Raw genomic sequence first — 144,179 nt, 5'->3', positions numbered from 1 at the left:
AACATTTTAAGGATAAACTTCTTGTTAATCCAGCCACAGTGTCCGATTTCAAAAAGGCTTTACGGCGAAAGCACACCATGTTAGGTCAGCGCCTAGCCACAGAAATACATACAGCCATTTTCCAACCAAGAAGAGGTGTCACAAGTCAGAAATAGCGTTAAAATTAATAATTTACCTTTGATGATCTTCATCTGATGGCACTCTCAGGTCTCAATGTTTGTTTTGTTCGATAAAGTTAATCTTTATGTCCAAATACCTCCTTTTTGTTCTAACAGTTCCATTAAAGTTCGTAGAAACATGTCAAACAATGTTTCTAATCGATCCTTAGGGTGTTTTAATCATAAATATTCAATAATGTTTCAACCGGACAATACTGTTTTCATTAGAAAGTAAAGGGAACGGAGCTCGCGCTCAAGGCCACGTGCGAGACTAAACTAAAGGCTTTCAGCCTGACCACTTGTTGAAACATCTCTTATTCGCTCCCCTTTCACAATAGAAGCCTGAAACAACTTTCTAAAGACTGTTTACATCTAGTGGAACCGTTAGGAAGTCCAGTCTGACCCCTTTGACACAGTATATTGGATAGGTAATCACTTAAAAAAACTGCAAACCTCAGATTTCCCACTTCCTGGTTGGATTTTTCTCAGGTTTTTGCCTGCCATATGAGTTCTGTTATACTCACATACATTATTTTAACAGTTTTGGAAACTTTAGAGTGGTTTCTATCCAAATCCAAATCTTATATGCATATTCTAGCTTCTGGGCCTGAGTAACAGGCTATTTACTCTGGGCACGCTTTTCATCCAAACTTCCCAATGCTGCCCCCTATCCTAATGAAGTTAATTGGTAAACATTTGCTTATTTTTGTGACTGTTTCGCGCCTTGCACTTTTTACCTTTGGCTGGAGGTTTTGACGCAGTGGCGTCTGTCTGTTTTATTGCCTCTGCCTTAATAAAGTGTGCGCCTGTTCACAAGTCTCTGCTCTCTTGCACCTGACTTCTCCACCAGTAGCGCACAACCTTGACACCATGTGCAGTTGCAAACCGTAGTCTGGCTTTTTTATGCCAGTTTTGGAGCAGTGGCTTCTTCCTTGCTGAGCGACCTTTCAGGTTATGTCGATATAGGACTCGTTTTACTGAGGATACAGATACTTTTGTACCTGTTTCATCCAGCATCTTCACAACGTCCTTTGTTGTTGTTCTGGGATTGATTTGCACTTTTTGCAGCAAAGTACGTTCATCTCTAGGAGACAGAACGAGTTTCCTTCCTGAGCGGTATGACGGCTGCTTGGTCCCATGGTGTTTATACTTGCGTACTATTGTTTGTACAGATGGACGTGATACCTTCAGGCTTTTGGAAATTTCTCCCAAGGATGAACCAGACTTGTGGAGGTCAACAGTTTTTTTTCTGAGGTCTTGGCTGATTTCTTTTGATGTTCCCTTGATGACAAGCAAAGAGGCACTGAGTTTGAAGGTAGGCCTTGAAATACATTCACAGGTACACCTCCAAATTCTCATAAAATAGATTAAGGGTTTTCAATTAATGAAAGCACATTGGCATAATTAAATTACATGAACAGACTTCTACTGTGTTGTGGGACTGAATGAGAGCAGAATCTATCAGTTGACTGGCAGTCAGACATTTTCTGATCACGCTCATTCCTCATGGTATCCACTTGCATTCCATTGCTCATCAAGACACAAAGGAATACTCCTGTTGGAACTTTATTGAAGCTATATGTTAAAAACATCCTAATGATTGATTCTGTACTTAGTTTGAAATGTTTCCTCGACCTGTAATATAACTTTTTGAAGTTTTTGTCTGACGTAACGCTCGCTGACCAGAATGAGTGTTTGGATATGTATACCAAACGAGCTAACAAACGGAGGTATTTGGACATAAATAACGGACATTATTGAACAAAACAAACATTTATTGTGGACTTGGGATTCCTGGAGTGCTTTCTGTTGAAGATCATCAAAGGTAAGGGAATATTATCATGTAATTTCTTGTTTATGTTGACGCCAATCTGGCGGCTATTGTGACTATTTCTTCTGAGCGCCGTCTCAGACTATTGCATGGTTTGCTTATTCCGTAAAGATTTTTTAAAATCAGACACAGCGGTTGCATTAAGGAGAGGTATATCTATAATTCCATGTGTATAACTTGTATTATCATCTACATTTATGATGAGTATTTCTGTTGAATGATGTGGCTATGCAAAATCACTGGATGTTTTTGGAACTAGTGAATGTAATGCACCAATGTAAACTCATATTTTGATAAAAATATTATCAAACAAAACATACATGTATTGTGTAACATGAAGTCCTATGCGTGTCATCTGATGAAGATCATCAAAGGTTAGTGATTAATTTTTATTTCTATTTGTGCTTTTTGTGACTACCCTTTGGCTGGGAAAATGACATTTTTTTTGTGGTTTGGTGGTCACCTAACATAATCGTTTGTGGTGCTTTCGCCGTAAAGCCTATTTGAAATCGGACACTGTGGTGGGATTCACAACAAGACTACCTTTAAAATGGTATAAGATACATGTATGTTTGAGGACTATTAATTATGAGATTTTTGATGTTTTGAATTTGGCGCCCTACACTTTCACTGGCTGTTGTCATATCATCCCGTTAACGGGATTGCAGCCATAAGAATTTTTAACAACCGTTCCACGGGTGCTTGTTTATGGTTCATTGAACAAGCATGGGAAACAGTGTTTAAACCCTTTACAATGAAGATCTGTGAAGTTATTTTGACTTTTTATGAATTATCATTGAAAGACAGGGTCTTGAAAAAGGGACATTTCTTTTTTTCCTGAATTTATATGTGGGTATGTACATATGTATAAATATATATACACTGCTCAAAAAAATAAAGTGAACACTTAAACAACACAATGTAACTCCAAGTCAATCATACGTCTGTGAAATCAAACTGTCCACTTAGGAAGCAACACTGATTGACAATAAATTTCACATGCTGTTGTGCAAATGGAATAGACAACAGGTGGAAATTATAGGCAATTAGCAAGACACCACCAATAAAGGAGTGGTTCTGCAGGTGGTGACCACAGACCACTTCTCAGTTCCTATGCTTCCTGGCTGATGTTTTGGTCACTTTTGAATGCTGGCGGTGCTTTCACTCTAGTGGTAGCATGAGACGGAGTCTACAACCCACACAAGTGGCTCAGGTAGTGCAGCTCATCCAGGATGGCACATCAAAGCGAGCTGTGGCAAGAAGGTTTGCTGTGTCTGTCAGCGTAGTGTCCAGAGCATGGAGGCGCTACCAGGAGACAGGCCAGTACATCAGGAGACGTGGAGGAGGCCGTAGCAGGGCAACAACCCAGCAGCAGGACCGCTACCTCCGCCTTTGTGCAAGGAGGAGCAGGAGAAGCACTGCCAGAGCCCTGCAAAATGACCTCCAGCAGGCCACAAATGTGCAGGTGACTGCTCAAACGGTCAGAAACAGACTCCATGAGGGTGGTATGAGGGCCCGACGTCCACAGGTGGGGGTTGGGCTTGCAGCCCAACACCGTGCAGGACGTTTGGCATTTGCCAGAGAACACCAAGATTGGCAGATTCGCCACTGGCGCCCTGTGCTCTTCACAGATGAAAGCAGGTTCACACTGAGCACGTGACAGACGTGACAGTCTGGAGACACCGTGGAGAACGTTCTGCTGCCTGCAACATCCTCCAGCATGACCGGTTTGGCGGTGGGTCAGTCATGGTGTGGGGTGGCATTTCTTTGGGGGGCCGAACAGGCCTCCATGTGCTCGCCAGAGGTAGCCTGACTGCCATTAGGTACCGAGATGAGATCCTCAGACCCCTTGTGAGACCATATGCTGGTGCAGTTGGCCCTGGGTTCCTCCTAATGCAAGACAATGCTAGACCTCATGTGGCTGGAGTGTGTCAGCAGTTCCTGTAAGAGGAAGGCATTGATGTTATGGACTGGCCCGCCCGTTCCCCAGACCTGAATCCAATTGAGCACATCTGGTACATCATGTCTCGCTCCATCCACCAACGCCACGTTGCACCACAGACTGTCCAGGAGTTGGCGGATGCTTTAGTCCAGGTCTGGGAGGAGATCCCTCAGGAGACCATCCGCCACCTCATAAGGAATATGCCCAGGCGTTGTAGGGAGGTCATACAGGCACGTGGAGGCCACACACACTACTGAGTCTCATTTTGACTTGTTTTAAGGACATTACATCAAAGTTGAATCAGCCTGTAGTGTGGTTTTCCACTTTAATTTTGAGTGTGACTCCAAATCCAGACCTCCATGGATTGATAAATTTGATTTCCATTGATAATTTTTGTGTGATTTTGTTGTCAGCACATTCAACTATGTAAAGAAAAAAGTATTTAATAAGAAAATTTCATTCATTCAGATCTAGGATGTGTTATTTTAGTGTTCCCTTTATTTTTTTGAGCAGTGTATTTACCATAAAAATATAAGAGGGATTGGAAATGATTCCATATGTGTTATTTCATAGTTTTGATGTCTTCACTATTATTCTACAATGTAGAAAATAGTAAAAATAAAGAAACTCTTGTATGAGTTGGTGTTCTAAAACTTTTGACCGCTAGTGTATATATTTCAAATGCTGTTAATATTACACAACAATCTCATGTTAATAGCTTTTCTGTGTAACGTAATAGATCCTGACAGGGGTATGATGGAGTGGACGAGGTGGGAGGGGATGGGGAGTTATGATGACAGTACACTACTAAGTGGGATTGTACCAATGGAAACATGTCCCGGTCTGAGGCATTGTTGAGACATTTTTCAAAGGCATATTTCAGCAATTTTTTGTAATTTAGTCATATTTTAGTCCCTGTCACCCTATGCTTTAAGCCTGCATGGGATCTGTCCGACTCTTCTTTGGATGCTGCTTTCGATTAGCGCATGTCAAAGCTCTTTATTAGGCATCCAAAAGCGTGTTTTACTTTTAAAAAATTATGTAATATGCTTTTCAATCTCTGGGAGAAACCCCAAGCTAAGAGCACCCTCATGTACAATAAACACAGCCACAACTTCTATACAACCTCCCTGCAATGTCACTGCAACATTATACAGTATTTAACTCACCTGTGGGAAGCACAGCTTGAAAGACCTCTGTCCCCTCCCATTTCTCAATCAGATAGATTTTCCATAAGCATGAGCAAGAGTTTAAAAAATAAACACGGAGGCTGCAGATTTGTGAGAAGGCCTTAGGCTTATTTGTTTTAAAATATGTCAAATCCTTCTCCAGACCCACTGACTCACTGAGTAGGAGTGAGGACAAGCCTTATTGTTTTTGTTTGATCTGGCAAGCAACAGCATAAGGGGTTCATGAGAAACTATGGCCGAGTTTGACACTGTAAACAACTTTATCAACTGTATAGGCACTCAGCAAATGCATACATGCATTTGTGCTAAAAGTATCCTTTTCATCCCATGAAAACACAATTGCATGTATGTCATCTTGATGAGCAATTGCCTTGGGATGTAAACGCGGACACTGAATGAACACAGCCCAAGCAAAGAGGCAGGAAGTACAGTAGTGGTAGTACTGACAGCAAATGTTTGACCTTACCTGATAGAAAACACACTCCTATCCCAGGGTGACTGTGTATCCGACTGCCTCTTGAAGTGCCTTTGTGCTGCTCCTCCCCAGCGCTTTTGGTGTGTGTGTGTGTGTGTGTGTGTGTGTGTGTGTGTGTGTGTGTGTGTGTGTGTGTGTGTGTGTGTGTGTGTGTGTGTGTGTGTGTGTGTGTGTGTGTGTGTGTGTGAGACAGTAGGCTGGGCAGCTGGCTGCTAACTCCTGATAGAGGAGAAATGGTCAGCTGAGAGGGAGAAGTGACACTTAATTCCAATAAGTTGCTTAGAAGAGAGGCTAGACACATCAAATACTACTCACACTCAGCAAACTCTCTCTCCCTCTCTCTGCTCCCACTCTCTCCTCTGCAACCTCTCTCTCTCCTGCTCCGTTTTATTCCCCCTCGTACTCCATCTCACATCCAAGTTATTGGTCTCCCCTGCACTCTCTCTTTTCCCAAACCCCATATGCTTTATTGCTCTCTCTCTCTTCCCCTCTCCCACTGTTTTCAGTGTCACTTCTCTTCTTTGTCTTGCTGGCCCAGAGTTAACACAAATCTTGCCCCCATCAAAGCAAGCAATCATACATTCAGCTGTACTGATATCTTGTTCTTTATGTAGGCAGTGATCTGGATATGACCTGTCTATGCATTTGGCTATTGTGACATAACAGCGCCCTCTGTTGATAAATGTGTAACTTGCTAAATAAATTAGACATCTCTCCATTGCAGTTCCCCAGAGATCCCGCCAAACCTTAGGTTGACTGATAGTACATCAGCTTTGATCTTTCAGAGGGGTCTGATTGTGTTATCATTTCATTCCTACTGTGACATGCACGTTAAACTTTCTAATCTGCAGGGTTTGGTAATATTCAAATGTGTTCATAACACTGTATTTTGTGTGTATGTGTATTTCTGTAACATTTTATGTACATGCTGCTATTTCCCTGTTTTGCCTTCTTGCCAGGTCACTCTCGTAAAAGAGGTTTCAAACAATGGGTCTTACTTGGTTAAATAATGGTTAAAATGAATAAAAATATATACGTATGTTCCATGGATGAGGCAAGATAGTATGATTGACATGCAACAGCACATTAGCCATACTGTGTATATGTTGGGGTAAAGATTCACACATTCACACAGGGATGTACTGGGACCAGAAATCGGCACAGCATTTCTAACAAACTGGCCCATTTTTTTCCCTTTTAGGTCTAAATCTTAGGGGGGAAAATATTGGACTTTCCAGCTCTCTCTGGGCTGAGGGCCAAGCGAATGAGGGGAGGAGTGAGGAGGGGCAGCATAGGGAAACCAGACGAGTGCCAGGGATTGCAGGGGTGCACGGAACATATGGCTAACTCCTTTAACCCTTAAGAAGCCAAATATATTTCTCATCAAATGCCCAAGTCGCATTTTCTACCTGAAACATTGTAGCAACTTGCATTAAAGCTTTCAGTCCCAATTTGAACAAACTATACACTTAAAGAAGCTTTTTCAAAACTAAGGCTTAACTAAATGCTAAAGAAACCATTCAATATCTAGTCATGCTATTTAAATGGTGGCAAAATGATTTGTGAAGTATTGATACGAGTGCTTATGAAGACTTTATGAATGCCCTATCAAACTATAGTTGTTGCCTTCAAAATATAATTGAGAACACATTATATTTTACAATAACGTCCTGACCAAGAAGAAACACTGGTTAAGATTGTCCAAAGTTTTGAATGCAACATTTTTTTCAACATGAAAAAATATGAAATGTTTTTCTAACATTGTTACCAGATGTTTAACAAAGCTTATTGTGACATGATGAAAAGTGATAACAACGTTACAATAACAATGCATAGAACTTGGCCTTCCTTAGCCAATACAAAGTGTCGTGATAAGCATTACTCATTGGCTTAATCTATCAACCAATTACTTCTTATAACACCTTCCCCAAGTGTCGTGTGCATCTCTGTCGTATCAGTCCTACGTCTTGATAATAAAGGGTTTGTGTTTGTAACTTTCATTGGCGTTGTTTTCCCCACAAGCATTTTACACGTTGACCAAAGATTTTAAGGGTGTAGTCTTTCTTCTTCTCGGTGAAACCATTAGCTAGCTAGCTATGTTCTTTGCTAATTAGCTAGCTGGAAGGTACGGCCTGTTGTTTCTCCTTTGAGGCCAGGGGGAATTGCTTCCATTAGATAGTACAGCCACAAAGTCAAAATTGGCTATATCATAAAAATGGATGAAAACAAAAATGTACTATTTGGTATTAATTTAAGATTTAGACATAAGGATATCAGTGTGGTTAAGGTTAGGGTTAGGTTTGGATTTGCTGTGTGCGCAATACACCAAGAAACACTTACCTTGATCAATTCAAATTGTATTTGTCACCTGCGCCGACTAGACCTTTCAGTGAAATGCTTACTTACAAGCCTTTAACCAACAACACAGTTTTAAGAAAAATAAGTGTTGAGGAAAAAATTGAGTAAAACATTAAAATAAAAATTATTAAAGCAGCAGTAAAATAACAGTAGCGAGGCTTTATACAGGGGGTACCTGTCACGATCGTTATAATGAGTGGACCAAGATGCAGCGTGACATGGTTCTGTCGTCTTTATTAGGAAGTGAAACTCAAAGAAAACAATAAATCGCAAAATGAAAGGTGAAGCTACTATAGTGCTCCCACGCAACTATACATTGTCAAGAGCCCACAAAGCACAAAGGGGAAATGACTGCCTAAATATGATCCCCAATCAGAAACAATGATAAATAGCTGCCTCTGATTGGGAACCATACCTGGCCAACATAGAAACATAATCACCTAGATGACCCGCCCTAGTCACACCCCGACCTAACCAACATAGATAATAAAAAGCTCTCTATGGCCAGGGTGTGACAGTTCCCCCTGCCAAAGGTGCGGACTCCGACCGCAAAACCTGACTAAATAGGGGAGGGTCCGGGTGGGCATCTACTGTCGGGGGCGGCTCCAGTGCGGGACGAAGTACCCACTTCGCTCGCGGATACGTCATCTTCAATGGCGGCACTGGTGCGGGGATCGTCACCGGAGGAACCGGACTGTGGGTCGTCGCCGGAGGAACCGGACCGTGGGTCGTCGCCGGAGGAACCGGACCGTGGGTCGATGCCGTAGGAACCGGACCGTGGATCGTCGCAGGGGACTCCAGACCGTGGATCGTCGCCGGAGGCTCCGGACCGTAGATCGTTGCCGGAGGCTTCAGACCGTAGATCCTCGCCTCGCCGTCGCTAGAGGCTCCGGACCACAGACCGTCTCAGGAGGTTCCGGACTGCGAACCGTCTCAGGAGGTTCTGGACTGTGGACCATCGCCAGAGGTTCCGGACTGTGAAACGTCGCCAGGAAGCTCTGGACTGGGGATCCTCGCCGGAACCTGGTACGTGGGGCCGGCACTGGTTGTACCGGGTGGTGACACATACCTCAGGGCGAGCGCGAGGAGCAGGCACAGGACATACTGGACTGGGGAGGTGCACTGGAGACCTGATGCGTGGGGCCGGTACAGGTGGCACCGGGCTGGTGACACGCACTTCAGGACGAGTGCGGGGAGGAGGCACAGGATATACTGGACTGTGGAGGCGCACTGGAGGCCTGATGCATGGGACCGGTACAGGTGGCACCGGACAGGTGACACACACCTCAGGACGAGTGCGGGGAGGAGACACAGGACGTACTGGACTGTGGAGGTGCACTAGAGGTCTGGAGCGTAGAGCTGGCACAACGCATCCTGGACAAATGACCACCTTCGCACTGCAAGTGCGGAGAGCTGGCACAGGACACACTGGGTGGGCTGTGAAGGCGCACTGGGGACACAGTGCGTAGATCCGGCGCAGGATATCCTGGACCGAGGAGGCGCACTGGAGACCAGGCGCGCTGAGCCGGCACAACCCGTCCTGGACAGATAACCACTTTAGCACGACAAGTGCGAGGAGCTGGCACAGAATGCACCGGGCTGTGAATGTGCAATGGAGACACAGTGCGTATCACCGCAAAACATGGTGCCAGACCGGTCACACACTCCCCGCGGTGAGTTCGGGGAGTTGGCTCTGGTTCAAACCTTGGCTCCGCCAACCACCCCATGTGACCCCCCCAAAAATGTTTTGAGGCTGCCTCTCGGGCTTCCGTCGTGGCCGCGAACCCCGGTGTCATCGTTGTTGCTCCCTCGCTGCTTCTTCCTGCTTCCATGGCAGGCTTCTGTCTCCTGCCATAATCTCGTCCTACGTCCAGGATGTCCTCCACTCCCCACTTTCCTCCCAGGCCCAGGATCCCTGCTTCTCCTGGGCACGCTGCTTGGTCCGTTGTTGGTGGGATCTTCTGTCACAATCGTTATAATGAGTGGACCAAGATGCAGCGTGGTATGGTTCCATCCTCTTTATTAGGAAGTGAAACTCAAAGAAAATAATAAATCGCAAAACGAAACGTGAAGCTACTATAGTGCTCGCAGGCAACTATACATAGTCAAGATCCCACAAAACACAAAGGGGAAATAGCTGCCTAAATATGATCCCCAATCAGAGACAACAATAAATAGCTGCCTCTGATTGAGAACCATACCAGGACAACATAGAAATATAATTACCTATATGACCCACCCTAGTCACACCCTGCACATATTTTTTTTCTTTCCTTTATTTAACTTGGCAAGTCAGTTAAGAAAAATTTCTTATTTGGTGGGTTAACTGCCTGTTCAGGTGTAGAATGACAGATTTGTACCTTGTCAGCTCAGAGATTTGAACTTGCAACCTTGTGGTTACTAGTCCAACACTCTAACCACTAGGCTACCCTGCCGCCCCGACCTTACCAACATAGAGAATAAAAAGCTCCCTATGGTCAGGGCGTGACAGTACTGGTACAGATTCAATGTGAGGGGGCACCGGTTTGTCGGGGTAATTGAGGTAATATGTACACTACCATTCATAAGTTTGGGTTCACTTAGAATTGTCCTTTCCTTGAAAGAAAATCACAATTTTTGTCCATTAAAATAAAATAAAATTGACCAGAAATACAGTGTAGACATTCTTAATGTTGTAAAGGACTATTGTAGCTGGAAATGGCTGATTTTTTATGGAATACATTTTTTTTCAGATTGATCGGCCGGCCAGCTCTAGTCAGATTCTTGATGGAGGTTAATTGTGTTCTTGGGGACCTTCAATGCTGCAGATATTTTTGGTACTCTCCGAGGTAGGAGCTCTACGTACAATTCGTTTGACCTCATGGCTTGACCTCACAGGTGTGTGCCTTTCCAAACCATGTCCGGTTGAATTTACCACAGGTGGACCAATCAAGTTGGCGAACCTCAAGGATGATCAATCTCAAGGGTGATCAATGGAAACAGGATGCACCTGAGCCCAATTTCGAGTCTCATTAGCAAAGGGTCTGAATACTTATGTAAATAAGAGATTTTATTTTTAATACATTTGCAAAAATGTCTAAAAGCTTGTTTTCGCTTCGTCATTTTGGGCATTGTGTGTAGATTGATGTGGAAAAAAGTATTGACCCATTTTAGAATAAGGCTGTAACGTAAGAAAGTGTGGAAAAAGGGAAGCGGTCTGAATAATTTCCGAATGCACTGTATGCTGCAGCTACTCATTTTACTTCAATTAACTCAACTATCTCGTACCCCTGCACATTGACTTGGTACTGATACTCATTGTATATAGCCTCCTTATTGTTATTTTATTGTGTTACTATTGCCCTGTTTTATTTAGCAAATGTTTTCTTTACATTTTTTTCTTACTTTTTTATTCTATATTGTTGGAAAAGGGCTCGTAAGTAAGCATTGCACGGTAAAGTCTGCACCTGTAGTATTCAGCACATTCATAACACATCCATAAAGACTCTATATCACATGACGCTATACTTACTTAAAAGTAAGAGCCCTTTGGTAATTTATAACACACACACAAATACCTTGGATCTTATGATGCTGTACTTACTGTAAAGTCAGACACCTTTGGCCATTCAAAGGCTTAGACACATCAACTTATTCCTTTAAAAAAAACAATGGTACTATATTATACATAAAGGAATAATAGTGAAGACATCAAAACTATGAAATAACACATATGGAATCATGTAGAAACCAAAACAGTCTTAAACAAATCAAAATATATTTGAGATTTGAGATTCTTCAAAATAGCATTTTTGGCATTCTCTCAACCAGCTTCAATTAACAGGTATGCTTTGTTAAAAGTTAATTTGTGGAAGTTCTTTCCTTCTTAATGTGTTTGATCCATTCAGTTGTGTTGTGACAAGGTAGGGGTGGTATACAGAAGACAGCCGGATTCTGGAAAATGAAACTGGTTCTCATGAGGACCGCCACAGGAATGGAAGACCCAGAGTTACCTTGGCTGCAGAGGATAAGTTCAATAGAGTTACCAGCCTCAGAAATTGCAGCCCAAATAAATGCTACACAGAGTTCAAGTAAATGACACATCTCAACAGCAACTGTTCAGAGGAAACTGCGTGAATCAGGCATTCATGGTAGAATTGCTGCAAAGAAACCACTACTAAGTGACACCAATAAGAAGAGACTTGCTTGGGCCAGGAAACACAAGCAATGGACGTTAGACCGGTGGAATTTGGAGTCCAAATGAGAGATTTTTGGTTCCAACCACCATGTCTTTGTGAGACGCAGAGTAGGTGAATGGTTGATCTCCTTATGTGTGGTTCCCACCGTGAAGCATGGAGGAGGACGTGTGATGGTGTGGGGAAGCTTTTATGGTGACACGGTCAGTGATTTATTTAGAATTCAAGGCACACTTAACCAGCATGGCTACTGTAACAGTTTAGCTTCCGTCTCTCTCTTCGCCCCTACCTGGGCTCGAACCAGGGACCCTGTTGTGCTGTGCACACCAATTGAAACGCTAATAGCACACCCCGCTGACTAGCTAGCCATTTCACATATGTTACACTCACCCCACTTTTGACCTCCTCCTTTTCCGCAGCAACCAGTAATCCGGGTCAACAGCATCAATGTAACAGTTTAGCTTCCGTCGCTCTCCTCGCCCTTACCTGGGCTCGAACCAGGGACTCTCTGCACACATCGGCGACAGCCACCCTCGAAGCATCGTTACCCATCACTCGACAAAAGCCACAGCCCTTGCAGAGCAAGGGGAACAACTACTTCAAGGTCTCAGAGCGAGTGACGTCACTGATTGAAACGCTACTAGCGCGCACCCCGCTAACTAGCTAGCCATCGTTTACACTACCGCAGCATTCTGCAGCAATACACCATCCCATCTGGTTTGCACTTAGTGGGACATTTGTTTTTCAACAGGAAAGTGACCCAACACCCCTCCAGGCTGTTTAAGAGCTACTTGACCAAGAAGGAGAGTGATGGAGTGCTGCATCAGATGACCTGGCCTCCACTATCACCCGAACTCAACCCAATTGAGATGGTTTGGGATGAGTTAGACCGCAGAGTGAAGGAAAAGCAGGTGCTCAGCATATGTAGAAACTCCTTCAAGAAAAAGCATTATAAGTGAAGATGGTTGAGAGATTGCAAAGCATGTGCAAAGCTGTCATCAAGGCAAAGGTTGGCTACTTTGAAGAATCTTTTATATTTGGATTAATTTAACACTGTTTTGGTTACTACATGATTCCAAATGTATTATTTCATAGTTTGTCTTCACTATTACTCTACATTGGAGAATATAGAAACAATATTGAAAAACCCTTGAATGAGAAGGTGTGTCCAAACGTTTGAGTGTGTCACGACTCCCACCGAAGGTGGCTCCCTTTTTCCTTTTCTGTTCGTTTGGTCTTATTGGTTGCATCTGTCCCTTATTTTGTTTCTTGATATATGTCTATTTAGGCCTGTTAGGCCTGCCTATGTTTGTGCGGGATTATTTTCTGTTAGTCGGGTGTGCGTGTTTGTGTTCCTGTCCGTTTGTGCCCTGTGTTGGGTCAGACTATTTTTCTGTCTATTTATCGACTATGGTTTTGGGCGTTCGTTTGGGAACCCCAATAAAGACAGTTTCCCCCAGTATCCTCTGCTCTCTTGCAATTGACTTTGCACCCATCGCTCTAGGCGATTGTGACAGACTGGTACTGTATATAAAGGCTTAAATGTAAAAACAAATGTGTTAACACCTAGGAAGTTCTCACTAACAGCTACCAAGCTGCTAGCAATTGCTGTGAAGTAACCAAAATTATTTGAAATAACAATTGAGGTAGCTAGCTATGTAATCTAACTCAACATTTAATTACATAAAAGGAATTTAAATAAATACAAATCTGATTTGCGAACACCGTCTGATTTGCGAACACCATCACATGTGCGCTTACTGCGCTACCGAAACACTGTTAATTAACCAAACAACAGTTAATTTGCACTGACTTAAAGGGTAACTACACAAAAGTTTCTTAGATTTTTCACAGACCATAAAAGTGGTCCACTGATGCGGTTTAATCATTGTTGTGAACACAGAAAATCAAATGTTGTAGTATTTTTAAATGAAAAAAGTTGGGGGAAAACCAGAAAAAACAGGGGATATCCAAATCCTGAAAACAGAACAAAACTGAGAAAACAGAATTTTAAAAAACTAATACAGAATTAGGCTAAATATTTAAATTGATTTTAAAAGGCCCTACTAATGTGTTTTGCTCTGCATGACTGTATTTTTGAGTGTGTGTCATCCTGCAGCACAGAATTCTGGGGAAAGTTGAGGTCAGATCCAATGTTGGCTTTGCACCCAAGAGGGTTGGCCATCCTATAAATATTTTAGAGTAATATAATATATGCCATTTACATTAACCCCCTCTATTATTTTTTTGCATCTGTATTGTTTTGCACTAACTCTCTTGCAATATCTCTATGCACACTAACTAGACTCCACCCACACACTCACACATACTACACTGACACTACAACACACCCACACACACACACACACACACATACATAAAAACACACTACATACTCTCACACACATGCATATTGACGCCATACACACACACTCACGTATAGACACTTTCACACTCTTCACATACACTGTTGCTACTCTGTTTATTATCTAGTCAGTATAAATATATGTCCATATTATGTGTGAGTGAGTAAATTAAGTTGAGTGTTTGTGTGTGTGTTGGAGTGACGGTGTGTGCGAGTGTGTAAGGCCCCGAGAGTGTGCATAGAGACAGTGCAAAGATTTACATAAAAGGTCAATAAAGATACAAGGTTAACTCAGATAGTGTGTGTAGCTATTTCGTTAGCTATTTATCAGTCGTATTGTTTGGAGATAGAAGCTGTTCAAGAGCCCGTTGGTGTCAGACTTGATGCACTGGTACCTCTTGTCGTGCGGCAGCAGAGAAAAAAGTCTATGGCTTGGGTGGTTGGAGTCTTTGACGAGATTTCCCGGGCCTTCTTTTCACATAGCCTGATATAGATGTCCTGGATGGCAGGGAGCTCGGCAGTCGGTGAGGTACTGGGCTGTCCACACAACCTTCTGTAGCGTCATGCAATCTAGGGCGGTGTTATTGCCATACCAAGCAGTGATGCAGCCAGTCAATATATTCTCACTGGTACAGTTGTAGAACCTTTTGAGGATTTGAGGGCCCATGACAAATTTTTTCAACCTCCTGAGGGGGAAGAAGTACTGTCGCGTCTTCTTCATGACTGCGTGTGTGTGTTTGGACATTTTTAATTCTTTAGTGAGTTGAACACAGAGGAACTTGAAGCTGTCCCCGTTTCCTGTAGTCCACCATCAGCTCCTTGGTCCTCTCTGTAGGCTGAATCATCGTTGTCAGTGATCAGGTATTGGAGTCATGCGTGGCCACACAGTTGTGGGTGAACAGGGAGAACAGGAAGTGACTAAGCACACACCCGTGTGGAGTCCCTGTGTTATGGGTCGGCGTCGCAGAGGTGATATGTCCTACCCTCACCACCTGGGGTCGGCCCGTCAGGAAGTCCAGGATCCAGTTGCAGAGGGAGATGGTCAGACCTAGAGTCCTAAGCTTGGTGACGAGCTTGGAGGGGACAATGGTGTTGAACGCTGAGCTGTAGTCAACATAGATATTCCTCTTATCTAGGTGGGTGAGGGCAGTGTGGAGAGCAATTGAGATTGTTGTCTATGGATCTGTTGGAGCGGTATGCAAATTGGAGTGGAGCTAGGGTGGCTGGGATGGTGGAGTAGATTTGTGCCATAACCAGCCTCTCAAAGCACTTCATGATTACAGAATTGCTACAGGGTGGTGTTCATTGTGGCATGAAGCTTTAGAGTGTTTAGTAACAGGAATGATTGTGGTCATCTTAAAACATGTGGGGATTACAGACTGGGACAAGGAGACGTTGGTGAGGGTAGGAAACAACATCTGACCCCGCTGATCCTCAACACTGGGGCCCCACAAGGGTGCATTCTCAGCCCTCTCCTGTACTCCCTGTTCACATGACTGCGTGGACATGCACGACTCCAACTCAATCATCAAGTTTGCAGATGACACTACAGTGGTAGGCTTGATTACCAACAATGACGAGACAGCCTACAGAGAGGAGATGAGGACCCTCGGAGTGTGGTGTCAGGAAAATAACCTCACACTCAACGTCAACAAAACAAAGGAGATGATCGTGGACTTCAGGAAACAGCAGAGGGAGCACCCCCCTATCCACATCGACGGAACAGTAGGGGAGAAAGTGGAAAGTTTTAAGTTCCTCGGCGTACACATCACAGACAAACTGAAATGGTCCACCCACACAGACAGCGTGGTGAAGAAGGTGCAACAGACAAGGGAGGGCCCTGTACGTTTGTTTGTGGGTAGAATAGCAATGGTCTAAAACTTTGTCACCGCTAATGGCGTTGGAGATGTAGGTGGTGCATGTGGTGATGCTTGTGTAACAGAGTTAACTTTTAGGGATAGGGGGCAGTATTCAGAAATTCGGATGAATGATTTGCCCAAAGAAAACTGCCTGTTACCCAGGCCCAGAATCTAGGATATGCATATAATTGGTAGTATTGGACAGAAAACACTCAGAAATGTCTAAAACTGTTCAAATAATGTATGTGAGTATAACAGAACTGATATGGCAGGCGAAAACCTGAGGAGAATCCATTGAAATGGCTGTCTATGGGAAAATCAAAGGAATTACCTCCCAGATTGCAGTTCCTAGGGCTTCCACTAGATGTCAACAGTCTTTAGAAAGAGTTTCAGGTTTGTTTTTTGAAAAATTAGCTAGAATTTGTAGTTTTTCTAAGTGGCTGTCATTTTGACTTCGTTACTTATCTCCGGTAATGAACATACTATTCTCCGCCTTAAATGTTATTGTTTATTTACATATTAGGGTACCTGAGGTTTGATTAGAAATGTTTGACTTGTTTGGATGAAGTTTATTGGTAACTTCAGGGATTCCTTTGCATGTATTTTGAACGAGGGAAATATGTGGATTACTGAATCAAGAGTGCCAACTAAACTAGACTTTTTGGGGATATGAAGAAGGACTTTTGGGATGTGAAGGACTTTATCGAACAAAACGATCATTTGTTATGTAGCTGGGACCCTTGGGATTGCAAACAGAGGAATATCTTCAAAGGTAAGTGATTTGGTAAGTGATTTATTTTATCGCTATTTCTGACTTTCGTGACGCCTCTGCTTGTTTGGAAAATGTTTTTAATGCTTTTGTATGTGGTGCGCTGTCCTCAGATAATCGCATGGTATGCTTTCGCGTAAAGCATTTGTTTAATCTGACAAAGTGGCTGGATTGACAAGAAGCTAAGCTTTTCAACAATGTAAGACACTTGTATTTTCATGAATGTTTAATATTACAAATTTTGTATTTTGAATTTCGCGCTCTGCAATTTCACTGGATGCTAGAGCCCCACCTGTCCCAAAGAGGTTTTAAGCTCACTCCACAGCTAGCTTGAAAAATTGCCAATGGAGCTATCAATCAGGATCCTTTTCCTATAGCTCAATCAGTTTGTACGTTGTCAAGCGGGTGGCCACCTGTGTTGGCAAGGTAGAGGACCCTGATTAAACCCAAATCATAGGCAATTTAAGGGAGGCAGCGCTATATACTAAGCTAGCACAGTGATGCCGGTTATGCTTGATTGATTGAAACTCAGAGGATAAGTCATGCACTATTAAGTCCTGTAAGTGGTTCCACCAGGATTTGTAATAACAGTGGTATGATGGATGAAAGCTGCAATAGGACGACAGACCTCAATTTACTAACCTACCTGATGTCAAGATGGGCATGGGCTATATTTGTATTCACCTGATTCACCTAGCTTATTCAACTGACTGATTTATCTTATTCACCTGGTTTATTCACCTGACCTCTATAGCATAAAAGGCCAAAAGAAAGTCACGTAAAATAATCGAAGTGAACTGTGCTAGCCATTGAACATCTTCCCACCTTAGCATTCAAGCCAGGTAATCAGGACACCTCACCATACAGATGGTCCTACACAAGTGTAATGACTGAATGATACATGTAGGCAGTGATGAAAAAAGTATCCAATTGTCATACTTGAGTAAAAGGAAAGATACCTTAACTTCTTGACACTACCCATCCCTGTCGCGGGATCATTTTCGTCAGCAACCGCTGAATAGCATAGCGCAACAGTCAAATAATAATACTAAAAATATTCATATTCATGAAATCACAAGTGCAATATTGCAAAATACAGTTTAGCCTTTTGTTAATCCACATGTCGTCTCAGATTTTGAAATTATGCTTTACAGCGAAAGCAATCCAAGCGTTTGTGTAAGTTTATCGATAGCCTAGCATAGAATTATGTACACGTAGCATCAGGAAGCTTGGTCACGAAAATCAGAAAAGCAATCAAATTAATCGTTTACCTTTGATGATCTTCGGATGTTTTCACTCACGAGACTCCCAGTTACACAACAAATGTTCCTTTTGTTCCATAAAGATTATTTTTAAACCCAAAATAGCTCAGTTTGTTTGTCATGTTATGTTCAGAAATCCACAGGAAAGAGCGGTCACGACAACGCAGACGGAAATTCCAAATAGTCTCCATAATGTCCACAGAAACATGTCAAACGTTTTTTATAATCATTCCCCAGGTAGTTTTTAAAATATATATTCGATAATATATCAACCGAGTGTGTAGGTTTTTCAATAACAGCGGGAGGAACAATGGCCGCTTTACTCTGAAGCGCAAAAACTCACTCTGAGCCCCCCACCTATCCACTTACGCAATGTGATCTTTCACGCTCATTTTTCTAAATAAAAGCCTGAAACTATGTCTAAAGACTCTTGACACATTAGGGAAGCCATAGAAAAAGGAATCTGGTTGATATCCCTTTCAATGGAGGATAGACATGCATAGGAACAGAAGGGTTTCAAAATAAGAGGCACTTCCTCATTGGATTTTCTTCAGGGTTTCGCCTGCAATATCAGTTCTGTTATCTTCTTGCGTCGAGCCATCCTGGATCCGGGATCGTGAATACAGCCTCAAGCTCATTACCATAACGCAACATTAACTATTCATGAAAATCGCAAATGAAATGAAATTAATATGCTAGCTCTCAAGCTTAGCCTTTTGTTAACAACACTGTCATCTCAGATTTTCAAAATATGCTTCTCAACCATAGCAAAACAAGCATTTGTGTAACAGCTAGCGCAGCATTTAGCGTAGCATTTAGCGTTGGCATCAGCAGGCAACATTTTCACAAAAACCAGAAAATCATTCAAATAAAATCATTACCTTTGAAGAACTTCGGATGTTTTCAATGAGGAGACTCTCAGTTAGATAGCAAATGCTCAGTTTTTCCTGAAAGATTATTTGTTTATGAGAAATTGCTCCGTTTGGTGCGTCACGTTTGGCTACCAAAAAAAAACGAAAATTCAGTCTTCAAAACGCCTAACTTTTTTCCAAATTAACTCCATAATATCGACTGAAACATGGTAAACATTGTTTAGAATCAATCCTCAAGGTGTTTTTCACATATCTCTTCATGATATATCGTTCGTTGAAAGCCTCCTCTCTCCTCTCAATCACTGGATGACTGCGTGCAGCTTGTAGATTACGCACCTATTTAGACAAAGGACACCGGGCGGACCCCTGGTAAATGTAGTCTCTTATGTCCAATCTTCCAATGATATGCCTACAAATACGTCACAATGCTGCAGACACCTTGGAGAAACGATAGAAAGGGCAGGCTCATTCCCAGCGCATTCACAGCTATATAAGGAGACAATGGGAAACAGAGCTTCAAAAATTCTGCCCATTTCCTGGTTGAAGTTTCATCTTGGTTTCGCCTGTAGCATGAGTTCTGTGGCACTCACAGATTATATCTTTGAAGTTTTGGAAACCTTAGAGTGTTTTCTTTCCAAAGCTGCCAATTATATGCATAGTCAAGAATCTTTTCGTGACAAAATATTGCGCTTAAAACGGGCACGTTTTTTATCCATAAATTAAAAGAGCGCCCCTATATCCAAGAAGTTATACTCACAGACAATATTTTGACAGTTTTGGAAACTTTAGAGTGTTTTCTATTCTAATCTGTCAATTATAAGGCCGTTTACTTTGGGAACGTTATTTTTCCAAACATAAAAATAGTGCCCCTAGCTTCAAGAGGTTAATAGAAAATGACTCACGTGAAAGTAAAACTATTTGGTTTTAAATATACTTAAGTATCAAAAGTAAAAGTATAAATAATTTCAAATTTCTTATATTAAGCAAACCAAATGACATCATTTTCTTGTTTTTTTTAAATGTATAGATAGCCAGGGGCACACTTCAACACTCAGACATAATTTACAAATGAAGCATGTGTGTTTAGTGAGTCTGCCAGATGAGAGACAGTAAGGATGACCAGGGATTTTCTCTTGAATTGGTGAATTGGACCATGTTCCTGTCCTGCTAAGCATTGAAGATGCTTAGCATTGAAGATGTAACGAGTACTTTTGGGTGTCATGGAAAATGTATGGAGTAAAGAGTACATCATTTTCCTTATGAATGTAGTGACGTAAAAGTTGTAAAAAACATTAATAGTAAAGTACAGATACTCCAAATCACGACTTAAGTACACCACTGCTTGTAGGTCCAACTCACAACAGCTTACAATGACAAATTCTGTCACCAACAATCTGAAGACTTCACAGAAGTTGCCTGAGAAGAGACAATTTGCTGATTAAATACTGCAGAATGCCAACGTGTTATACTCCAGGAAATTTCACATCCGGGAATAAAACATATTCAATGCTGTAAAGATGGAGTGAAAGTGTGGAAGCTCATTCCCACCACAATAAGAAATCAATACATGTAGATACTATCAATGATGTGTATATGATAAATTGAAAGAGAAAGCAAAGTACTTAACCAGGTGAAATTTTGTCATTTCTCTTGCGTTCATTGCACGCAGAGTCAGGTTATATGCAACATTTTGGGCAGCCTGGCTCATTGCGAACTAATTTGCCAGAATTTTACATAATTTTGACATAACATTGAAGGTTGTGCAATGTAACAAGAATATTTAGACTTAGGGATGCCACCCGTTAGTTAAAATACCAAACGGTTCCGTATTTCACTGAAATATTAAACGCTTTGTTTTTGAAATGATAGTTTCCGGATTCGACCATATTAATGACCAAAGGCTCGTATTTCTGTGTGTTATTATGTTATAATTAAGTCTATGATTTGATGGAGCAGTCTGACTGAGCGATGGTAGGCAGCAGAAGGCTCATAAGCATTCATTCAAACAGCACTTTTGTGCGTTTTGCCAGCAGCTCTTAGCAAGCACATCGCTGTTTATGACTTCAAGCCTATCAGCCTAACGGCTGGTGTAACCGATGTGAAATGGCTAGCTAGTTAGCTGGGTGTGCGCTAATAGCGTTTCAAACGTCACTCGCTCTGAGACTTGGAGTAGTTATTCTCCTTGCTCTGCAAGGGCCGTGGCTTTTGTGGAGCGATGGGTATCACTGCTTCGAGTGTGGCTGTTGTCGATGTGTTCCTGGTTCGATCCCAGGGACGGAAGCTATACTGTTACACTGGCAATACTATAGTGCCTATAAGAACATCCAGTAGTCAAAGGAATATGAAATACAAATGGTATAGAGAGAAATAGTCCTATAAATACTATATTAACTACAACCTAAAACCTCTTACATTGGAATATTGAAGTCTCATGTTAAAAGGAACCACAAACTTTCATATGTTCACATGTTCTGAGCAAGGCACTCAAACGTTAGCTTTTTTACATGGCACATATTGCACTTTTACTTCTCCAACACTTTGTTTTTTCATTATTTAAACCAAATTGAACATGTTTCATTTTTTATTTGAGGCTAAATTGATTTTTATTGATGTATTATATTAAGTCAAAATAAGTGTTCAATTCAGCAATGTTGTAATTGTCATTATTACAAAAAAAAATTTTTTAAATGGCTGTTTAACTAGTATCGGCTTCTTTGGTCCTCCAATAATCGGTATCGGTATCGGCGTTGAAAAATCATAATCGGTCGACCTCTAAAAGGAACCACTATCACTGCCCGGCCATCCCGAGTTCAGCGGGCTAGTCAATTGGGCATTTCTGCCGTATATTAGAGCATGTCAAATTTGTGATGGTAAATACCCATTGTAAGACATTGCAAATGGAAAGTACATTTCCAAATGTTTTTAATGAGGGATTTACCATCACCAAATTGACATGCTGAAATCAACACCAACGAGCGATGGAGAGGAACCACTGTCACTGCCCGGCCATCCCGAGTTCAACGGGCCAGTCAATTGGGCCTTTCTGCAGTATATTAGAGCATGTCAAATTCGTGATGATAAATTTCCATTGCAAGACATTGCAAATTAACAGCCATGCACCTTGGTTATCTGAAAGGGTTACCAGTAGCATATTTTTAAAATGGTTTTTAATGCCTTTAGTGGGGTGCAAGGGGTCCATGGCCGGGTAGGGAGCACACCCCACCCATGCTCATCCTTTTGGACGTTTTTTAAAAAATCTTCAAAAAAATGACAGAATCCCACTTCTCTCTCATTGCACCAAATTCTTACTTCCTATGACTTCCTATGATCAAACATGACAAATAGACCTTATAAGTTGATTCAGGGCTCAACATAGTGATATATATCATTTGGACAGTATAAATACCATTTGGATATTTCTTATGCCATTTGGACATGGTTTACTGACTTTTGGGTTCGGAAGCCGACTTCCTATGATCATATATTGCAAATGGACAAAACACAGGCCTTATGGACAAACTCAATAAAAGAAGACAAATGTATGTTCATACGGTTATTACATATGTATAACTGACAAAAAAAATCCATGTTTTTGTCCAAAAAATGGTCCAGACAGCACTTTTTTAGAGGGGGTTGTAATCTTTCAAGATTTGAACCCTGGTTCTTGACTTTGTGACCATTTGCCATATGAAAATCTATGGTAGGGCGCTCTCGCCATCTTTGGGAGTTTTGGGGTATGACACTTGGCATTTGCCATGTTCCACTTGCCATATGGTTTGGATGAACTGCCGTCCATTTGAGTGTTATTTGCGATTGTGTATATGGTTCTCCCAATGGCAATAAGTTGCCATTCATTTTTGTCCATTTCATGGGGGTCTTCGATTACCAAGGGAACTTGGGTGACATCGGATTCTCTCCGTGTTGTAGACACCGGGGGCTTCCAGGATTCCCCGGAGGTGAGGTGGGAGCTGTGGACGAGCGAGTGTGACCGGGAACAGACCTCCACTCTGTCCTACGTTCTCACAGCTGGCCATTGATCAATATGGTCAAGGCTATGAGAGAGTCGAGGTCCATGGGAAGCTCCCAGGCTGCACGCTCGTATTTAACCACCTCTGATAATCCATGAAGGAATGTGTTGAACAGAGACTCCGGCAGCCAAAGTGCGAAAATCCACTGCGTATTCTGCGACACTACGGGAGTCTTGACGCAGTTGAAGTAGATTCCGAGCAGCCTCTCCACCGGACAACCGAGAATCAAACACCTTTCTAACCTCCGCCACAAACTCCTCCAGACTGAGACAAACAGTGGATTGTTGCTCCCACACTGCAGTAGCCTAGGTGAGTGCCACCAGACATCAGCATTATCAGGTAGACAGCTCAAAGATGAGGGCGCACTGGGAGAGAAACGCCCGGCAGGTTCCTGGATCTCCAGCGTAGCACTCCGGAGGAGGTAAGCGAAGTTCTTGAGAAGCCGGGGTAGACTGGGGAGAAGACTCACTGGTAGCAGGGTAACTGAGAGTCTGGGGGGTTACCATAGTGGCTTGCTGCCTAGTAGATAATCATCAGTATTGCTTGAGCAATGCATTGAAAGTGTGATCCTGGCGTACTTCCAAGGTCTGGAGTCCTTGCATAAGGTTTTGATGTAGGTCCTTGTGTCTTGCAATGGTGGCTCCTTTGGAGGAGACAGCGTTGCGAAGCTGGTCTGAATCTGCTGGGTCAGTCATGGCCGGTTCGTACTATCACGACTCAGGATATGACCCAGATGCAGACACAGGAAGCATATAGTTTGATTCTCTGAATATTTAATATAACAAAGTTATAAACCTGGTCAGAGTCAGGCAGGTACAGGATGACAGGCAGGCTCGGGGTCAGAACAGGCAGAGGTTGGTAAACAAGTCAGATTCAAGCAGGTACAGAACAACAGGGAGGCTCGGGGTTAGGACAGGCAGAAAGATCAGAACCGGGAAGACTAGAAAACAAAAACTTGAGAACAGGAGAAACAGAAAACACGCTGGTAAGACCTGAAAAAACAAGACCAACTGGCAACAGATAAACAGAAAACGCAGGTATAGATACACAGTGGAGAATGTGGAAAAATAGGAGACACCTGGTGGGGGGTAGAGACAAGCACAAGACAGGTGAAACAGATCAGGGTGTGGCAACAAATTAGTAAGTCACTCAGCTTTATGATGACTAATACACTTTATTGGCTAAATAAACAAGTACATTTATTAAATAAAACATACATTCTTTCTGTTTTTCGAGTGAAAGAAAACAAAAGCATAATCAGCACTCTAACTCACCCTTGTGATAGTCTGGCACAATGATATGATGCAATTTACTGCAATCTGCCACCATCTACCCGGTGCTCTTCGGCCATAAACATTACACAAAATGTTGGACATCGCAAATTCAGCAATGCGTGGTTTGGAAGGTATCAGTGGCTAACTGCAAGCATCTCAAAGTAATCACTAGCCTGCTATTCTGTGGAGTGGGGGTGTTAAAGAGTCTCTTTTCTAAGCTTAAAAGGAAAAACATTCAACACCATGTGCCAGAAAAGTTTGAACTGCTTCCGAGTTCAAAAAAACTGGAAACGTCAGACTTCAGTGAGTTCAAGACAACTGGGAACACTGAAAAAAAATGAGCGCCAACTGGAAAATACGTTTTGAACTGTCATTCAGTGTAATGGAGACACAGGCGAGTCAGCAAGCAGGTGCAGTTGTTGAGTTAAATAATAACGAACATGGCGCAATACAAAACAAGAGAAGTGTCTGGACATAAAAACAGAACCAATACGGCCTAATGAGAAAGGCTACAGAGTGTTAGATAAAGGGGAAGTAATCAAGGTAGTGATGAAGTCCAGGTGTGCATGATGATGGGTCGCAGGTGTGCGTAATGATGGGTTGCCAGGACCGGTGTTTAGTAAACCGGCAATGTCGAGCGCCCGTAGGCGTGACGTGACCCCCAGCTTCTCCATGAAGGCTTTCCATACCTGTGACGTGAATTGGGGGCCATAGTGCCGGAAGACCTGTTAGAACAGTGCCTCAGCGACCTGGAGTGCGGTAAGGAGACCAGGCAGAGGGATAAAACGGGAGGATTTAGAGAATCTGTCACAGTGGTTGAAATGAGTGGACCAAGGCGCAGCGTGATTGGAGTTCCACATCTTTATTTTAGTGAAACTTAAACAAAACAAGAAACAAACAACAACTATGAAGTACCGTAGTGCTCCATGCACTCACTCAAAACAATATCCCACAAAGCAGGTGGGAGAAAGAGCTTCCTAAATATGATCATGACTAGAACACCACCCTAGTCACGTTCTGACCTAAACACCATAGAGAGGTCAGGGCGTGACAGAATCTGTCCACAACAACCATGATAGTGGTGAAACCATCAAACGGAGGGAGATCCGTAACGAAATCAAATCTATGGACAGATAGGACCAAGGCCGCTGTGGCACGGGAAGGAGCTTCCCAGCTGGAGCGTGCCTGGGAGATTTAGTTTGGGCTCATACGAAGCATGAATTGACATAGCGGGCGATGTCCTGTGCCAAAGTGGGCCATCAGTACTTCGCAGAGATGGATTGAATAGTGTAGGTAATTCCTGGATGTCCAGCGGCGAGGGATGTATTCGCCCAGGTCAACAGCTGATCCCTCACCTCCGTGAGGATGTAAATGCACTCAGGAGGGCAGGTAGTAGGCACGCGTTCCCTCTCCAGAGTCTGGCGGAGGTCCACATCTACATCCCAAAACACGGGGCAAACGATATGATGACTTTGTAGTGTAGCTGTAGTGATGAGGAAGGGAAGGCTTTCATATTTTGAGGCAGTATTCTGTAACGAAGACGCAGAGAGTAAGGGAGCAGGTGCAGTTGTTGTGTTTAATAATAACGAACATGGAGCGCTACAAAACAAGAGAAGCGTCTGGACATGAAAACAGAACTAATACTGCCTAATGAGTGAGGCTACAGAGTGAATTAAAAGGGGAAGTAATCAAGGTAGTGATGAAGATTACTAATGTCATGATTCGACCTCGTTTTTTCCCGAGTTCCCAGTTGTGTTGAAAGCACCATAAATCCAGAGAATGCCAGACTTTGATGACAAAATGTGTCCATGAAGGACTGCTGCTCCACCTCCCTGTTCAAGTGAGCACAGGTGAGTTCAACAATGACTTGAATTCTGCTACATAAATTATGTACTATGACAGGGAGATATATACAGTGCATTCGAAAAGTATTCAGACCCCTTGACGTTTTACAGAATTTTTACGTTGACAGCCGTATTTTAAAATTGATTAGATTGTTTTTTTCCCCTCATCAATCGAGACACAATAACCCATAATGACATAGCAAAACCAGGTTTTTAGAAATATCACATTTACATAAGTATTCAGACCCTTTACTCAGTAAAAGCACCTTTGGCAGCGATTACAGCCTTGTGTTTTCTTGGGTATGACACTACAAGCTTGGCACAGCTGTATTTGGGGGGATTCTCCCATTTTTCTTTGCAGATCCTCTAAAGCTCTGTCAGGTTGGATGGGGAGCGTCACAGCACAGATATTTTCTCACCAGAGATGTTCAATCGGGTTCAAGTCCGGGTTCTGTGCCACGCAAGGACCAGGCCACGCAAGGACATTCAGAGACTTGTCCCGAAGCCACTCCTGCGTTGTCTTGGCTGTGTGCTTAGGGTCATTGTGCTGTTGGAAGGTGAACCTTTGACCTGTCTGAGGTCCTTAGTGCTCTGGAGCAGATTTTTATCAATGATCTCTCTGTACTTCTGGACATCAGAACTGAGATTACTCACCTCAGATTAGACAAAGAGTTTTTCTTCAATGAGTCGGATGGGAAGGATATACTACTACAGACACCCGACCAGGCCAAGATCCCCATCATTCGCTGGAGAAGGAAACTGAGATTTTGCGGAAAAAGATCAGGGTGCCTTGTGAGGATCAGGCTAATCTGCCTTTGCTTTCCCTCCTGCTAGCTAACGTTCAATCGCTAGAAAATAAATGGGGCGAACTGAAAGCACGTATATCCTCCCAACGGGACTTTAAAAACTGTAATATCTTATGTTTCAGCGAGTTGTGGCTGAACGGCGACATCAAGAATATACAGCTGGCCTGTTATACACTCTATCTTCAGGATAAAACAGCAGCCTCTGGTAAGACACGAGGTGGGGGCCTATGCATACAGTGGGGAGAACAAGTATTTGATACACTGGCAGATTTTGCAGGTTTTCCTACTTACAAAGCATGTAGAGGTCTGTATTTTTTTAAATCATAGGTACAATTCAACTGTGAGAGACAGAATCTAAAACAAAAATACAGAAAATCACATTGTATGATTTTTAAGTAATTAATTTGCATTTTATTGCATGACATAAGTATTTGATCACCTACCAACCAGTAAGAATTCCGGCTCTTAAAACCTGTTAGTTTTTCTTTAAGAAGCACTCCTGTTCTCCACTCATTACCTGTATTAACTGCACCTGTTTGAACTCGTTACCTGTATAAAAGACACCTGTCCACACACTCAATCAAACAGACTCCAACCTCTCCACAATGGCCAAGACCAGAGAACTGTGTAAGGACATCAGGGATAAAATTGTAGACCTGCACAAGGCTGGGATGGGCTACAGGACAATAGGCAAGCAGTTTGGTGAGAAGGCTTTACGGCGAAAGCAAACCATGGCTCATTTTTTCCAAAAACCAGCCTGAAACTCTTTCTAAAGACTGTTGACATCTAGTGGAAGCCCTAGGAATTGCTATCTGGGAGGACTTCGCCTTATAATAAAAGTAATAGCCATTGAAAATAGTGGTAAGCTGAATTATATTTTTTTTTGTATGTTTTTTCCTTGGGGTTTCGCCCCGTATCGCCCCTCTGTTATACTCACAGACATAATTGTAACAGTTTTAGAAACTTTAGAGTATTTTCTATCCAAATCTACCAATTATATGCATATCCTAGCTTCTGGGCCTGAGTAACAGGCAGTTTACTTTGGGCACGCTTTTCAGCTGGACGTGAAAATACTGTCCCCTATCCCAAACAAGTTAAGGACCCTGGGACTAAACACCTCCCTCTGCTAGTTCCTGACTGGCCACCCCCAGGTGGTAAGGGTAGGGTAACAACACATCTACTACGCTGATCCTCAACACAGGGGCCCCTCAGGAGTGCGTGCTCAGTCCCCTCCTGTACTCTCTGTTCACTCATGACTGCACGGCCAGGCACGACTCCAACACCATCATTAAGTTTGCTGATGACACAACAGTGGTAGAGTATTTGATCACTGAAAATGACGAGAACGCCTATAGGGAGGAGGTCAGCGACCTGACCATGCGGTGCAAGGACAAGAACTTTTCCCTCAATGTGATTAAGACAAAGGAGATGATCGGGGACTACAGGAAATGGAGGAACGAGCACCTTTCTCATCAACTGGGCTGTAGTGGAGCAGGTTGAGAGCTTAAAGTTCCTTGGCGTCCACCTCACAAACAAACTAACATAGTCCAAGCACACCAAGACAGTCGTGAAGACAAACCATATTCCCCCCCAGGAGACTGGAAACATTTTGCATGGGTCCTCAGATCCTCAAAAGGTTTTACAGCTGCACCATCGAGAGCATCTTGACAGGTTGCATCACTGCCTGGTATGGCAACTGCTCGACCTCCGACCGCAAGGCACTACAGAGGGTAGTGCGTACAGCTCAGTACATCCCTGGGGTCAAGCTTCCTGCCATCCAGGACCTCTATACCAAGCAGTGTCAGACGAAGGCCCTAAAAATTGTCAGACTCCAGCCGCACTACTCATAGACTGTTCACCCTGCTACCGCATGGCAAGCGGTACCAGAGTGCCAAGTCTAGGTCCTAGAGGCTTCTAAACAGCTTCTACCCCCAAGCCATAAGACTCCTGAACAGCAAATCAAATGGCAACCTGGACTACTTGCATCCCCCCCACCCTCTTCTACACTGCTGCTACACTCTGTAATTATCTGTGCATAGTCACTATAAATACTCTACCTACATGTACATTTACCTCAATTACCTCGACACCGGTTCCCCCTCACATTGACTCTGTACTGGTACCCCCTGTATATAGCCCCGCTATTTTTATTTACTGCTGCTCTTTAATTATTTGTCCTTCTTTTCTCTTTTTAACATTTTATTTAGGTATTTTCTTAAAACTGCATTGTTAAGGGCTTGTAATTAGGAATTTCACTGTAAGGTCTACACATGTTGTATTCAGCGCATGTGACAGATCAAATTTGATTTAGTTTCATCAGACCAGAGAATCTTGTTTCTCATGGTCTGAGAGTCCTTTAGGTGGATTTTGGCAAACTCCAAACTGGCTGTCATGTGCCTTTAACTGAGGAATGGCTTCTGTCTGGTCACTCCACCATAAAGGCCTGATTGGTGGTGTGCAGCAGAGATGGTTCCCATCTCAACAGAGGAACTGGAGCTCTGTCAGAGTGACCATTGGGATATTGGTCACCTCCCTGAACAAGGCCCTTCTTCCCCAAATGCTAAGTTTGGCCTGGTGGCCAGCTCTAGGAAGAGTCTTGGTGGTTCCAAACTTCTTCCTTTAAAAATGATGGAGGCCACTGTGTTCTTGGTGTCAATTAATGCTGCAGAAATGTTTTGGTAGCCTTCCTCAGATCTGTTCCTCGACACAATCCTATCTCGGAACTGTATGGACAATTCCTTCAACCTCATGGCTTGGTTTTTGCTCTGACATGCACTGCCAACTGTGGGACCTTATATAGACAGGTGTGTGTATTTCCGAATCATGTCCAATCAATTGAATTTACCACAGATGGACTCCAATCAAGTTGTAGAAACATCTCAAGGATGATCAATGGATGCAGGATACATCAGATGTTTAATAGATTTGCAGAAATGTCTAAAAACCTGTTTTCACTTTGTCATTATGGGATATTGTGTGTAGATTGATGAGGTAAAAAATTAATTTATTCCATTTTAGAATTATGCTGTAATGTAACAAAATGTGGGAAAAGACATGGGGTCTGACTACTTTCAAATGCACTGTATACTGTACCTAAGAAAGTAATACTAAGTGTACATTGTGTAGTAAGCTGTTAGAAGTTGGTGGTGCACACGTAGCCTATAGCCTGTTTTAGAGAAATGTAATCATTGAATATTGTAAGAGCTTTCATTGTCTGCCTATATGCTCCCTTTCTTTATCCTACAGTTATGACTTGGTGTACAGGGAGAATACTGTAAAAATGGCCCATGGTCTGAATTCTGTTGCTGTCCATTTCAAAAGTGCTGAACAAATAACTATATTGCCTACTTCCGTCCTAGCTCCCTCATTAATGTTTCAATCAAATTTTTGGATGGCCTCTTATCCATCTGCTCATCGTCCAATTATGCCATAGTTTGTATATCTCAATTGTCGGTAGAAACTAAATTTGTTTAAGCAAGTCAGCCGTATCAGCTATGTTTTTTTTAAAGGCAGAAATTGAGGCTGAATGAACTGTTTTGCTGCAAGACAAGGCTCCGCTGATAGCCAGGTGTAGCAGTGGTAAGGATTCACTCCACGCTGAAAAGAAGGCAAGGCTCTGATGTTGGGACAGCTTTATGTCAGCCCTAACAGTTTGTGGGCACTGTTATAGTGCAATCTTTATTTTACCTTTATTTAACCAGGCAAGTCAGTTAAGAACAAATTCTTATTTTCAATGACGGCCTAGGAACAACTGCCTGTTCAGGCGCAGAACAACAGATTTGTACCTTGTCAGCTTGGGGGTTTGAACTCTAACCACTAGGCTACCCTGCCGCCCCAAGTTAATGAATTGTTTTGTGTTGTTTTGTGTTGGGAGTTTTACATTTTAAAATCGCCACTGCTCTACCAGTGCCTTGGCATAACCTTAACATTTTGAATTGAGGAACCACTGTATGTCTAAATGTAGTAATAGTATGTAAATAATTTGATATATTATCTAAACATTTCGAAATACGTTAGTCAAAATTTATAAGATACTGAAAATTCTGACTAACGTATCTCAATTTTTTTTAGATTAGTATCTCACATTTTTGACCTACTATCTAAAAAATGTAGAGATATAATAGTCAGGATTTCAAGATAGTATGTATACAATTTGAGACACTATCTAAAAAATGTCAAGATACTATCTTGAAATTGTGACCAACATATCTCAACATTTTTAGATAGTACTGATTTTAATTTATTTATTGTGTGGCAGGAATGGGCTTCCATATAAAAGCCATCATGATTGGAAGATGCAAGTGTAACCGATGTGAAATGGCTAGGTAATTAGCGGGGTGCGCGCTAATAGCGTTTCAATGTGTGACGTCACTCGCTCTGAGACCTTGAAGTAGTTGTTCCCCGCGGCTTTTGTGCCGCGATGTGCAACGCTGTCTATGTGTGCAAAGGGTCCCGGTTCGAGCCCAGGTAGGGGAAAAGAGGAGAGGGCTGGAAGCTATACTGTTACACAAGGAAGAAGAAATATAAAACCACTAGATATTTACAGAATTGAGACCAGGAATGAAACAAATGCGTGTTAAACTACACGGCCAAAGAGCAAAACCGAGGGACTCTCATTTTCGTGCCGTTTTATGGTAAACAAAGTAGTAGATTACATCCAGTCACAAGAAGGTTCACATCAACGATAACTAAATGTGCCCAATGTGTTTGCAATATGTAGCTCTCAGACAAACTTGGAACGGCACTCCTTGTTTGACAGCTGGAGGACCAATGGAAATATCCATCGACCCAGCTGCACTATGGTGCAGCCAATGAAAAATAGAATGTTACGGGTCCAATTATTTTGGCTGTTGTAAGCAGGCGGCCAGCGCTAAACTTCACCAAATAATAGCTGTTTGTATTTTGGCTGCTGCAGTAGCCATTTTAGGTAAGTAGGTATTTTAACTGTTTTTAATCTGTGTTGTATTGCAGGGTCCTGTGTTGTGGTGCGGTGGTTGGTGAGTCTCAAACTTGTGCATCCCTCATGAATGAACTCATCTGCTCGTGTGCTTTATGAGGATTAAGAAATTGCACGGAGGCCCCCTCCCCATCTCACACCCCGTCTATTTTTTTTAATGCATTTTTCTAAACTGTCATGGCGTTTTTGTGTCCTTGGAAATAAATGCAGGGAGAAAGCGCAGTGTTCGGCAACTGATGCTCTGACCGGTGAGTGTTGCCCAGGTAGGTGAAGTCATATTGAGGGGTAGCGGCGATGTCTCTGCGAGGATTTTAAGGGGGTGTTCACACGTGTAAGGACTGGAATATATAACATCATTGCAGTGACATTAGTTAGCAGGCTGGCTAGCTCGATACCTTGCTAATATAAATAGGACACGGCGCCGCCGACGTAACGATTAGTGTTGTTTTTGGTAGATGAATTGATAACGCTTTCTTAATCATATAAGTTAGCTAGGAACTTCAATTTGCCAGGCAACTTGTAGCAGTTAAGTTCTACAGTCTACTAGCTACTTCGTGATAGCCAGCTCAAGTCTTTGCCATGAAACTAAGACACGTTCCCGCAGGTAGGTCGATTATTCCTGTGGAATTTTGGTGGAGCCAATATGCCGCACAACTACACCAGGTCTAACAGAAAACAAAGACCCTGGTCGCACAGGTAAAGTAGGCAGCTCCCCTAGCCACCTGCAGTTTATTTGGATCCATATTAGCTGTTGCATAAGTCACAGCTATTCTTCCTGGGGTCCGCAAAAATAAAAGTACAAATGATACACTACAAAATAAACAAACAATTACATGTCACACATTATACATATCCAAAACCACTTGAGGTTCGTTTGTAAACAAACAATGTGTCCCAAATGACGTTTGCTATGAAAGAACACCTTTGTGTCTGATATTGTTGGCTAAACAATGGTGCATTCGGGGTGAGTTTAGTCTGTATCCAGTAGACACAGGAAGGAGTAGGCTAGTTTGGCTCATCACTTTCAAGGTAACTTGCAAATGTCTAACTTTTTTAGTGGCACATTTTTTATTTATTTCACATATAGCTGAGACTAGTTGACACCTGACAATCATAAGTGCCGTAGCTACATTGGAATTGCTCATGGTGCCCAATTATGTAGGCCTAGATGGAATGTGTCGTAAAAGAGCCTTGGTTTATGGTAACAATTCTATCAATGGAGAAAGGTGACTAACCAATTATCTCCTGTTTTTTATTTTTGAACTATGAACTCTTTCCGCCCTTGCAAATAATTTGACCAGGTCCTACTGAGGTTAGTGTATTTAAAAAAATGTCTTATCTTTATTGAAGTATTTATTTCTTTGTCATAGATCCAGTGAAGGTGAAGAGAAATATGAAAATACAAAAGAAGGACAAACAGGTTTGTGTCTTTTTGACTTGCATGCTTGTCTACGTGTACATGCACTACTGTTTAAAAGTTTGGGGTCACTTAGAAATGTCCTTGTTTTTGAAAGAAACACTTTTTTTGTACATTTAAAATTACATCAAATTGATCAGAAATACAGTGTAGCCATTGTTAATGTTGTAAATGACTTGTAGCTGGAAACAGCTTTAAAAAAAAAAGAATATCTACATAGGCATACAGAGGCCCATTATCAGCAACCATCACTTGTGTTCCAGTGGCATGTTCTGTTAGCTAATCCAAGTTAACCATTTTGAAAACGGTTGATTAGTGCTGATTTAAAGAAGCAATAAAACTGGCTTTCTTTAGACTAGTTGAGTATCTGGAGCATCAGCATTTGTGGGTTCGATTAGAGGCTGTGAGAAATTGCCAAGAAACTGAAGTTCTCTTACAACGCTGTGTACGACTCCCTTCACAGAAGTGTGCAAACTGGCCCTAACCAAAATAGAAAGAGGAGTGGGAGGCCCCGGTGCGCAACTGAGCAAGAGAACAAGTACATTAGTGTCTAGTTTGAGAAACCGACTCCTCACAAGTCATCAACTGGCAGTTTCATTAAATAGTACCTGCAAAACACCAGTCTCAACGTAAACAGTGAAGAGGTGACTCCGGGATGCTGGCCTTCTAGGTCAGTTTCATTGCTTCTTTAATCAAACAGTTTTCAGCTGTGCTAACATTTGCAAAAGGGTTTTCTAATGATCAATTAGTTTTTTTATAATGATCAACTTGGATTAGCTAACACAATGTGCCATTGGAACACAGGAGTGATGTTTGCTGATAATGGGCCTCTGTACGCCTATGTAGATATTCCATAAATCAGCCGTTTCCAGCTACAATAGTCATTTACAACATTAACAATGTCTACACTATATTTCTGACAATTATTTGAATGGACAAAAAACAAGGGAATTTAATTGACTCAACTTTTGAACGGATACATACATACATACATACATAATACAATGTTGACAAATGTCTTCAGCAACCTTGAAATATAAAAGTAGATATGTAAATCAAGAGTGACACTGTCACTCAGCCTTGAGTTGCCGAAGTGGCTTGTTATTTATGATCCTAAGTTCCATCGCAAATGGAATTGAATGATGAGTCAGACCTACGATTCTGACTCCTCACACGTTACCCATACAATAAGAGCACAGTCTCTCTGCTCATCTTTTGTTGAGTTGCAGGCCATACACATGACTCTGTTCGTTAGTCTTGGAGTCCTCTTGGAGTGCTGGTTCGTGAGATTCTTGTTAATGACAGTATTTCATTCTAAACCACTGATAGGCTTAATTTTGAAGGCTCATTCTGTAATGACTAAAATAATTTGTTTAAAAGCCATTGTTTGCAGGATTTACTGTTCAATGGTCATTGCAATTAATGATATACACACCGTTTCTTAACTCTTACCCCAAAATTTTGCAGTCAGTTACAAACCTGATTGCGCTCCCTTTTTTTTGTCATTTGAGTCTTTCTAAACCAGCTTTGAATAGCTTTAATTTATGCTTAAATGAAAGTTATTCAATGTTTGTTTAGACTCAAATGACAAAAAAACAAGCAATGGAGTGCAATCAGGTTAGAGAAGGCTTTAGAGCTCTTTGGCCACACACCAGTGGTGGTTTTGGTGTAGATTAAAAACATACACACAAGTTGAATTCTCTAACTTTGTGCACAAATTGTTTACATTGCTGTTAATGAGCATTTTTCCTTTGCCAAAATATGCCACAACTGTTAGGTGGCTGGATTATCAAGAAGCGGATTTAAACTGGATGATCATTACATGGGTGCACCTTGTGTTGGGGACAATGAAGGCCTCTCTTAAATGTGCAGTTTTGTCACAAATGTCAAGTTTTGAAGAGGTGTTCAATTGGCGTGCCAACATCAGGAATGTCCACCAGAGCTGTTGGTGGAGAAATTAACATTATATTTTCAGGCAATGTCGTTTTATGTCAACTGGCCTCGCAACTGCAGACCACGTGTAACCTCGCCAGCCCAGGACCTCCATATCCGGCTTCTTCCCCTGCGGGATCATCTGATACCAGCCACCTGGACAGCTGAAACTGTGTTTGCACAACCAAAGAACTTATGCACAAACTGTCAGAAACACTGGAGAAGTGTGCTCTTCACAGATGAATCCCGGTTTCAACTGTACTGGGAAGATTGCAGACGGTGTGTGTGGGTGAGTGGTTTGCTGTTGTGAAGACTGAACCGTGGGGTTATGGTATGGACAACTAACATAAATGCATTTTATCGTTGGCAATTTGCACAGCAATACCTTGATGAGATCCTGAGGCCCATTGTTGTGGCATTCATACACTTCCACATCATGTTTCAGCATGATAATGCACGGCACAAGGATCTGTACCCAATTGCATGGCCTGCATACTCACCAGACATGTTACCCATTGACCATGTTTGGGATGATCTAGATCTCCGTGTACAACAGCGTGTTCCAGTTCCCGCCAAATATCCAGAAACTTTGCACAGCCATTGAAGAGTGGGACAACATTCCACAGGCCCCAATCAACAGCCTGATCAAGGAAATATTGAAGGCAATGTCGCACTGTATGAGGCAGATGGTGGTTTCCAGATGCTGACTGGTTTTCTGGATGTCATTTTTATTTTCTTAAGGTATCTGTGACTGTGTGTGTAAAGTCTTTGAATTTGTTGCATGTTTCCTTTTTTAAATATTTTTGTTCAGTGTAACAAAATATAACTTCCCAACATTTGAGCATGCAGTATAGCTCAGTATTTTAATTATACATTTTTGCTAATCTCTTTCAAGGGTGTTAATTTTAGTATGTGCTGTATGTGTAGTATACTTTTTGTAATATTAGGCTACATCCCGATTTCCCCACACTTTTCCAAAAGTGTGCACCTGCACGTTCCCTGTTATGGGTTAGGGTTGTTTTTAATCATGGCTGGAGTGTATTTATTGTAAAATCCTTGCCAGAAAGACCCAATCCCAAATGGGCTTGTAAACCATACGCCATATGCGCTTGTGGAGATCTGAGAGGATTTGACAGGTGTAAGCAATAGTGGTAATGGTAATCAGTTTGGGTAACCCTTGCTTAGTGCTCAATTTGGGATTGGGAAGAAGTCTGCAAGTACACACTTTTAGTGGAGAATTGGGACTCATCCTTAGATACCCCAAACCCTCAAAGGTATGTTTTAGGGCCTCATTCATACAGAAAATGTGTATGACAACATTATCAATACAAAAAGCTAGGGGTGCATGATATATCGGAATCAGACAATATTAGCTAAAAACGGCAACATCGGTATCGGCCCAATGTCTAGTTTAACACAGATGTGAAAATCCGATGTCATAGCTGAAGTGCATACCTAATATGACGCCACGTAAAATGTTGCGCTATATGATCAACACAGCATTCCTAACCTAGCCCACAATGTCTGCTGTGTGGATCGAGCAGTCATTTGAAAGCGTAAGAACATTTCAGCGAGACAACTCAAAAGGCAAAATCCATTAATGCCAGATAATGTAATTCATTGCCCTTGACAATCAACCGTTCTCTGTCGTGGGTGATGTTGGCTTTTGCAACTGGTCGTGCACCGGCACACACTAACGTAACCAAGTGCACCATTCAGATGTTGCCCTATGTTTCACAGTAATAGCTTCACGACATACTATGGAATGCCTTTTGGGTCTTTGCGTGTCAAAGATACACGTCAAATAACACTATTTGACACGTTAAATAACACGGTTCTATTATAGAATTAATTTTTTTCTGAATTTGCACGTGCAAGCCAAGCTCCACCTATCAGTAGCACTGTCAAAGCTGTACAAAAAAATCTGCAAACACCAGCCACGAACGATTCGTTTACAATTCCGCGTTGGTAATAAAAGCATTTTGTTCAACCACATCTTCTGGGGTAGCTAGTTAGCTTTAGCTTGGTACCAAGATACCACCAATACGACCATTAGACACTGCAGTCATTTTCACTATTAGTAATGATTTAGGAATCCTTGTGAGTAAGTATTAGTTAGCCACTTGTTGTTCACCTATTGAAATTGAACTTCAGTTCATGAAAATAAATAGCTAGCCAGCTACTTAATCCTGTTGCCCAAAGCTAATGTTATAAGCAGTCAGCTAGCTTCATCTGGCTAGTGAGGCTCGACCTGACCGGGTTATGTGTTGTGTAGCTAACCACAATAAGTATTAGGCACAATAGTGGAATTTGCGGTTTTCCTTCAAAATAAAAGTACCACTTTGAAAGTGATGCAGAAGGTTACAATTGGTGGAATCATGCCATATTTAGACTAGATAATGTTAAACAAGGTTGGAATGTGAAGCAATGAAATGGGGCATCAGTCTACTCGGTGACACCCACAGAACACAACTGTGAAGAGTTTACGCTAATATTAGCGTTGTAGCTCTTATCGTGGGACTGACTGTGAAATCACCTCCCCAGTCAGCGTATTGACATTCATATTGCACTGTACAGCTTTACCTAAGGATTGGGGATCAATGACATGGGGTAACGGTCTACTCAATACAAATATTTTTTTCCCCAATGTCCTCAGACTTATCAGACTCAAAACATCCACAGAGTATTTTTTTTCCTATGGAATAGTGTTTAATACTCGCAGGTTGACAACAAAAGTGGCTCAATTCAGTTGTTTGAGTCCTGCAATACGAGCTACGATGCTAATGTTCTCTGGGTGTCACTGAGTAGACTGATGCCCCATGTCATTGATCCACAAGCCATAGGTAAGGCTGTACAGTGAAATAAGTATGCCCCCAATGCAATTCTAAAGTATAATACATCCAGTATGATTTCAACAGATTTGTCAAATTAACAATGTCTTTTGTTGATAAAAAAAAATCGAAATCAAATTTTATTTGTCACATACATTGTTAGCAGATGTTAATGCGAGTGTAGCGAAATGCTTGTGCTTCCAGTTCCGTCCATGCAGTAATATCGAACAAGTAATCTAACCTAACAATTTCACAACAACTACCTTATACACACAAGTGAAAAGGAATGAATAAGAATATGTACATAAAATATATGAATGAGTGATGGCCGAGCGGCATAGGCAAGATGCAGTAGATGGTATAGAGTACAGTGTATATACAGTGGGGAGAACCAAGTATATGATATACTGACGATTTTGCAGGTTTTCCTACTTACAAAGCATGTAGAGCACTGTAATTTTTGTCAAAGGTACACTTCAACTGTGAGAGACGGAAATGAAAACAAAAATCCAGAATATCACTATGATTTTTAAGTAATTAATTTGCATTTTATTGCATGACATACATATTTGATCACCTACCAACCAGTAAGAATTCCGGCTCTCACAGACCTGTTAGTTTTTCTTAAAGAAGCCCTCCTGTTCTCCACTCATTACCTGTATTAACTGCACCTGTTTGAACTCGTTACCTGTATAAAAGACACCTGTCCACACACTCAATCAAACAGACTCCAACCTCTCCACAATGGCCAAGACCAGAGAACTGTGTAAGGACATCAGGGATAAAATTGTAGACCTGCACAAGGCTGGGATGGGTTACGGGACTATAGGCAAGCAGCTTGGTGAGAAGGCAACAACTGTGCGCGCAATTATTAGAAAATGGAAGAAGTTCAAGATGACGGTGTATCACCTTCGGTCTGGGGCTCCATGCAAGATCTCACCTCGTGGGGCATCAATGATCATGAGGAAGGTGAGGGATCAGCCCAGAACTACACGGCAGGATCTGGTCAATGACCTGAAGAGAGCTGGGACCACCGTCTCAAAGAAAACCATTCGTAACACACTACACCGTCATGGATTAAAATCCTGCAGCGCACGCAAGGTCCCCTTGCTCAAGCCAGCGCATGTCCAGGCCCGTCTGAAGTTTGCCAATGACCATCTGCAATAAAATTCAAATTAATTACTTGAAAACCATACAATGTGATTTTCTGGATTTTTGTTTTAGATTCCATCTGTCACAGTTGAAGTGTACCTATGATAAAAATTACAGACCTCTACATGCTTTGTAAGTAGGAAAATCGGCAGTGTATCAAATACTTGTTCTGCCCACTGTACATATGAGATGAGTAATGTAGGGTATGTAAACATTATGTAAAGTGGCATTGTTTTAATGTGACTAGTGATACATTTATTACATCAATTTTTCCATTATTAAAGTGGCTAGAGTTGAGTCAGTATGTTGGCAGCAGTCTCGGTCTTAGTGATGGCTGTTTAACAGTCTGATGGCCTTGAGAGAGAAGCTGTTTTTCAGTCTCTCGGTCCCAGCTTTGATGCACCTGTACTGACCTCGCCTTCTGAATGATAGTGGGGTGAACAGGCAGTGGCTCGGGTGGTTGTTGTCCTTTGATCTTTTTGGCCTTCCTGTGTCATTGGGTGGTGTAGGTGTCCTGGAGGGCAGGTAGTTTGTCATTGGGTGGTGTAGGTGTCCTGGAGGGCAGGTAGTTTGCCCCCTGTGATGCGTTGTGCAGACCTCACTACCTTCTGGAGAGCCTTACGGTTGTGGGTGGAGCAGTCGCCGTACCAGGTGGTGATACAGCCCGACAGGATGCTGTCGATTGTGCATCTGTAAAAGTTTGTTTTTGGTTACGAGCCCGAATTTCTTCATCCTCCGGAGGTTGAAGAGGCAATGCTGCTCCTTCTTCACCACGCTGTCTGTGTGGGTGAACCATTTCAGTTTGTGTGTGATGTTTATGCAGAGGTGCTTAACTTGCCACCTTCCACTACTATAATGTCGATGTGGATAGGGGGCTGCTCCCTCCTGCTGTTTCGTGAAGTCCACGAGCATCTCCTATGTTTTGTTGACATTGAGTGGAAGGTTATTTTCCTGACACCACACTCCGAGGGCCCTCACCCCCTCCCTGTAGGCAGTCTCGTCGTTGTTGGTAATCAAGCCTACCACTGTAGTCTCATCTGCAAACTTGATGATTGAGTTGGAGGCGTGCATGGCCACGCAGTCATGGGTGAACAGTGAGTACAGGAGAGGGCTGAGAATGCACCCTTGTGGGGCCCCAGTGTTGAGGATCAGCGGGGTGGAGATGTTGTTTCCTACCTTCACCACCTGGGGGCGGCCCATCAGAAAGTCTTGGACCCAGTTGCACAGGGCGGGGCCGAGACCCAGGGTCTGGAGCTTAATGACAAGGTTTGAGGGTACTATGGTGTTAAATGCTGATCTGTAGTCGATGAACAGCATTCTTACATAGGCATTCCTCTTGTCCAGATGGGTTAGGGCAGTGCGATTGCGTCGTCTGTGGACCTTTTGGGGTGGTAAGCAAATTGGAGTGGGTCTAGGGTGTCGGGTAGGGAGGAGGTGATAACGTCCTTGACTAGTCTCTCAAAGCACCTCATGACAGAAGTGAGTGTTAGTCATTTAGCTCAGTTACCTTAGCTTTCTTGGGAACAGGAACAATGATGGCTCTCTTGAAGCATGTGGGAACAGCAGACTGGGATAAGGTTCGATTGAATATGTCCGTAAACATATAACGTTCCAACCTCGTTTAGCATGATCTATTAGATTATTTGTATTAATTTGCTTCACTGTCAATGACATACTTTTTTTATTTTGAAGGCTAACTGCAAAGTCTGCTATTGTGGCTAATCCTTGTGGCTTGCTTCACATAGATGGGTCCTCCCACCATTAATCAAAGAAGAACTGTCTTATAATTTAGGGTTATTTTTAGATGACACCTAGCTGTATAGTTAGCTAGCTAATGGCCGTTTTGCTATGTTTTTGGGGAAGAACGTTGTTTGCATCCATGAGCTAGCACTGTTGGTGCATAAGACAACTTTATCAGCGTCATAGCATATGTATTGCTAAAATCATTGTGACATATGAAATACGAGTGACAGTCTAATCAATGTGTAATAACTATGTAAATTAATGAACGTGTAAAATTGTGACGTGCATTCATATTCAGGTCCTGATTGGTGAACAAGCTTATTTGACACGTCTCCATAGAAATCCTAGTTGAGAATGAAACGACTGAACAACGAAACATTACAGTAAGTGAAAGAAATAGGTTTGGACTGTTTTACTGGTAATGGGGCCATGCGTAGATGCATACCAAAACGTTATTTTGTTGGTGTGTGTGTAACCTTAATTTAGCATGTCAATTAAGAACAAATTCTTATTCACGTTAACCGCCTACTACACACACGACACTGGGCCAGTTGTGCGCTGCCCTATGGGACTGATGTGATACAGCCTCGATTTGAACCATGGACTGTAGTTACGCCTCTTGCACTGAGATGCAGTTCCTTAGATCCCTGTGTGTGTGTGTAACTATTTAACTGTACTAAAATGCTTTAAATGCCAGTATTGTTTATAATTTTGCAAGAAAAATATCGTTATTGGCCAAAAATGTCATTGGTGCTTCACTACCTGAAGCGAAACATATCCAAAAACTGTCAGTAAGCGACTACAGCCAAGTTTAAGTGCAAAAATCATGTCAAGTTGTATCCCTTTTTTAAGACACACAACCGTTATCTCAGCGGGTCAAAAGTGGTCCCCTAAATGTACAAATTACCTCCCTCTGAAGTGTATCAGAAGCATTGGTATTGTTAGCCTGTGTATGAACCATACAGGCAACACTCAAGCTTTGTGTACATGGAACAACTGCAGTTTCAACTGTTTCACTTGTCCATCTCACTTAGTCTCTTTTGTTTCTCATTTAATTCTTGCTCAGAAACTGCCTCAACCCATGCCCACCACTTTATGCCCTCCCCTTTCACATGGGAAGAAAGATGTTGCTCTCCCATGAGCTTGCATTCCTTCTGGTACTCCTCTCTGTATTTCCCTACCCAAACCACCCTGCAGCCCCATGCTTCTTCTGAGAGGTTACATTTGAATGATGCCCAGTCCCCAAGTGTCTTGTGGCAGCAGCCTTACCATTTCTGCTGGATAGGTGTCAGTGTTTTTAGGGAGAAGGCACAGGGAAGCATTGACTTGACTGCATCTGTGGTGTTCAGCAGCTCGGAAGACTGCATTGATTCATAGGGAATTTGATTGCAGGCAGCTTGTTTGTGGTTGACCGAGTTGGCTGGCAAGCGTGTACACTGCAGCACATCACTGGGCGCTGTGCGTGCAGTCGCAAATGAAGGTGCATGGGAAATGTAGAGACATGAAGCCTCAGGACAATGTGCCAGCAGCTCTGTGGTTCTGGAGATGGGAACCTGGATGAGGGATACACTGTGGACTACTAAACTAGGATTTGACAGGGATCGTGACAGATAGAAGGCATGAAAGGAGGCGGTATGGAGCAAGGTGAGAAGGAATGTTCCTGTGATTTTGGAGTAAGACATGTCCATGGATTTTCTGTCTTATTCAATCTTTGCGCTACCAGTTTGTCTGTTTGCAGCCTTGTCCTGTCCATTGTGTGCAAGCTGGTGAACGTTGTATGAGTGTTAGGTCGGTTCACTTGGAGAGGTGTCATTTACATCATGGTCTGTTTTTATGTTCTATTCATGTAAAAAAAAAAAATAAAGGCATTCTTTCTATAGGCAAGATGAATGCTGAACTTGTTTTCAATGTCACAAACCTCATTAAGAGTTCTATTTCTGAGAGACTATCATATTTTGTGGTTGACATTCTCCCTTTTGATTGTTTAGCCTGAAGACTGGGGAAAGCAGCTGTTGACCAAAGCAGGGGGGCAGGCTATAGGTAGCATCTGTCTAAGTGCAAAATGGATGAAATGTCAAATAGTCCTGTCAGCTGGCAACAAAAGGGTTACCATAGAGACGGCGTGTTTACGTTGCTGTTTGATACAGAGCCTGTTTCCAGGGCGACGGCCCTGATTCCCGGCACTGGGAGTCTGATTCATTGACATTATTATCCTCCTGTGCATGAGTTGTCCCATATGCCCCTCCACATGTCCTCAACCTTGGTTTATAAATAACATGTTGCTCAAAATGGGACTGCACCAATATAGCCCTTATCACATGAAGTGTGCCATATCTGCTTTTACACAAACTTCTCTACTGGGATGTGATATGCTGCTAATTCTCATGAATACAATTAGTGTTGCTATATTAAATCAATGATTTTTCTTGAACAGTAGGTGTTTAAAAAAAAATATATATAAAAAATAATGCTGTCTGGGACTAATTTTGTATTGGTTACTGTGTAAATGTAAGTGTACATCTTAGCATTACTCTTGGTTATGGTTACATGATGTGCTTATCATTTTGTAGCACAATATGAACACAAAAGCATAGAGGAACAGATTGGGTCAGACTAAGACATCCTGGTGATGAATGCCGAGCTTTTCTGTGTATGACCTTCACTAATGGCTTGATTTAGCTCTTGTTTATACTTGTGTAAAAATGTCATGGCTCACATGGGGCGGCAGGGTAGCCTAGTGGTTAGAGCGTTGGACTAGTAGCCGGAAGGTTGCAAGATCAAACCCCCGAGCTGACAAGGTTCAAATCTGTCGTTCTGCCCCTGAACAGGCAGTTAACCCACTGTTCCTAGGCTGTCATTGAAAATAAGAATTTGTTCTTAACTGACTTGCCTGGTTAAATAAAGGTAAAATAAATAAAAATAATGTTCCACCCATCAGAATTAAAATATTAATCTGCCCCCCCCCAAAAAAAAACCTGGGGACATCGGGTACTCCAAACCTTTACCACAATACATACCTTGACAGTTTAACAAACCTGGTCCTTGTCACGGACTGTAAGTATCTGCGAGCACAAGTTCTACTACTACACATTTATTCATGCCGGTCAATTTGATAATCCAGATATTCAAATGATTAGCCGACACAACTCATTATAGTTGCCAATTGAGTTTAGCCAGCATTCCCTCAATATCAAGTCTATAGTCCAGTGGTTCCCAAACTTTTTATAGTCCCATACCCCTTCAAACATTTAACCTCCAGCTGCGTACCACCTCTAGCACCAGGGTCAGCGCACACTCAGTTTCTTTTGCTATTGTAAGCCTGCCACACACTATACAATACATTTCTTAAACATAAGAATTGTGTGAGTTTGTCACAACAGGGCACAAATAAGACCAGGGCGCAAATAATAATCACACATTTTACTTAGCCATCTTACATATAAAACTTTTAACTCACCACAAAGAATGGTGTGCTTGAAAGGATGCACATAACTCTGCAATGTTGTATTGGAGAGAGTCTTGGATTTAAATAATTTCCCACACAGTCTGTGCCTGTATTTAGTTTTCATGCTAGTGAGGGCTGAGAATCCACTCTCACATAGGTACGTGGTTGCAAAGGGCATCAGTGTCTTAACAGCGCAATTTGCCAAGGCAAGAAACTCTGAGCGCAGCCCAATCCAGAAATCTCGCAGTGTCTTCTGATATATAAATACAATTTTCCCAGAACCGCCTATTGCAATTTCGATGAGGCTCTCTTGTTCAGATATTGATAAGTGGATTGGAGGCATGGCATGAAAAGGATAACGATTCCAGTTGTTTGTGTCATCCGTTTTGGAAAGTAACTGCGTAATTCACCACCACAACTCACTCAGGTGCTTCGCTTTATCACATTTGACATTGTCCGTAAGCTAGAGTTAATTTGCAAACAAAAAAAATCATACAATGATGGAAAGACCTGTGTGTTGTCCTTGTTAATGCAGACAGAGAAGAGCTCTAACTTAATCAATTTTGTCCTGCACATTGAATGTAGTTGCGGGGAGTCCCTGTAATCCTAGATTCATTGATTTAATATGGGTAAAAAGTATAGAAAATGTCCTGAACTTTCATATTGCTCAGATATAGGACTGAGACTTCCTTATGATAGATCTTTTTTAAACTCTTTTTCCATGAATGAATCAGTTTATTCAATGCATTTCTATGGGCTAATAGCAGTAAGGACAAATTCAATGTTTCATCAAATATATATATATATTTAACCTAAAAGGGGTCTTAAAATTCTAAATCAAAAAGCTAAATGATCCTTTGTATGACTCTTAAACAATTCCATATGTTAGCTTAGTAGAACCCCCAGCCCGTTTTCTACTTTACTCATGGATACCATTTTTACGTCTGCATGCGGTTTGAAGTGCAATTGCTTACTGCCGTTAGCGCAATGACTGGAAGTCTATGGGAACAGCTAGCAAGTCTATTGGAACAGCTACATGGCCTTTTTCCAGTTTATTTTGCATTGTTGGAGTCTTGTTCCTCAAGTGATCACACACGAAGAGGGAAACGAGGCGGTCTTCTGGTCAGACTCCGGAGACGGGCACATCGTGCACCACTCCCTAGCATTCTTCTCGCCAATGTCCAGTCTCTTGACAACACGGTTGATGAAATCTGAGCAAGGGTAGCATTCCAGAGGGACATCATAGACTGTAACGTTCTTTGCTTCACGGAAACATGGCTCACTGGAGAGACGCTATCGGAGGCGGTGCAGCCAGCGGGTTTCTCCACGCATCGCGCCGACAGAAACAAACATCTTTCTGGTAAGAAGAGGGGCGGGGGCGTATGCCTTATGGCTAACGAGACATGTTGTGATGAAAGAAACATACAGGAACTCAAATCCTTCTGTTCACCTGATTTAGAATTCCTCACAATCAAATGTAGACCGCATTATCTACCAAGAGAATTCTCTTCGATTATAATCACAGCCGTATATATCCCCCCCAAGCAGACACATCGATGGCTCTGAACGAACTTTATTTGACTCTTTGCAAACTGGAATCCATTTATCCGGAGGCTACAATCATTGTAGCTGGGGATTTTAACAAGGCTAATCTGAAAACAAGACTCCCTAAATTTTATCAGCATATCGATTGCGCAACCAGGGGTGGAAAAACCTTGGATCATTGTTACACTAACTTCCGCGACACATGTAAGGCCCTGCCCCGCCCTCCTTTCGGAAAAGCTGACCACGACTCCATTTTATTGATCCCTGCCTACAGACAGAAACTAAAACAAGAGGCTCCCACGCTGAGGTCTGTCCAACGCTGGTCAGACCAAGCTGACTCCACACTCCAAGACTGCTTCCATCACGTGGACTGGGATATGTTTCATATTGCGTCAGATAACAATATTGACGAATACGCTGATTTGGTGTGCGAGTTCATTAGAATGTGCGTTGAAGATGTCGTTCCCATAGCAACGATTAAAACATTCCCTAACCAGAAACTGTGGATTGATGGCAGCATTCGCGTGAAACTGAAAGCGCGAACCACTGCTTTTAATCAGGGCAAGGTGACTGGTAACATGACCGAACACAAACAGTGCAGCTATTCCCTCCGCAAGGCTATCAAACAGGCTAAGCGTCAGTACAGAGACTAAGTAGAATCTCAATTCAACGGCTCAGACACAAGAGGCATGTGGCAGGGTCTACAGTCAATCACGGACTACAAGAAGAAATCCAGCTCCGTCACGGACCAGGATGTCTTGCTCCCAGGCAGACTAAATAACTTTTTTGCCCGCTTTGAGGACAATACAGTGCCACTGACACGGCCTGCAACGAAAACATGCGGACTCTCCTTCACTGCAGCCGAGGTGAGTAAGACATTTAAACGTGTTAACCCTCGCAAGGCTGCAGGCCCAGACGGCATCCCCAGCCGCGCCCTCAGAGCATGCGCAGACCAGCTGGCCGGTGTGTTTACGGACATATTCAATCAATCCCTATACCAGTCTGCTGTTCCCACATGCTTCAAGAGGGCCACCATTGTTCCTGTTCCCAAGAAAGCTAAGGTAACTGAGCTAAACGACTACCGCCCGTAGCACTCACTTCCGTCATCATGAAGTGCTTTGAGAGACTAGTCAAGGACCATATCACCTCCACCCTACCTGACACCCTAGACCCACTCCAATTTGCTTACCGCCCAAATAGGTCCACAGACGATGCAATCTCAACCACACTGCCCTAACCCATCTGGACAAGAGGAATACCTATGTGAGAATGCTGTTCATCGACTACAGCTCGGCATTCAACACCATAGTACCCTCCAAGCTCGTCATCAAGCTCGAGACCCTGGGTCTCGACCCCGCCCTGTGCAACTGGGTACTGGACTTCCTGACGGGCCGCCCCCAGGTGGTGAGGGTAGGCAACAACATCTCCACCCCGCTGATCCTCAACACTGGGGCCCCACAAGGGTGCGTTCTGAGCCCTCTCCTGTACTCCCTGTTCACCCACGACTGCGTGGCCACGCACGCCTCCAACTCAATCATCAAGTTTGCGGACAACACAACAGTGGTAGGCTTGATTACCAACAACGACGAGACGGCCTACAGGGAGGAGGTGAGGGCCCTCAGAGTGTGGTGTGAGGAAAATAACCTCACACTCAACGTCAACAAAGCTAAGGAGATGATTGTGGACTTCAGGAAACAGCAGAGGGAACACCCCCCTATCCACATTGATGGAACAGTAGTGGAGAGGGTAGTAAGTTTTAAGTTCCTTGGCATACACATCACAGACAAACTAAATTGGTCCACTCACACAGACAGCATCGTGAAGAAGGCGCAGCAGCGCCTCTTCAACCTCAGGAGGCTGAAGAAATGCGGCTTGTCACCAAAAGCACTCACAAACTTCTACAGATGCACAATCGAGAGCATCCTGGCGGGCTGTATCACCGCCTGGTACGGCAACTGCTCCGCCCACAACCGTAAGGCTCTCCAGAGGGTAGTGAGGTCTGCACAACGCATCACCGGGGGCAAACTACCTGCCCTCCAGGACACCTACACCACCCGATGTCACAGGAAGGCCATAAAGATCATCAAGGACAACAACCACCCGAGCCACTGCCTGTTCACCCTGCTATCATCCAGAAGGCGAGGTCAGTACAGGTGCATCAAAGCTGGGACCGAGAGACTGAAAAACAGCTTCTATCTCAAGGCCATCAGACTGTTAAACAGCCACCACTAACATTGAGTGGCTGCTGCCAACACACTGACACTGACACTGACTCTACTCCAGCCACTTTAATAATGGGAATTGATGGGAAATGATGTAAATATATCACTAGCCACTTTAAACAATGCTACCTTATATAATGTTACTTACCCTACATTATTCATCTCATATGCATACGTATATACTGTACTCTATATCATCGACTGCATCCTTATGTAATACATGTATCACTAGCCACTTTAACTATGCCACTTTGTTTACATACTCATCTCATATGTATATACTGTACTCGATACCATCTACTGTATCTTGCCTATGCTGCTCTGTACCATCACTCATTCATATATCCTTATGTACATATTCTTTATCCCCTTACACTGTGTATAAGACAGTAGTTTTGGAATTGTTAGTTAGATTACTTGTTGGTTATTACTGCGTTGTCGGAACTAGAAGCACAAGCATTTCGCTACACTCGCATTAACATCTGCTAACCATGTGTATGTGACAAATAAAAATTTGATTTGATTTGAAAGAATAATATAGTAGACCAATAAGACACTTTTAAATGTCTCTGCCAACTTGTTTTCAGCTTAGAGATCTCTCATTTTGCACTGATTTGATGCAACATGCTCCACAGTGTGGATCGGGAATTACTATTCCATTGTAACTGTTGGGCTGGTCCCCTCTCCCGCTCTGCGTCTTAGGCCACTCCCAGATAGTCCTGGCAAAATGCTTGCTTGAGAAATTGGGGGGGCGGGCAATTTTTTTTTTTGTACTTTGTTTTTACCATTTGGCTCTCTTTTTATTTATCGTTACCCAGAAATGATTTATGGATTTCAAAACAGCTGTACGGGGCCTTTTATTTCATATTTCTTCACTCTAATCTTCATTCATACCCAGTTTGCAATGCCATGCTAATAAAATTGGTTTCACAGACTTTCATCCTCCACCGAACTGCGTCTTTTTTTTAACCAAACTGCAGTCACTTGATTACAAAATATGTCCGATGGAGACTTTCCGTTCAAATGATGCATCCTCACCTAAATCTATAATTTTGTGGTCACTTTTGGGAGAAGTCGATACCTATTGCACTGCTCTCATCAGGTGTAGAGAGAGTACACTTGTCCAAAGGTTCTGGGGTCCTATGAATCTGCGTTGGCTTATTAGTATTGTGCACAACTTTGCTGTATCGGTAAACCAGCACATGCCCTCTGACTGCTTGCATTTCAAGGAGTAGTCATAATGCGTCATGGGGAAGTTTTATTGTGGAGTTTGTTTATCCATAGAAATGAACTGCATTATGACAGCCCAGATGAGCGTTTTGAGGAAGGGATCGAGGAACATGGAGACCCTTAATGGAATTCTGAGCATACCGTTAAATATCGGGGGATTTGCAGACTTTGGGTTTACCCTCTAATATAACACGGAAAGATTTGTCACTATATTAGGGTCTCTGAATATGTGGAGAATTTGATTGAGACTTTACTCAAAGAAAGCCCACGTTTTGATGATTTTTGTTGCCATTGTGTAATGTGATTCTGAACACTGGCAAACATTGTTTACATTTGCAGATGTACGCCCTGTGACGACCATTCACTCTCATTATGACTGCAAGATAGAGGCATGACCTGCATTTTTTCCCTAGCTCTTTGTCTTTCTGTATCTTCATTGCACCATTCTTGTTCTTTTCCAGATGTCCACCACCCACTTACAAAAGTACACTCCAGCTACAGCAGCCTCTAATGCAACTGCCCAAAATGCACAAACTCCATTTCCCAGGGGTACCCTGGGCTCTAAGGACCAGATCAGGGAACTTGGTGGTGGTCAGACCAATCACTGCATGGCCAACTCCAAGCACCCCAGGATGGGCGAGGCGAGCACTAGCTCGGTCAGCCCCTGCGCCCCCTCGTCACCCCTCAACAGTGAGGAGGACGATGGAGGGGGCGGGCGGTGGGCGAAGAAGAAGAAACAAAAGAAAAAAGACAAGTGGGGCGAGCCTGGCAGTGCCTGGCAGCACAAGGGCTTGGAGAGAGACATGAAACCAAATAAAAAGAGGGAGCAGAAAGAAGGGAACGAGCTGCTGCTGCGCAATTTCAAGGAGCCCAGGAAGGTGAAGGCACCAAAAGAGGTGAAGAGAGGGAGAAAACCCAAGGTGCAGGCCCTGCCCCATCCTCCTTCAGAATGCAAGAGCGCCCCCTCTCCTCCCAGACAGAGGGGCCGCAAACCCAGGTGAGGGGCTTTTGATCACCAGTGCATTCACTGTGTTTTTCCAATGGTGTGTCGCAACCAGGTTCTCTTGGGTGGTTAGCTGGTAAAATCTTGGTTGTATTTAGAGACATGTTTGTGTTTGTCTAGTGCAGAATAATCCCATTAAAATAATTTAGGTGGGTTACAGGAAGTCAGAACCCCTGCTGTTACTCTGCTTTAACTCTAACTCATAACAAAGTTGATTTGACTGTTTTACTGTTTTACTGCTTCACATTTCTCCCCAACATTTCTAATAAAAAAGACATAATCGATGATTCATATGAAACTATTTTTGACAAAATTGCTGATTTCATTGTAGTAGTTGGAATTTGGTTCAATCATGATGAATAGAATCATGTGGCTCAAAAAAAATCATTTGTAAATCTCAAAATAAAGTTTGATTTTTTTTCTGTACCTTTTTGGATTATGTAGCTGCAAAACTTTTTTGTAGAGATTTCAAGTTGATTTGGGTATTGAATTTGTGGGACATTACAACTCCATATGACTAAAACTAGGAAAAGTACATTTCCTGAAGAAAATGTGTATGCTTGCTTAATCTGTCTAAATATATTTTTATTTAACTAGGCAAGTCAGTTAAGAACAAATTTTTATTTATAATGGCGGCCAAACCCGGACGACGCTGGGCCAATTGTGCGCCGCCCTATGGGACTCCCAATCATGGCCAGATGTGATGCAGTCTGGATTCGAACCAGGTACTGCAGTGACTCCTCTTGCACTGAGATGCAGTGTCTTAGACCACTGTGCCACTTTACCAACAAAACAGACGCGTGCGCAACTATGGGGCAAAACAGACTGTTTGTAGTTTACATGTCAACAATGTTTATTAAAAACATATGCATTTTATACAATGAGCACTTGTTGTCTCTCAAATACATTGTTGGTTAACTAGCTAGCGTATTTGAGCCATATTAGCATTGACATGAAATCTGCCGAAACACAAAACAAGACATGGTATCAAGAACAAGATGAAACTAGCTTAAATGAGTCATTTACGATTCCTCACATGGCAGTTTCTTGTCATTGTTGGTAACTATCGGGCTATCCAGAATCACAACTCATGTACTTCTGCCCCAGTGACACGTGCATATCGTTTCCGTGATGTTGTCAGCTAACCCATCTATAGTAGTGGGAGATGTTAACCCTTTGACATGTACAAGTACACAGGTGTGATGATTTTACAGTGGTCCCTACTGCGTATGCTCAAACCGGTCTGATTAGAATGTCTAGTTATGATCGACGCAACAGTCAGTTGTACGCAGTTTATTTTTGGATGCAGATGTTAAGACTTTCTCCGAAGTAGCAGCAGTATAATGCCATTCTAAATCGGAAACTGTAGGCTACGTTAGTCCTAGTGCTAACTGAGGAAAGGGTGAGCTAACACAAATGGCTACCTGTCGGCTGACAGAAACCATAATATGAATTGGATAATAGCAATTACTATAGGAAACAAAAATATAAATGCAACATGCAACTATTTCAACAATTTTGGAAATCAGTCAATTAAAATTCATTAGGCCCTAATCCATGGATTTCACATGACTGGGCAGGGGCACAGCCATGGGGAGCCAGGCCCAGCCAGACAGAATGATTTTCTTTCCCCACAGAAGGGCTTCATTACAGACAAATACTCCTCTGTTTCATCAGCTGCACCAGTGGCTGGTCCCAGATGATCCCGCAGGTGAAGAAGCCAGGTGTGGATGTCCTGGGCTGGCGTGGTTACACTGGGTCTCCGGTTCTGAGACCGGTTGGACGTACTGCCAAATTCTCTAAAATGACTGGTGGCTGCTTATGAACACAATCTTCTGGCAACAGCTCTGGTGGATATTCATACAGTCAGCATGCCAATTGCACGCTCCTTCAACTTGAGACATGTGGCATTGTGTTGTGACAACTGCACATTTAAGAGTGGCCTTTTTAGGGCCCCCAGCACAAGGTGCACCTCTAATGATCATGCTGTTTAATCAGCTTCTTGATATGCCTCACCTGTCAGGTGATTGGATTATCTTAGCAAAGGAGAAATGCTCACTAACCGGGATGTGAAGAATGTGTAGATGGTGTCGACAGAGGGCTGCCTCACTTCTAGTTCTTACAAAAACGAAATACTGTAAAGTTTCTTACATTGTTAGCCCAGAAAATTGTACTATGGTTCCTCCTTTAAAAGTTGCGAGCTTACACCGCAGGACTTAGAGGTGGGGCGGCAGGTAGCCGAGTGGTTAGTGTTGGGCTAGTAACCAAAAGGTTGCAAGATCAAATCCCTGAGCTGACAAGGTAAAAATCTGTCGTTCTGCCCCTGAACAGGCCATCATTGAAAATAAGAATTTGTTCTTCACTGACTTGCCTAGTTAAATAAAGGTAAAATAAAATTAAAATAAATACCCAGCTTCATTGCTCCAGACCACCACAAGGGTCTGTTGGGTTGGAGTACTCATTATGCATTTTAGTCCCAAGATTGTTATATGACCAATCATATTGAGTGGTTCCCATGATGTTCTTCAGCAAAGATGGCTGACAAAACATTACGGGGAAGCAAATGTTCAGCTGGGCCTGCTATGTATCCTCTCACCCTCCTCCAAAAAATACAAGTGTTTGTCATTATCAACAGTGGCACTGAGGCTAAAACAATATCCTATATAGTGTGGGATGACCGCACCTAAAAAGGCTGGAGACTCATAACTAATCAAAGAGCATGTATATGTCCTGACCAAAAGATGATTCAGTGGTAGGGTTCACTTGTCGTTGTAGCACAGCAGATTCTCAGTAGACAGGGGGCATGGGATGTCAGATTCCAGATTTTCCTCCTGATAAAGCAGGTCCTCCACCTGCTGAATCTGGAATGCTCAGAATAAACATCTGTATTAGTGACGATACATTTGGCAGCGACAGTTGCTTGATAGTCCTGTAAAAATGGCTGAGTGTTTGTGGTGTAAATCTTTAAATTAGCAGCTGACATCTTAAGGTTTTTTAAATTTAATAATTAAGACAGGTTCCATGTACAACAAGACAGGAAGAGAGAAAAAGAACACCTAACAATTGAGTTACCTCTGGTTATGGACACTATTGCCAGCGATAAAGCTTCCACGGCCTGTTCCTCGGACAGTGAACATACATCTGGCAATATCTACATTTTTGACCCCTTGATCAGCTCACACTCAAAGTAAATAAAGAGCTTATTTTTTGTAGATATGAAAACAATAACTGAGATATGACCGTTCAATCTAAAGCAGCAGATGTCATTTTCAGCATATGTCAATACAGCACAGAAAGTTTAACACCAGACTGGTATTGTGGTTGTTCATTGTGTGATATGCATACAAAATAATATACAGTGGGAGCAGGTACAGAGTATTTTTGCCGAGCAATGCAACAAAGCTGGATCATTCTGGCAATGATACCTGCACCATACATACGCAGCAAAGACTCCCTAACACTTCGCCATTGTACACGATGGCCCATTGCTTGGAGACTTCCTTTGACCATTCTAAAGCCCGGATGGGACTTCCTTGCCTTTAATGGCCCCGACTTTCTGGTCTAACACTTCATCTGACACATCAGAATAGCATTCTCTGGCAGACATATTGTATTCTTTCATCCTGCTGTAAGAAAATATCGACTTTGAAACAAATAGGACATGGCCTGCTTATGAGTTGCTGTGAAAGGTTAGATGAATTCAACTGAAAATGGTGAGCACAGGCGTTCGTAGCTAAATGTTTTTGGTTAGCTTGAGAATAATAATTGCATGAGATATCATTCTACGGTATGTATGTGTAATATAGTAGAATGTTAGCTCCTACGATTCAGTGTAGGTTCATAACTACAATCTCCTAAAGCGCCTTACGGCCAGATGACGAGCAGTTGCCATACCAGGCGTTGATGCAACCAGTCAGGAGGCTCTCGATGGTGCAGCTGTAGAACTTTTTGATGATCTGGGGATGAACTACTAGCTATGTAGAAGTTGGATGGAAGAATGCCCAGTGCTGCTTACCTGAGATGCCATCATCATGCAGTCCTTCGTAAGTGTCTGCTATGACTTACTTTGTGTCGGAAAGAAAGGCTGAACAGTATTGTTTATAGCCAAACTGACACTCAAAAAATTGCCAAAATGGAGGGTGGTTTAATAGCGAAATTAAATTGGAGTTTTGTTTTCAAATAAAAAAAATTCTCTATTTTTGTGGTATTAAAATGCATAAAGTTTTGCGCTCTATTACAAAAGATTTGATTGCAACATTTTTTTTTTTACTTAAGCCTTTTTTTTTGCTTTCAGAACAATTATTTTTGTTTGAAAATAAAGGTTTAGTCTCTACAATAATACATCAATTTGTTGCAAGTTGGGGAGGGGGGCTAATAGCTGAACAATAGAGTATTCAATCTGTACTAAAGAGTAGTCTAATAGCCGAGCTAGGTGTGAAAACCCCCTGTCCTATCACAGACCAGATTTGCCCTAACGACCAAGTGGGAGTTAGAGCACTGATGATGCTTTTGGGTCCCAATACACTACTGTGTCTCTAACTGACAATGAATGGGCAATATAAACCAAATAATAAACTGATAATTGTGCATGACTTCGAACCCTAAACCTTCTTGCCCGAAGTCCAGAGCAATATTGACTGCTCCAAAATCAGGCTCAAGCCGCAGTTGATAGCGCGCCTCCTCAGGGTAGCTTGCTACTCAATCAAATTACTTTTCAAATAAGTTACCTTACATGTTATGGTTTGTTAGCTACGCTGTCCTTACGAACCACATAGCATATTACAGCAGTATGTACCGGCATGTTAGCTATCTACCTAACGTTAGTAGTTATACATCAAACTTGCCAGTATTTTAACTATAGGCTATCTAACTACCCAATGTTTATTGACTTGATTATTCCAGTCATTCTTAGCTTAGCTAAGTGGTATAGTTGTTGTGCGTTCTCAATGGACATTCAGGTGCTTTCGTAAAGTCGCTCTGGCTACCTACTCTGATTTTAGAGCACTCTCGTCTGAGTGTACCAGAGCGCAGAATAATGAATTTACGATCTCTCAACACACGTTGAATATGGCCGGTGTCAGTAAATGTCATCAAAAAAGCATAATTAAATTGTTTCCAGCAGCACAGTTAGTCACCAACGCTCTGGTTAACACAACTGCCTAACCAGCTCTGATAGAGCGAGTAAAATGGTCAGTGGTCTCATTTGTGTCTGGAAGTAGCTAGCCAACGTTAGCTTGGGTGCTTGACTGCCATTGTATTTATTTACTGCCATTAATTATTTATTTACTAAATACCTAAATCACACAGAATTACATATACACAGAATGCAAATTGTTATACAGAAAACGTCCCTGGTGGACGGAGCCGACATGGCGGCTGGTTACACAAAGGGGGTTGGGCTTGAGTGAAAGAGCGGGAAGACTATTGTACAGTGCCTTGCGAGAGTATTCGGCCCCCTTGAACTTTGCGACCTTTTGCCACATTTCAGGCTTCAAACATAAAGATATAAAACTGTTTTTTTGTGAAGAATCAACAACACATTGGGACACAATCATGAAGTGGAATGACATTTATTGGATATTTCAAACTTTTTTAACAAATCAAAAACTGAAAAATTGGGCGTGCAAAATTATTCAGCCCAATACTTTGATACTTTGTAGCGCCACCTTTTGCTGCGATTACAGCTGTAAGTCGCTTGGGGTATGTCTCTATCAGTTTTGCACATCGAGAGACTGAAATGTTTTCCCATTCCTCCTTGCAAAACAGCTCGAGCTCAGTGAGGTTCGATGGAGAGCATTTGTGAACAGCAGTTTTCAGTTCTTTCCACAGATTCTCGATTGGATTCAGGTCTGGACTTTGACTTGGCCATTCTAACACCTGGATATGTTTATTTTTGAACCATTCCATTGTAGATGTTGCTTTATGTTTTGGATCATTGTCTTGTTGGAAGACAAATCTCCGTCCCAGTCTCAGGTCTTTTCTTCCAGAATGGTGGGAGAGAAGGGTGTGTTTCATAGTTTATAACCAATGTCTCTTCATAGGGGCAGAGCTCTAACCTTATGAAAAACCAATTCTCTCATTTGGAAGATAAGATTACATTTAATCTTTTCACAAATAGTTTCATATTTAAACATTTAAATTGCACAATTCCATGTGAATCTGATAACTATCATCTGTAGACTTTCCACGATACAGTTAAGAATGTCTCAGATGACAAACGAACTGACATCATATTCATTAAGTACCAACGTATATTCTCCGCTGGTTGGATTACCGAAATATGGTTCCTTTCCCCCCACTGTTTGATGTTCCCAGACTCTATATTTTACAAAGGCTATTCAAGAGTCCTTCAGTAGAGTCGAGAGAGGGAAGGGAGAAAGGTATTTATGGGGGGGTCATAAACCTTACCCACAGGCCAACGTCATGACAGTGTAATTGTGATAACATACAGGAACTTAATGCAAACTGGAAACCATACATCCTGAGGCTGCATTTATTGTAACTGGGGATTTTAACAAAGCAAATTTAAGGAAAAGACTGCCTAAATTCTATCAGCATATCGACTGTAGTACTCGCACTGCTAAAACACTAGACCTCTGTTACTCCAACTTCCGGAATTCATACAAGGCCCTCGCCCACACTCCTTTTGGCAAGTCTGACCATGACTCTCTTTTGCTCCTCCCATCCAATAGGCAGAAACTCAAACAGGAAGTATACATGCTAAGGATTATTCAAATGCTGGTCTGACCAATCGGAATCCAAGCTTCAAGATTGTTTTGAGTACTCAAACTGGGATATGTTCCTGGAAACTTCTGAAAATAATATTCACTAAAATGGCAACAGAGTTCACCAGGAAGTGTATAGGAGATGTTATACTGTGACTATTAAAACCTACCCTAACCAGAAACCGAGGATAGATGGCAGCATTTGCACAACAAAGTGCGAACCACTGCATTTAAAAATGGTAAGGTGACTTGGGAATATGGAAGAATACAGAGTAGGAATTCCCTCCAAGGCAATCAAACAGGCAAAAATGTCAGTATAGAGACATTAGAGTCGCAATTCAATGGCTCCGACACGGGACGTATGTGGCAGGCTCTACACACGATCACTGACTACAAAAGGAAAACCAGCCGTGTCGCTGGACACTGACTTCTTGCTTCCGGATAAGCTTAACACGTTCTTTGCCCGCTTTGAGGATAACATTGCCACCGACGCAGCTTTTACCAAGGACTGTGGGCTCTCCTCTGTGGCCGACGTGAGTTAGACATTTAAATGTGTTAACGCTCGCAAGGCTGCCGACCCAGATGGCATCCCTAGCTGCGTCCTCAGAACATGTGCAGACCAGCTAGCTGGTGTGTTTACGGACATATTCAATCGCTGCCTATCCCAGTCTGCTGTCCCAAAAAATGCTTCAAGATCGCCCCCATTGTTACTGTACCCAAGAATGCAAAGGTAACGGAACTAAATGACTGTTGCCTTGTAGCACTCATCTCTGTCATCATGAAGTGCTTTGAGACTAGTCAAGGATCATATCACCGTCACCTTACCGGTCATCCTAGATCCACTTCAATTTGCTTACCGCTCCGATAGGTCCACAGACGATGCAGTCGCCATCACACTGCACAGTGCCATATGTAAGAATGCTGTTCATTGACTACAACTCAGCATTCAACACTATTGTACCCTCAACTCATCATTAAGCTTGAGTCCCTGGGTCTTGACCCTGGATTTCCTGACGAGCTGCCCCCAGGTGGTGAAGGTAGGAAACATCTCCACTCCGCTGATCCTCAGCACTGGGGCCCCACAAGGGTGCGTTGTCAGCCCCCTCCTCTACTCCCTGTTCACCCACGACTGCATGGCCATGCATGCCTCCAACTCAATCAGTTTGCAGACGACACAACAGTGGTAGGCTTGATTAGCAACAACGATGAGACAGCCTACAGGGAGGAGTTGAGGGCCCTCGAGTGTGGTGTCAGGAAAATAACCTCTCACTCAATGTCAGCAAAACAGAGATGATCGTGGACTTCAGGAACAGCAAAGGGAGCACCCCCCAAGCCACATCAACTTGACAGAAGTGGAGAAGGTGACGTTTTTATAATGTAAAAAAAAAGGTCCTCGGTGTACACATCACCGACAAACTCAAATGGTCCACCTACACAGACGGAGTGCTGAAGGCACAACATCGCCTCTTCAACCTCAGGAGGCTGAAAAAATGTGGCTCGTCATCGAAAACCCTCACTAACTTTTACAGGTGTACAATCAAGCGCATCTTATCGGGCTATATCACCCCCTGGTACGGCAACTGCACCGCCCACAACCGCAGGGCTGTCCAGTTGGTGGTGTGGTCTGCACAACGCATCACCGGGGGCAAACTACCTGCCCTTCAGGACACCTATACCACCCGATGTCACAGGAAGGCCATAAAGATCATCAAGGACAACAACCACCCGAGCCACTGCCTGTTCACTCCCCTATCATCCAGGATGCGAGGTCAGTACAGGTGCATCAAAGCTGGGACCGAGAGACTGGAAAAACAGCTTCTATCTCAAGGCCATCAGATTTGATCAACAGCCATCACTAGCACAGAGGCGGCTGCCTACCTACAGACTTGATATCATTGACCACTTTAATAAATGGAACACTAGTCACTTTAATGTTTACATGTCTCGCATGACTTCTCATGTATATACTGTATCCTATCTATTGCGTCTTTGCCGCTCTGTCACTGCTCATCCATGTATTTATATATTCTTATCCCATTCCTTTACTAGATTGTGTGTTGTCTTGTGGAATTGTTAGATACTGCTCCACTGTTGAATCTAGAAGCATAAGCATTTCGCTACACTCGCAATAACCTCTGCTAACCATGTGTATGTGACCAATAAAATTTGATTTGAAGACCTGGTACAGGTGCATCAAAGCTTGGAAAAAGACAGGTTTCAGTCTCAAGGCCATCACTGTTAAATAGCCATCACTAGCATGAGAGGCTGCTGCCTATATACAGACTTGAAATCATTGGCCACTTTAATGTTTACATGTCTTTCATTACTCAGCTCATGTGTATATACTATTCTACTGTATCTTAGTCTATGTCGCTCTGACATTGCTCGTCTATATATTTATATATTATTAATTCCATTCCTTACTTAGATTTGTGTTTTATTATTAGATTTGTGTTACATTTGTGTTACATATTTGAAACTAACATGTGAGAAGGTTAAACGTAGAATTCAAGCTAAATGGAATATATATACTACTATATGTAGACTACAATCAATTAGAAAAAATGGCAGATCTATGTCTCTGATTTAATGAACTGTGCCTAAAAGTCAGCTGGGACAGGTATTCAAAGGTGCTAGCCAACTCCTGACACTAATGATCCTGACCAGAACTTATACTGTGGTCCCTGTGACTGACATTCTAAAATGTATTGGTAAAGTCAGTACAAAACCTTGTAAGGTTGGGGTTTAAAAAAAAAAAAGAATAAATAAATTGCTCACTTGCCTCACTTTTCAAAAAATGAAATCTGTTGAACAAGTAAATCAACCTTATTTACAAAAGTATTCAGACCCTTTGCAATGAGACTCAAAATTGCGATCAGGTTTATCCTTTTTCCAGTGATCATCCTTGGTTTCTACAACTTGATTGGAGTTCACCTCTGGTAAATTCAATTGATTGGACATGATTTAGAAAGGCACACACCTGTCTATATAAGGGCCCATGCATGTCAGAGCAAAAACCAAGCCAAGAGATCGAAGAAATTGTCCGTAGTCCTCCAAGACCGGATTGTTTTGCGGCACAGATCTGGGGAAGTTTACAAAAACATTTCTGTAGTATTGACTGTACCCTAAAACAGTGGCCTCCATCATTCTTAAGTGGAAGTTTGGAACCACCAAGACTCTTCCTAGAGCTGGCTGCCCAATGGTCACTCTGACAGAGCTCCAGAGTTCCTCTGTGGAGATGGTTGTCCTTCTGGAAGTTTCTCCCATCTCTGTGGCACTCCACCAATCAGGCCTTGATGGTAGTTGCCAGAATGAAGCCACTCTTCAGTAAAAGGCACATGACAGCCCACTTGGAGTTTTTCAAAAGGCACCTAAAGGACTCCCAGACCATGAGAAATAAGATTTGATCTGATCTGGTCTGATGAAACCAAGCTTGAATGCTTTGGCCTGAATGTTGTCACGTCTGGAGGAAATCTGGCACCATCCTTATGGTGAAGCATGATGGTGGCAGCATCATGCTGTGGGGATGTTCTTTAGGGACTGGGAGACCAGTCAGGATCGGGGAAAGATGAACAAAGCAAGGTACAGAGAGATCAGTGATAACCTGCCCCAGAGCGCTCTTAACCTCAGACTGGGGCGAAGGTTCACCTTCCAACAGGGCAACCCTAAGCACACAGCCAAGACAACGCAGGAGTGGCTTCGGGTCAAGTCTCTGAATGTCCTTGAGTGGCCCAGCCCGGATACTTAGTCAGTATACTTATGTGCTACGTTTATTTTTAATACATTTGCAAAAATTTCAACCAGTTTTTGCTTTGTCGTTCATTATAGGGTATTGTGTGTAGCTGGGGGGAACAAACCAATAATACATTTTATTTATTTATATATATATATATATATAAGGCTGTAACGTAGCAATGTGGAAAAAGTCAAGGTGTCTAAATACTTTCCGAATGCACTGTATCTAGCTTTTGTATTCTCTGCTAGTATACCTACTGAGATGTGAGGTGGCAAGGTGATAAACGCACAATGCCGCCATGAGACCTCTGGTCAGTTGAGTGCAGATTACGAACACTCCCTGGTGGACTTCTGTTTCTATGGTGCCAACCCTGCTGTGTCTCTACAGAGAGCAAGTCTTCCAAGGGCCGGTCCCAGCGGAGAAGAAGAAAAAGGGCAAGCGGAAAAGCGAGGCAGTTGTCCAGGAGGCTGGGGAGAGAGATAATGTGGCCTTCCTGTCCGCACTGGCCATCAGGGGAGAGGAGAGCATCGATCCCCTCGACAACACGGTGAGGAACAGACTGACAGGTTGGGGCAAGAGCAGACTGAGTGACACTTGCTTCTCTAAAGCCTCCTTGCAGTCTTTTGATTACATTTTTTTTATCACTGTGTCTAATAAATCACTGTTTATTTCATGAAACTAACTCAGTATTTTTCTCACTTATTTCCCTGAGCTTCTTTTTGCCATTGAAACGCAGTCTGATCTTGTGGGCGTGTTGATACAAATTTGAAATATATTTCCATACACAGCCCTGATTGGCAGATAGGATTGTCTAGACTCTAGCATATCAAAGTATTAGCCGTCCCAGCCCATGGTTTGTTGACAAATACATATTTTTTGCCTATTTTTGTTTAGTGTATTTTTGTTAGTATTGCCATTTTCTGTATTTATATGTAAATTGTTCTCACAATTCCGCATGTTGCTTCCATTTGTACGATGTTCTGTAAAGAAACAAAGCAAAAAAAACATTCTCACTCTCAAAGTGGAGGCGGCAGGTAGCCTAGTGGTTAGAGCGTTGAACTAGTAAGGTTGCAAGATCGAATCCCCGAGCTGACAAGGTAAAAATCTGTCGTTCTGCAACCTGAACAAGGCCATCATTGAAAATAAGAATTTGTTCTTAACTGACTTGCCTAGTTAAATAAAGGTAAAAAAATATAAAAAATGGATACACATGCAAGAAAAATGACTGGTTATTGGTCAGAATAATCAGATTGTGATGTCATGCTCTGGGCCAAAACCTGAAAAGGATGAGTTCCAGGCAAAGAACAAAAAAAAAAACCCAATGTTTATAATTTTCACAATTCCAGTGTTGGTTCGAGCTCCTAGTGTGAAAACACCATTACAAAACAGGAAATCACGACTTTGACCCCACTAATCAGGGGTTCAGCGGTGACACTGGTGAATCCCTATTTGTTGCCGTTCATTATTACTCCAGTTCTGCCAATTTGGTTAACAAAAATGCATGTTTGTGTGCGCAGTACCAGTGTTTGTGTGGACACCTGCTCATTCAAAGGTTTTTCTTTATTTTTACTATTTTCTACATTGTAGATTAATAGTGAAGACATCAACTATGAACTAACACACACAGTCTTAAACATCAATATGTTTTCTTCAAAGTAGCCACCCTTTGCCTTAATGACAGCTTTTGTACACTCATGGCATTCTCTCAACCAGCTTCACATGGAATGCTTTTCCATAAGTCTTGAAGGAGTTCCCACATATGCTGAACATTTGTTGGCTGCTTTTCCTTCACTCTGCGGTCCAACTCATCCAAAACCATCTCAATTGCGTTGAGGTCAGGTGATTGTGGAGGCCAGGTCATTTGATGCAGCACTCCATCACTCTCCTTCCTGGTCAAATAGCTCTTACACTGCCTGGAGGTGAGTTGGGTCATTGTCCTGTGGAAAAACGAATGATAGTCCCACTAAGCGCAAACCAGATTGGATGGCATATCGCTGCAGAATGCTGTGGTAGCCATGCTGGGTAAGCACCACACATGCGGAGACCATCCGTTCACCTACTCTGTGTCTCACAAAGACATGGCGGTTGGAACCAAAAATCTCACATTTGGACTCATCAGACCAAAAGACAATTTCTACCAGTTTAATGTCTGTTGCTCGTGTTTTTTGGCCCAAGTAAGTCTCTTCTTCTTATTGGTGTCCATTAGTAGAGGTTTCTTTACAACAATTTCACACAGTCTCCTCTGAACAGTTGATGTTGAGATGTCTGTTACTTGATCTCTAGCATTTATTTGGGCTGCAATTTCTGAGGCTGGGAACTCTAATGAACTTATCTTCTGCAGCAGAGGTAACGCTGGGTCTTCCTTTCCTGTGGTTGTTCTCATGAAAGCCAGTTTAACCATAATAGCGCTTGATGGGTTTTTTGCGACTGCACTTAAAGAAACTTTCAAAGTTCTTGAAATTTTCCACATTGACTGACCTTCATGTCTTAAAATAATGATGGACTGTCATTTCTCCTCGCTTAGTTGAGCTATTCTTGCGATAATATGGACTTGGTATTTTACCAAATAGGGCTATATTCTGATTGGCTCAAAGGAAAAAACCCTTGAAGTGCAGTCGCAAAAACCATTGAGCGCTATGATGAAACTGGCTCTCATGAAGAACACCACAGGAAAGGAAAACTGTTTTTTTTGGTTACTACATGGTTCCATATGTGTTATTTCATAGTTTTTATTTCTTCACTGTTATTCTACAATGTAGAAAATAAAGAAAAACCCTTGAATGAGTAGGTGCCAACTTTTGACTGGTACTCTATGTGCAGTAGCTAATGCTTGACATGAAGGCACTTAGTGTAAACTCTCTCTCATAGAAGCGTCGCTCGGGGCGACAGGTGAAGCGCAGGAAGTACAATGAGGACCTGGACTTCAAGGTGGTGGATGACGACGGGGAGACTATTGCTGTGCTGGGGACGGGCCGTATCCCTGCCCTCAACGCTGCCACTCTCACTTGGCAGGCTGAGGTAACCATCTCGTTCTTTATCTTTGGCCATGTCCGAATATTTTTACTAATAGCTATGCGATAGTAGAATGTTTTATTTGGAGGCTTCCGGGTATTATGTATTGGCTTCCGGATTAATATGTGGGAGTAACATGAGGTAGCTCCTGTACTTTTCACTACTAGTAGGATTTACTTTTTCTAATGTCAAACGCAACTTCTTACTCAAATGGCTCACAACTCACAAAGACCGTCTGAACGAAAACTCTCTGCTGGAGATGACTAAGATTGCGCCACCTATGGCGGAGATGACTAAGATGTCTGACAACCCTGCACCAGGCCTACCTGCCGACTTGGGCAAACTACACATCATGATGGTCTCAGAACTCAAAGGGACAATAGACACTGTTTTGGTCCTGATATCAGCTACTCTAGATGGCGTTCGCAAGACCATCGACGGCCATGGCCAACGGATCATGAATGGCGAACAGCGTCTGTCGGGCTACAATGACAGAATTGTTGCCCTGGAGGAAAGGTACAGGTTGCTGGAGAACAAAAACAAGTTTCTCACCGACACCATAGACAAGTCTCGCTGTTCAAATATTTACAGTTCATAAATATTGAGAGTACATTGAATTGGCAAAGTATGTAATAGGCTGATGGCTAAGCCAAGGTCGACGATTGTTAATTTCCACTACTATCAAGAATGTTTATATAATGACTAAATCAGTCAGCTGTTATTATTTTTTAAAGATTTTTACCCCCATGTCCCGCCAAACTGTGCTTTTTAACACCTGCTCACTTAACCCGGAAGCCAGTTGCACTGTGTCGGAAGAAGCACCGTTCAACTGACAACCGAAGTGAGCTTGCATGCGCCCGGCCCTCCACAAGGAGTTGTTAGAGCGTGTGGAGCCAAGTAAACCCTCCCCTTATATCTGGACGACGCTGGGAGAATTGTGCGGCACCCTATGGGACTGGGATCGAACCCCAGGCTGTAGTGACACTGCAACACTGAGATGCAGTGCCTTAGACCGCTGCGCCACTCTGGAAGCTTTTTTAAGGCCGTGCTTTCAATTAAGATTACATCAGAGGACATTAAACACCAAGTAATTCTTACATTCGAATAGGTGATCACTTCAACGTATTTTTTAATTGATTGCGCTACCATGTTGATTCTCTACACATTCTAATATTCCTCTTCCTACAGTGCATTCGGAAAGTATTCAGATCCCTTGGCTTTTTCCACATTTTGTTACGTTACAGCCTTAATCTAAAAATGGATTAAATAAAACATTTTCCTCATCAGTCTACACACAATGCCCCATAATATCAAAGCGAACAGGTTTAGATTTTTTTGCAAATGTATTTAAAAATAGAAAAAATAAATACCTTATTTACATAAGTATTCAGACCCTTTGCTATGAGACTCGAAATTGAGCTCAGATGCATCCTGTTTCCATTGATCATTTTTGATGTTTCTTCAACTTGATTGGAGTCCACCTGTGGTAAATTCAATTGACTGGACATGAGTTGGAAAAGGCACACACCTGTCTATAAGGTCCCACAGTTGATGGTGCATGGCAGAGAAAAAAATCAGGCCATGAGGTCGAAGGAATTGTACAAAGCTCCGAGACGACAAGATTGTCGAGGCAGAGATCTGGGGAAAGGTACCAAAACATTTCTGTAGCGTTGAAGGTCCCCAAAAACACATTGACCTCCATCATTCTTAAATGGAAGAAGTTTGAACCACCAAGACTCTTCCTAGAGCTGGCCACCCGGCCAAACAGAGCAATCGGGGAGAAGGGCCTTGATCAGGGAGGAGACCAAGAACTCAATGGTCACTCTGACTGAGCTTCAGAGTTCCTCTCTGGAGATGGGTGAACCGTCCAAAAGGACTACCATTTCTGCAGCACTCCACCAATCAGGCCTTTATGGTAGAGTGGCTAGACGGAAGTCACTCCTCAGTAAAAGGCAGGACAGCCCGCTTGGAGTTTGCCAAAAGTCCTGAAAATAACTGTGCAGCAACGCTCCCCATCCAACCTGACAGAGCTTGAGAGGATCTGCAGAGAAGAATGGGAGAAACTCCCCAAATACAGGTGTGCCATTCTTGTAGCGTCATACCCAAGAAGACTCGATGCTGTAATCCCTGTCAAAGGTTCTTCAACAATGTACTGTGTAAAGCATCTGAATACGTATGTTTTAGTTTTTTTTTCTACATTTGCAATATCTAAAAACGTCGTCATTATGGAGTATTGCGTGTAGATTCAAATATCAAATAAATAAATAAAATGTATTTATATAGCCCTTCGTACATCAGCTGATATCTCAAAGTGCTGTACAGAAACCCAGCCTAAAACCCCAAACAGCAAGCAATGCAGGTGTAGAAGCACGGTGGCTAGGAAAAACTCCCTAGAAAGGCCAAAACCTAGGAAGAAACCTAGAGAGGAACCAGGCTATGTGGGGTGGCCAGTCCTCTTCTGGCTGTGCCGGGTGGAGATTATAACAGAACATGGCCAAGATGTTCAAATGTTCATAAATGACCAGCATGGTCAAATAATAATAATCACAGGCAGAACAGTTGAAACTGGAGGTGGACTGGGGACAGCAAGGAGTCATCATGTCAGGTAGTCCTGAGGCATGGTCCTAGGGCTCAGGTCCTCCGAGAGAGAGAAAGAATGAGAGAAAGAGAGAATTAGAGAGAGCATACTTAAATTCACACAGGACACCAGATAGGACAGGAGAAGTAATCCAGATATAACAAACTGATCCCAGCCCCCCGACACAAACTACTGCAGCATAAATACTGGAGGCTGAGACAGAAGGGGTCAGGAGACACTGTGGCCCCATCCGATGACACCCCCGGACAGGGCCAAACAGGAAGGATATACAGTGCCTTGCGAAAGTATTCGGCCCCCTTGAACTTTGAGACCTTTTGCCACATTTCAGGCTTCAAACATAAAGATATAAAACTGTATTTTTTTGTGAAGAATCAACAACAAGTGGGACACAATCATGAAGTGGAACGACATTTATTGGATATTTAAAACTTTTTTAACAAATCAAAAACTGAAAAATTGGGCGTGCAAAATTATTCAGCCCCTTTTACTTTCAGTGCAGCAAACTCTCCAGAAGTTCAGTGAGGATCTCTGAATGATCCAATGTTGACCTAAATGACTAATGATGATAAATACAATCCACCTGTGTGTAATCAAGTCTCCGTATAAATGCACCTGCACTGTGATAGTCTCAGAGGTCCGTTAAAAGCGCAGAGAGCATCATGAAGAACAAGGAACACACCAGGCAGGTCCGAGATACTGTTGTGAAGAAGTTTAAAGCCGGATTTGGATACAAAAAGATTTCCCAAGCTTTAAACATCCCAAGGAGCACTGTGCAAGCGATAATATTGAAATGGAAGGAGTATCAGACCACTGCAAATCTACCAAGACCTGGCCGTCCCTCTAAACTTTCAGCTCATACAAGGAGAAGACTGATCAGAGATGCAGCCAAGAGGCCCATGATCACTCTGGATGAACTGCAGAGATCTACAGCTGAGGTGGGAGACTCTGTCCATAGGACAACAATCAGTCGTATATTGCACAAATCTGGCCTTTATGGAAGAGTGGCAAGAAGAAAGCCATTTCTTAAAGATATCCATAAAAAGTGTTGTTTAAAGTTTGCCACAAGCCACCTGGGAGACACACCAAACATGTGGAAGAAGGTGCTCTGGTCAGATGAAACCAAAATTGAACTTTTTGGCAACAATGCAAAACGTTATGTTTGGCGTAAAAGCAACACAGCGCATCACCCTGAACACACCATCCCCACTGTCAAACATGGTGGTGGCAGCATCATGGTTTGGGCCTGCTTTTCTTCAGCAGGGACAGGGAAGATGATTAAAATTGATGGGAAGATGGATGGAGCCAAATACAGGACCATTCTGGAAGAAAACCTGATGGAGTCTGCAAAAGACCTGAGACTGGGACGGAGATTTGTCATCCAACAAGACAATGATCCAAAACATAAAGCAACATCTACAATGGAATGGTTCAAAAATAAACATATCCAGGTGTTAGAATGGCCAAGTCAAAGTCCAGACCTGAATCCAATCGAGAATCTGTGGAAAGAACTGAAAACTGCTGTTCACAAATGCTCTCCATCGAACCTCACTGAGCTCGAGCTGTTTTGCAAGGAGGAATGGGAAAAAATTTCAGTCTCTCGATGTGCAAAACTGATAGAGACATACCCCAAGCGACTTACAGCTGTAATCGCAGCAAAAGGTGGCGCTACAAAGTATTAACTTAAGTGGGCTGAATAATTTTGCACGCCCAATTTTTCAGTTTTTGATTTGTTAAAAAAGTTTGAAATATCCAATAAATGTCGTTCCACTTCATGATTGTGTCCCACGTGTTGTTGATTCTTCACAAAAAAATACAGTTTTATATCTTTGTTTGAAGCCTGAAATGTGGCAAAAGGTCGCCAAGTTCAAGGGGCCGAATACTTTCGCAAGGCACTGTAACCCCACCCACTTTGCCAAAGCACAGCCCCCACACCACTAGAGGGATATCTTCAACCACCAACTTACCATCCTGAGACAAGGCCGAGTTTAGCCCACAAAGATCTCCACCACGGCACAACCCAAGGGGGGGCGTCAACCCAGACAGGAAGATCATATCAGTGACTCAACCCACTCAAGTGACACACCCCTCCTATGGACGGTATGAAATAGCCCTAGTAAGCCAGTGACTCAGCCCCTGTAATAGGGTTAGAGGCAGAGAATTCCAGTGGAAAGAGGGGAACCGGCCAGGCAGAGACAGCAAGGGCGGTTCGTTGCTCCAGAGCCTTTCCGTTCACCTTCACACTCCTGGGCCAGACTACACTCAATCATATGACCCACTGAAGAGATGAGTTTTCAGTAAAGACTTAAAGGTTGAGACCGAGTTTGCGTCTCTGACATGGGTAGGCAGACCATTCCATAAAAATGGAGCTCTACAGGAGAAAGCCCTGCCTCAAGCTGTTTGCTTAGAAATTCTAGGGACAATTAGGAGGCCTGCGTCTTGTGACCGTAGCGTACGTGTAGGTATGTACGGCAGGACCAAATCAGACATTAAGGGAAACAAATATTTGAATTCTACAGGCGAATGACTGGCCATCCAACAGTGAGCTGAAGCGCAGCTGGATCATTCAGCAAGAAAATGATCCAAAACACAAAACTGAGTCTACATGATAGTAGTTAAAAATAAATACATTTGAAGTTTTGGAATGGAATGGAAACGAGCAGTTCATACTTGAAAACACACATTTTGCTGAGTTAAAGCATTTCTGCATGCAAGAGGAGGCAAAAATCCTCAATGGTGATGTGAGAGACTGATAAACAACTACAGGAAGCGTTTGGTTGCAGTCATTGCAGCTCAAGGTGGCACAACGAGTTATTGAGTGTAAGGAGGCAATTACTTTTTCACAAAGGGGAATTGGGTGTTGTGTAACCTTGTGTTTATTAATAAAATAAGTAGCCTTTTTTTATTTGTAAATCCCGGTTCTCTAACTAATATTAGGATTTGGTTGAAGATCTGTAACATACAGTATGAAAAATATGCAAAAATTGAGAATCAGCAAATTCTTTTTCACGGTACTGTATATAACATGATTCATTCTAATCATATTAACATCAATATTAATTATATAGCTGATAACTGATAATAATGGTAATAATCTCAACAATATAATACATTTGTAATAAAAGAAATTAAGATGTGACTCACCACCTGGATTTGGTTTTATGTAGCAACATTTGAAATTGGGTAAAAAGTACTCAGCTACAAAATGGTATATCATACACTGCATTTTTGAGGAATTGGAAAGTAATTCTGCTTTAAGTTGATACACTTGTAAACTCACTTTTGAGAAAAGGGTCTTTTGAATGTTTTGGTACCTATTGGAGAGCTCTATATTTGTCTACACTCATTCAGCATTGTTCACTCCCTCTTAAGCCAGCTCCACCATCTCTTTAAGGATTCACATGTGAGGTCATGTGCTAAACAGTGAGAAGTGTAGGAAAGATTTAAGACTAAAAGTAGTAAAAGTACAACCTGGAATTTTTCCTTATTCTAGGCTAAACAGAAAATGCCCAGATATAAAGATACTTCAGTCATTTTCTATTAAGGTAAAAGTCACCCAGTATAATACTAATTGAGTAAAAGTATTTGGTTTTAAAAATACTTAAGTAAATGGAATTGCTAAAATGTACTTGAGTATCAAAACCAGATGGACCCATTCTTTAATATATTTTTTGATGGATAGCCAGGGGCACACTCCAACACTCAGAAATAATTTACAAACGAAGCATTTGTGATTAGTGAGTCTGGTATGTTACGACCACACAGATCAATATTAATTTTATATACAGTTGAAGTCGGAAGTTTACATACACCTTATCCCAGTAAAAATTCCCTGTCTTAGGTCAGTGAGGATCACCACTTTATTTTAAGAATGTAAAATGTCAGAATAATAGCAGAGAATGATTTACTTCAGCTTTTATTTCTTTCATGACATTCCCAGTGGGTCAGAAGTTTACATGCGCTCAATTAGTATTTGGTAGCCTTCCACAAGCTTGCCACAACAAGTTGGGTGAATTTTGGCCCATTCCTCCTGACAGAGCTGGTGTAACTGAGTCAGGTTTGTCGGCCTCCTTGCTCACAGATGCTTTTTCAGTTTTACCCACAAATATTTTATAGGATTGATGTCAGGGCTTTGTGATGGCCATTCCAATACCTTGACTTTGTTGTCCTGAAGTCATTTTGCCATAACTTTGGAAGTATGCTTGTCCATTTGGAAGACCAATTTGCGACCAAGCTTTAACTTCCTGACTGATGTCTTGAGATCTTGCTTCAATATATCCACATAATTGTCCTCCCTCATGATGCCATCTATTTTGTGAAGTGCTCCAGTCCGTCCTGCATCAAAGCATCCTCGCAACATGATCCTGCCTCCCCGTGCTTCACGGTTGGGATGGTGTTCTTTGGCTTGCAAGCGCCCCCTTTTTCCTCCAAACATAACGATGGTCATTATTGCCAAACAGTTCTATTTTTGTTTCATCAGACCAGAGGACATTTCTCCAAAAAGTACAATCTTTGTCCTCATGTGCAGCTGCAAACCGTAGTCTGGCTTTTTTATGGCAGTTTTGGAGCAGTGGCTTCTTCCTTGCTGAGCGGCCTTTCAGGTTATGTCGATATAGGACTCGTTTTACTGTGTATATAGATACTTTTGTACCTGTTTCCTCCAGCATCTTCACAAAGGTCCTTTGCTGCTTTTCTGGGATTGATTTACACTTTTCGCACCAAAGTATGTTCATCTCTAGAAGACAACGTGTCTCCTCCCTGAGCAGTATGATGACTGCTTGGTCCCATAATGTTTGTACTTGCGTACTATTGTTTGTATAGATGAACATGGTACCTTCAGGCGTTTGGAAATTGCTCCCAAGGATGAACCAGACTTGTGGAGGTCTACAATTTTATTTTCTGAAGTCTTGGCTGATTTCTTTCGATTTTCCCATGATGTCAAGCAAAGAGGCACTGAGTTTGAAGGTAGGCCTTGAAATACATTCACAGGTACACCTCCAATTGACTCAAATTATGTCAATTAGCCTATCAGTAGCTTCTAAAGCTATGACATTTTCTGGAATTTTCCAAGCTGTTTAAAGGTACAGGCAACTTAGTGTATGTAAACTTCTGACCCACTGGAATTGTGATACAGTGCATTTTAAGTGAAATCATCTGTAAACAATTGTTGGAAATATTACTTGTCATGCACAAAGTAGATATCCTAACCGACTTACCAAAACCTATAGTTTGTTAACGAGAAATATGTGGAGTGGTTGAAAAACAAGTTTAATGACTCCAACCTACGTGTATGTAATCTTCCCGACTTCAACTGTATCAATATTTTGTTAAGTCTTGCTAAGTGATTGGGTCTCTACAGAAGGTGTAAACAGTACAGCCAAATGGTTACTTGCATAGTAGCAATATCAGATGTGGTGTCAATATAAATAAAATATACAGTATGTACACTATCAATAACAATATTGAAAGACGTTGTAGTTGTATACATACAGACAATAATACAGTATACATTTTATGTTTGTTTATTCCATGTGTAACCCTGTGTTGTTGTATGTGTCTAACTGCTTTGCTTTATCTTGGCCAGGTCGCAGTTGTAAATGAGAACTTGTTCTCAACTAGCCTACCTGGTAAACCTCTCTTGGGTAGGGGGCAGTATTTTGAAGTCTGAAAAGCGAGCTAAAAGTAAAAGCTTGGATATGCATATAATTGGTAGATTTGGATAGAAAACACTCTAAAGTTTCTAAAACTGTGGTCTGTGAGTATAACAGAACTGATTTGGCAGGCGAAACTCCGAGGACAAACCATCCCAAAAACAAGAATTTCATCCTACCACTATTTTCAATGGCTATCACTTTTATTATAAGGCCAAGTCCTCCCAGATTGCAGTTCCTAGGGCTTCCACTAGATGTCAACAGTCCTTAGAAAGAGTTTCAGGCTGGTTTTTGGAAAAATGAGCCAGAAATTGTAGTTTTTCTAGGTGGCTCCCATTTTGGCTGTAGTGTTTCCAAGCGTGTGGAAGAGAGCGCCTTCTTTGGTATTTTTCTGCGGTAAAGACAATAACGGTTCTCCGTCTTAAATTGTATCGTTTATTCAGTTATTAGGGTACGTAAGGTTTGATTATTAACGTTATTTGACTTGTTTGGAAAAGTTTATTAGTAACGTTTGGGATTCATTTTGTATGCATTTTGATGGAGGGAAACTGGGTGGATTATTGACTGAAGCGCACCAGCTAAACTGAGTTTTTATGGACATAAAGAAGGACATTATCGAACAGAAGGACCATTTGTGATGTAACTGGGACCTTTTGGAGTGCCCACAGAAGAAGATCATCAAAGGTAAGGCATTTTTTTATATCGCTATTTCTGACTTTTGTGTCGCACCTGCCTGGTTGAAATATGTTTTTCATGTGTTTGTATGCGGGGCGCTGGCCCCAGATAATCGCATGGTTTGCTTTCGCCGTAAAGCCTTTTTGAAATCTGACATAGCGGCTGGATTAACAAGAAGTGAATCTTTATTTTGATGTATTACCCTTGTGATTTTATGAAAGTTAAATATTTATAATATTGTAGATTGTATTTCGTGCTCTGCAATTTCACTGGATGTTGGCCAGGTGGGATGCTACCGTCCCACCTGCCCATAAGAAGTTAAATAAAGGTAAAAGAAATAAAAGCAATCAGGGGTGAAGTGGCTGAGCTGCAGGATAAATAACAACGTATGGTGTGTGTGTGTGTTTCTTAAGAGAGAGTCATTTGAATAGAGGCAGTGCATGTAGTGCTGATGACTGGTCAGTCCGAACCACGCATGAACAAGGGAATATGTGTTCGGAGAGCCTGTTTCTGTCCTGCCCATGATTTTGGTGCAGGGCATGTGAAGTCCATAGCCTCTTTGGCGCAAAACTCTCTGATCTTCTCAAAAAGATGAGTTTGTCTAGCTGTGTCCAGTCCAGGTGGTGCTTGTACAGGCAGACCCATCTATGGGAGGAAGGATGTCAGTGTTATGCAGCAGCTGAATCCTGGTCCCGACTGAGTCTGAACGCTCCTTGGCGACATCAGGCTCCATAACATTGAAGCTGTAAAACAGGAAAACATTTTTTTATAATTGAAGACATTACAACCTTGCACAACATCAATTCACCTCCCAGGTTTAGATAAGAAGAAGAATCTCATACAATGCAATGAAAAATGATATTCACCTGAAGTGCTGGTACTACTTGATGAGGCAGAAGCACCAGTGGCCACTGCCGTTATCACAATTCAGGTCCACACGTGTTTCCCCAACTCGATAGTTGCTGAAGAAATGGAGCATGTAGTTGATGACTGCGCTGCTGCCTTTGCTGGATGACAGACCATCAATCAAGTAGTTGACTTGTGGTATTCCTTCACAGCAGATACCAAATAAGCCAAACTTGTGAGAAGTTAAAAAGTTGATGGGACCTGGCTGCATAGGGTCAGAAGGATAGTGCATCTGCAAACAACAAAAGAACATTAAGATCAATTACAATTAATTGTCTCACCCTTGTCAATCTGCATTTACACTGCTCAGTGAAAAGTATTTGCCTGCCTCCCGTATATTATTTTTTGATATATATATATATATACACAAACAAAACAAACAAACAAAAAAAAATCTTTCTTTTATATCTTTATATATCTTTCAAAGATCATTCGTAAAAATCCATGTAACTTCACAGATCTTTATTGTGAAGGGTTTAAAGACTGTTACCCATGCTTGTTCAATTAACCATAAACAATTCATGAACATGCACCTGTGGAACGGTCGTTAAGACACTAACAGCTTACAGACGGTAGGCAATTAAGGTCACAGTTATGAAAACTTAAGACACTAAAGAGGCCTTTCTACTGACTCTGAAAAATACCAAAAGAAGATACCCAGATCCCTGCTCATCTGCGTGAATGTGCCTTAGGCATGCTGCAAGGAGATATGAGGACTGCAGATGTGGCCAGAGCAATAAATTGCAATGTCCGTACTGTCAGACGCCTAAGACAGCGCCTAAGACAGTTGATCGTCCTCACAGTGGCAGACCACGTGTAACACCTGCACAGGATCGATACATCTGAACATCACACCTGCGGGACAGGTACAGGATGGCAACAACTGCCTGAGATACACCAGGAACACACAATCCCTCCATCAGTGCTCAGACTGTTTGCAATAGGCTGGACTGAAGGCTTGTAGGCCTGTTGTAAGGCAGATCCACACCAGACATCACCGGCAACAACGTCGCCTGTGGGCACAAATCCACAATCGCTGGACCAGACAGGACTGGCAAAAAGTGCTCTTCACTAACGAGTCGCGGTTTTGTCTCACCAGAGGTGATGGTCGGATTCGCGTTTATCGTCGAAGGAATGAGCGCTACACCGAGGCCTGTACTCTGGAGCGTCATGGTCTGGGGGCCGTTTGTCATAGCATCATCAGACTCCGCTTGTTGTCATTGCAGGCAATCTCAATGCTGTGCGTTACAGGGAAGACATCCTCCTCCCTCATTTGGTACCCTTACTGCAGGCTCATCCTGACATAACCCTCCAGCATGACAATGACACCAGCCATACTGCTCGTTCTCATTCTGTGCCTGATTTCCTGCAAGACAGGAATGTCAGTGTTCTGCTATGGTCAGCGAAGAGCCCGGATCTCAATCCCATTGAGCACATCTGGGACCTGTTGGATCGGAGGGTGGGGGCTAGGGCCATTCCCCCCAGAAAAGTCCAGGAGCTTGCAAGTGCCTTGGTGGAAGAGTGGAGTAACATCTCACAGCAAGAACTGGCAAATCTGGTGCAGTCTGAGGAGGAGATGCACTGAAGTACTTAATGCAGCTGGTGGCCACACCAGATACTGACTGTTACTTTTGATTTTGACCCCCCTTTGTTCAGGGACACATTATTCCATTTCTGTTGGTCACATGTCTGTGGAACTTGTTCAGCTTGTCTCAGTTGTTGAACCTTCTTTATGTTCATACAAATATTTACACATGTTAAGTTTGCTGAAAATCAACCCAGTTGAGAGGACGTTTATTTTTTTGCTGAGTTTATATCTGTCCATCTGTCTATGTCCATCAGTATAAAGGAGGAGATGTTGCTGACTTGTTGAGCAAAATCAAAGCTGCAATGCATCCTGATGTCTTTGCTTGCTGTTTCAGTGTCCCCCCTCAGTAAGCCCAAGCACACACTTTAAAAATGTTTTTTTTTTTAACCTTGTGTGAGTAATGCCCCCTCTCCCCCCTGTCGCAGGAGCCCCCTGAAGATGAGGCAAACATTATTGAGAAAATCCTGTCGGTTCGAACTGTGAAGAAAGAGGTATGCCTGCCATCTGACATTAACAAGCACACAGACACTAGCAACAAGGTGTGCGTGGATAAGATTATTTGATGTTTTTTTTCCTCTTCTTTTGAGGCGTCCCCTGAGGATACAACTGAGGAGTCGGAGGAGTTCTATGTCAAGTACAGAAATTTGTAAGTGTGCTTAACAGTAGCTAGGTGGAAGACCCCAATAACATTGGTCTCTTTGATAACAGATGGTCGGTCTGTCAACAGATGGTCTGTTTTTTTGGTGTATGACACATGTTCGAGCACTCAAGGTTTTCATAGATGCACCTTTCAAAGTGAGCATTTTCTCATGTTTAGCTGTGTTCAATGTATTTCTATGTTCTTAAATCCGCCACTTGATGTTTTTATACTGTGGGATTGCTTTTTAACCTCTAAGAGTTCACACTGTGGACAGGGGGGTCTACTAAGCTAACATATGGATTGTTTTAAGATAGTCATTCCATAGATCATTTTTCTATTTGATTTTGAAATGTAGGACCCATGTAGGTATAAAAAAAAGATCTACAAATTATTTGATGAAACATTGAATTTGGCCTTACTGCAATTAGCCCATATAAACACATTGAAGATTACATTCATACCTGGGAAAACGGATAGTAAAAAAAAAAATCAAAAGGAAGTATGTTTTGAAGTGTCTGTCATACTGTATATCTGAGAGATATAAGAAAGCTCAGGAAATGTATACGGAAATAAATTCCACAAATTAACTTTTAACAAGGCACACATGTTAATTGAAATGCATTCCAGGTGACTACCTCATGAAGCTGGTTGATTGAATGCCAAGAGTGTGCAAAGCTGTCATCAAGGCAAAGTGTGGCTACTTTTGAAAAATCTTGTTTAACACTTTTTTTTGGTTACTACATGATTCTATTTGTATTATTTCATAGTTGTGATGTCTTTACTTTTAATCTACAATGTAGAAAATATTACATTTTAAAGAAAAACCCTTGAATGAGTAGGTGTGCAAACTGCTTTTGCACCCTTTTGCCTAATTACTCTCATTTCAATAAAGTTGAAGGTCAATGTACCCCTTGCCCCCTTGAATATTTTAATTGAACCATCCTACCACTTTTGCTCATAGCTCCTACCTGCATTGTAAATGGGCGACATTGGAGGAGTTGGAGAAGGACCCTCGCATCCAGCAAAAAATCAAGCGCTTCAGGACTAAGCATGCCCAAATGAAGCACATATTTGTTGAGGTGAGGCTACTCTTATGTTCTTCTGACATAAAATCATGAAATTATGTATATAGAAACTATTTGTTTTTATGTCATATGAAAATGTACTGTATGGCTAAGCTGCAACAGTGGATTTTATTTGTAGTGGTATCTGTATTTAGCATCAAACATATATTTCGTTTTCTGCGAAGTACAAATGGACACCAATACAAATTTTAAAAACTGTCCCAACTGTAGCCATTCAATACATTTTCATATGACATAAAAAATAAATGCATAGCTATGTAAGGAATCACATGAAAAGGATGATATTGATTGTCTACTCCTCCATGTAGCCGAATGAAGACCTCTTTAACCCTGACTACATAGAAGTGGATAGAGTTTTGGAGGTGGCCATCACTACAGACACCGAGACAGGAGAGGTGAGCCAGGGAAAGCCAGTTGCTCACCACAAGTGAGGGATGTTTGTGTGTTCGGACACACGTGCTTCAGTCAGTGTATCTGACTGACTCACTGGCTAATTCTGTGTCTGTGTGTCTGACTCATTGACTGTCACTGTCTCGCTGTGTTCGCATGCATGTATGTGTGTGTTTACAGGAGGTGACACACTACCTGGTGAAGTGGTGCTCCCTGTCCTATGAGGAGGCTACATGGGAGCTTCAGGAAGATGTGGACCCGGTGAAGATTCGGGAGTTTGAGGAGATCAAGAGAATCCCTGAATTCAAATTTTTGGTGAGTGGGAAAGAGTAACTCCTTCCCCTGTAATTTACAACATTTGTTCCTTTGTTTAAAAATGTAATTAACAATCAGCAATGTGTCTGAATTGGATGTTCTGTTTTTGAAGAGTAGCTTTTGATGTGTCTGTGTGTGACTATGAGAGTTGGTCAGGTATTCTGTGCATTTGTGGGCGTGCGCAGTACGTGTACCTGTCCAGTCAACCTCAATGTGTGTGTGATGCTGTTATTTGAGATTGCCAATCCGTGTGTGTGTGTGTGTGTGCGCACGTGTGCACTCTGAGTAGGAAAGACCTCAGCCAGACAAGTGGCAGAAGCTGGACAAATCCAAAGACTATCGAAACGGGAACCAGCTGAGAGAGTACCAGCTGGAGGGAATGAACTGGCTGCTCTTCAACTGGTACAACAGGTAAGAAAACTGCAACTCCTCCTCCCCCAAATATATACATAGTCCCCCCCATGAATAGTAGACTTACTGCTCAGGTAGTAATCCACCACTAAAAACTTCTCATATATAAACAATCTGAAACATGCATGAGCGCATCAGCTGTTCTGGAAGACTGTGATCACGCTCTCCGCAGCCGATGTGATTTAAGACCTTTAAGCAGGTCAACAGACGGATTCCCAGGATGTGTACTGCGAGCATGCGCTGACCAACTGGCAAGTGACATTTTCAGCCTCTCCCTGTCCGAGTCTGTAATACCAACATGTTTTACGCAGACCACCATAGTGCCTGTGCCCAAGAACACTAAGGTAACCTGCTTAAATGACTACCGACCCGTAGCACTCACATCTAGCCATGAAGTGCTTTGAAAGGTTGGTTATGGCTCACAACACCATTTTCCCAGAAACCTTAGACCCACTCAAATTTGCATAGCGTCCCCAACAGATCCACAGATGCAATCTCTATTGCACTCCACACTGCCCTTTCTCACCTGGACAAAAGGAACACGTGGGAATGCTATTAATTGACTACAGCCCAGTGTTCAACACCATAGTGCCCTCAAAGCTCATCAATAAGCTAAGGACCCTGGGACTAAACACCTCCCTCTGCAACTGACTGACTTCCTGACTGGCCACTCCCAGGTGGTAAGGGTAGGTAACAACACATCCGCCACATTGATCCTCAACACAGTGGCCCGTCAGTGGCCCCCCACAGTACCCTCCTATACTCCCTGTTCACTCATGCCAGAACAACAACCTCTCCCTCAACGTGATCAAGACAAAGGAGATGATTGTGGACTACAGGAAAAAGCGGACCAAGCCCGCCCCCATTGTCATCGACGGGGCTCCAGTGGAGCAGGTTGAGAGCTTCAAGTTCCTTGGTGTCCACATCACCAACAAACTAACATGGTCCGAGCACACCAAGACAGTTGTGAAGAGGGCACAACCAAACCTATTCCCCCTCAGGATTTGCCATGGGTCCTCAGATCCTCAAAAGGTTCAACAGCTGCACCATCGAGAGCACCCTGACTGGTTGCATCACTGCCTGGAATGGCAACTGCTCGGCCTCCGACCACAAGGCACCACAGAGGGTAGTGCGAACGGCCCAGTACATCACTGGGGCCAAGCTTCCTTCCATCCAGGACCTGTATACCAGGCGGTGTCAGAGGAAGGCCCTAAAAATTGTCAAAGACTCCAGCCACCCTAGTCATAGACTGTTCTCTCTACTACCGCACGGCAAGCTGTACCGGTGCACCAAGTCTAGGTCCAAGAGGCTTCTAAACAGCTTCTACCCCCAAGCCAAAAGACTCCTGAACAACTAGTCAAATGCTACCCAGACTATTTGCATTGCCCCCCCCTCTTTACACCACTGCTACTCTGTTGCAATCTATGCATAGTCACTTTAATAACTCTACCTACATGTGCATACTACCTCAACTAACCGGTGCCGCCGTACATCGACTCTATCAGTACCCCCCAGTATATAGTCTCGCTATTGTTATTTTACTGCTGCTCTTTAATTCCATGTTACTTTTATCTCTTATTCTTATCCATATATATTTTTTAACTGCATTGTTGTTTAGGGGCTCGTAAGTAAGCATTTCACTGTAAGGTCTTCACCTGTTGTATTTCTCGCGTGTGACTAATAAAATTTGATTTGATGTGTGAGGAAATACGTATTTCTAAGGGTATGTAGGGTGTAAATATGATCGATCGTGCAATGTTTTTGGTACAAATCCAATATGGCTTTTACTCAGTACAATGAGCTTATTAACCTTTTCACGTGTGAGTTCCAAATAGCTCTAACGGTCGCCCCCAGTCTGAGTTATTGTTTTATGCGCATGATATCAGAATGCACTCACTGTTCCAAAATGTCATTTTTACGCAACAGGATAGTAAACACGCGCTGCTCTCAAATCAAGACACACGCTACCTGATAATTATCTCTAGACTATATTTCAACTTGTGTGTCCTGCCTCATTAATTCACATAGAATGTAGCCCATTTCACTGTTTGCGGACAATTTATTTGAGGCTTTACTGAACCGGTCAAACTTCCCTCTTCAATGAGAGCCCAAGCACCTCCCTATTGTTACCCCAGATCAAGTATGCAGAAATTTGCACAGTCTAGCACAAACTTTTTTCCCCCTGGCACATTTTCTGGTTGGTGCTCACATTGCCTTGATTGCTTTTTTTCCTTACAAATAATAACATTGGACATGTGAGTTCCAATCAAAGTAAGTGCCTTATTTTCTCTATATCGTGTTGTCGTTTCTGTTGTAAGCATACCATATGTATGGAGCATAATGTATTTACTGTTTTATTTACACATTTTCAAGTACTGGTGACAGATTATGCATTCCGATTCTTGCATAGTTTGTAATGGACACATGATGTGTGTAAAATACTTTTTTGAGTGTTGAAGTTTAGAACTCTACTACCAAACTCTTACATTATAATACTACCGAACAGGTTACTGTTCACACAAATGCCTCTGTAATTGTTTCTCACTCACTCACTCACTCACTCACTCACTCACTCACTCACTCACTCACTCACTCACTCACTCACTCACTCACTCACTCACTCACTCACTCAAATCAAAGACCCAAAACATATGTTAGCACATGGTGAATAGCACATGCTGCAAAAGCACGTGGTGAAATTCCTCTGTCATAAAACGCCATGCCCCCTTCATACATTTTTGGACAGTTAGCATCCTAGATAGACTTCTAACACATTCAAACCAGGTATGATCAAAAGGGGGAGATCAGGTGTTAAAATTAACTCTTGTGACAGACTATTCACATTTAATCTGTCAAGTTTGAGATGGGGATGATATCTTCTGGTGCGGTGGTGGATTAACTTTGCACTACTAACCTGTGAAATATTTGCATCCAAAACATCAGATGCCTCCATGACATGTTGTCATTCTGTGCAGCCTGGATTGTAAACAGGTGGGCTTCTTGAGAAGGTGCTGGGGACTGGCTTTGGCAGAGGCTTCATGACAGTTGGTACTTATCTGTTACTTCCGTTCAGTACAGATTTGAAAAGCTCAGCCCCCCAAAATCAAACCGAGTTGGCAGGCAGGCACTCATGAGATTTGGTTCTAGGTTCGGAGATTAGTCCACTCTCCCTCAGCAGGCCACTGATTGTCACCCCTCACCCCTTTTAGTTTTCTTTGATGAAAATATTTTTGTGTGTTGGTGACATCATCATGTTTTCCCGACTCTTCCTATACAGGAAGAACTGCATCTTGGCTGACGAGATGGGCCTTGGGAAGACCATCCAGTCCATCACCTTCCTCTTTGAGATGTTCTCCATGGGCCTGCGGGGACCCTTCCTCATCATCGCCCCCCTTTCTACCATCACCAACTGGGAGAGGGAGTTCCGCACCTGGACTGAGATCAACGTCATTGTCTACCACGGCAGCCAGATCAGCCGCCAGATGATCCACCAGTATGAGATGTACCACAAGGACCAGCAGGTGAGCTAACATGGTCTGTGTGTGTGAGACAGTAGGCAGCTGCGAGATGTATCACAAGGACCAGCAGGTGAGCTAACATGGTCTGTGTGTGAGACAGTAGGCAGCTGCGAGATGTACCTAGCAGGCCCAGCAGGTGAGCTAACATGGTCTGTGTGTGTGAGACAGTAGGCAGCTGCGAGATGTATCACAAGGACCAGCAGGTGAGAACATGGTCTGTGTGTGTGAGACAGTAGGCAGCTGCGAGATGTACCTAGCAGGCCCAGCACGTGAGCCAATGGTGTGAGAGGGTATGTGTGGATGTGAGACTATGCTGGGCAGATGCAGTGTGCATGCATACTAAAATGCAAAGGTTCCTGAGGTGAGCCATTGAATGTGTATGCATGAAATTGCACCACTGTGTACGTGTGTTTGAATCTACACAAGATATGCAGATGTAATGTGTTTTTTCCCTATGGGTCGAACAGAAGCTGTGTGTATGTATGAATCTTCAGAAGACAAAAGGGTGAGCCTTTGCTTGTCTGCTGGATGTACAGTGCCTTTGGAAAGTATTCATACCCCTTGACTTTTTGCAAATTTTGATACGTTACAGCCTTATTCTAGAATGCACCATTTTTTTAATATATATTTTTTTCCTCATCAGTTCTACACACAATACCCCACAATGACAAAGCAAAAACATTTTATAAAAATAAAACATGCAAATGTATTACAAATATTTATTTTATATTTATTCAGTACTTTGGCTGCGATTACAGCCTCGAGTCTTGGGTATGACGCTACAAGCTTGGCACACCTGTATTTGGGGAGTTTATCCCATTCTTCTCTGCAGATCCTCTCAAGCTCTGTCAGGTTGGATGGGGAGCGTCTCTGCACAGCTATTTACAGGTCTCTCTGGAGATGTTCGATTGGGCCAAGGACATTCAGAGATTTGTCCAGATGCTAGGGTCGTAGTCCTGTTGGAAGGTGAACCTTCGCCCCAGTCTGAGGTCCTTGGCGCTCTGGAGCAGGTTTTCATCAAGGATCTCTGTATTTTGCTCCATTGATCTTTCCCTCGATCCTGACTAGTTTCCCAGTCCCCGCCGCCGAAAAACTTCCCCACAGCATGATGCTGCCACTACCATGCTTCACTGTAGGGATGATGCCAGGTTTAATCCAGACATGACGCTTGGCATCAGGCCAAAGAGTCTTGTTTCTCATGGTCTGAGAGTCCTTTAGGTGCCTTTCGGCAAACTCCAAGCGGGCCGTCATGTACCTTTTTACTGAGGAGTGGCTTCAGTCTGGCCACTCTAAAGGCCTGATAGCTGGAGTGCTGCAGAGATGGTTGTCGTTCTGGAAGGATCTCCACAGAGGAACTCTGGAGCTCTGTCAGTGACCATAGGGTTCTTCGTCACGTCCCTGACCAATGAACTCCTCTGATTGCTCAGTTTGGCTAGAACTGTGTTCTTGGGGACCTAGAATGCTGCATACATTTTTTTTTAGTACCCTTCCCCAGATCTGTGCCTCGACACAATCCTGTCTCGGTGTTCTACGGACAATTCCTTCGACGTCATGGCTTGGTTTTTGCTCTGACATGCACTGTCAAGCTGTGGGACCTTAGGTGTGTGCCTTTTTTCAAAATCTTGTTCAATCAATTGAATTTACCACAAGTGGACTCCAATCAAGTTGTAGAAATATCTCAAGGATGATCAATGGAAACAGGAGGCACCTGAGCTCAGTTTTGAGTCTCATAGCAAAGGGTCTGAATATTTATGCATTAAAACCTGTTTTTGCTTTGTCGTTATGGGGTATTTTGTGTAGATTGATTTTATCCATTTTAGAATGTAATTTTTATTTGACCTTTTTATTTGACCTAACTAGGCAAGTCAGTTAAGAACAAATTCTTATTTTCAATGACAGCCTAGAAACAGTGGGTTAACTTCCTTGTTCAGGGGCAGAATGACAGATTTGTACTTTGTCAGCTCGGGGATTCGATCTTGCAACCTTTCGTTACTAGTCCACCGCTCTAAACAAAATGTGGGAAAAGTCGAGGTGTCTGAATACTTTCCAAATGTGCTGGGGCCCGCGGAAATCGACTAGGGGTTTAAACCCAGACTTGGACCACACACACTCTCTACCGAATATAGCAGTCAAGGGAAGTCAAATATTGATTGCTTTGCAACTCTCGCAGTTAGTAACTGATTCCTTCCATACCACTCATTCGTCTTGTTGTGTAATGTTCATTTCCAATGGCCGAAGAACACGTTTGTTTGATCCATAATTTCCCTTCATATGAAAAGGATTTTCTAGTAGTTTGTCGACATGAATTGTAGGGTTGCACATTTTGGGGATTATTCAGAGGTGGACACTTTCTGTGGGAATATATGGGAATTAACAGGCATACGGTGGGGCAAAACTATTTAGTCAGCCACCAATTGTGCAAGTTCTCCCACTTAAAAAGTTAAGAGAGGCGGGGGACAAAATGGCGCTGTAGAGAGAACACGGTGTTTCAGCGAGCACTCGTGGCATTCGTAAATGTATATTTTTACATTAATCTCCTAGCTTGAAAAAGTGGTAGAATTGGCTAAATAAGTTACCATATAATGAGTCTTGACGGCTATTTTGCAAAAATCTCTGACAACATGCCCAATAGAACTACTAAGAAGTCGACCAAAACCACCACCCCTGTGGATGTGCATGAAGAGCTAGCTAACGTTAGCGAAGCTAACACCATTGCGGATCCAGGCACAATGGACCTGGTGATTCAAAAGATGACTGATAACATTACTAAAGTGATCGATGCTAAGATAAGAACGGTCTTGGAAGCAATAGCAGGCCATTCAGCTGAAATACAGAGGGTTGTGGAACGTGTTGTTGAGGCGGAAGGAAGAATTGCTGCAGTGGAGACTTCAACTACATCTATGGACGCTAAGATAAAAGCACTTGAGAAACAGGTGCGCGAAATGGCGGAGCACATTGACGACTTGGATAATCGAGGACGCAGATGCAATATTCGTGTTGTGGGACTCCCGGAAAATTCTGAAGGGACATGTTCAGTAAAATTCTTTGAGGAATGGATCCCTGGCTACCTACAAATGGACAGTAAGGCTGGTCATGTGAAGCTGGACAGAGCCCATCGCTCTCAAGCACCGATACCCGGTCCCAATCAGCACCCACGGCCGGTGGTTATAAAGTTCCACAACTTCACCGACAAGCAACGTGTCATGGACGCGGCTAGAAACATCGGCTCTGGATGGTAGTCAACGTAAAAGTCCAAAGGTATCATTCTTCAATGATTATTCCACTGCGGTTGTACGAAGACGCAAAGGGTTTGATGAGGCGAAGGCTCGACTCAGGAGAATGAAGATGGACTACGCACTGTTGTACCCGGCCACATTGAAGATTATGGTCAACGGATCACCTAAAAAGCTCTACACACCTGAAGAGGCTGCTGCGTTTATTGACTCTCAGGTAAATAACTTTAAGCTGCACCTCCACAGCATTGGATAACTTTGGTTAACTTTAACTTTATTTTTGGTTGAATCTGATCATGAAACAGTGGTGTGAGTCCGGCTCAGTAATATTCGTATCTTTATTATTTTTCTTGCTAAAGTAATAGCCGCTATAGCTCAGGCTGAGAGATGTGTGAATCAATATTGGTGCCCAGGCTTGGTTTTAGGTGGAAGAGCCTCAATCTTCTTCTATTGATTTTCTTTTTCATACATATAAAGGATGAGGCTATTGAGCGGCAATGCGGACTTAAGAGTCTACATTGGAGAGTTGAAATCCCCTGCATGTTAGCTAGTGGGAAAACCCCCTTTTGGATCTTTACATGTTTAATTTTTGGGTTTAGTATTGTTCGAGTTCAGGGTTCATATCGTTTGTTTATGCTCGGTGAGATAGAGAAGAGTTCAACACATGGAAAAAGGTACCACCCCACTTTTACAGTAGGATCCAGTCTGGATATTGAATGGTCAAGATACAATGGCAGGTAACGGACTGCGTGTATGTACGTGGAACATTAGAGGGAGCCATAACCCCATTAAAAGGAAGAAGGTACTGTCTTTTTTGAAAAAATAAAATATTGAAATTGCCCTGTTGCAAGAAACTCATTTGGATGATAAGGAGCACCTGAAATTACAACAAGGGGGGTTTGGTCAAGTGTTTTTCTCATCATTTACATCCAGAAGTAGAGGTGTAGCAATTCTGGTAAAAAATAACTTACCACTTAAGGTCTTGAATTGTGTGAAAGATAAATTTGGTCGCTTTGTTATAATTAATGGTACTTTGCAAGGGCAGAACATTTCCATAATGAATATTTATTTCCCCCCCTGCTCACCCGCCTGATTTCCTCACTAAGGTATTTCTAGACTTTTCATTAAACTCGGACACTGCAGTGGTTGGAGGAGATTTTAACTCCTTGTTGAACCCCCTTATTGATAAGTTTCCCAGCGGTATAGCTTCACTCTCTCCTCAAGCTAAGTCACTTAAAGCTATTTGTGATGATCTGGGGTATGCGGATGTCTGGAGAGCTTTTCGTCCCTCCAACAGAGAGTTCACTTTTTTTTATCTGCACCTCATGGATGTCAGACTAGAATAGATTATGTTTTTATGCCCAGGACGTCTTTGCAGTCTGTTTTATCCGCTAGGATAGGAAGCATAGTCATATCTGATCATGCTGAGGTGATCCTGGACATAAAACTCAACGGGGCATTCAGTCGGTCAAGACATTGGAGGTTGAACACAACCATTCTTAAAGACCATACATTCACATCATATTTTATTACAGAGTTTAAAGCATTTTTCTCTATTAACTCTCAATCAACAGATAACCCCTCGCTCCTTTGGGAGACCTGTAAAGCGTATGCCAGGGATCTGATTATGTCATACACAGCTACTAAGAGACGGAAAAAGCGTGAAAAGCAAAACATGTTAGAGGGTGAATTAGGAACTAAAGAGAAGGACTACATTAAAACGCCCGCTCCTGCCCTATTAAAGGAAATATCAGTCATTAGATCAACGTTCGACTCTCTCCTAACACAGGACGCTGAAAAGAAAATGAGATTTGTCAGGCAAAAGCTATATGAACATGGCGATAAGCCAGGAAAGTACTTGGCATATCTAGCTAAAAAGAGAGCTGACTCTCAGTCAATTGCTACTATTACTGATTCTGATGGTAATCATTTATATGAAAATAAATTGATAAGTGACTCTTAAGAAATTCTATACAAACCTTTATGCCTCAGAACTGCCAAAGGATGCACCCAAATTAATGGAGAACTTATTTTGTAAGATTGAGCTCCCTACTATCTCTGAAGAGCAGAGGTCCCTCCTTAATGCCCCTATTACCAAGGAAGAGATAATGTTCGCAATTTAAGAATCTGCGAAATGGTAAGGCCCCAGGACCAGCCGGGTTTGGTAGTGAGTTCTATAAAGAGTTCCATGGCCTGATCCTTGAGCCATTGCGTGATATGTTTAACCACTCATTTTCAAATGACCAACGCTGAGAGAAGCCAACATTTCACTTATTCTCAAAAAGCGAAAATGTCCAGTCTTGTTCCTCGTACAGACCAATTTCCCTTCTGAATGTGGATAGAAAATTGCTTTCTAAAATTCTAGCCACAAGATTAGAGGACTCACTGCCACTAATTGTGAAAGGAGACCAAACTGGCTTCATTAAGGGCCGTAAGTCATGCAACAATGTCAGGCGGCTTCTTAATGTAATTCAAGCCTACCAACAAAGTGTTGTGGATGGTCTTGTGCTCTCCCTAGATGCTGAGAAAGCATTTGATCGTGTGGAGTGGTCTTACTTATTATTTGCTCTAAATAAATTTGCTCTGGGGGACAACTTTATAAAATGGGTGAAAGTTTTATATGATGATCCTCAGGCTGCTGTCCTTACTAATGGGCTAAGGTCAAATAGCTTCTCTATACACAGAGGTACCAGACAGGGCTGTCCTTTATCCCCCCCTCTTTGCACTCGTTATGGAACCACTGGCCGAGGCCATCAGGGTAACGCCTGCTATACAGGGGCTGCTCATTGGTGATGTTCACCATAAAATAAGCTTGAATGCTGATGATGTCCTGATATTCATCTCTAGTCCCGAGACTTCAATTACATCTCTTATTAATATTATTGAATTATTCAGCGAATTCTCAGGCTACAAGATTAACCTTACTAAGTCAGAGGCCATGCGCACTTGGTAGCCTACACTCTGTACCTAATACTTCTCCCCCCTTCCCTTTTAAATGGTCTCCCTCGGGTTTCATGTATCTGGGTATATTTGTAACTCCTAAATTCCAGCAAATGTACAAAGCCAATTTTGTTCCCTTGTTTGATACAATAAGACAGGATCTGGAGCGCTGGAACTCTCTCCCGATTTCTTGGTTGGGTAGAATATCCCTCTTGAAAATGAACATTTTACCTAGACTACTTTACCCAATCCAAATGATCCCAGTATTACTCTCCAATAAGGTAATAAAGGATGTAAATGGATGGCTAAGTTCCTTTATATGGAGTAAACGCAAGCCAAGACTTAAGATGGCAATATTGCAGCTTCCAAGTTCTATGGACCTGCCCAATATCAGGTTCTATCAATGGTGTGCCCACCTTTGTTATATTTCTGACTGGATCACAAATGATGACTCCTCTATTTTGGTTAGACATTGAGACTTCTCTTTCAAAATACCCCTTACAGGATCTTTTATTTTTCAGAAGTTTCAAGTCTGTAGAAGATCACTGCAATTATCCCGTTACACTTAACACACTCAAAGTATGGAGGTCAGTTCAACGCTTCCTGGGAAGGTCCAAACTAACCTCTGCTCTTACCCCAAATCTTAACAACCCAGATTTCAGTCCAGGATTGCTGGATGCTGGCTTTAACTTATGGCTTAATAAGGGCATACGCAGGCTAAATTACTTATTTGCTGATAAGATTTTGTTGTCATTTGAGCAGATGGTCGAGAAATATCGACTCCCAAAGCAGGACTTTTTCCGCTTCCTACAAGTAAGACATTATATTCTGAAGAGCACCACCTTAATTGGTAACCCTGATGTGTCTGTCATTGAAAGAATGCTTTTTTTCCCACAAAGGAAAATGTATGTAAGTCTGTTTTATGATACTTTAAGTTCCTCTTCTGCTGTCAACACACAGAGGGTGAAACAAGTGTGGGAGAAAGAATTGTCTGTTACTATTGACGAAGAGATGTGGGAGGACATTTGGAGATATGCAAAAACAATATCTATATGTAATCGTACTAGAGCAATCCAATTAAGAATAATACACAGATTGCATATATCCCCAAATCGCAGACATGCTTTTAGCCCCACTTCCTCTTCCCCTCAGTGTCTTAAATGCAAAACTGATACAGGCACCCTAACACATTGTTTATGGTCATGTACCAAAATACAAAGATACTGGTCTAGTGTTCTGCAAGAAATTGAAAAGATCCTAGGGGTTGATCTAGAATTGGACCCAGTTTCTTTACTGTTAGGTCTCCCTAGTAGGCATGTTACTTCTGTGGGTAAAGGGAGGCTTTACAACATCCTTACCTTCGCAGCGAGGAAAAACATCCTTTTACAGTGGATTAGTGCTAAGTTTCCTACTATTAAAGATAAGCATAAGATACTATTTGAATGGGTGCATCTGGAATATCTGACATGTACATTGCATTCTAAAACAGACCAGTTCTACAAAGTATGGAAACCTTTTCTAAATTACCTAGAACCTGAGGTATCAGCTATTATGCTGCAAGGATTCTCTTAGAATGGCAGGGATCTATGTATTTCAGAACTACTGTACGTTCCATGTGTGGAACCTAACCTCTTGGTTTAAACTGAGCTTTTTTGTTTAATTTCTGTTTGTAAGTTTGTTTAAAATGTATGTATTGAGAGACGCAATGATGGTGATGGGGTGAGAGAAGCACCGAGCGGGAAGAGGAAAATGGTGTACGTATGTATGTATGTGTGTGTGTGCGTGCGCGTATGTGTGTGTATATGCATGGGTATATGTATGTGTGTGTATGTATGTGTTTATATATATGCGCGTAGATATGTGTAAGTGGGTGCTGTTTTTCTTGTTTTTTTTCTGTTGTTTGTCTCTGTTGTTGTATCTCTTAATATGGGTGAAAATTGTGAAATTCCAATAAAAATACTGTTACAAAAAGATGAGAGAGGCCTGTAATTTTCATCATAGGTACACTTCAACTATGACAGACAAAATGAGGAAAAAAATTCCAGAAAATCACATTGTAGGATTTTTAATGAACTTATTTGCAAATTATGGTGGAAAATAAGTATTTGGTCACCTACAAACAAGCAAGATTTCTGGCTCTCACAGACCTGTAACTTCTTCTTTAGGAGGCTCCTCTGTCCTCCACTCGTTACCTGTATTAATGGCACCTGTTTGAACTTGTTATCAGTATAAAAGACACCTGTCCACAACCTCAAACAGTCACATTCCAAACTCCACTATGGCCAAGACCAAAGAGCTGTCAAAGGACACCAGAAACAAAATTGTAGACCTGCACCAGGCTGGGAAGACTGAATCTGCAATAGGTAAGCAGCTTGGTTTGAAGAAATCAACTGTGGGAGCAATTATTAGGAAATGGAAGACATACAAGACCACTGATAATCTCCCTCGATCTGGGGCTCCACGCAAGATCTCACCCCGTGGGGTCAAAATGATCACAAGAACGGTGAGCAAAAATCCCAGAACCACACGGGGGGACCTAGTGAATGACCTGCAGAGAGCTGGGACCAAAGTAACAAAGCCTACCATCAGTAACACACTATGCCGTCAGGGACTCAAATCATGCAGTGCCAGACGTGTCCCCCTACTTAAGCCAGTACATGTCCAGGCCTGTCTGAAGTTTGCTAGAGAGCCATTTGGATGATCCAGAAGAAGATTGGGAGAATGTCATATGGTCAGATGAAACCAAAATATAACTTTTTGGTAAAAACTCAACTCGTCGTGTTTGGAGGACAAAGAATGCTGAGTTACATCCAAAGAACACCATACCTACTGTGAAGCATGGGGGTGGAAACATCATGCTTTGGGGCTGTTTTCTGCCAAGGGACCAGGACGACTGATCCCTGTAAAGGAAAGAATGAATGGGGCCATGTATCGTGAGTGAAAACCTCCTTCCATCAGCAAGGGCATTGAAGATGAAATGTGGCTGGGTCTTTCAGCATGACAATGATCCCAAACACACCGCCCGGGCAACGAAGGAGTGGCTTCGTAAGAAGCATTTCAAGCTCCTGGAGTGGCCTAGCCAGTCTCCACATCTCAACCCCATAGAAAATCTTTGGAGGGAGTTGAAAGTCCGTATTGCCCAGCAACAGCCCCAAAACATCACTGCTCTAGAGGAGATCTGCATGGAGGAATGGGACAAAATACCAGCAACAGTGTGTGAAAATCTTGTGAAGACTTACAGAAAACGTTTGACCTCTGGCATTGCCAACAAAGGGTATATAACAAAGTATTGAGAAACTTTTGTTATTGACCAAATACTTATTTTCCACCATAATTTGCAAATAAAAAATTCATTTAAAAATCCTACAATGTGATTTTCTGGATTTTTTTTCTCATTTTGTCTTTCATAGTTGAAGTGTACCTATGATGAAAATTACAGGCCTCTCATCTTTTTAAGTGGGAGAACTTGCACAATTGGTGGCTGACTAAATACTTTTTTGCCCCACTGTGTATGCAATTTAATATTAATACCATTTAAATGTAGATGTTTTTTGCATTGGATATATTTACCATATCATATGGAGACATAAACCTTTTACCTTATCATAAGTAGACATAATTGCAAATTATTAAATCCTTCCAATATTTAGTTACGAATTGAACTTTAAATGAGTTGACTCTTCACATGGGATGATTTTACTGAACAACAAAAGGGTATATTGAATGATCCCCAATGAACCATCACATCTCCCAAAAACATTTTCAACATATATTTTTAAAACGATAGTCTAGAAACTAAGGCTTAGGTTGTCTTTCTCTCCGGCTTCCATGTCTTCTCCCTGGACCTCCTCAATGTCCACCTCTTGAACATCAGCGTCTGAGGCCTCATCTTCACTGTCACTTTCCGACCTCGTTGAGGATGGCTCATTGTCAGGCTCAAATTTGCCCGGATGGCCACCAATTTTTCAACCCTTGTATTGGTCAGCCTGTTGCGTGCTTTGGTGTATGTGTGTGTGTGTTCCCAAACAAGGACCAGTTGCGCTCTGAGGTGGCTGATGTTGGTGGGATTTGGAGGATGATGGAGGCAACTGGTGGCTGAACAGACAGGTTGCTCTTGCCAGTATGGGCTTCAGGCAGAAGTCTTCACGCTTTTTGATATATTTCAGAACTTTTCAGTGCCATGATGTCCTTGGGGAGCAGATTCAATGCATGAGCAGCACAGCCAATGGGTGTGATGTGAGGGTAGGAGTCCTCCACTTTAAACCAAGCAGCCTTCATGTTTGCAGCATTGTCTGTCACCAGTGCAAATACCTTCTGTGGTCCAAGGTCATTGCAGATGAGCTGAAGGCAGTCATCAATGTAGAGACTGGTGTGTCTGTCCCATGTCTGTGCTCTTGTAGAATACTGGTTGAGGGTTGGAGATGATGTAGTTAATTTTTCCTTGCCCATGAACATTCGACCTCCCATCAGAGATGATTGCAATGGTCTGCTTTCTCTATGATTTACTTGACCTTCACTTGAACTTTGTTGAACTCTGCATCCAGCAAATTAGTAGATAAATCATGTCTAGTTGGAGGGGTGTATGCTGGGCGAAGAACATTCAGCAATCTCTTCCAATACACAATGTCTGTGAGCATCAGAGGTGAAACAGTTGCATACACAGCTCGAGCAAGACATTCATCAGCATTTCTCTGACTACGTATTTCCAATAAGTCAAAAAAACTTCTGATTCCAGGAGGGCCATGAGCTGTTGCTATCGATAAGGTGTCTGATTCATCATTTTCACCTCGAACAGAAGTAGAGGAACTTTTGTCAGAGGTTTCTTGTTGTGAGCGCTGAGAGAACTTTATGCACTTGGCCAGATGATTCTGCATATTTGTTGTATTCTTCACAAATGATTTGGCACAGTATTTGCAAATGTACACAGCTTTTCCTTCTACATTAGCTGCTGTGAAATGTTTCCACACATCAGATAGTGACTGTGGCATTTTCCTGTAGAGATTAGAATGTTTAAAACATTTTTTTAACAAAAACAGTTCCATGTAGACATAAATAGTTAAGTAGTTAGATTAAGCAACTCCTTTGTAATATAAATGTTTTAAAATGAAACATGTATGGAAACAGATGAATTACCACTCCACAGTTAGCAGGCTCAATCAATCTACCCACATGGTAGCAAAAACTAACTAGCAGAAATTGTTAACAAATTACTAATTATTTAAACACACTTTGCTGTAGGCTACTATTTACTAGTTAACAAAAATCATGTATGTCATATAAAATATGTTTACCCCACCCAGTATTGTAATCAAAACTTACCAGAAAGCATGTAGTCCTTGGCTCAGACAGTGTTGTAGTGTAGGCTCAATAGCATCTCATTAGTTAGCTGTACATGTGATGGAAGAGTGCACTGCACATGTGATGGAACAATGCACTGTGCATGCAGAGGGTTGCAATTCCATTGAATTAGGGCTAGTTTAACCAAAATATGCCACAAGACCTATAATTGCCTTGTGTATCCCACAAAAAAGGTTCAAGTCAAGTTTTATTGGTCACATACATATGGTTAGCAGATGTTAATGCGAGTGTAGCGAAATGCTTGTGCTTCTCGTTCCAACAGTGCAGTAATATCTAACAAGTAATCTAACAATTCCCAACAACTACCTAATGCACATATATCTAAAGGGGTGAATGAGAATATGTACATAAGTATATGGATGAGCGATGGCTGAGCGGCATAAGCAAGATGCAGTAGATGGTATAAAATACAGGATATACATGTGATATGAGTAATGTAAGATATGTAAACAATATTACAATATTAAAGTGGCTTTGTTTAAAGTCACTAGTGATCCATTTATTAAAGTGTCCAGTGATTGGGTCTCAATACAATATTTATATGTGATATGAGTAATGTAAGATATGTAGACATTTATTAAAGTGGCATTATTTAGAGCGACATTGTTTACAGTGACTAGTGATCCATTTATTAAAGTGTCCAGTGATTTAGGTCTCAATGTAGGCAGCAGCCTCTGAGTTAGTGATTTCTGTTTAGCAATCTGATGGCCTTGAGATAGAAGCTGTTTCTCAATCTTTAGATGTCATGGAGGGCAGGTAGTTTGCCCCCGGTGATGTGTTGTGCAGACCGCACCACCCTCTAGAGAGCCTTGCGGTTGAGAGCGGTGCAGTTGCTGTATCAGGCTAGCCTGACAGGATTCTCTTGATTGTGCATCTGTAAAAGTTTGTCAGAGTTTTGGGTGACAAGCCAAATTTCTTCAGGCTCCTGAGGTTGAAGAAGCGCTGTTGCGCCTTCTTCACCACACTGTCTGTGTGGGTGGACCATTTCAGCTTGTCTGTGATGTGTACGCCGAGGAACTTAAAACATTCTACCTTCTCCACTGCTGTCCCTTCGGTGTGGATAAGGGGGTGCTCTACTGTTATTAGCTAACTTTTTTTGCTGAATTTACGAAAAATTACCGGGCTTAACTTTCCATGGAAAATTTCCGACCCTTTGCAACCCTAATGATTTGTAATGATGGCTGCTTGTCAAGCTAGCTAAGATTTTGAAAGTATGATGTTGACATGCTCAGCACAATCAAAGCTACGGTAGATATAATGTGATTTGATGTAATTTATCTGTGGCCAATGACCTTGAGCCTTCTTGGATGGGCATTTCTACTGTAAATTTATGGCAGCACCCAAAGGGGCTTGAACTGCTTAGCTCTCCCTATAAATTCTACAGTGATGTAGTGTCCCAATGAGTGACAGAAAGCACTAAGCTAGGCTGAAACACCTGCTTTTTGGAGCTGCCTTACTCAGAGACAATGTTTGTATGTGGCTTCATTATTAAGGATGATTTTTTTTCCTACATTGTTTGCAAACAGATATGTGACACGAATTAATGCCAGAATAACATGGAAAACAGGCTATTTATTTGTATAACAAAAAAAATATCTATATTTTAAAAAATGTTTTAGCTAAACAGGTGTGCCTTGAATGATTGGTCGCCGCTGGTCAAATTGACAATAAAGGCAACTATAGTGGGACTTTGTCCTCGTGTTTCTTGGCCAATTATATAATGTTTTTCAATGTTCGTTTGAGTTTGCTGCAACTGTCTGCTGCTTAGAAGACATCACAGTTGGAGATTTTCTTCATCATAGTCCAGCGAGTGCCCAAGTTACCACTGTAATGGCCCATCCCTTAAAGGGGCAACCGAAATATTCTCCCTTAATGATTGTTTTTGATTTGAGCATGGATCACTCCTAAAAACGTATATTCATTAACTTTTAGTAATTTATTATCATTTAAACACTCATACTTCAGCTCTTCTCTTTATTTGTGTGCTTCATTTCTACTTGTAATCTTTGAATCCTTGAAAAAAATGTCAGAGTGGAGCCGTGAACTATAATAAATAAGCCATATCACTCAGTCTTTTGTGGCAGGTTAGGCATTTAGTTGATTCTTGATGTTCAGTTGTAGAACTGTTTCTGTTTTTACTACTGTATCTAAATTATTTATTTTAACATACATTGGTTAAAAGACTCAGGTCACAAAAATGAAATGAAATGAAGCAATTACTTCTTGTTTTAGAAAAACAAACCATGCTCATCCGTATTTGTTTTTTGGGAGGTGTAATTATGTCGCAAAAATATTTGGGCTGGTAAAGAAATCTGAGTGGCTGGTAGATTTTGTAACTCTTCCTGCCACAGTGGCTGGAGGACCGAAAAGTGAATTTTCCACCTTCATTAGAGAACGTAGCAGAACCTTGCTACTAGTATGTCGGTAAATGTGTTTCCATGGTACTGACAATATCTGCACTCCATGCTTCTCGAGTGGTTTTAACAAACTCATGTTAAGGAAGTAGTCTCCAGGTAAGGTGTTTGAAGTAATGGAGGAGAGCTTTAATGGATGAGCAATGTCCGTGACCCACTTCCAGCTCAGGCCGGAAGAAATCTTAACTGAATGATTGCTGTGGTGAAGGGGGCACAGACACAATTGCAGGTTTGATTATTGTCTTCTAGCGTTCCAAGATGGAACAACTTCACAGAGAACGCCTGGCATTATGGAATGCACATCAGAATGACAAATATTATGCATTTGGTTATTTGATCAGGGAGGACCGCAATGTGTTGCCACTGAAATTGTCTTGATTTTACCATGGTAGGATTACACTTATTTACAGCCAGAACTGTTTTTGCTTCTGCCTTCCTGTAGGGCAAATTCACGGCATTCAATCGTTTTTAAAGCTGTGTAAATAATTGATCAAATGTTTTATTCCCCCCCCAATCTTTCCTTTTCTTCCTCCTTTGTCTTTCTCTGTGTATAGGGAAATGTAGTGTTGGGCGGGTACAAGTTCCACGGAGTGATCACCACCTTTGAGATGATCATGGCCGACTGCCCGGAGCTGAAGAAGATCCACTGGCGCTGCGTGGTCATCGATGAGGCCCACCGCCTCAAGAACCGCAACTGTAAACTCCTGGAGGGCCTCAAGCTCATGAACCTGGTGAGGGGGTAGCTAGCTAGCTAACTCTTGACCATTTGCAATTGTTCTTTGTAGTCAATTCAGTTCAGCACCAGCCAAGGCTGATAGTAGCATGGATGCCCCCCCTTAGTCAAGAGGGAAGTACAGCAGAAAAAAAATTGTAATCAGCCAGAGTCGGATCTCTGAGTCGATGATGCATACCAAGTTGTCTGAGTGTCATGAACAAAAACTATAAACCCTAACTCCTGTAGGAACACAAGGTCCTCCTGACAGGCACCCCCCTGCAGAACTCAGTGGAGGAGCTCTTTAGTCTGCTCAACTTCCTGGAGCCCCTACAGTTCCCCTCAGAGAGCCTCTTCTTGGAGGAGTTTGGAGATCTGAAGACTGAGGAACAGGTGATTTTCTCAGGGGTACCCTTTTAGGGTGGAAAAACTGTGGGGAAAAGTGGGTAACTTTCCTTGGGAATTTACAGGAATATATAGGAAACTTGCAATGGGAATATACAGGAATCCATGGGAATGTTGATTCTTACTCGTAGATACCCTTCAGCAATTTCCTTTTAAACGTTGTATCATACACTTAATGACTACTACTAATGCTTCTGAACAAAACAAAGTCTGCACTTTACATCATCAAGCAGTTGTTGAATCCGTGTTATCAAATTGTTTCTTCTGCAGATAATTTAAACATATTGTTATGAGTTGCGCCACTGTAAGTTATTGTTGTGTCTACGGCAATTTTATACATTCATTCTAATAATTTAGCAGACTGCCTTATCCAAAGGGACTTACAGGAGCATTTAAGGTTAAGTGCCTTGCTCAACGGCATATTGACAGATTTTTCACCTAGTTGGCTCTGGAATTCGAACCAGCAACCTTTCGGTTACTGGCCCAATGCTCTTAACTGCTAGGCTACTTGCCTCTTGGTTGTCCAGCCCAGACTAAACAAACAATTGTTTTGTCTGAGTCTAAACTTAACATATTGCTAAGTATCATTACTGCAGACCATCAGATCCTGACCACCTCTGTCCTCTTCCCCCAGGGTCGGGGTCAATTTTAATTTAACTCAGTCAATTTATGTACATCCAGAATTGACTGAATTGGAAATGGAATTTACACCAACCCTGATCTCCTAATCCTCCAGGTGAAGAAGCTTCAGGCCATCCTGAAGCCCATGATGCTGCGGCGGCTGAAGGATGACGTGGAGAAGAACCTGGCGCCCAAGGAGGAGACCATCATCGAGGTGGAGCTCACCAACATGCAGAAGAAGTACTACCGGGCCATCCTGGAAAAGAACTTCACCTTCCTGGCCAAGGGGGCCAACCAGCACAACATGCCCAACCTCATCAACACCATGATGGAGCTGCGCAAGTGCTGCAACCACCCCTACCTGATCAAAGGTGACGTGTGGACACACAAATGAAAGCACGCATCACACGTACACACACACGCTCTACAAATGTTCGTAGTTCATAGTTCATAATAAAATTTTAACTTCTCTGGGGTAGGCGGGAAGCTTGCGTCCCACATGGCCAATAGCCAGGGAAAATGCAGAGCGCCAAATTCAAATACATTTCTATAAAAATCAAACTTTCATTAAATTACACATGCAAGATAGCAAATTAAAGCTACACTCGTTGTGAATCCAGCCAACATGTCAGATTTCAAAAAGGCTTTTCGGGGGAAATCATAAGATGCTATTATCTGACGATAGCACAACCTTAAACAATGAGAGTAGCATATTTCAACTCTGCAGGCGCGACACAAAACGCAGAAATAAATTATAAATCATGCCTTACCTTTGACAAACTTATGTTGGCACTCCTATATGTCCCATAAACATCACAAATGGTCCTTTTGTTCGATTAATTCCGTCGATATATATCCAAAATGTCCATTTATTTAGCGCGTTGGATCCAGAAAAACAGCGCTTCCAACTTACGCAACGTCGCTACAAAATATCTGCCAAAACATTTCAAACTACTTTTGTAATACAACTTTAGGTATTTCTAAACGTATATAATCGATCAAATTGAAGACGGAAGGATCTATGTTCAATACAGGAGCAAAACAAACTGACGCTACTTTTCTGGTTACGCGCCTCTATCAAAAGGTACACATGAACTGACGTTCGTTCTGAGCTATAGTACTTCTTCATTACACAAAGGAAAAACCTCAACCAATTTCTGCAAACTGGTGACATCCAGTGGAAGCGGTAGGAACTGCAGGAAAGTCGATTAGAATTCTGGATTCCCCATGAAAACGTATTGAAAAGACTAAATAAATAAATAAATAAAATCAATCTGAATGGTTTGTCATCTGGGTTTCGCCTGCTAAATAAATTGTTATACTCACAGACATGATTCAAACAGTTTTAGAAACTTCAGAGTGTTTTCTATCCAATACTAATAATAATGCATATATTAGGTTCTGTGACAGAGTAGGAAGCAGTTCAGTTTGGGTAGAAATGTTGCCCCCTACCACAAACAGGTTAATTATAAAACGAGTCGACGGTTCGTGACCTGACCTGTGTTCCTTCTAGCATCCATAGTCCATAGGACTCAGTTTAATTCCACCCTGACTTTATGGAAATGGCTTCATACCGATTTTCTCTGACCTTCACAAGGTTCTCTACAATGCATTTTAAGTAGACCTTTTTCTCCCTTATCTTCTCTGGACATGTCTAGGTGCTGAGGAGAAGATCCTGGATAGCTTCAGGAAAACGCACAGCCCTGATGCTTGGGACTTCCAGCTCCAGGCCATGATTCAGGCAGCGGGGAAGCTGGTGCTTATTGACAAGCTGCTGCCGAAGCTGATTGCTGGCGGCCACAAGGTGCTGGTCTTCTCCCAGATGGTGCGCTGCCTGGACATCCTGGAGGACTACCTCATCCAGAGGAGGTTAGGTTGGGGCTGAGGATAGAGTTGAGAGCGTGGCTGGGGATGGGTTTGGGGTTGCTGGACTGGGCTCAAGCTCTGCTCTGTGTGCGCACATCACAATCCCCCTCACCCTCTGCTCTAGTCTAAAAAGAGTCAGACCAAGACTGCAATTGTGTGGAGTTTATCAAGTAGGGGAAAATATATGATTTTGCTGGACAGTTCCAAGAACAACAGGAAAGGCACATGTGTATAACAATATTAATGACTGGGATTTTATAACATAATGATAAATCTGTGTTAGACACACATTTTTACAGGATATCTATGATCCGTAGGAGATTTTAACTGGAATATACAGTGTAAGAGGTGACCAAGCATTTTAATTGGAGATACAATATGAATATTGCAACAACAAAAAAATATAAATGAAAACACAGTATGAATGAATATGTTTGAATACATAATATGTACTGTATGTATTGTAGTGAATTCGGGGGTAGCCCGACCAGTACTCAAACCTGGTTCCAGCGACTGTGAGCCCAACACCTTCACAGTTACGCCAAGAGATCCGAACCTCTTGATGAGGTCGTTCGGTTGAGGTTGCTACAGTATGTTCATAAGTTATATGTGTGGTTCTAGGTACACCTATGAGCGCATAGACGGCAGAGTGCGGGGTAACCTGCGCCAGGCAGCGATCGACAGATTCTGTAAGGTGGACTCGGACCGCTTTGTGTTCCTGCTGTGTACCCGTGCTGGGGGCCTGGGCATCAACCTGACCGCTGCAGACACCTGCATCATCTTCGACTCGGACTGGAACCCCCAGAACGACCTACAGGTTAGACAACACAAAGTTCAGCACCACTTTCTGGACCTTGACTAAACCTAGTCCTGGACTAAAAACCTAGTACTGGACTAAGAAGTGTTATACTCATTTCATGCTTTCATATTGTCCTGTGTGGCTCAGTTGATAGTGAATGGCGCTTGCAATGTCAGGATTGTTGGTTTGATTCCCTCTGGGTACACCACTGTATGTGTATGCACTCACTACTGTAAGTCGCTTTGGATTCAATTTCATACGGTATGAAATGGTATAATAGCTATTTCATGTGGGCATGCAGTATGAAATGGTATAAAGGAAAAAGATTACTCACACAATGTTCATATTTTTATTCTATGTTTTTTTTTGTACTACATTGATATTGATTACTGCGTTGATGTATTTAGTGCTTGCAAGAAAGGCATTTCAGTGTACTTTAAACTTTGAATGCCAGTGTAAAATAACTGTTTCAAGCCGTGTGTGTGAAACTGCTCTGTTTGTGTCCCTGCCAGGCCCAAGCTCGCTGCCACCGCATTGGCCAGAGTAAAGCAGTGAAAGTGTACAGGCTGATCACCAGGAACTCCTATGAGAGGGAGATGTTTGATAAAGCCAGTCTGAAGCTGGGTCTAGACAAGGCTGTGCTGCAGGACATTAATCGAAAGGGCAGCCTCAATGGGGTGAGTGACTGCTATGATCGCCTGGTCCCATATGTTTGTGCTGTCTTGCCAACTCCTATTGTCATCGTCCCATCGTCATGCCAGCACAAACAGATCTATGACTAGGTTATACTATGAAGGATGATTTCTGGATTGTCTTTGTATACAGTGAGCTCCAAAAGTATTGGGACAGCGACATATTTTTTTGTTGTTGCTTTGGCTCATCGGATTTGAAATTATTCATTTTTTAATTTGAGGGTGAACCGTTGAGAAATTACAGAACTTTTTGTACATAGTCTACCCAAATTAGGGGACCAAAAGTATTGCAACAAATTCACTTACATTGCATTTACTTTTTCCACATTTTGTTACGTTACAGCCTTGTTCTAAAATTGATTACAAAAATTCCCCCCTCATTAATCTACATGACAAAGCAAAAACAGGTTTTTAGAAATTCCTGCAAATGTACACTGCTCAAAAAATAAAGGGAACACTAAAATAACACATCATAGATCTGAATAAATGAAATCTTATTAAATACTTTTTTCTTTACATAGTTGAATGTGCTGACTGTGCTGTCAACAAAATCACACACATTATCAATGGAAATCAAATGTATCAACCCATGGAGGTCTGGATTTAGAGTCACACTCAAAATTAAAGTGGAAAACCACACTACAGGCTGATCCAACTTTGATGTAATGTCCTTAAAACAAGTCTAAATGATGCTCAGTAGTGTGTGTGGCCTCCTTGTGCCTGTATGACCTCCCTACAACGCCTGGGCATGCTCCTGATGAGGTGGCGGATGGTCTCCTGAGGGATCTCCTCCCAGACCTGGACTAAAGCATCCGCCAACTCCTGGACAGTCTGTGGTGCAACGTGGTGTTTGTGGATGGAGCGAGACATGATGTCCCAGATGTGCTCAATTGGATTCAGGTCTCGGGAACGGGCGGGCCAGTCCATAGCATCAATGCCTTCCTCTTGCAGGAACTGCTGACACACTCCAGCCACATGAGGTCTAGCATTGTCTTGCATTAGGAGGAACCCAGGGCCAACCGCACCAGCATATGGTCTCACAAGGGGTCTGAGCATCTCATCTCGGTACCTAATGGCAGTCAGGCTACTTCTGGCGAGCACATGGAGGGCTGTGCGGCTCCCTAAAGAAATGCCACCCCACATCATGACTGACCCACCGCCAAAACGGTCATGCTGGAGGATGTTTCAGGCAGCAGAACGTTCTCCACGGCGTCTCCAGACTGTCACGTCTGTCACATGTGCTCAGTGTGAACCTGCTTTCATCTGTGAAGAGCACAGGGCACCAGTGGCGAATTTGCCAATCTTGGTGTTCTCTGGCAAATGCCAAACATCCTGCACGGTGTTGGGCTGTAAGCACAACCCCCACCTGTGGACGTCGGGCCCTCATACCACCCTCATGGAGTCTGTTTCTGACCGTTCTGAGCAGACACATGCACATTTGTGGCCTGCTGGAGGTCATTTTGCAGGGCTCTGGCAGTGCTCGTCCTTGCACAAAGGCGGAGGTAGCGGTCCTGTGCTGGGTTGTTGCCCTCCTACGGCCTCGTCCACGTCTTCTGATGTACTGGCCTGTCTCCTGGTAGTACCTCCATGCTCTGGACACTACGCTGACAGACACATCAAACCTTTTTGCCACAGCTTGCATTGATGTGCCATCCTGGATGAACTGCACTACCTGAGCCACTTGTGTGGGTTGTAGACTCCGTCTCATGCTACCACTAGAGTGAAAGCACCGGCAGCATTCAAAAGTGACCAAAACATCAGCCAAGAAGCATAGGAACTGAGAAGTGGTCTGTGGTTATCACCTGCAGAACAACTCCTTTATTGGGGGTGTGTTGCTAATTGCCTATAATTTCCACCTGTTGTCTATTCCATTTGCACAACAGCATGTGAAATATATTGTCAATCAGTGTTGCTTCCTAAGTGGACAGTTTGATTTCACAGAAGTGTGATTGTCTTTGAGTTACATTGTGTTGTTTAAGTGTTCCCTTTATTTTTTTGAGCACTGTCACCGAAGTATCACATTTACATAAGGACTCTGTACTTTGTTAAAGCACCTTTGACAGTGATTACAGCCTTGAGTCTTCTTGGATATGACGCTACAAGTTTGGCATACCTGTATTTGGGGAGTTTCTCCCATTCTTCTCTACAGACCCTCCAAAGCTCTGTCAGGTTGGATGGGGGGCGTCGCCGCACAGCTATTTTCAAGTCTCCAGAGATGTTCGATCTGGTTCAAGTCCGGGATCTGGCTGGGCCACTCAAGACCATTCTGAGACTTGTCCCGAAGCCACTCCTGCGTTGTCTTGGCTGTGTGCTTAGGGTCGTTGTCCTGTTGGAAGGTGAACCTTCGCCCCAGTCTGAGGTCCTGAGCGCTCTGGAGTTGGTTTTCATCAAGGAACTCTCTGTACTTTGCTCCGTTCATCTTTCCCTTGATCCTGACTAGTCTCCCAGTCCCTGCCACTGAAAAACATCACCAACGCATGATCCTGCAATCACCATCCTTCACCATAGAGATGGTGCCAGGTTTCCTCCAGATATGACGCTTTGCATTCAGGCCAAAGATTTGAAGCTTGGTTTCATCAGACCAGAGAATCTTGTTTGTCATGGTCTGTGTCTCTTTAGGTGCCTTTTGGCAAACTCTAGCAGGCTGTCATGTGCCTTTTACCGAGGAGTGCCTTCCGCCTGGCCACTCCACCATAAAGGCCTGATTTGTGGCGTTCTGCAAAGATTGCTGTCCTCCTGGAAGGTTCTCCCATCTCCACAGAGAAACTCTGGAGCTCTGCCAGAGTGACTATCGTTTTCTCGGTCACCTCCCTGACCAAGGCCCTTCTCCCCCGATTGCTCAGTTTGGCCGGGTGGCCAGCTCTAGGAAGAATCTTGGTGGTTCCAAACTTCTTCCATTTTGAAAATGATGGAGGCCACTGTGTTCTTGGGGACCGTCAATGCTGCAGAAATGTTTTGGTACCCTTCCCCAGATCTGTGCCTTGACACAATCCTGTCTCGGAGCTCTACGGACAATTCCTTCAACCTCATGGCTTGAAATTTGCTCTGACATGCATAGTCAACTGTGGGACCTTGTATAGACAGGTGTGTGCCTTTCCAAATCATGTCCAATCAATTGAATTTACTAGGTGGACTCCAATCAAGTTGTCGAAACATCTCAAGGATGGTCATTGAAAACAGGATGCATCTGAGCTCAATTTCGAGGCGGGGTATTGTGTGTAGATTGCTGAGGAATTTTTTTTTTAGAATAAGACTGTAATGTAACAAACATGAATGCAAACTAATATTTTCTTTCTTCAGTCACTTGCTGCATTCTGTTGTTATTTGAACAGAGGTAATTCCTGCTTCCGAGCCGGCCTGTCACAGAGTAGAGACTGGGCGTGGTTTAGACTCACCCAGCCTATCGTTGATTGTTGGCGTACGAGCTGGTACCAGCCCCCGGGCTATCCAGTTGATAGATGTAACTGTTGCTGTGTAGAGTATCTATGCGCTCATTCCCTAGATACCGTTATCACATATCTGGTTTCTGTTATTGTTAAGTTTGAGTTCTAACAAAAAACAGTCTGTGATTTGCTACACTATGTTCTGTATGTGTCTGTTTTTATGTTATTCTGTATTTTTCCATTACGAGAAAGGCCCATGGCCCTGAAACTGTTAACAATGTCTCAAGTCAGCTACGTTGCATAACACATACACCCACACAAGCCAACAGAAAATAATATTCAATCACATATGATATGGTAACGGACTATAGTGCATAACACAGAACCTCACAATTCCCGACTCAGTTTGAGTGTGAATGTATCGGCCTAGTGACAGTGGAAAATAAACCCATAGCTCCATCACCCAATGGCATGTAGGGGTAATGTATTACAATGTAAAATATTTATATCCTATAGCACCACGTGTGTATTCTCATTTACAATTAAATTCATCCGTTAAATAAATAATACGAGCACATTAAATTACGTTATTGTACACTTGCCTACTCCGCTATCTACACAGTAAATAATATTGCCTACGTACTTTCGACAATATGTTATCAACTCATTATGAACAAAAATATATTTTCAAATAAACCAAATGTGCCTTAACACATTAGGCCTAAATATTTCCTTACCATATCACAACTTAAATATAGCCTACTTACTCAATTGGATTAAGGACATCTTGGTCATGATTTTAATCGTCTCCAAGGAAACTATCTGGGCAGACATGCGAAAATCGCTTCTGCAGCTTGTAAAAAAAATATATAAAATGAATGTCTGTGTCGCCGTCGAGCTCTCAAATACCGTGCTGGTCTCTCACTCTATGAACGGTCACTGCGATCTGGAATCCTTGGGATGTCCTTACCCTAAACTGACACTAAACGTAACCATTTTACATTTATACTTGAGGTATGGACATCTCAAGGTTCCCAAATAGCACGGACCCTCTGAGAAAGGCTAAGAACTGCTGTATTCGATTGAAGGGACATCCCAAGGTTCCCGAATAGCACATATGAACTGCGGAAAAATAACAAATTCGATATTTACAATTTTAGTGGCCTTTTTAAGCATTCTAGTACAGTTAAATAGTTAACACACACACATGTACGCAACGTTCTAAGGCACTGCATCTCAGTGTAAGATGCGTCACTACAGTCCCTGGTTCGAATCCAGGCTGTACCAATCACAGCCGGATGTAAGAGTTCTATAGGGCGGCACACAATTGGCCCTGCGTTGTCCGGCCCGTCATTGTAAATAAAAACTGACTTGCCTAGTTAAATAAAGGTTACACACACACACCACACTAACCAAAAAGTTATTTTGTTGGCATTTACGTATGTCCCCATTACCAGTAAAACATAATCAAAACCTATTTCTTTCACTTAATTGCTGTTCTGTTTCATTGTTAATTTGTTCAGTTTCATTCTCAACCAGGATTTCATACATGTCAAACAGTGAAGTTTCAGCTCTGTGTGTCCGTGGCCTCTCTTCCTCGGTGCTCACTATCACTGTGTCTGTTTCCATCTTGTCCAGCTGTGTATGTTATATTTCACGTAAACCCTGTTTCTCGTCTGCATCGAAGTAGCGGTCCTTGTACATAGCATCGAGGCGACACAGTAAAGAGAGAATGCCACCGATTTGCTTGATCACAGCCTGTGTCGGCAGTTTTGTTCAGCAGGCGTTTCAATGCCATGACCGAGGGTATCACGTCTGCTGCAGGCGCAGTTGATGAGCTTATTTCTCAAGTCAGTTGATTGAATGGAGCTAGCTAGTGTGTTCATGTTTCCAAGTTTCAAACATGTTCTCAAATGCCATTGAAATGGCAGTAGCTGTATGACAACCAGCACATTCATGAGCCTGCAATATGACTTTCTTCAGTATGAATTCCCGACAACCCACTGTGCTGTCAGACTCAGCATGCTCATGGGGCTGATATCGCTGGTCCAAATGTCAGTCGTGAAGCGAATAGCAGTGACGCCATTACTGTGTAACTCCGGTAGGGCAACATCTGAAAAATAGAGCACTTGGTATTGTGTACCGGTGCTTGACCAGTTGGTGAAAGCCAACATCACCCACAACAGAGAATCAAATCAAATCAAATCAAATTGTATTTGTCACATACACATGGTTAGCAGATGTTAATGCGAGTGTAGCGAAATGCTTGTGCTTCTAGTTCCGACAATGCAGTAATAACGAACAAGTAATCTAACTAACAATTCAAAAAAAAAAACTACTGTCTTATACACAGTGTAAGGGGATAAAGAATATGTACATAAGGACATATGAATGAGTGATGGTACAGAGCAGCATAGGCAAGATACAGTAGATGATATCGAGTACAGTATATACATATGAGATGAGTATGTAAACCAAGTGGCATAGTTAAAGTGGCTAGTGATACATGTATTACATAAGGATGCAGTCGATGATATAGAGTACAGTATCTACGTATGCATATGAGATGAATAATGTAGGGTAAGTAACATTCTATAAGGTAGCATTGTTTAAAGTGACTAGTGATATATTTACATAATTTCCCATCAATTCCCATTATTAAAGTGGCTGGAGTAGAGTCAGTGTCATTGACAGTGTGTTGGCAGTAGCCACTCAATGTTAGTGGTGGCTGTTTAACAGTCTGATGGCCTTGAGATAGAAGCTGTTTTTCAGTCTCTCGGTCCCAGCTTTGATGCACCTGTACTGACCTCGCCTTCTGGATGACATCGGGGTGAACAGGCAGTGGCTCGGGTGGTTGATGTCCTTGATGATCTTTATGGCCTTCCTGTAGCATCGGGTGGTGTAGGTGTCCTGGAGGGCAGGTAGTTTGCCCCCGGTGATGCGTTGTGCAGACCTCACTACCCTCTGGAGAGCCTTACGGTTGAGGGCGGTGCAGTTGCCATACCAGGCGGTGATACAGCCCGCCAGGATGCTCTCGATTGTGCACCTGTAGAAGTTTGTGAGTGCTTTTGGTGACAAGCCGAATTTCTTCAGCCTCCTGAGGTTGAAGAGGCGCTGCTGCGCCTTCCTCACGATGCTGTCTGTGTGAGTGGACCAATTCAGTTTGTCTGTGATGTGTATGCCGAGGAACTTAAAACTTGCTACCCTCTCCACTACTGTTCCATCGATGTGGATGGGGGGGTGTTCCCTCTGCTGTTTCCTGAAGTCCACAATCATCTCCTTTGTTTTGTTGACGTTAAGTGTGAGGTTATTTTCCTGACACCACACTCCGAGGGCCCTCACCTCCTCCCTGTAGGCCGTCTCGTCGTTGTTGGTAATCAAGCCTACCACTGTTGTGTCGTCCGCAAACTTGATGATTGAGTTGGAGCGTGCATGGCCACGCAGTCGTGGGTGAACAGGGAGTACAGGAGAGGGCTCAGAACGCACCCTTGTGGGGCCCCAGTGTTGAGGATCAGCGGGGAGGAGATGTTGTTGCCTACCCTCACCACCTGGGGGCGGCCCGTCAGGAAGTCCAGAACCCAGTTGCACAGGGCGGGGTCGAGACCCAGGGTCTCGAGCTTGATGACGAGCTTGGAGGGTACTATGGTGTTGAATGCCGAGCTGTAGTCGATGAACAGCATTCTCACATAGGTATTCCTCTTGTCCAGATGGGTTAGGGCAGTGTGCAGTGTGGTTGAGATTGCATCGTCTGTGGACCTATTTGGGCGGTAAGCAAATTGGAGTGGGTCTAGGGTGTCAGGTAGGGTGGAGGTGATATGGTCCTTGACTAGTCTCTCAAAGCACTTCATGATGACGGATGTGAGTGCTACGGGGCGGTAGTCGTTTAGCTCAGTTACCTTAGCTTTCTTGGGAACAGGAACAATGGTGGCCCTCTTGAAGAACGGTTGATTGTCAAGGGCAATTGAATTCCATTATCTTGCGATAATGGATTTCGCCTTTGAGTTGTCTCGCTGAAATGTTCTTACTCTTTCAAATGACTGCTCGATCCACACAGCAGACATAGTGGGCTAGGTTAGGAATGCTGTGTTTCACGTGTTGCTCAAAATTTTATGTGGCATCATTACGTCATGTACCAACATTATATAGGTATGCATGTCAGATTTGACACCGGTTTTGCACATTGGCGTTAAACTAGATATCGGGCCGATGTTGGCATTTTTAGCTAATATCGTCCGATTCCAATATGTTCACCGATATTGTGCATCCCTCATTGTTAGCATTGTTAAGTATCTTGCTAGCTGGATGGAATTATCCGTTAGCTAGCCAGAGAAATGTTGATCAACATTAGCCAACTTAACTGATCAAATAATTGTGTTTATGGTGTGAAGATTAGCTGGCTAATAAAGTCAGACCACTAACGTTAGCAACCTAACAAATTCGCTATAATATTAACTGGTAATATTACACGACTCCTTGCTGTTCCTCAAGTTATAACACATTAGTTGCTTACTGTACCCTGGCAATCTGTTTGAAATGTTAACTAGTTAGAAGTTAGTTCGTCAGCTGGTTATCTGTGAACTAATGTTTTCCCTCTACAGTATGTGGTTAATTTTCAGAATGAGAGAATTAGGTGAAAATGAGGCATTGCTTATTAAATATTTAAATGTCGCTGGAGCCGGGCCTGGCTTAAGCTGGATGCCAAAAGGAACACCACACACTTCCCCCTTCTTGCTTTTTCAATACAGTGGATAAAAATGGGTATGCCAGGTTTACTCTGCCTGAAAGAGATCAATTATGCCAACAAAGGGTATCATGGTCTGCTGACACATTGAACAGATGTCCACAAGCAGAAAGTGTGCAGTGTAGCTCAAAGAAAATGCTTTTGTTGTGTTGAACTTGACAGTAACACTTGTGAGATTGAGGGGGGGTTATTACATTTCTTTACTCAGTGAACTTTATTTTTGCACACATGTAACCGTGCACTTGATCGAAGTCTACTATAGTGACCACTATAATAGAGCAAAAATAGGATGCTTGTTTGTTTCATTCTATTTTTACTTAAGAGGGTTTATTTCCCTAAGTGCAATTTTTGGATGTGTGTGTGTGTGTGTGTGTGTGGTCACACGTGTTCTATTATAAAGGCTGTTATGGCTAACTGCAATATTAGTGTATTGTTTTTTTTCTCAAGACTTGAGTGTCATTTGCAGTAAAGTCTAGGCAACAAATAACATTGGATCGCTTTCTTTACATTTTTTAGCTGTGTGTTAGGTTCACATTAACCACTTTATTTTACACACAAAGACTGACCATGTACAGTCGTGGCCAAAAGTTTGAGAATGACACAAATATACATTTTCACAAAGTTAGCTGCTTCAGTGTCTTTAGATATTTATGTCAGATGTTACTATGGAATACTGAAGTATAATTACAAGCATTTCATAAGTGTCAAAGGCTTTTATTGACAATTACATGAAGTTGATGTAAAGAGTCAATATTTGCAGTGTTGACCCTTCTTTTTCAAGACCTCTGCAATCCACCCTGGCATGCTGTCAATTAACTTCTGGGCCACATCCTGTTTGAAGGCAGCCCATTCTTGCATAATCAATGCTTGGTGTTTGTCAGAATTTGTGGGTTTTTGTTTGGCCACCCGCCTCTTGAGGATTGACCACAAGTTCTCAATGGGATTAGGATCTGGGGAGGTTCCTGGCCATGGAACAAAATATCGATGTTTTGTTCCCTAAGCCACTTAGTTATAACTTTTGCCTTATGGCACGTCGCTGGAAAATGCATTGCTCGTCACCAAACTGTTCCTGGATGGTTAGGAGAAGTTGCTCTCAGAGGATGTGTTGGTACCATTCTTTATTCATGGTTGTGTGCTTAGGTAAAATTGTGAGTGAGCCCACTCCCTTGGCTGAGAAGCAACCCCACACATGAATGGTCTCAGGATGCTTTACTGTTGGCATGACTGATGGTAGCGCTCACCTTGTCTTCTCTGGACAAGTTTTTCTCCGGATGCCCCAAACAATCGGAAAGGGGATTCATCAGAGAAAATGACTTTACCCCATTCCTCAGCAGTCCAATCCCTGTACCTTTTGCAGAATATCAGGCTGTCCCTGATGTTTTTCCTGGAGAGAAGTGGCTTCTTTGCTGCCCTTCTTGACACCAGGCCATCCTCAAAGTCTTTGCCTCACTGTGCGTGCAGATGTACTCACACCTGCCTGCTGCCATTCCTGAGCAAGCTCTGTACTGGTGGTGCCCCATGCCGCAACTCAACTTTAGGAGATGGTCCTGGCGCTTGCTGGAGTTTCTTGGGCGCCCTGAAGCCTTCTTCACAACAATTGAACTGCTCTCCTTGAAGATCTTGATGATCCGATAAATGGTTGATTTAGGTGCAATCTTACTGGCAGCAATATCCTTGCCTGTGAAGCCCTTTTTGTGCATAGCAATGATGACAGCATGTGTTTCCTTGCAGGTAACCATGATTTACAGAGGAAGAACAATGATTCCAAGCACCACCCTCCTTTTGAAGCTTCAAGTCTGTTATTCAAACTCAATCAGCATGACAGAGTGATCTCCAGCCTTGTCCTCGTCAACACTCACACCTGTGTTAACGAGAGAATCACTGACATGTCAGCTGGTTCTTTTGTGGCAGGGCTGAAATGCAGTGGCAATGTTTTTTGGGGATTCAGTTCATTTGCATAGCAAAGAGGGACTTTTCAATTAATTACAATTCATCTGATCACTCTTCATAACATTCTGGAGTATATGCAAATTGCCACCATACAAACTGAGGCAGCAGACTGTGAAAATTAATATTTGTGTCAGTCTCAAAACTTTTGGCCACGACTGTAGATCATATTCTTTGTTGTTTAATTAGTTAACCTGCATTTCCCCCTAGCAGAGATTTTTTGCATATTTCAGTTGTAACAACAAAAAAGTATCAACTTTTTTGCGGCCTCACCAGTTTGCATCCCTGAAAAAATGTGGAAATAGTTAGTATCTGTACTTTACTATTTATATTTTTGACTACTTTTATTTCACTACATTCCTAAATGTAGTGTACTCTTTACTCCATACGTTTTCCCTGACACCCAAAAGTACTCGATACATTTCGAATGCTTTGCAGGACAGGAAAATGGTCCAATTCACACACATCGAAAACATCCCGTGGTCATCCCTTCTGCCTCTTATCTGGCACAAATGCTTAGTTTGTAAATGATGTCTGAGTGTTGGAGTGTGCCCCTGGCTATCTGTAAATTTAAAAAACAAGAGAATCGTGCCTTCTGGTTTGTTTAACATAAGGAATGTGAAATTATTAATATTTTTAACCAAATACTTTATTAAAACTTTTTCTCAAGTATTTTTCTGGGTGACTTTTACTTTTCCTCAAGTATGACAATTGGGTACTTTTTCCACCACTGGTATTAAAGTAGTACAAAGTTTGCTTTTTTTTTGTTGTTTTGTTTCAGGTTATTTTGTTCCCAATATAGAGTAATGGTAAATAATTTGTCATTTTGGAGTCACTTATTGTCAATAAAATTACAATGTTTCTAAACACTTCTACATTCATGTGGATGCTAACATGTTTACGGATAATCCTGAAGGAATCGTGAATAATGATGAGTGAGAAAGTTAGATGCACAAATATCATACCCCCAAGACATGTTAACCTCTCACTATTACAATAAGACTTTTTTTTTTCAGGGGGATGATTTTTGTGGGCCTAACTTTTTCACTCATCATTATTCACGATGTATTCAGGATTATGTGTAATCATAGTAGCATCCACATTCATGTAGAAGTGTATAGAGATTATATTATAATTTATAAATAAAAATGTGTAGCTCACTTGTGTATCACCTTCACAGAGTAATCTTTGAGATTTCTATGGCCATCCACACTCCCTCTCAATGCTTTTGTTGCCGGTTTAGCAGTACAACACAAACAGTTGTCAGTGGTCATGCTAAACATGTCCCTTTGGACTATCCTGGTTTTGTACACCTACACACTTTTTTATAAAACTTTTAACCATCTAATTCAGGAAATAAATTAATTATTCTATTCAGGGACTAAACTGAAAGTACCAGTTCCTATTCCACTTTTTGTAATTGAAAAGCATTATAAGGAGTATTTGAGTTTAGCTCAGTTAAATGACTGAATTGAAATGGAATTGACCCCAAACCTGATCTGTAATTGGGTCCAGCTGATCTGAGAGCTGTTGCTATGGCTGCCAACTAACGGGGGGGGGCATGGTGTCCTAAAGGCGCAGCAGATGACCAAGATTGAGGTGGAGGACCTGCTGAGGAAGGGGGCGTATGGCGCACTGATGGATGAGGAGGACGAGGGCTCCAAGTTTTGCGAGGAGGACATCGACCAGATCTTGCAGCGCCGCACCCAAACTATCACCATCGAGACAGAGGGCAAGGGCTCCACCTTCGCCAAGGTTAACACTGATCCTTATATCCTTGACCTCTTAACCCCTGACCCTAATATCCAGACTGTCAATATCAAGACGGTAGGCAACCCCAACCTTTATACCTCTGACCTCTAACCCCTGACTAATACCCAGAACATCACCATCCAGACAGAGGGTAAGGGCTCCATCTTCGCCAAGGTAAACCCTTATACCTCAGACCATTAACCCCTGACCCATATCTTCACCATCACCATCCTGACAGAGCTCCACATTTGCCAAGGGTAACTCAATTATAAACCTTACCCTTCAACCTTAGTCTTTTACTTTGCTGGATGGTGATGGTTTGAGATTTGATTACATTGTGCTCAACTACAATGAGGAAATTTAAGTTTGAGTGTCAAGGGTTTTACCTTTGCCAAGGTAAACTCTACCCCTCCCTTATAGATTAAACCTTAATCCTAAAACTATCACAATCCAGGTAGTCTGTAACTATTGGAAGAATGACATGTTAGCCAGTCACCACAAGTTTCAGTTTCCCCTGAGTGGGTGGTGAAAGGGAGATGCAACGCTCACCAACGTCTGATTTCACGCCTTAACAGCTTTCTCAGCACATCTGTGTATGTTACTCGCATAGATCCAGTCAGGTTGATGTGTGTGCACGCTTTTGTTTTCCTTGTCATTTCCAGGCCAGCTTTGTGTCTTCTGGAAACAGAACTGACATTTCCCTGGACGATCCCAACTTCTGGCAGAAATGGGCCAAAATAACCGAGCTGGAGATTGACTCCAAAGCAGAGAAGGTAAGGGGAAGGGAGGGGAACTAGGGAAGGGCACTATGGGGCTACCGGTTGTCCCTGACCAGTTATCCCTGACTATGGGGCTCCATGGTGTTGGAGGGACTCCAGAAATATCCGGTCCCGCATGTCCCTGCAGATCACTTCGAATGCGGGCTAGAAAAGAAGGGGGAAGAGGCCTTGCGAAACAGTTTAAATATTTGGCACTCGTCACTCTGTCGAAGAGATGTGTTGCATTAATGAGTGAGGAAAAAGCAACATGCGAAGCAGAGGGAGGAGGAGAGGCTGCAGTTTAATTAATTCTGTGTGGTGTGTATTACAGCTTGCTCTGTGTGTGTGTTAGTGTGCTGCATATGTATTTTGTGCCCCAGAGAGGGGTGTGTGTGTGTGTGTGTGTACAGTTGACGTCGGAAGTTTATGAACACCTTAACCAAATACATTTAAACTGTTTTTCACAATTCCAGATATTTAATCCTAGTAAAAATTCCCTGTTTTAGGTCAGTTAGGATTACCACTTAATTTTAAGAATGTGAAATGTCAGAATAATAATAGAGAATTATTATTATTTATTTTTTCTTTCATCACATTCCCAGTGGGTCAGAGGTTTAGATACACTCAATTAGTATTTGGTAGAATTTCCTTTAAATTGTTTAACTTGCGTCAAATGTTTTGGGTATCCTTCCAGAAGCTTCTCACAATAAGTTGGCCCATTCCTCCTGACAGAGCTGTAACTGAGTCAGGTTTGTAGGCCGCCTTGCTCGCACCCGCTTTTTCAATTCTGCCCAAAAATGTTCTATATGATTGAGGTCAGAGCTTTGTGATGGCCACTCCATACCTTGACTTTGTTGGCCATTTTGCCACAACTTTGAAGTATGCTTGGGGTCATCGTCCATTTGGAAGACCCATTTGCGATCAAGTTTTAACTTCCTGACTGATGTCCTGAGATGTTGCTTCAATTATATCCACATAATTTTCTATTTTGTGAAGTGCACCAGTCCCTCCTGCAGCAAAGCACCCCCACAATATGATGCTGCCACCCCCATTCTTCGGCTTGCAAGCATCTCCCTTTTACCTCCTTTTCCCCTTTTCTTCCAGATGGTCATTATGGCCAAACAGTTCTATTTTTGTTTCATCAGACCAGAGGACATTTCTCCAAAAAGTACGATCTTTGTCCCCATGTGCAGTTGCAAACCATAGTCTGGCTTTTTATGGCGGTTTTGGAAGTTGCGTCTTCCTTGCTGAGCCGCCTTTCAGGTTATGTCGATATAGGATTGGTTTTACTGTGGATATAGATACTTTTGTACCTGTTTCCTCCAGCATCTTCACAAGGTCCTTTGCTGTTGTTCTGGGATTGATTTGCACTTTTTGCACCAAAGTATGTTCTTCTCTAGGAGACAGAATACGTCTCCTTCCAGAGCGGTATGACGGCTGCGCGGTCCCATGGTGTTTATACGTGCTCACTGTTGTTTGTACAGATGAACTTGGTACCTTCAGGCGTTTGGAATTTGCTCCCAAGGATGAACCAGACTTGTGGAGGTCTACACATTTTTTTATGAGGTCTTGACTGATTTCTTTTGATTTCCCCATGATGTCAAGCAAGGAGGCACTGAGTTTGAAGGTAGGCCTTGAAACACGTCCACAGGTACACCTCCAATAGGCTAATTGACATCATTTGAGTCAATCAGAAGCTTCTAAAGCCATGATATCATTTTCCGGAAAATTCCAAGCTGTATAAATGCACAGTCAACTTAGTGTATGTAAAATTCTGACTCACTGAAATTGTGATACAGTGAATTATAAGTAAAATAATCTGTCTGTAAACAATTGTTGGAAAAATGACTTGTCATCCACAAAGCCGATGTCTTAACCGACTTGCCAAAACTATAGTTTTTTTAACAAGAAATTTATGGAGTGGTTGAAAAACGAGTTTTAATGACTCCAACCTAAGTGAATGTAATCTTCCGACTTCAACTGTATGTTAGTAATGTATGTTTTTTGGGGCCTGAGTATGTGGTTTTAGCAGTTTGTGTACACTTATGTATAGGCCTACATCTTGACTTTTCTGCGCATGGATTTGTTTGGCATCCGTACACAGTATGGCATGTTTTTGGGGTGTGTGTACTGTGCTGTGCATGGGTTCATATAATGTCTGTTTGGCTAGATGAACTGTGTGTCCATAAAACCTGCAGTAAAACCTGAATATGAACTACCACCCCCTCTCCCTCACAGGAAAGCCTGGTGATTGATACACCTCGTGTGAGGAAGCAGACTCGTCACTACAACTCGTTCGAAGACGACGAGCTGATGGAGTTCTCTGAGCTGGACAGCGACTCAGAAGAGAGGCCCTGTCGCACCCGCCGCTTCAGCGAGAGGAACAGACGCTACCTCCGTGCCGAATGCTTCCGCGTCGAGAAGAACCTGCTCATATTCGGGTTATTTTATCACATCTAACATTCCCCAGTCACACTTTCAATGTGCCATACTGTAATTATTATTATTATTATTAATTATTATTGTGAAATGTAAGTGCTCTCTCACTGGCGTAAGTACCCTCAAATTGTACCTTAGTCAGCACTCTTACTGGCTACCGCGGAGTTAGTGGGCCAGTGTTGAGTAACCCCCAGTCAGTACCATTTATTTGACATATTCCGGGACTGGCACAATTGATTCAATTGGTCAACTAATCACCAAGCCCCTCATTCGTTGAATCAGGTGTGCTAGTTGTGGAATACATCAAATACAGTCCCTGCCAAATATATTGGCACCCCTGAACTTATTTTTAAAGGCACAGTACAGTCCAAAACGTGATTTTTTTTGTGTTTTATCTGTTTTGTCCAGCTCTTTTATTGTAAGAGCTGTTAGAAAAGAACACCTGAAATGTCAGCCTGTTTTGGTGGGATGGAGTTTTGACCCATAGAAAAGAGGGTTCCAAACCACTGCCAATAATGGGTCGTTTTCAGTTTTCCCCTCCCCGCTCAGTACTTAATTGTTACCCCGAAATGATTTGATATGGAGATCAAAATGGCTACATTGGACCTTTTTTAAAGAATCCCCGATTTCTTCTAAAATAAGTTGGGAAAAAAAGTTTGGTCACCACACCTTGTTAGGGGATTTTAAACATTGCAGAAACAATTATATTTTATTTTACCTTAAGTTAGAAAAATAAAGAAATGGGAAAAATTATTGGCACCCTGAAGCTAGTACACAGCCTTTGCCCAAGATATTTGCAGACAAACACTTCTTGTAGCCATCAATGATTGTGCTGCAATTTGGCCCACTCTTCAGCAGTAAACTGCTGTAATTCTTCTATGTCTGAGTGGTTCCCTCCACCAACTGCTATTTTCAGATCTGTCCATAGCATTGGTGGTCGGTGCCGTTTAAGATGAGGGAAGACGATTATCATTTTTAATGAGAATGACCTTATTTCTATTACAGCATATTGGATGACTGTCATTCATATTCCATTCACCAAGCTCAATGTAACAACAGGTTTAGGCTACTACATAATACTCAAATTTTCCTTATACCCATTATGAGGTTGCTACAACCTAGCCTATGAATGGAAGTTTAGAACATAGGTGCAAATGTCGAAATGTGTGAAATTAAGTTGACAGAAAGTGACACATTCAATAACGCCTTGCACACTCTTGCCTGCATACAGCTGATCTAGGGCGTAATTATTAGTCCAATATTTGCAAACGAGTTTCTATTGGATAAATTCAGGTATGTTTATCCCCGCTTCGTTCCGTTTGCTTCTGTTTTAAGAAATTCTTAAACATAATCGGTGGAATGTATACACCTCGGATCACACGCAAACTTTCATAGCAGTCTTACAAACAGCATGATCACTTTGATCGTTGTAGCTATAATTCCTTCTCGCGTCTATGAGCGCTCCGTTCACCTTTTCCCTTCACTTGCGGACTTCAGTGCACACCAACGGTCTGTGACCAGGCAAAAATACCTTTCCAAGCCAAACCTTCATATCATTACCGCTAACCACTACACACAGCCTACATAGTTGTCACCATTATTAGTTAACATCATAGTCTACATAGCTACTAGAACTAACGCGTTAGTAAACCCACTATAATCTTGCAGTACAGTCAGCAAGCAGTTTAGCAGTTACACCTGCAGGCCCTAAGCTTACCTTGGAAGAGTTCCTGTGTTGGATAGCCAGCTAGCTAACAGCCCTCTATGTTTGAGCCGGGTGCTTGAGTAGACTAAACTAGCTGCTTTCGCTAGCTAAGTGAAAGTAAAATAAGAAATAAAACAAAATATAGCTGCCGCCCTCTTGCTTCATTTTTTAAGAAATTAATTTGTTCAAAACTGTTCAACTATTGTCTTTCTCTCTTTTGAGTCAACTCCTCATCACTCACCAGCATTATCAAACTTCCCCATATTTGATTGTAGGGAGGGTGTTATTTTCATTGAATGCTTCATTTGGTCATCGGCAGCTGATCTGTATTGCCAAAGAGCTCTAATTATGTTTCATTGGTCCACATACATTTTTTCCCAGGATTTAGGCTTGTTTAGGTGGGTTTTGAGAAGTTCAATCAGGATATATCTTCTCCTTCATTTGTGGGTTCTTCCTATAACCAACAACCAAATTTAAGCTTTCAAAGAAATGAACACCCTCCCTACAATCAAACATGGGGAAGTTCGATAATGCTGTGGGGTTGCTTTGCTGCCTCTCGTACTGGGGGTCTTGAAAGTCTACAATACCTCATGATATCTGCAGATTATAAATGTTTTTTGGAGTGCAATGTTCAGCCCAGTGTCCAAAAACTAAGTCTATGTTGAAGGTTGGTCTTCTAGCAGGACAAACTAAACACACATCAGAAGCACACTTGAATGGTTCAAGAAGAAGCACTGGACTGTTCTTGAGTGACCAGCAAAGAGTCCAGATCTGAATCACATCCATAACCTATGGCAAGAGCTGAAAACAGCAGTTGGTGGAGGGCACCCCTCAAACATTGATGAATTAGAGAAGTTTGCTGCTTAAAAGTGGGCCAGAAATGCAGGCTCTGCAGCCAGGTACTAGCTCCGGGGTGCCAGTAATTTTGTCCATTTGTCTTCATTTTCAAAAGTAAAATTGTAAGCAATTTTGAAAACTTTTTTTTTAGAAGAAATATGGAATTCTTTAAGAAAAGTGCAAGGGTGCCAATATGGTTGGCTGCAACTGTATGTGACACTGGCTGGGGGTATTTAAGGAGAGGTGGGAACTCGATGAGAGCCTACTGCAGTAGGCTACATTAGAGTACAGATTTATTTATTGTATCCCAGCGACTCTTGACACTTTTTTTTGTGGTGTATCTGTGCTCATGCCACCCGCTCCATCTCTCTGCGTGTGTCCACACAGCTGGGGTCGCTGGAAGGACATCCTAACTCACGGGCGCTTCAAGTGGCAACTGGCTGAGCATGACATGGAGGTGCTTTGCCGGGCACTGCTGGTCTACTGTGTGCGTCACTACATGGGCGATGACAAGATCAAGAGCTTTATCTGGGACCTCATCACACCTGCCAAGGATGGCCATAAACAAGACCTGCAGAACCATTCTGGTGAGAGATTCACTTACATCCCCTCCAAACAAGCTGCCATTCACTCATATGGCTGTGTGGAGGAAAGAGGACTGGCAAAATGGCTAGTTATGTTGACAACACTCAAATTAATAATCAAGGTCTAAAAAGCAACTCGTAGCGCCAGAGTTTCTCATTGTGGTCTATAAAGCAGATTCCTGACTGAATGGCCCCTGGGGGCTTGAACCCATGCTCAGCATCTTGTACTACTCGTACTACATCTTGTATCGACTCTTATCTATCCCTTAACAATTAAGTTTAAACAAAAAAAAGCCATCCTCACCTTTTGTTAATTTGAGTGCTTTGATGACTCCAAATAACTGTAGCCATAGCTCCAACTCTGATCCCCAATATGTGCTTTAATGTGGACTGGTGTGCTGCTGATGATTGCTTGTTGTACGATGATTGCTTGGTATTGCTCAAACAATATCTTTCCACAAGCAGGCCTGTCCGCCCCGGTGCCCAGGGGACGCAAGGGTAAGAAGCTAAAGAACCAGCTGAGCATGCCCGAGATGAAGCATGCAGACTGGCTTGTCAACTGCAACCCAGAGGTAGTGCTACAGGACGACAGCTACAAGAAACACCTCAAGCAGCACTGCAACAAGTGAGTCCCCATTACTCACAATTCACCTTCAGCTGTTGGTGAACCTCGTCATGCTCTCCTCTGACTAATAGGATTCCTAAGGTTGTTAAATCTACAAAGTCGAGCTTGAAAAGAAACGTACAGAATCTAGATTGTTTGACATGATGATTTGAAGTGCTGAAGCCAAGGGTGTTTTATGCTAGATTTACTTTGCATTTGCTCTTTTTTTAAAGTTTTATGTTTTAGCTTCCTGAAAAAACTTTGCACCTGGTAAAACAGTTGCTGTGTCCAATAACAGAACGACGAGTGGTCCATGTGTTGTGTTGTGCCAAGGGTACTTCTGAGGGTGAGGATGCTGTACTACCTCAAGGCGGAGGTCCTGGGAGAAACTGCTGCTCAGTCCCTGGAGGGCATCCATGCCAGGTACAGAGTGGGCACCATGAAGGCACCCATTAATCATGCCACTTCCTATATACACTGATGAACTTGATACATGAAGGGCTAGTTCCTTGAACCCAGGTGATGCCTATTCCTGTACTCAAAAGCACTTTCATTGCAGATTCTCCATTGAGCATGCTTTTTCATCCAGAAGTAGGAGAATATTGTGCGGGAAACCAGCCCAGAGTAAATGGCTGATTTGTTTGTGTGTGTAATCTGTGCAGTAAACTGGAGGTGGCACTCCCTGATATTGACTACATCGAGATCCCAGCAGGCTGGTGGGATGCAGAGGCGGATAAGTCTCTCCTCTTAGGAGTGCACAAACACGGTAATCCTTTAGTCTGGGGTCTCCTGCTTATCAAGGCCCTCATTTGATCAATTCCAAACGATCTTACATCAACCTTGGTCCTAGAGAATTTCAGGGTGTGCAAGTTTGGTTCCAGCACTAAAACACCTGAATCAACTAACCCAAGTCCTGCTGATCAGTCGATTAGCCGAGTCAGGTTTTAAGCCTGTAGCTCGCTCTGTAAATCTTGGATCAGGATTGGTAATTAATGGCCTACCATATATCAGTTATTGGTCATTGATTAATTGGTCATACATTTAAATTGATAGTACATTTAAGTCTAAAGCCACTTCCATCATCACCATCTGCGCTCAGTAACCCTGGCTCCTGGTGTGTGTCCTCAGGGTATGAGCGATACAATGCCATGCGGGCCGACTCAGAGCTATGCTTCTTGGAGCGGGTGGGCATGCCTGACGTCACGGCGCTCTCAGCCGAGCAGAGTGGAGGAGAGGTGGTGGCTGACCTCACTGACAGGCAAGAAACCACCCCCCGCCTTACCGTAGGGCACAAGTCTCATTTTAAAGGATTGATCCCAAAAAAACAGCATACAGTAATATCCACAGTACCAAATCTCAGGTGCTGTGTACAAATGTGAATGTCAACCAATGGCTTTAAGCCCCAAAATTGAATGTATCAGCAATACCTAGATCTAGTTCCCCTAAATATATGAATAAATCCTGAGTGGTCATGCTGAGTCTGGTGATGGAGAAAGTGATTTAAATTTGTGGTCTTTATCTTGATTGTTAATGTTTAGTGCTTGCAAAAGTGATGATGTGAAAGACGATCCTGAATGCAATCAGGAGGAGGGAGGAGTGGAAAAGGTTGATAATAAGGTATTGACTCTCGATTGACTCGGCTAAATGAAAATGAACGATTCAATTATTTAATATCTAAAAAGGTTAAGTTTGTGATGTTGTATCGTCTATTTTTGCTCCAAAAGGATGAAACCAGCTCCAGTAATGATGCAATGGACAAGCATGACAGTGTTGGTCAAGGTGAGTGTTCATCTACCTTTCAGCTTGCATTTTTGCATAAAACACCTTACAAAATGGGGAATCTGTGAGTGCATAAGATTATAGTGGTTTTGCAAACTCCAAGTTCCACCTAGTTCATTTTCTGCAAGTGTTCCTGTGGGTTATTCTACGAGGAAGGTAATGTAATTTTGTCAAAAATATATTTTTCACCTAATTGTAAGAATTTGTCATAAAAAGCATATGATTAACAAGCATAGATCTGATGCTGTTACTTTGCAGACACACTCTCAGTGGAGATGGTCCAGGAGAACTTTGGCCAGGAGGGCATGGAGCTAAAGGGTCGCCCTCTGTGGCCAGCCGGCCCTGCCCTTACGGCCAGGCTACGTCGCCTCATCACGGCCTACCAGCGCTTCATGCGGCGCGAGCCGCTGCGCCACGACTTCCTGCTACCTGAAGGGCTGGGGACGATGTCCTGGCAGCTGGGGGAGGAGATTAGGCGTTGCACGGTGGCCGCCGCCGAACCTGACCCTCTCTTCCTGGAGTGGCAGAGAAGGTGGGTGATGATGTCAGAGCAAAGGTGGGTGATGCCATTGATCCCCTACGTTATGTGCTGCTCGGTCCCGTTCCCTTTCGGTTCCGAGCTCCTTCCCCCCCTCTATGTTCACCGATATGTAAGGCATGGTTATATCAATACGAAGATGTCTCCTGCTAGCTCTCCAATAAGCTAGGTGGAACTATCACTATTTTCCTTTCACAAAACATATCCTTCAAGAGGCTAGAGGAGGAATTGGACTGGTTCATTGTCTATGCCCCTAAGAGATGGTGCATGTCAAAGACCTAATGTAACATTTGGATTAAGATATTTGACTTCAATGGGGAAATGATTTACTGGAACCAGACTGCTTTTGTGTATGATACCCACAACTGACTTGTGGCTTCCGTGTACTGCAGTCACATGTCAGTGCATGCCCCCCTGATCAAAGGTTAATGGTAGGCCTGTGTTTTTGTGAGCAGGTGGACACGGCGTGAGCAAGCAGATTTCTACCGCACCGTGTCGTCGTTCGGTGTGGTGTACGACCCGGAGAAGAAAGCATTCGACTGGAGTCCTTTCCGCTCCTTTGCCCGGTTGGAGAGGAAGACCGACGGGAGCCTGGAGAGATACTTCAGTAGCTTTGTGTCCATGTGCCGCACCGCCTGCAGATTGCCCCCCAGGAAGGACGAAGGTAACGACTCAACAGGAGGCAAAGCAAGAGAGCTTGCCCTTAAAGGTGCAATAAGAAGGGAATAACCGGAAATTAGGAATCCTCCAACCAGGATTTCTGGATAACCTCAGAATTTTTGGAAAGTTACCAGAATTTGTCACCCTAGGGAATGCCATAATGTACACTGAACAAAAATATAAATGCAACATGTAAAGTGCTGAGGAGTATTTCTGTTTGTAATAAAGGCCTTTTGTGGGGAAAAACTCAATTCTAGTTGGCTGGGACTGGTTCCCCAGTGGGTGGGCCTGCCTCCCACGTGTATGGTCACCTATATTATAAACAAATAATCTGAACTAAAAACTCTACACTTTGGAACTTCTGTGCGTCCTTGACCATCGCTAATCAATATCCAGAAACTACACACATTCTCTCTTTTGTGGCATCAATGTGAGGGTTTATGTTGTTGCAGTAGTCTAGTGGTGTGGGGATAATGACAAGTGTACCTGGTCTCAGTTGGGTTCGCACTGCACAAAAAATTAAGCAAACTGGAAATGGGCTTTTTTAAACCTTTTTATTTAACTAGGCAAGCCAGTTAATTAAGAACAAATATTTATTTTACAATGACTGCCTATCCTGGCCAAACCCAAACCGGAAGACGCAGGGCTAATTGTGCACCGCCCTATGGGACTCCCAATCACGGCCGGTAGTGATACAACCTGGAATTGAACCAGGGTCTGTAGTGACCCCTCTAGCACTGAGATGCAATGCCTTAGACCACTGCACCACTCGGGCTGAAAGGGACCAATTTTCACGCTAATTGTTCGTCCCAAATCTAGCATGGAGTCATTGGATTTGTAGTGTTATGCTGACGTTGCCTCCCTTCCGTGGCACGTGTTTCTTGGCAACCACCCTGCACTTGCCACTTGCTCCCTCTGACTAAAGCCAGTGAGAAACTTGCTTGCGTACTTTTTAAAATTAAACTAAATAAATACTGCACTCTGAACCACAAAACGTATTTACTGTATTCAAGATAGTGTAGTTAGACAAAGCAAGGAAAGTAATTACGTGATGTATTTTTATTGGGATTTGCAACTGTTGTTGGTTAGTAATGCGTCCTGCAACCTTCTAAAACGACTTACTCAGCCTTTAACAATCGTCTCTGCCAAAGGAATGTGTCTTAAAGGGATAGTTCACTATTTAGCTTATTTTAGCTGTGCTTTGAAAAGCATGGTGGTAGATTTGACATGATTAGCATTATTTATACTGTACTAGTGACATTGCAATGGTGTGATTTTTAATTATACTGTTTATACGAAAGTAAGCCGTCCATCTGTCTGTCAGGGCCTCTGGACCACAACCTGTTTGTGGAGCCCATCACAGAGGAGCGAGCAGCACGTACCCTCTACCGCATCGAGCTGCTGCGCAAGGTCAGGGAGCAGGTGCTGCGCCACCCACTGCTGGGCCCGCGGCTGCAGCTGTGTCAGCCCAGCCTCTACCTGCCTGTGTGGTGGGAGTGTGGCAAGCACGACCGCGACCTCCTGATTGGAGCGGCCCGCCACGGCCTCAGCCGCACTGACTACTACATCCTTAACGACCCGCAGCTATCTTTTCTGGAGGCCCACCGCAACTACGTCCAGAAGGAGAATCACCAGGGCTACCAACCCAGTGTGCACCACGCAGGCATGGCCCCCTCACCGCACCACCACCCCTGCTGCATCTATGAGACAGGCCTCGGCCAATGCCACTCTCCCCAGCCGCCGGAGTACGGTCACCAAGCCATCCCCTCCTCTTCGATCCACTTCCATTCTCACCCGAACGTCCACAGTCACCCGCCAGAGATGGTGGGCACGGGCCCCAGTGGCAGCCTAGGTATGGTGTCTGGGCCAAGGGAGGGCTTCCTGGTTTGCCCCCCTCTGGATGAGTCATTGGAACTGGCATCACTGCAGCATGAGGGCCTGGCCTCAGATTCCCTCCATGGCAAGTCTACCAAGGAGGCATTCAACGGGTTCCCCTTCAACTCAGCTCAGGGCGGCCAGAGCATGCTCAACTCGTATGGTGTGCAGGGGGAGCTGACCAGCGAGCAGTCGGCCGACATGGACCCGATCATCTCAGGCAAGCTGCGCAGCGACGTGCTGGTGGGCTCCTCGGAAGAGAATGTCCTTATGGCCCCCTTGCTGGAGCTGGAACAGGAGCTGCAGGCGCCCTGGGAGAGCACTGACCACACAGGCACAGCAGATGTCGTTGGCATGTTCAACGAGGCCGACCCCATCCTGGGGGCACCAGCCCTTGATACAGAGTTCCTGGACACAGAGGAGCAGCCAGGAGACGGGGGAAGGGAGGACGGAGCAGGGGAAGTGCTTGACGACTGCCTAGGTATACCCTCATCCCGGAGCGACCCAGGGGAGCCGCTGCCCTCCAGTTTCATGCTGTTCAAGAACATTGACGTGAGCGAGGAAGAGCCTGCTGCAGAGCACACAAACCTCTCCGCCAGCCCCCTTCCTTCCTACACCCCCCCTCCGCACCTGTCGCTGTCCCATATGACCTTGCACCCCCACCACCACAACCAGGGTGATGTCGAGCAGCCAGAGGAAAAGTTGAGTGACTCTGACACTGTCGCCCACGTGCCCAGCCCCGAAGAGCGGGAGGCAGAAAGGGATGTGTCCTTTGAGTTTGACAAAGAGGAGATGTCTGTGGACAGTCCTAGTCTGATGGGGCTGGAGCAGGGCCTGGACACCTCATGTATACCATGCGAGGACACTCTCCAGGAGGAGCCCTGCTATGGGACGGGAATGGGCTCTCCAGTGGAGTCATGTCAGGTGACTCTAGTGAGGCCAGGAGAAGAGACTTTAGAAAGGGACACGCCCTTAGGGCTAGTGGAGGAGGGGCTTCTAGAGGGACAGGCTGAAGAACCCTTGGAGATATCGCCCAAGGATTCCCAGGAGGAGGACCCAGTGGATGGTCCTCTGGAAGACTTCGGTAAAGACAAAGCACCAGAAGGACCATTTACAGGGCCATTGGAGCAGTACGACGTAGAACCAGAAGTGGCCTTCGAGGGGCCTGCCGAAGCAGAGAGCACTTTAAGCGAACACACACTCCCCACTGTTGACGCTACATATACTCTGCCCCCATCCTCCTCAGTCCCCAGGCCCCAGCCTGAGCCACCACTGTCCCCACGTGGGGCTGGAGTGTCACAGATCAAACTTGAGTTCCCTCTGGACCCAGAGAGCTCTGAGAGCAAGTCAGACATACTGGAGCCTGACAGCACTGTCCTCACGCCCAAACTGGAGCAGACAGAGGTGCTGCTGGAAGTAAAGGACAAGATCAAGGAGGAGAGGCCCCAAACTCCAGGTAATGAAGGTAGTTTTACATGCATCCAAAATAGTGATATGAACTGGACAAAAATAAGGTTCTGTCTGTCCTGTCTGTCCTGTCATGCCCTGTCCACACACAGTACCAATCAAAGGTTTGGACACACCTTCTCATTCAAGGGTTTTTCTTTATTTTTTAAAAACTATTTTCTACATTGTAGAATAGTGTTGAAGACATCAAAACTATGAAATAACACATGGAATCATGTAGTAACCAAAAAAGTGTTAAACAAATCAAATGTATTTTAGATTCCTCAAAGTAGCTACCCTTCGCCTTGATGACAGCTTTGCACACTCTTGGCATTCTCTCAACCAGCTTCACCTGGAATGCTTTTCCAACAGTCTTGAAGGAGTTCCCACATATGTTGTGTACTTGTTGGCTGCTTTTCCTTCACTCTGTGGTCCAACTCATCCCAAACCATCTCAATTGGTTTGAGGTCAGGTGATTGTGGAGGCCAGGTCATCTGCTGCAGCAGTTCATCACTCTCCTTCTTGGTCAAATAGCCCTTACACAGCCCGGAGGTGTGTCGGGTCATTGTCCTGAAAACAAATGATAGACCCACTAAGCCCAAACCAGATGGGATGGCGTACCGCTGCAGAATGCTGTGGTAGCCATGCTGGTTAAGTGTGCCTTGAATTCTAAACAATTCACTGACATTCACCAGCAAAGCACCATCACACCTTCACGGTGGGAACCCCATGTGCGTCTCACAAAGACACGGCGGTTGGAACCAAAAATATCAAATTTGGACTCATCATACCAAAGGACAGATTTCCACTTCTCTAATGTCCTTTGCTCGTGTATCTTGGCCGCAAGTCTCTTCTTATTGGTGTTGTTTAGTAGTGATTTCTTTGCAGCAAATCGACCATGGAGGCCTAATTGGGCTGCAATCTGAGGAGCTATTATTCCAATGAACATATCCTGTCCTGTGGCGGTCTTCATGAGAGCCAGTTTCATCATAGCACTTTTTGGTTTTTGGGACTGCACTTGAAGAAACTTTTAAAGTTCTTGAAATGTTTGCGCATTGACTGACCTTCATGTCTTAAAGTAATGATGGACTGTTTCTCTTTGGTTATTTGAGCTTTTCTGGCCAAAATCTTCTGTATACCACCCCTACCTTGTCACAACACAAATGACGCTCAAACACATTAAGAAGGAAAGAAATTCCACAAATTAACTTTTAACAAGGCACACCTGTTAATTGAAATGCATTCCGACTACCTCATGAAGCTGGTTGAGAGAATGCCAAGAGTATTCATCAAGGCAAAGGGTGGCTGCTTTGAAGAATCTCAAAATATATTTTTATTTGTTTTAACTTTTTTGGTTACTACATGATTCCATATGTGTTATTTCATAGTTGATGTCTGCAATGTAGAAAATAGCAAAAATAAAGAGAACCCTTTGAATGAGTAGGTGTGTCCAGACTTTTGATGGGTACTGTATGTATATGTAAAAAAAAAACTCTAGGTAGCCTACAGGTAGACCGCTGTTAAGATGGACTCATGCTGTGGCTTTTGGTTTTAGCGGGCTTCAAACATGTAGCATTGAAAATGACCTTTCTACCACCTTCTCCAGATGCCCTGTAGTTGTGCTCTTGTGTTGTGCACTGAGTCACTGTCTCTCTCCACAGTCTCTGTAGTGGACAGCTATGTGGAGGTGGCACAGTTTGCCGTCCCCATGTCCATGTGTGAGATGCCTGACAGTCTGCAGGACGCGCGGGAGCCCACCATCGCCCAGCTGCTGCAGGAAAAAGCCCTCTACTCCTTCTCCGAGTGGCCAAAGGTATGGTACATGGCGAGTTGACCTGCCAACTGCCTTGAAAAGTTTCCATTTCATGTTAGCCCAGGGGAATTGGTTGACACTATCTGATTAGAGTATAACAATTTCTCTCCCAAAATCAGATTTTCAAACTAATCCTTAGACATATTTCCATAACCTTATGTTTAATTAAGACCAAAAGCTGACACCCCTTCAAATTCGTAGATTTGGCTATTTCGGCCACACCGTTGCTGACAAGTGTATAAAATTGAGCACACAGCCATGCAATCTCCATTGACAAACATTGGCAGTAGAATGGCCTTACAGAAGAATGGCACAGTCATCGGAAGCCACCTTTCCAACAAGTCAGTTTGTCAAATGTCTTCCCTGCTAGAGCCACACAAGCTCACAGAACCGGACCGCCGAGTGCTGCAGCGCGTAGCGTGTAAAAATGGTCTGTCGTGGGTTGCAACACTCACTACCGAGTTCCTAACGGCCTCTGGAAGCAACATCAGCACAAGAACTGTTCGTCGGGTGCTTCATGAAATGGGTTTCCATGGCCGAGCGCAATTCCATGCGTCGGCTGGAGTGGTGTAAAGCTCGCCGCCGTTTGACTGGAGCAGAGCATTCTCTGGAGTGATGTCTCTTACTTCACCATCTGGCAGTTTGATGGACGAATCTAGGTTTGGTGGATGCCTGGAGAACGCAACCTGCCCAAATGTATAGTGCGAACTGTAAAGTTTGGTGGATGAAGAATCATGGTCTGGGGCTGTTATTCATGGTTTGGGCTAGGCCCCTTCCTTCCAGTGAAGGGAAGTGTTAACGCTACAGCATGCAATGACATTCTAGACAATTCTGTGCATCTAGCTTTGTGGCAACAGTTTAGGGAAGGCCCTTTCCTGTTTCAGCATGACAATGCCCCCGTGCCCAAACCAAGGTCCATACATAAATGGTTTGTCGAGATCGGTGTGGAATAACTTGACTGGCCTGTACAGAGCCCTGACCTCAACCCCATCAAACACCTTTGGGATGAATTGGAACGCCGACTGAGCCAGGCCTAATCGCCCAACATCAGTTCCCGACCTAACTAATGCTTCCATTCAGCCACAAGAGCCTTCCCAGAAAGCCTTCCCAGAAGAATGGAGGATGTTCTAGCAGCAAAGTGGGGACCACCTCCATGTTAATGCCCAGGGTTTTGGAATGAGACGTTCGATGAGCACGTGTCCACATACCTATGATAATGTAGTGTACATTTTCACGATATAGCCAATTTTGACTTTGCAGCTAGGCCATATACTGGGATCCAGGGGAATAATGCGTGGTGCTTTTTTGTGCTCCTTTCCGTTGCAGGATCGGGTGATCATCAACCGCCTGGACAGCATCTGTCACGCCATCTTGAAGGGGAAGTGGCCCTCCTCCAGCCAGCAGTATGACTCCCCTAGCTCTCTGGCAAACACCTGTGTGCCTAACATTGTGCACCAGAGGGCTGGCTTCATTTCAGCCAGGGTACAGCCATCCCAGAGCCTTAACTTCAACATCCCAGCCCCTCCTGTAACCCGCCTTCCCAAGGTGACTAGCCCATGTTCATCTTCTGTCCCTTCATAACCATCGTTGTTGAAATCCTTCTTTTGTGACGTTTTTGTGGATATTCGCCAGTCTATTGTCAGTATTCATTAATATTGTTCCATTCTTCCATTTCCATCCTGTTCAGTACAAGTCAAGAGATGCCGGGGAATGCAGCCAGGGAGGCTGGAAGTTGACATCCTTGCCTCTCTTGCAGGAGAGGCTGGTGGCGCCGCCCTATTTGCCTGAACTAAAGCGGGGTAGGCGTGCATTTGAATACAAGGCAGAGGTGCTCAGTAAGCAGTGCCACACAGGGGAGAATATGCCTGTAACCGTGTCGAACAGAGGTGGGGCGCTGCTGCTCAACGGCTGGCAGGAGGCGGCCATGGACCTCTCCAAGGCCGGGGATCTGGGCATTGGGGGCGACGCGGCAGCCACTGTAGGCCACATGAGTCACCAGGTCCACCCCGTTGCCCGAAAACTGCCTGCCATGAGCGCCATGCAGGGTTCAGTGGGGAAGGACATGGCCGGGATCCTGCAGGCAGGTCTCATCCACCCCGTCACCGGCCAAATTGTCAATGGCAACCTGAGGTGTGACGACGCAATCATGCGCCGGAGGAGAGGCAGACGGAGAAACGTGGAGGCGGTTGACATCGGGTTTGTCAAGAGCAGAGGAATGCATGTGCAGGAAAAACAGGTTTGTCAAGTCAAAACTTATTTTGGTTTTGTGAACAGAAAAAGAGCCAGCTTAATGGTACTAGTTTTCTGCACCACCTGGTTTTGATGATAATTACTGTGGACCTGTCCCCCTACCAAGTTCAGGGGGAAGGACAATACAGTTGACTCTTGTGGTTTGGTGCTTGGAGGCAATTCATTTGCAATAAAGGTTGTACGATAGTGTATCACTAGTAGTGTTGTCACGATACCAGTTTTAGTATCACGAAACTCAATACCATCACAATACTTGATACCAAAACGATACCATGGCAGAAAAGGCATATTAGCCATAGTCACAGAATGGCATTTAATCCAGACAGATATCCAGACAGATTGCTCTGTTCAATCGTTGGGCATCTTTTGAGTTTCGAAGTTTCACTTCTGACACCAATGTAATGAAACAGGCAGGGAATCCGGCAAGAACCCTCAACATTCTTGCCGTTAGCCCTGCGGAAATCGACTGTGCTACAAAAGCACAGCTTATAAGTCAGGGTTGCTACAGTATCTTTGGACGTGAGTGAGAGATCGTTGTGAGTTCATTACATTTTTGTTGACAAGTTTTGAAATCAGCATATTTTGTTTTTATATTTTTTATATCACATAGTATTAGGATTGTGAATGGTTGTCAGTTCAGCTGTGACTTGCATAGAAAGTTGTTCTACAAAGCTGGAAGCTATCGATATCTTTAGTTTCAAAATGATTCAAGTGTGTTAAATTCTGTGCAGCTTAAGTGGAGAGCTAACATGGTGCTGCCTAGACACACTGCTCTAGCAATGAGTAAGTGGTGCAGGCATGAGGTACGGGACATCAGCTGCAATGATAGACAGACTTGGTCCTCTCAATCAGTACACGACGTGAGACACATTTGACAGAAGTACTGAAAGTAACAAGCAGTTTTTCATGTTCTAGTATCGCTCTAGTATCGAGTTTTGTTATACTGTGCAACACTAATCACAAGCACTTCATACTAGAGTTGAGTTGGGAATCAAATACATCTATTTGTTTCCCTGTGTTTTTTTCCTCTACCAGGGCAGGGTAGAAGTCACCAGCCATTCTGCAGTGTCGTCCACCTCCTCCCCACCTGAGCGCCCCCCGGGAACCTCCACCCCCACCCTGTCAGAGGTGGTGGCCATCGACAGAGAGGCTGCCAACAATGGCTTGATGGAATGGCTGCGACAGAATCCCAACTGTAGCATGGAGGTGCCCACTTTCGCACCGGTGAGTTGATCCTCCATGCACATTCATCTGATCCATTCTTCAAATTCCCTTTACTTTAGTGAAATCCCAGTTGGATGATTCCTGGATTCAAAAGGGAATAATCAGGAGGAAACTGGGATTTCTGAAAAACTTGTGAACTTTGAGAACGTTTCTGTTAGGAATGGTTCAACTCACCAGCTGGTTTTATAGTTTGGTTTTATAGTACGTTTTAAAGTAAGTGAATATCATTTGGAGTAGTGTGCTTTTCTTGGCAAATCTGGGGTTTCAGTCTCCTGGCTCAGCGATTCTGCACAGCTTTGTGGAGCGGCCCAAGCAGAGGCGGCATCGCTGTAAAGACCCCACCAAGTTGGATGTCAACTCCCTAACAGGGGAGGAGAGGGTGCCAGTGGTCCACAGGAGCACTGGCCGCAGGGTAACTATTTTGACTCAAACGCACACACCGAACACTGATGCACAAGCACACATAACATCACTGACATTAACCATGTTTCCATCCCACCATTTTTATGAGAGTACTGTACCTGATGGAAACAGCAAATTGTGGGGAAACTTTTCTATTTTTTGTAAACAAATGTTTGATTGGTGGATAATTTTTGGGGTCGGTGAAATAGATACAGTACCAGTCAAAAGTTTGGACACGCCTACTCATTCAAGGGTTTTTTCTTTATTTTTACTATTTTATACATTGTAGAATAATAGTGAAGACATCCAAACTATGAAATAACACATATGGAATCATGTAGTAACCAAAAAACTGTTAAACAAATCAAAATATATTTGAGATTCTTCAAAGTAGCCACCCTTTGCATTATTTCTCTCAACTTGGAATGCTTTTCCAACAGTCTTGAAGGAGTTCCCACATATGCTGAGCACTTGGCTGCTTTTCCTTCACTCTGCGGTCCACCTCATCCCAATCCATCTCAATTGGGTTGAGGTCGGGTGATTGTGCATGACAGGTCATCTGATGCAGCACTCCATCACTTTCCTCCTTGGTCAAATAGCCCTTACACAGCCTGGAGGTATGTAGGGACATTGTCCTGTTGAAAAACAAATGATAGTCCCACTAAGCGTAAACTAGATGAGATGGTGTATTGCTGCAGAATGCTGTGGTAGCCATGCTGGTTAACTGTGCCTTGAATTCTAAACTAATCACTGATGGTGTTACCAGCAAAGCACCCCCACAACATCACACCTCCTCCTCCATGCTTCACGGTGGGAACCACACATGCGGAGTTCACCTACTCTACGTCAGAAAGACACTGCGGTTGGAACCAAAAATCTAAAATATGGACTCATCAGACCAAATGACATTTCCACCGATGTACATTGTTCATGTTTCTTGGCGCAAGCAAGTCTCTTCTTATTATTGGTGTCTTTTAGTAGTGGTTTCTTTGCAGCAATTTGACCATGAATCCCAGTTGACAAATAAATCTTGTTCTTATCAATAATCTCACCTACTGTACGCTGTCTGTGAGTTGTTGGCTACACCATGCCCGAGTGGGTATTTGCTGTTTAACCCAATCATTTTTGTGACAAAAGCATCGACAGAGGTAAAAATGGGATGGAACTAACACTACAGATAGCAATACTGGGTGATTTGAAGAGCCATAGTCAATCAATAATTTAATAATTATTTTAGTAAAAATGTTTATTTTTATTTTACAATCTGTAGAAGCAATGAGAATAGGAAGGTTCAATTATTTTGTGAAGCATCACAGCACAGTTGAAAAATATATGGCAAGTAGAAATCCGAAATGGATGATGTTGAGAGACAGATGGGAGGTGTTGAATGGAGCTGAAGGGTGGGACTAATAACAAGATGAACAATGTAAAGCATATGGGATCTGCTGTAGAATATATATAGGTTCGTAACTTTTGTGAAAAAGCATAGTTACAAATAGAAATCAAACTGGATGGACATCAGAAATAGAGGAAGGACTAAGAACAAACAAGAGAGAACTATTGTAAAGTAGACTGTGTCTGTAGAATGTGTATAAGATGTATGGATTGAAGGTAGAAGCAGAAGTGTTTATTAGTTTACTTCAATTGGGGGATCGGCGGTAGGGTTTGCGGGGAATAATAATAAAGGTATATTCTTTAAAATGGTATGTATGTCTATATAGGTATGTGTATATATATGCATGCGTGTATGGATATATATATATTTACCAAAAAAATATGGGGGATTGGAAATGATGCAGACAATTACATTGGAAGAAACATTCTTTCTGCAATATTAAGCTGATCCACCCTCTTTAAAAAAAAAAAGAAGGAAAAAATGGGATGGAAACGCATGGAAGTTCAATTTTTTTATTGGGTAAATGAAAAGTTATTATACGACAAAGTGCTTTTTATTTGTACTTTATAATATACAATTATAATATTCGCTTAATTATTTCGCCAAATGTTTAAAAACCTAGCTACTGGCATTTCTTTGCCCGTGGTTAACAGGTGAATGAAGATGCTTATCCCCACCCAACTGTGCTCCTTCACATTGATTGAATACACTTCTTTAAGACATAGCCTAACACATTTTGCATTACATGTAATGTTTGCCTGAATTATACACAAATGCATAATTTCTATTTATGCAATGTGCGTGTGTGTGTGTGTGTGTGTGTGTGTGTGTGTGTACAAGAACTCATTGAGGGCTGTAATTCTTCTGTGCTGTAGCTTGGGGGTGCTATGGCTCCAGCAATCAAGGAGCTTTCACGATGGCTGGATGCAAATACTGAGTACTGCGTGGCACCTGACTGGGCAGATGTAGTGAAACACTCTGTGAGTAGCATGGCATTTTCAGTCTCTCATATCCACATAAATGCCCCATCAAATAGTTTCATTAGAATGTTTCCATTTTTAATTAGACATTTACTCATCTTGAATAGTGCAGTTGTCAGAACCTACTGCCTCACAGATTACAGATGTCCTTCAAAACAATCCGTGCATTTTCCTTAAGCTAATGCCTTGTGTTTCCAGGGTTTTCTTCCTGAGGGCAAGTTCACCCGCATCCTCACTGAGCCCGTGTGCCGCGACCCGGGGCCCCGCCGCCGGGGCCGTCGTCCCCGTAGCGAGATGCCCAAGCCCCTCCTCTCCGAGTCTCCCATGGGCCCGCTCTGTATGAACGGCGGCCTGATCGGCAGCATGGACCTGGTCAGCCTCCAGAACCTCCGCAATGTCCAGGGCATCCCACTCACAGGCTTGATGGGATTCCCCCATGGCCTTGCTGTGTCCGCCGGTGAAGACGCAAAGAATGGTCTGAGCATGCTGCCTATGATGCTCCACGGCGTACACGGCGCCCCCCACATGTTCAGTGTTCAGGGGCTGATGGGTTTGCCGCCCACCTGCTCCACTTCCACCTCCTCCACGGCTGCAGTTACCACCACTGCGGCCTCCTCGTCAGCGGCCAGTAGCCCCTCTCGAGGCCCTGGCCAGGCATCTTCGAGCACAGGGGCCGAGGGCTCCGGCATTCAGTCTGGCACAGAGAGAAAGAGGGAGGAAAAGCAGCAAGGCGCGATGGGCAGCCACAGCATTGCGGCCATCACCACAGCGACCAGCAGTGGCAGCCACCAGGCCTTCAACCCTTTCCTCATTCCGGGAATGTCCCATGGTCTGCTGTACCCTCACATGTTCCTCCCGCACGGGGGCGTCATGGCGCTGCCAGGCATGCCGCCTGCAGACTCCTCCAGCAGCCCAAAGATGAAGAAGAAAAGAACAAGGGAGGAAGGGGTGGTGGTGGTGGAGGCAGGCAGCCACTTACAGACGGACAGTGGGCCTCCGAAAAAACACAGTGATGGCCAGACTGGGGAGAGCACGGCTGACCAGGCTGGGCCGGAGGACAGGGAGCAGACGGAGGACAGCATTCAGGAGGAGGGCACGGGACACGACTCCCATGATCCTCCAGAGGTAAACTCCAAGAAGAGCGTTGAAGAGGAGAGAGGAATGATGGAGATTAGCTTGATGGAGGAGGAAAAACTGCCTGAGGAGGAGAGTGTGTCAAGGGGGGCAGAGTAGACTTCACAATATACTTCTTCTCCCACCTCTTTCTTACTGTGCAACAGTTTTAAGTTTGTGGTGTGTAAGTACCTTCATTTTTATGTAAATACTTTTATTATCCACTTATTTTTTATGGATCTGCCCTATAGCAAATTTGTGATTATCTTATACTATATATGCCCACACATGCTCCATTCAAGAACTTCATGAAAGAGATGCAAACACACACTTGCGAAGGGAGGAATTACTCAATGTTGTTACATGGTTATAACAATTCAAGCATCCTTGACGGTCTGCTACATAATTTAGAAGCCTGGTATGTCCTGGTTGCAAAAAGGTAAAGCCGGGAGCCTGTTTGACTGAAGAGGATAAAGATTGTGGGTTGTGTTCATTAGGGCATGCAATGGAGAACATTGTCAAACGGTTTCAATGGAAAATGAAAATGTAGCCCCACCCTTTTTCAGTCCGTTTTTTTTATCCATTTGGTGCCTAATGATCACAACCAAGAACGATGTAGCCGTTTAGTGATTACTGTCCCCTCAGTTTCCTTGATGGTGTTAAGGAATGTGAATATCCCATTAAAGTTGTTTAATGTCCCGAAAGCCTAAAACTAATAGCAATTTTATTTGAAGGTCCTTTAAAATGTGTTGAATATAATACTTGTTATATCAATGCATGCAAGGTAACTTGCAGTCCCAAGTTTGATAGTAGTAGTAGCATAACTGCTGCTAAGAAGTTCTGAATAGGACAGCTTTTGTCCATCCCTATTTTGTTTGTCTTGTTACTGCTATGTTAAACATTTTTAAAGGGAAAATAGACAAACAACACTGCGTATTACAGATTTAGAGAATACAATGATGCTAGTATAACCAATCGAGAGAACACATATTCAGTACGACAGCCACTCCAAAAAAAAAAAAAAAAGGCAAAGACTAATCCTGAGTTTTGATAATGCTTTAAAATATATAATCTCACAAAGTCACTTTGGGATGTGATCATCTGTGTCAGTGTGGGAGCAGTGAAGAGGTACCATAGACAGTCTGTCACAAAGGGCTCTGTTGAGAGCGCCAGTGCCTCACTGGTGAGGGACAAGCACACAGAGAGTACTTCATTAAGAGAAAGGGGTGGTGGGGGATGTGCAAAATATAAATATAATATGTCCATTTCCATCCGCCTTTCCAGTGTTAGGGAAAAGTTAGTTGTTTGATCACAGATACTGTATGTAAAGCAGTGGCAGAGTGCCTCGTTGTTTTAAAAGCTTTGTGGTCTCCTTTTCTTCCCGTATAAGCATTTAAAACTCCTGTAGACTAGGTCATACTCAATGTTAAAAAATGTCAATCTATTTAGCTGTATGTTGCTGTTCCTTTTGTTTACATGCACACCACATTTTTAGTTTTCTCCATTATGTCCCTTGACATTGGGGGGAAATGGCAAAATCAGTACCAGTGTTTATTGTATTTAACTTAATGTACTACACTAAATGGATGCAAACGCTGATTTTATTCTCCATTTTACAACAGGGTCTGTTTTTTGGGGTATATGTTTTAGACTTGGCTTCTAAGTGTAACAACTTCTCTTTTTGTTTGTGAAAAAAAAAAAATATTTGAAAAGTGTCCTTTTGGTGAATGTTTACCTGTATTCTGTCTATTAAAGCTTTTATTTGTGTGTGTACATGCATGCGCACACTTGCACAACCTGTCCCATGGGTGACGTTTTGTTCTAGAGCTGTATTTCTATCTCTTGCTCTAGCATCATCTTTCTTTGTTGGAAGACATGTTATTGTTGCCTTGTCACAACTTGTGACTATAAAATTCATTTGTTTTGCCAAACTTTCACCAAATATGACATTTTTCTTTAAACTTCGTTGATTATATTAAAAGTAAAATGCCTTATTTAGCTAGTGTTATATATAGATATATATATAGATATATGTATAGATATATATATATAGATATATAGATATATATATATAGATATATATGTATATATAGATATATATGTATATATATATATGTGTATATATATATATATGTGTATGTATGTGTGTATATATATATATGTATATATGGTTTGTTACATCTCCATATTGGAAGTTATATATCAAAATAATTTTGTTTAGTTTGTTTTAAATGCCCCTTCAGTTGTATGCGTACATACTTTGGTAATGTGCAAAACCAGCATTTGGACATTTGCTGGTATCAGTCACTGCAGTGATTGAAAGATTTTCTTCAAAGTTATCTTTATGGTCCTATTCACTTACTCCATGAAGTGACTCAAACAATCTTCCAAAGCACAATGGAGAACAATGAATTATTACTGTTTTCTCATCAGTGCCTCTGAGATTTGGTTTGATATTTTTCCACTGATTTACATAATTTATTAAATCTAGGCTGAAGTATTAGTGCAGAAACATCCCTGAACCTATTCCAATCATGTCTAATGTAATCAATGTGAAGGGTGCCATGCAATTCCTGATTGGTCATGTCTGAGGGTCCCCTTGTTTCACTCAAACAACAAGCTTTTCACATGCTTATATTCACTTAACAGGCTTTCAGTTTTCGTACACACCAATGGGGCACGGTATGTAGTATACAACTGAAGTGGATGTGATGTTAAAAAAATGCTCATCCAATTGTAGACCTATTCTGCATGTTGGATCCAATATTCCACTACCATTGGCTGAGTAATATAAAGTAGATTATTAGATCTCAAGACACCAGCCCACACCAATTTTCTATTACTTTGCTTGTATGTGAAAACTTGAAAAACAACTAATTCGTGCAGTATGTGACTACAGTTGAAGGTCAATTAATATTTATTCAGTCTTCATTTCATGAAATCATTTTACTGTGTTTTCTTTTCATTTAGTCTTTGGTAATTTATGGAACGGTCAGATTGATTTCAAGTCATGTATCTCATATGTATTTATTGTACAAGTCTTGTCTAAGCATTTTCATGTTTATGCCTGGTGTGTAACGTTAAAGGGTTCAGAGGGACGACAGTCACGCTTCTAAGGCTTGCTGGCCCTTTTCACATTTTAGAATGTTTGTTGTATCATTTTGCCATCACCTGTGGCAAGAATAGTTTAAAATACATAAATGTTATAACTTTTCCTGAAAAGGTATAACGCACTTAACATGTGCCATAGATTTTGGGTCATTGGGATGGGCTCAATTGTATCTTTGAACTTTGGACTGAATTGTACTATAACCTATTTCTGCAGTCAGGTCAGACACTAGGCGCCAGGCCCTATTCATCAATTCTGTTATGTATTTGCATGTCAGAGGAAAGATGCAGGCTCTGGCTTTCCAATGCCATGCTATGTGTGTTGTGATTGCATGCCTGGACATGCTGGTTATATAGGCCCTGAAAATTGTCACAATCCAAGTTGCAGAGATGGCAGACCACTCTGTGTGTGTCTGCATGCATGCTTCAAGTTTCTGTTCAACAGCTGCTTGCATAAGGACCATTGACAGATTAGGACCTTCGTTTTCAGCTCATACAGTCAAAGCCAGTGTTCACTAAATGGGTTTACTGTAAAGCTACATTGAACAAAGTGCACCGTGGGTGGAAACATCATGCTTCAAAAGAAAAGTACTGGCTGATGTAAGCTACATTAAGAGAGTTGTGGATAAAAAATAATTGTTGAACTAGCTCCAATATTCCCTTGTGGACCAATCACATAACTCAGAACATGGTATGTGATCTTTTATTGTACAATAAAAGATGACTTTCAACTTTCATCAAGTGAAGGGGTATTCATTTCTCAACATACTGCTAGCAGCAGCTAGTTTAAGCGCGAAGCTCGGGAGTAGGCATTGCCCATATGATCAACCATCTGCTAGCTACTAGTTAAACCAGAGAGGAAAAGGTGATGCAAGATGTTTTCCTCAGTCCAAAATCTGTCCACGAAAATAAGCTGACGTGAGGAATTTTTCTATGGAGGTCGGTGTTGAATTTGGTCATAAAAAAATGTAATGGCTTATTTTATCAAATGGAAGTTTCATAATGGTTAGGTTACGAATGCACTGCATTTAATTGAAAACAATCACAGTAAACTACTTAATTTACCCTTTGCTAATCTCCGTTCCTGAACAGTGATTGTCCAATCAAAGCTTAGCAACCGTAACCCAACACTCGGACACTTCACAAAAAATTCTCACGGACAACAGGCAGAGATACTTTTCCTTTGTCTGCTACAAGTGAACAGGAAATGGTAAAACAGTGTTCCGAGGACACGCAACTGACCGTCTGTACCTGGAGAAATTAGCGAACCTGTTCCCGAGCTAGGGATCGTGGCAATATGTGAGTTGCAGGAGAATTTCCAAAATCCTAAAAAAAAATATCATATTGGCTTTATCTCAATCGTTATGTGGTTAACCTTAAAAATCGAAATGATAGTTATTCAAATCTGAAAGATGAATTTCAACCAGACATTCCCTTAGATCACGGGAAAAGGAGTCACTTGACCGTTGCACTGGAATCATTCCCACGGTGAATGGCTAGGCCCACTACGCTATGAAAACACATTATAGCAGAGATCGATATTACCAGCTGTAATTGATATGGTGAAAACAGTGTGTGGGGAGGCAGAGGCACAGAAACTCACATCAACAATAACTTCTGTCAGATAACTGTTAAACTAATTTATGCTATTGCTAGCAATCAAAAGGAAACTGACTGAAGAACTTAAACTTCCCAGCTTATGCTCTCCACATGGACCTTAGCTGTGAGGGCCGAGATGCCCGTGCATTGACCCTTTGTTTGCTACACAGTGCGTTCGGAAAGTATTCAGACCCCTTCCCTTTATACACATGTTAATACATTACAGCCTTATTCTCAATTTGATTAATAAAAAACACAACACTCCATAATAACAAGACGAAAACTGAAAAGAAAAACACACCTTATTTACATACAGTACCCGTCAAAAGTTTGGACACATACAGTTGAAATCAGAAGTTAACATACACTTAGGTTGGAGTCATTAAAACTCGTTTTTCAACCACTCCACACATTTCTGGTTAACAAACTATAGTTTTGGTAAGTCGGTTAGGACATCTACTTTGTGCATGACACAAGTAATATTTCCAACAATTGTTTACAGACAGATTATTTCACTTATCATTCACTGTATCACAATTCCAGTGGGTCAGAAGTTTACATACACTAAATTGACTGCCTTTAAACAGCTTGGAAAATTCCAGAAAATGATGTCATGGCTTTAGAAGTTTCTGATAGGCTAATTGACATCATTTGAGTCAATTGGAGGTGTACCTGTGGATGTATTTCAAGGCCTACCTTCAAACTCAGTTCCTCTTTGCTTGACATCATGGGAAATCAAAATAAATCAGCCAAGACATCTGGTTCATCCTTGGGAGGAATTTCCAAATGCCTGAAGGTTCATCTGTACAAACAATAGTACGTAAGTATAAACACCATGGGACCACGCAGCCGTCATATCGCTCAGGAAGGAGACGCGTTCTGTGTCCTAGAGATGAACGTACTTTGGTGCGAAAAGTGCAAATCTATCCCAGAACAGCATCAAAGGACCTTGTGAAGATGCTGGAGGAAACTGTACAAAAATATCTATATCCACAGTAAAACGAGTCCTATATCGAAATATCCTGAAAGGCCGCTCAACAAGGAAGAAGCCACTGCTCCAAATCCGTCATAAAAAGCCAAACTATGGTTTGCAACTGCACATGGGGACAAATATTGTACTTTTTGGAGAAATGTCCTCTGGTCTGATGAAACAAAAATAGAACTGTTTGGCCATAATGACCATCGTTATGTTTGGAGGATAAAGGGTGATGCTTGCAAGCCGAAGAACACCATCCCAACCGTGAAGCTTGGGGGTGCTTTGCTGCAGGAGGGACTGGTGCACTTCAAAAAATAGATGGCATCATGAGGATGGAAAATTATGTGGATATATTGAAGTGACATCTGAAGACATCAATCAGGAAGTGAAAGCTTGGTCGCAAATGGGTCTTCCAAATGGACTATGACCCCAAGCATATGTCATGATGTTGGCCTGTGGGCAAGGTTTATGACCCCCCCCATAAATACCTTTCTCCCTTTCCTCTCTTGACTCTACTGAAGGCCTCTTGAAAAGCCTTTGTTAAACATAGCGAGCCGGGGAACATCAAAAGGTGGGGGAAAGGAACCATATTTTCGGTAATCCAACCAGTTGAAAATATGCATTGGTACTTAATGAATATGATGTCAGTTCGGTTGTCATCTGAGACATTCTTATTAATGATAGGATGACAAACTGTATCCTGGAAAGTCTACACATTATAGTTATCAGATTCACATGGAATTGTTGTGCAATTTAAATGTTTAAATATGAAACTATTTGTGAAAAGATGAAATGTAATTTTAGCTTCCAAATGAAATAATTGGGTTTTCATAAGGTTAAAGCTCTGCTCAATCAGTGGCCCGCCCCTGTGAAGAGACATTGGTTATAAACTATGAAACACACCCTTCTTTCCCTCCACTATATAAGCCCTTTACGAAAATATAACTTTTTGTTCCGGGTACATTAGAGCGACGGTCCGATGTCAGAAGGATTCAGATAATAACCTGTTCTGAGGACGACGGTCCCACGTTAAAAGTACTAACATGTCAACTATAGAGGTAAGCCAACCCCAGCGTGAACTTTGGTTGCGAATGGTATGAACTTTAAACTCTTATTCACTACAGAAGTGATACCTCCTAGCCGTTGAGTTAGCAGCGGCTGCTGTAAACGTGGGCTAGGAAAGGATGGACGACGGGTCCAGTCTAACACACAACGACGATACTGCAACGTATTCAGTTTAGTACCAGAGACATTCTTCCGAGGACAGGAAGATCTCTGTTGGGCAGCACGGCCAGCATCTACAACCAACCTACCGAAGCGTAAATATTTATTGCATTTTCCTTTTCCAAATGGGCTGTAATTTAGAATGCATAAGATACTATATTTACGATAGCATAGCTTCTCCCTTTGTTCCTCAGTCTTCCCGCTCTTTCACTCAAACTCAACCCCCTTTCCTTTGTGTAACCAGCCGTCATGTCGGCTCCGTCCACCAGGAAAGTTTTCTGTATGACATAATTTGCATTCTGTGTATATGTAATTCTGTGTGATTATTTAGGTATTTAGTAAATAAATAATTAAACCAAAGTTTGTATTGCTGATTCAACTTGTTAACCAAGGTTCATGAAGATAACCAAGAATTTACAACTTTCAGATGAGACTGAAATAAGGTGACGATTGATATTACTAGGTCTTTAAGAGTTTATTCGGAAGATAACAGCTCTATAAATATTATTTTGCGGTGCCCCGACTTTCTAGTTAATTACAGTTACATGATTAGCTTAATCAGGTAATATTAATTACAGAGAAATGACATGCTATTCTATAAAATCATATCACTTAATCCGGCATAGTCAAAGACACAACACATATTTCCAAAGTTGTGGCAAAATGGCCTAAGGACAACAAAGTCAAGGTATTGGAGTGGCCATCGCAAAGCCCTGACCTCAATCCTATAGAAAATTTGTGAGCAGAACTGAAAAAGCGTGTGCGAGCAAGGAGGCCTACAAACCTGGCTCAGTTACACCAGCTCTGTCAGGAGGAAAGGGCCAAAATTCACCCAACTTATTGTGGGAAGCTTGTGGAAGGCTTCCCAACACGTTTGACCCAAGTTAAACAATTTAAAGGCAATGCTACCAAATACTAATTGAGTGTATGTAAACTTTTGACCCACTGGGAATATGATGAAAGAAACAGTGTTAAAGAAACCAAAATATAGTTTAGATTTTTCAAAGTAGCCACCCTTTGCCTTGATGACAGCTTTACACACTACAGCTTTACACACTTGGAATTCTCTCTACCAGCTTCATAAGGTAGTCACCTGGAATGCATTTCAATTAAGTGTGCCTTGTTAGTTTGCCATTTCCTTCCTTCCTTAATGCATTTGAGCCAATCAGTTGTGGTGTGTCAAGGTAGGGGTGGTATATTTTATTTAACGAGGGAAGTCAGTTAAAACCTCTTAGAGCTACCTCCCTACTTTTTTCAATTTCCGCCTGAAGACATACCCAAATCTAACTGCCTGGAGCTCAGGCACAGAACCAAGGATATGCATATTCTTGGTACCATTTGAAAGAAAACACTCTATAACACAATACATCTGGTTTAGATAATACAATGAAAAAAACATGTTTTTTATTTGTATTGTTGTATCATCTTTAAAATGAACAAGATAAAACAAACATTCAGATAGGATGATGGGGAAAATTTCTGTGAAAAACATGAGGGCAACAGTACGTGTGCAAAGTTTCAGAATGATAACTTTCAAAATGAGTGTGTTACATGACATTTATCATGAAGTCACCCAGGTGTCCCACACAAGTAGCCCAAATGTACCCAAGTGGCCAAATTGGTGAAGTTATACATTTTGAATGGAATAACTATATACAAAATACCAAAATGGTATTCTAACACCCCCCCAACAAAATGGAGAAAAAACATGAAAAAAATATATACACATTTACAAAATAACATTTTCAATATTTGGAAGACCCTCAGTCCTCTACACAATATTATGCTGCTGATGCCAGGTGCCATAGCACATCCATGCCTGCAGAAATACATTTGGTCAGATGAACACCACTTGTGGCAGGAGCTGGATGAACCAGCTTCAGTGGGGGATGGACACCTTGGCACTGGGGGCTCCCATTCAGAGTCAGTGTCACTGTGAAAGAAAATGTTCAGTTAGAATAGTTTCTCATATGAGCCCTGTATCAACAGGTATAATAAACAGATATATATAGAGTCCCGGGAAAATAAGTTTGAATATATTATTATAGACCTGCTAGATCTACTGTCTCATTT

General features: G+C 42.7%; 1 protein-coding gene across 12 annotated transcripts; it reads left to right on the top strand.

The window, feature by feature from the left end:
• The first annotated feature begins 32,030 nt into the window (after window positions 1–32,030).
• On the top strand, window positions 32,031–139,044 carry LOC112254118 (chromodomain-helicase-DNA-binding protein 6). 12 transcript variants are annotated; one of them, XM_024426362.2, is made up of 40 exons: window positions 32,044–32,135; window positions 32,376–32,428; window positions 32,770–32,861; window positions 33,536–33,585; window positions 50,144–50,679; window positions 61,534–61,693; window positions 64,015–64,164; window positions 76,000–76,065; window positions 76,162–76,220; window positions 77,176–77,293; window positions 77,608–77,694; window positions 77,870–78,004; window positions 78,294–78,415; window positions 81,693–81,936; window positions 96,433–96,609; window positions 96,840–96,983; window positions 97,732–97,987; window positions 99,275–99,485; window positions 100,104–100,299; window positions 100,794–100,958; window positions 112,620–112,799; window positions 113,459–113,569; window positions 115,793–115,995; window positions 118,923–119,122; window positions 119,585–119,744; window positions 120,057–120,146; window positions 120,386–120,489; window positions 120,852–120,981; window positions 121,262–121,340; window positions 121,448–121,502; window positions 121,761–122,058; window positions 122,496–122,704; window positions 124,025–126,031; window positions 127,683–127,834; window positions 129,161–129,379; window positions 129,522–130,070; window positions 131,120–131,308; window positions 131,577–131,720; window positions 133,982–134,086; window positions 134,285–139,044. In XM_024426362.2, the coding sequence occupies exons 4-40, from the start codon at window positions 33,559–33,561 to the stop codon at window positions 135,317–135,319; spliced, it is 9,072 nt and encodes a 3,023-aa protein (XP_024282130.1). In that variant the 5' UTR covers window positions 32,044–32,135; window positions 32,376–32,428; window positions 32,770–32,861; window positions 33,536–33,558; the 3' UTR covers window positions 135,320–139,044. The 12 variants fall into 12 exon arrangements, 10 of the variants coding, with proteins under 10 accessions (XP_024282128.1, XP_024282130.1, XP_024282131.1 ...); XM_024426363.2 differs by lacking the exon at window positions 32,770–32,861 and having other exon boundaries at window positions 32,376–32,413; XM_024426361.2 differs by lacking the exon at window positions 32,770–32,861.
• The last annotated feature ends 5,135 nt before the right edge of the window (window positions 139,045–144,179 follow it).

Source organism: Oncorhynchus tshawytscha, linkage group LG07 (assembly GCF_018296145.1).
Source record: "Oncorhynchus tshawytscha isolate Ot180627B linkage group LG07, Otsh_v2.0, whole genome shotgun sequence".
Lineage (NCBI taxonomy): Eukaryota > Metazoa > Chordata > Actinopteri > Salmoniformes > Salmonidae > Oncorhynchus > Oncorhynchus tshawytscha.
This window is presented reverse-complemented; position numbering and strand designations above follow the sequence as displayed.

What these genes read in the sequence shown, in the direction of transcription:
- LOC112254118 (XM_024426357.2), top strand. Translation starts at nt 32,323, where the DNA reads ATGCATTTTTCTAAACTGTCATGGCGTTTTTGTGTCCTTGGAAATAAA. An exon ending in TATGTCAAGTACAGAAATTT is followed by an intron (nt 76,221 to 77,175) that starts GTAAGTGTGCTT and finishes TTTTGCTCATAG; the next exon opens with CTCCTACCTGCATTGTAAAT. An exon ending in AAGAACCTGCTCATATTCGG is followed by an intron (nt 115,996 to 118,922) that starts GTTATTTTATCA and finishes GTGTCCACACAG; the next exon opens with CTGGGGTCGCTGGAAGGACA.